The sequence below is a fragment of the Zootoca vivipara genome, chromosome 13 (assembly GCF_965207765.1).
Source record: "Zootoca vivipara chromosome 13, rZooViv2.hap1.1, whole genome shotgun sequence".
NCBI classification, from domain to species: Eukaryota; Metazoa; Chordata; class Lepidosauria; order Squamata; family Lacertidae; genus Zootoca; species Zootoca vivipara.
In genome coordinates, this window is record NC_142596.1 from 36,068,583 (window position 1) to 36,194,840 (window position 126,258).

General features: G+C 44.3%; 3 protein-coding genes and 1 long non-coding RNA gene across 7 annotated transcripts; 3 read left to right on the forward strand and 1 right to left on the reverse strand.

Moving 5' to 3' along the window:
* Positions 1 to 1,202: 1,202 nt before the first annotated feature.
* NHLRC4 (NHL repeat containing 4) lies at positions 1,203 to 4,877 on the forward strand. Its single transcript, XM_035131639.3, has 2 exons — positions 1,203 to 2,130; positions 2,842 to 4,877. Exon 2 carries the CDS (start codon positions 2,851 to 2,853, stop codon positions 3,949 to 3,951), a length of 1,101 nt encoding a protein of 366 aa, XP_034987530.2. The 5' UTR covers positions 1,203 to 2,130; positions 2,842 to 2,850; the 3' UTR covers positions 3,952 to 4,877.
* A 410-nt stretch (positions 4,878 to 5,287) lies between these two features.
* On the forward strand, positions 5,288 to 42,745 carry PIGQ (phosphatidylinositol glycan anchor biosynthesis class Q). 4 transcript variants are annotated; one of them, XM_060282874.2, is made up of 11 exons: positions 5,288 to 5,416; positions 13,407 to 14,107; positions 20,313 to 20,444; positions 22,872 to 22,992; positions 30,041 to 30,167; positions 31,326 to 31,479; positions 35,333 to 35,444; positions 38,099 to 38,179; positions 38,861 to 38,975; positions 40,191 to 40,252; positions 41,086 to 42,745. In XM_060282874.2, the coding sequence occupies exons 2-11, from the start codon at positions 13,434 to 13,436 to the stop codon at positions 41,236 to 41,238; spliced, it is 1,731 nt and encodes a 576-aa protein (XP_060138857.1). In that variant the 5' UTR covers positions 5,288 to 5,416; positions 13,407 to 13,433; the 3' UTR covers positions 41,239 to 42,745. The 4 variants fall into 4 exon arrangements, with proteins under 4 accessions (XP_060138857.1, XP_034987985.2, XP_034987984.2 ...); XM_035132094.3 differs by lacking the exon at positions 5,288 to 5,416 and adding an exon at positions 7,075 to 7,093; XM_035132093.3 differs by lacking the exon at positions 5,288 to 5,416 and adding an exon at positions 7,994 to 8,096.
* On the reverse strand, positions 27,404 to 67,100 carry LOC148683692 (uncharacterized). Its single transcript, XR_015946909.1, has 3 exons — positions 66,887 to 67,100; positions 65,716 to 65,804; positions 27,404 to 30,187 (listed from the first exon to the last, which is right to left on the reverse strand). It is a non-coding gene; the product is annotated as an uncharacterized LOC148683692 (long non-coding RNA).
* A 163-nt stretch (positions 67,101 to 67,263) lies between these two features.
* RAB40C (RAB40C, member RAS oncogene family) lies at positions 67,264 to 110,111 on the forward strand. The gene is made up of 7 exons (XM_035131255.3): positions 67,264 to 67,403; positions 70,503 to 70,856; positions 98,286 to 98,346; positions 101,633 to 101,693; positions 102,448 to 102,525; positions 103,439 to 103,661; positions 106,899 to 110,111. The coding sequence occupies exons 2-7, from the start codon at positions 70,703 to 70,705 to the stop codon at positions 107,177 to 107,179; spliced, it is 858 nt and encodes a 285-aa protein (XP_034987146.1). The 5' UTR covers positions 67,264 to 67,403; positions 70,503 to 70,702; the 3' UTR covers positions 107,180 to 110,111.
* The last annotated feature ends 16,147 nt before the right edge of the window (positions 110,112 to 126,258 follow it).

Consider the following 126,258-nt stretch of genomic DNA (forward strand, 5'->3'; position numbering starts at 1 on the left):
AGGGCGTTGTTGTTGTTGTTGTTGTTGTTGTTTTATGGTTTGCCCAGAGGTATTCCAAAATGATTTGCAATATAATAAAAACATATATAAATGACATATATAAAAACAGTTAAAACAATTGCGTTTATTTTTAAAACACATTTATATAAACAGTTTAAAACATCAACAGTGCATACATAAAATCAATTCAAATCCAATACCTACTGGGATAATTCATATTCCACATTTAAATGCAAATGAGTATTGCTTTAAAATGTGGCAAGCACTGGGTGCCCTCTTGCTCACTTGCCTGAGAGCAACCCTTAATTTCAGCCCCGTCCTGCCCTGCCCTGAAGGCACCACAAGAGCTTTTCCATACACCTTCATTCTCCATGCCTCAGCTTCTCTACCTGTTCACAATCCTCAGCCTATACCCCAAGACACTACTTCTGCGCATGGCGACCATGTATAGATAGATCAGCTTTATTAGAGAAAGCCAATGTAATGTAGCAAATACAGCAGAAGTGTGCAAACTGTGGCCCTCCAGATGTTTTTGGCCAGTGGTCAGGGTCAATGGGAGTTGTAGCCCAGCAACATCTGGGAGGCCAAAGGTTACCCACTCCTGCTTTACATAATTTCAAGTGCTTCCTTGTATGTTATCTCAGCAATTATTTCAACAGCCTTATTAGTAGTGTAGGGAGGGCTCCCATCTTAGATGGCTTTAAATCAGGGGACCCAAACTAAGGCCCGGGGGCCGGATGCGGCCCAATCGCCTTCTAAATCCAGCCCGTGGACAGTCTGGGAATCAGCATGTTTTTACATGAGTAGAATGTGTCCTTTTATTGAAAATGCATCTCTGGGTTATTTGTGCAGCCTGTCTGGTGTTTTTACATGAGTAGAATGTGTCCTTTTATTGAAAATGCATCTCTGGGTTATTTGTGGGGCATAGGAATTGCTTCATATTTTCCCCCAAAATATAGTCCGGCCCCCCACAAGGTCTGAGAGACAGTGGACCGGCCCCCTGCTGAAAAAGTTTGCTGACCCCTGCTTTAAAGGCAGATTAGGAGAATAAGGCTATCAGTGGCTACTAGCCCCAATGGCTGTGTCTCCTTCTGCTCTCAAAGGCAATGTAGACTAGGGTCTGGATGGCCTGGGTTGAAAGCTCCGACACAGCAACAACAAAGCTCACTGGTTGATCGGATGACAATCATTATTTCTCTCTCAGCCTAAGCAACCTCACAAGGCTGTTGTTGTGAGCATGAAGCTGGCACAAAAATATAATTAATAAATGGGTTCGCACAGGCGGTAGATAAGAAATGGAAGTGACAGGGGACTATTTTGTGCTTCCCACTGGAGGCAAGGAGAGCCTAAGCACGAACAAACCCATGGCCGAGGTGTCGCTAGAGGCTTGGGGGTGGCTTTCAAACATGCCTTGACAGGCCTTCAGCCTCAGAAAGGTGAATGGGCGCCAGAGGCCTATTTGGTATGTTTGTTTATCTCAGTGTTTAAAGCAACAACAAAAGGTCAGAGTCCGTTGCTGTGGGAGATGCTTTTCCTTTTTTTAAGCCTCCCACAGCCTTCCCACTGTCCAGCTGAGACAGGCCTATTTACTTGTCAACTTCAGTTATTTAATTCATTTCACCACTGTTGAAGAAATAGGCCCAACTCAAAACGTCCAGACCCAGCAACTCGGGGGATGCTGCTGAACTGAGAGGAAAGGAGATGCATTTGCAACTCTTGCTTGTGCAAAATACACGTTGGGTCATGGTGGGTGGCTTCCGGGTTCCAGCGAGATCTCCTGGATCTCTTGCAAGATCTTACCAGAAGCCAGAAGCCACAGCCCCACAACCGTGATAAGTAAGGCTTTGGTTGCAGGGCAGGGGCAGCACCTTCCCGTTTTGCCCTAGGCAGCAAAACAGGATGGGCCGCACCTGGGTTCTTGTCTATTCTAACTTGAGCGCTTTTGTGTTTACCCTGGCAAACTATTGACAGAAGCATTGGGCAGCAAATTCCTGTCACTAACAACACAGCCCTGGGAAACTTATCTCAGTGGTATATTTGAAGGGAAGCAAAATAATACTCTAGGTCTCTCTATAAAGCAGTTTGCAAATCAGGGGGAAAAGAGAACAGCCTGGGCAACTTTGATCACAGGTAAGTACGGTAGTCCTAAACTTTCTTCCCTACTTCAGCTAAGAGCTGATTATTTACTATTTGAGTCTGTAGTCCGGCAGCTTGGGCTAATGGTCTAGGGCACCTGAGTGACAGATAATACCCTGCACTGCTTAGCAAGTCCATCACCCCAGGATTGCTCAAAACTGTTTTCCACAGAGTAGAAGTACCTTAGCTCAAAAGGTGGTATTAGATAGAGGTGGATCCATTGGAAGATGGATGGCGATTTGCAGTAGATACAAAAGGTTTCTTATGTCACCTCCAGTCTATCATTATTCTGTGGGAGGGATTTAGTCACATACTGGAAATTTAGGGTTGTGTACACACTATTTGAGGGAAATAATGAGCTTCAAAGGTGATTTAAGCATATAGTGTATACAAAAATAAAAAGAATCCTGGACTTTTTGCAGTTTGGGGGAGTGGTGGGGTTAAAAGTATGCAAAGGGTAGGGGCATGGGGGAGAAATATGATTCAGTTCATATTTAAAGGTGAGGCTGCTTAAACCACACTTAAACAATACACAGGCTGAAACAGCACCATCCTTTGAGATTTGCACTTCTTCAAATTTTGCAATGCTGTTCTCCAGCCAAGCACTAGGGTACTGTGTGCATAAAAATGCATATATTCATAATAGCAACATACAAAACTGCATTATATATTTGAAGACTGCTTGTGGTTTGTCTTTTTTGAAAGGGGGAAAGGATGGATTATACCTTGGAGGATTCACAAAGGAAGGAGAAACTTCTGAAGACTGTTTATGCTCTCCAAGTTAAATCAGATGCCACATTTCAGAAAGCCAGCCCTCTCCTGAACAGCCACCCTGGTACAGGCATGGTGACAGAACACCAAGTGCACCAGCTGGCAGAGAAAGCCAAGGTCATCTGCCATGACCTGGACAATATCAAAAACTCCCTTTACTACCGACAAGATGAACTGGTGCAGCAGATCCCAAACCCCAACGGCAACCATTATGGAGGTGTGTGTGGAATTCACTGCTCGCTCGATGGGCTTATCTACATGATTAGTGAAAATGCACCAAGGGTCCACTTCCTCAACCGCTCGGGCCAAACTTTTCAGTCCATACCATGTGTGGAAGGGAAGAAGAATGAGACTTTTTTGCCAGAGGACGTGACCGTCACCAGGGCAGGGATGGTGGCAATTACAGACATGGTCAATGGGACTGTCCGCATCTTCAACAACCACTCCAAGTTCTCCAAGGGAGAATGGCTAAGAATTGGGAAGTTTTGTTCCCCCAGGGGAATTGGAGTGGATACATCTGGAAAGATTCTGGTGGCTGACTACACAGAAGGAAAAGTTCATAGCTTTGCCCTTGACCGTGCTTTCAAGGTGCAAAGCACCCACTCTGTCTCCAACCTGCGTGGGCCACGCTACGTGTGCTTGGCCCCTGAAGGAGGGTTTGTGGTGAGTGAAGAATGTGGTGATGTCAAGCTCTTCAGTAGCAACCACAAACTGGTCTCTTCCATCAGCAGCAAATATGGCCACTGCTTTGGCAATCCCTCCGGGGTCTGCGCTGATAGAGAAGGCAACATCATTGTGGCTGATGAACAGCACCAGAAAGTCCACTTGTTTCCCAGGAGTGGGTCTCCCATCTGCCTGGTATCTAAAGGTCTGCAGAGACCAATGGGAATAGCTTGTTCCACCCAGGGGTTGCTGTTAGTTGCCGATAGTGGAGATAACTATGTCAAAGTCTTCAAGTACCGTGTGAGACCCCATTACAGCTCTGACAATCTTTGTATACCCAGTGGCAGTCCAAACCTAACGCCTAGAGGAAGAGCAGAGTAGGAATATTCCATCATTCACCTTCAGGCATCTTCTGCATTGACCTCTTCCACACTACCTCATCTGACAGTACAGTCAGTTATCCAAGTTTTTCTAGCACTCAAAAGGACTTGCTGCAGAAAACTACACCTTTGTCACATGGTGGACTCGAGCTAAACAACTTGGATCCCAATATCTGACCCACTCCCCTTGGATGTTATGCCTGGTAGAGGGGGCCCTTTTGGTAGTTCCAGTGCCCTCAGAAGTTCAAGGGGGCCTGGAGAGTGCATTCTTTGTGGCAGCCCCTACACTGTGGAATTTCCTCCCCACAGAGATGCGACTGGCACTTTCAGTATGCCAAAAGCACACCTCCTTCCTGGCCTTTGACACATGATATATATAGTTTCAGGGCCCGTGCTAATCTCTTGACTGCAATTTGTTTTAAAATGATTTTAAATCGCCCACCTGTGATTCCTAATAAGTGGTATTCAGAGGCATACTGCCACTGACAACACAGATAGAACATAGCCACTGTGGCTAGCCCTAGCTGGCATGGGAGTTGTAGTCCAAAGCAGCTGGAGGGCACTTGGTTGGTGACATCTGAAGCTAGCTTAGGGGCAGGCTGTGAAGCCCATATAGTTCTGTCCTCCAACACCAGCCATTGCCCCTGGCATCTAACAGTGACTGTCACACCCTGCCCAATGGTAGGGTTGGCCCAATATAGCCCCTGAGGAAGAAACCTGGTTCTTCTAAAGAGCCATAGCCTTTTAGGAGCCACAGACATGCCATTATTATTAAAGAGAAAGTTTTCTCTAATGTGTGTTTTCATGAAAAGTAAGATTACCTGAATTATATTTGTCACTGGTAATGTTAAAAACTAGAGTAAATTATAATAAAAGACCATAGCAGGATATTCAGAAGGTCAAAGTAATAAAAGAGGTCAAAGACTCCCCACTGTTTCTTGTCTTATTTATTTTGTTTTTATTCATAACATTCAGAAATGGATGCCACATATTGCACCATATTAACTGGGAGGCAATTTGGGGTTTACTTTCAGAGGAAAAATATATGCTGTCTACATTTCATATTTTAAATTGTGACTAACTTCATTTGCAAGGAATGTAAAGGGAGAAATTGATAAATGCAATTAAGATGAAGCAATAGGGAAATAAGGGCAGAAAATGTTTAAAATAAATCATCCTTGCATGTGTTGCTTTGTCAGCATTTTGCTTATTAACATCTTCCTCTATTTCAACAGAGAATGCTTGCAAATAGAGGGCTCTAAAGTTGCACACATGACCACCCTGTTATTCCTAATTCGCTAACCTAAAATCCAGCCTTTTCTCCTTAATTTAGTACCGCTGACTGCCAGTTGCTGGGAGAACCCAGCAGAAGAGCTACATGGCCCTTGAGTCCGGCTTGTGAGCTTTCCACAGGCATATGGTTGGCCACTGGGCAGGAAAGGCTCGGCCTTTGGACTAATGACATGGTAGGAATTTAAAAATTCCTTCAGTAGCACCTTAAAGACCAACTAAGTTTTTATTTTGGTATGAGCTTTCGTGTGCATGCACACTTCTTCAGATACAGTGAAATGGAAGTTTCCAGGCACTTATGTAGAGAAGGGGTGGGGAGGGGTGGGGATGGGGAGGGGGGATCACTCAGAAGGGTGGTGGAAATGGGTGATTGACTGACTGATAGCTGTTGATGACCGCAAACGACTGCAAATGGTTTTGCATGAAAAAGCAAGGGTTGAGATGGCTGAAGATCGCTTATCATAAACAACAGATCAACAGAGCCAGACAGATACCTAGAGAGAACCTGCTGCAAGACAGACCCAAAAAAGAAAATAACAGAACACCACTAGTCATCACATACAGCTCCCAAGCTAAAACAGTACAACGCATCATCAGAGATCTACAGCCTCTCCTGGACAATGACCGCTCCCTTTCTCAAGCTCTGGGAGGAAGACCTTTCATTGCCTACAGACAGCCACCCAATCTTAAACAACTCCTCACCCACAATAATACAACCACCAGACTTAACATGGACACTGGTACCAGAGCCTGCAATAAACCCAGATGCCAACTTTGCTGCCACATACACCCAGACAACACCATTACTGGCCCCAACAACATCCAACATACCATCTCAGGACTATTTAATTGCTCATCCTCTAACATTGTGTATGCCATCAAATGCCAACAGTGCCCTTCAGCTCTCTATATTGGACAAACAGGCCAAACCCTACGCCAAAGGATAAATGGACATAAATCTGACATCAGGAACCAGAAGACAGAAAAACCAGTAGGAGAACACTTCAATCTCCCAGGACATTCTATACAAGATCTCAAAGTAGCTGTCTTACTACAAAAGAATTTCAGAAATAGACTGGAAAGAGAAGTTGCTGAATTGCAACTTATCACCAAGCTCAAAACCATGGAGGGACCTGGTTTGAACAGAGATATCGGGTTCTTATCTCATTATACATGATAAGCGATCTTCAGCCATCTCAACCCTTGCTTTTTCATGCAAAACCATTTGCAGTCGTTTGCGGTCATCAACAGCTATCAGTCAGTCAATCACCCATTTCCACCACCCTTCTGAGTGATCCCCCCTCCCCATCCCCACCCCTCCCCACCCCTTCTCTACATAAGTGCCTGGAAACTTCCATTTCACTGTATCTGAAGAAGTGTGCATGCACACGAAAGCTCATACCAAAATAAAAACTTAGTTGGTCTTTAAGGTGCTACTGAAGGAATTTTTTTATTTTACTTCGATCCAGACCAACACGGCTACCTACCTGTAACCAGAACAATGGTAGGAATTTGTTTTCAAAAACAGGTAACAAAAACAATACAATGAATGTGATAAACACCCACATCCCTCATTCACATGGCTATCAGCTTCCAACAGAAGTGTGAAGGCACAAGCTACAGTTCTCAGAATTAATAGAAGAGATGAAGCTTATCAAAAAGAAGGGAGATGCAGACATTGAATTGGAGGGGAAATGGGTTGCACCCAGGGGTGTGGTATACAACGGCTGAATTTTGCATGCCTTCCCCAGTTTTGTAGGGGAAATTACTGATAGTTACTCTTGGGAGCAGCAAAGAGTATTCTGCTGTTTAGAAACCTGTTCTACCTTCTGGGATACTTTAGGCTTCATCAGGTCAGTATGACACCATAGACCAAATTCATGTCTGATATCTGAAGAAGTGTGCATGCACACGAAAGCTCAAACCAATGACAAACTTAGTTGGTTTCTAAGGTGCTACTGGAAGAATTTTTTTTGGGGGGTGTGTGGTTTCGACTACGGCAGATCAACACGGCTACCTACCTGTAACTATAAAAAACCTTGTTTTTGCTCTGCTAGCTTGGGGTGTACTGCCTTAGTGCCAGAATCTGCTTGCATTTTGGCATCGCCTGATATCTTTAAGTGGAATAAAAAAATTCCTTCAGTAGCACCTTAAAGACCAACTAAGTTTATATTTTGGTATGAGCTTTCGTGTGTATCTGAAGAAGTGTGCATGCACACGAAAGCTCATACCAAAATATAAACTTAGTTGGTCTTTAAGGTGCTACTGAAGGAATTTTTTTATTTTGCTTCGACTCAGACCAACACGGCTACCTACCTGTATCTTTAAGTGGATTTCTTTTATTGTTCTGCTATTTTATTGTAAGCAACTCTGAAAGCGTGTGGCTTGTAATTTCTTCAGATTAATTAGTAAATATAAATAAATCAAAGGTACATTAGCTCTCTTATATTTCTTTTTTAAAAAAAAACTGTCAGTCTTAGAGAGAGAGCCTTAGAAAAGATTTCCCTCCTCAACAGCTGGGATACTGAAAATGTTCGTAGAAAAAAAAGAGGTGGCAAAAAAACACACCAGGCCACTAAATGGGACGAAAGAAATTGTTTTAGAATGAGTTGGTAGAGTTTCTTACCGGAAACCTGCTGGCATTTTTAAAACAATGAACTCAATCAAACAGAACGCCACTTCAGGAGACCGGGGGGTCCGTCCGGAACTCAATTAGGCAAGGACTTTACGGAGCGCTCTTAGGAACGGACTGCGTCTCCTAGCAACCGGCCTGTAGCACCCGGAAGTGGCTTGAATGTCAAGAGGAGCGGGCTCTTTCTTTTCTTTTATGCCTGCTAGAAGGAGTAGCGGGAGGAAGTAAGTGTTGTCGGCGAGCGACGGGGAGTCCTGACGGCTTGGGAGAGAAAAGGATGCAAAAATGGGGAGGGGGACCCGCGGCGTGGCATGGTGGGATGGAATTGGGACCAGGGTTGCCAGCTGTTGAACTGACCCAATGACTGGGTTGCTCTGCGGCCATTAACGGGTGCTAGTATGTTATCTCCATGCCTCTCCCCAAATTGCATCTGCTAATTCCTGCAGAATAAGCCTCTGTTAAAGACATAAGAGCCGGGCAGGCAGGTTCTCCCCTCCTGGTTAGTTGGCACCGTAATTGGGCAACTAAGGCTTGTGTGGGTTGTGCGTGGCTAGCTGAGTTATACTGTGCATATTGCTGCGTTTCCCAAACCCGAGGTGACTGAGAAATGTGGCTTCTGTATAGTGGAGTAGTAGTGGAGGGGGGGAATCCTACAGGCTGGAGAAAGGCACATAGGCTTATTTATTTATTAATTACATGTTTATTGTGCGCTTCTCCCACAAGTTTCAGAGTGGCATCATTCCCTTTCTTCCCCTTATCCTCATGACAGTCTTGTGAGGCAGGCCAGGAGGAGAGAGTGAGTGACTGAGAGAGTATTGGAAGCTGAATCTCTCTGTTTAATAATACTCATAGTTCCCTATATTCCATCCATACTTGCTCTAGCATCTGGTTTGAGGCATAAAATGCTTAGCCTTGCTGAGGCTATGTAACTCTGGTATTGATTGGTGTCTGAGTGGGATACTGCCTGAAAACCCTGTGCACGCCACCTTAGGTTATCTCTTGGGAGAAAGGCAAGATTACACCATGCAAACTCTGTATGCTGAAATTTCCTGTTTAATTGAAAATCAAGATGCATATGCTATCCTCTATCTTGGGACTACTTAAGCCTTTTTTATTTGTAAAATAATATTTTGGGTTTTTTTAGTGTAGAGAAAAGGTGAGTCAGAGGAGACATGATAGAGATGTATAAAATTCTGCATGGTGTAGAGAAAATTGATGGAATGGATGTTGTGCTCTCTCTTGTAACATTCAGGACAGAAAAAAGAAAGAACTTCACATCATAGTGCATAAACTACAGAATTTGCTCTGGCAAGAATTAGTTATGGCCACCAACTTGAGATGCTTTAAAAGAGGGTTAGACAGATTCATGGAGGAGAAGGCTATATCAATGGCAACTAGCCTTGCTGATAATGTTCTACCTCCTCTGTCAGAGGCAATATGCCCGTGAAAGCTAGTTGCTGGCAGTCACAAATGGGAAGAGTGCTGTTGCCTTCCCATCCTGCTTTTGGGCTTCTTATAGGCATCTGGTTGGCCACTGCAAGAACAGGGTGCTGGGCTAGCTGGGCTTTTGGCCTGATCCATCAGGCTCTTTTATTGTTTTCTGAAACAAGTACACATACAACCAAATAACACTGAACAAAACTCAAATGTAGAACAGAGCCTTGGAAACACATTTACATCCCTTAAGCCCTTTTGCAACTTTGGGATACCTTCCTTCTTTCTAGGTACTGGCAGTTCATTAGAATCTGGTGTTCTTTTCTGCAGATAAACACAACAGGGTTTTTTCCTGCTCTGCATCATGCTTCTGATTTTATCTTTCCTTATACTCCAGCAGCTTGAACCTATGAGTGCCAGATTCTAATTTTACCAACTTGATTGTAGCATTACCTGACCCTGCCCTGCTATGTTTAAACTGCTAGAGTGAGAGAAAGGAAGTTACCTGTTTTCTGCCTTTAAGTCAGTGTATATCAGTGTCAGGGAGCTTTTTATGTAGTCTGGGTTTCAAGTGACAGAAAGGCACTTGGGCCCAATGTCATATTACAGTGAAATGTGGCCAGTCCTCCACACCATCTCCTATAGCTGCGTACCTTTGCAACACTTGTAAACTGTAGCCCTCTCTTATTTGAATTTTGTATCAGTGCTTATGTGAGCTACATATTTCTGCCACAAACTCACTAAAAAGCCTTATGTGAACCATTCTCTCTTTCAGTCCAAGCAACCCATTGGCAAAAGGTTATACTGATATTGACTTACATTACAGGGTTGCTGTAATAATTACAAGATAATGTATATTAATTGCCTTGAACACTCTAAAGCAGGCATAGGCAACCTTGGCTCTCCAGATGTTTTGGAACTACAACTCCCATGATCCCTAGCTAACAGGGCCAGTTGTCAGGGATGATGGGAGTTGTAGTTCCAAAACATCTGGAGAGCCAAGGTTGCCTATACCTGCTCTAAAGTGTTCATGATGGGGTAATGCTGCACTTGGATGGCCTCTGTTTCTGTTTGGTACTGCTGAGTTATTTAAAGTGACAGTGTCAGTTAGTTCCAGTGGTCCATTTTGCTCCCTTGTGGATATTCTCAACCCTACCTGCCAAGGGTTGAACCAGGATCTTCTGCCTGTAGAGCAGATGTTCTACCCATGAGCCCTTCCCCTAATGATTAGAGTCACCTTGGTTGTGGGGTGATAATGATGATAAATAATTTATTACAGTATTTATACCCTGCCCATCTGGCTGGGCTTCCTAAGAATTATGAAATTCTATCCTGAGGAAGGCACAACAAAACTTGCCCTTCTACTCATGGGGTGCTTTTTTGTATTCTGGGGCATTAATCAATGGTGGTGGTGGGGAACAATCAGGGTCAACACACAAGTAAAAAGCACCTCTCCTGCTTGTGGAGAGTTTCAAAGTATGGATTGGGCAAGTTGACAGCCAGCTCTATCCACATATTCACTGTTGAAGGCAAGGGCCAGGCTGCTTGAGAAGGGAGAGTTTTGAAGTTGGAGCATTTGTAGGACAGGTGACAAATCCTTACCATTCCCTCACTCACTGATTCCCCCTTCCCCTCCCCATACACAAATTATCCAAGACTAACAGCTTTTAAGCCCCACCCCCAATTTCTGGATCCTTTTCTGATGGAAAAATATGGGCAGAGAAAGGGCTTTTATAGTGAAGAACTAGTGGTGTGGAAAAGATTAAGCCTGCCTGCCTTTTATTTTCTACAAATACCCTCTCTGCCCCTGTGATCTACCAAACTTTTGTTTGCCAATACAGTATAATGTGTAGTTCTTCCCCACCCCTAAGATCCTGCTTTCTTGGAAGCTCCAGCTTGTCCCTCCAGCCAAAGTATGTGTGTGAACTCGCGCACACAAGTATTTCAGAGGCTACTGAATGCTTCTTTTACAGTCCACTGGAGGGGAATTGCAACACTATGCATCTTGTTGCTTATTCTTGTTGCAAGGTGCACTCTCTGCCTGCAGCTGTGCACCCAAGAATCTCCCTGGCTGCACACATCTTTTAGTGGTTCCTCAACCCTTATATTAGTGAAAGGACTGGAGAGGAATTGGCCCTTAGTACCAGTAACAGTGGTCCTCTCCACATTACAAGTAACGGGACATGTACCAAGCAGACATCCCTTTTCTGCCTCAAGGGGTTGGGAATTCATCCATGAACAGACATTTCTTCCTGCATCATTATTTGACAGGCTGGTAGCGGTGGTGGTGTCTTCTGAGTAGATCAGCCAGGGTGAATAGAAGCATTTGGAATGCAAACAAATTGCATTTCTTTTTCCAGAGCAAAATGTCAGAATCACAGATATTACCATAGATCAATTGGAAAGTTTTAGCAGGGACATCTATTTTCTGTATGTCTCCCTTTCAGTATATATTCCATAAACAGACAGTAAGGTTTCCTTTCCAATCACTGGACCCATCACAGAGCATACTGCCCGAGGGGTGGTTGGAGTTTTTTGCTTTGCTGAAGGACAGAGAAGGACAATGTTTTCCGGATGTTGTTAACTCTGGGCTTGCCCCCGCCTTTGCTGCTAATGGTGTTTCTGTTTGATACTGCTGAGTTATTTAAAGCGACAGTGTCAGTTAGTTCTAGGGTCAATTTTTCATTTCTGTGTATGAAAACTGAGACATTGATGTCACCTTAGATTTCAGAGTGATTTTAAAAAACTAAATAATGCAATATATGCTTGCCTTAGTGCCTTCCATCTGAGGAGTCTGCACTACTTTATATAGAGTCTCACATAGGATATACAGTACATAGACTCACTCCCTTTGTTACTGGCCTGGTTCTTGTGCCTTTAAGGTAGAATTGAACCAATTAGCAGCATGAAACTAAGTGGTAGGAAAACCTTCACATTTTAAATGTGTATGCATCAAGCTGCTGTTCAAAGCACAGGCGAAGGGTGAGTGGCAAAACCTATATACAAGGCACAATTAATAGCTGTGCCTTGTAATGCAGCAAGTTAGCAGGCAAAACATTTTCCTGGCATGGATGTAAGCGGTGAGAACAGCTTTACTGGCTAAGTTTTTGTGTTTCGCTGCTGCTAAAGGCATAGCAACCTTGCCCAAGAAAATGCTGACAACCTTAGCCACAAATTGTCCATAGGTTTGTCAGTACTGACCTAATGAAGTTTAATGACATGGGCATGGATGCATAGGAATATAGGAAACTGCCTTACACCAATCCAGATCATTGGGCGACCAAGCTGAGTGTTGTCTACTCTGACCAGCAGCAGCTCTCTGGAGTTACAGCATGGGCGTTCCCAGCCCTACTTGGAGACACCAAGGATTGAATCTGGGACCTTCTATGTGCAAGGTAGATGCTCTAGCACTATATTATGATGAGCACAGTGCATCAGGAATGGGGCTTAGAATATAAATACAGTGGTACCTCTGGTTACGAACTTCGTTCCGGAGGTCCGTTCTTAACCTAAAACCGTTCTTAACCTGAGGTAGCACTTTAGCTAATGGGGCCTCCCGCTGCTGCCGTGCCACCGCCGCACAATTTCTGTTCTCATCCTGGGGCAAAGTTCTTAACCTGAGGTACTACTTCTGGGTTAGCGGAGTCTGTAACCCGAGGTGTTTGTAACCTGAGGTACCACTGTACATACATTTTTGGAGTGAAGCCAGTGTTTGACTAGACATATCAAATGAAATGTTTTCCTATATGTAGAACACACTTCTTATTTTGAAGTATAACTCACAACTGGATTCTAAATTTGGATGATTAATCTGATACACTGTGGCAGTTCTTATGATGGTTAGCATAAATGTCTGGGGGGGAAATTCGCTTGCTGGCTATAGATTTTCACTTAGTTGCTCTGACTACATTTTTAGAGTTGTTTTTAAACCTTTTGGTTTTTACAAAACCTGGCCAGGTACCTGCCATTCTTCTGCCATCTTCAAATGACACTAGCACTGTTTCTTAACTTTAGTTAGCATTACCACTCTCTTGGTTTGCCCCTTGTGCTTGGACCCATAAGTATTAAGCATTATTTGGGTGTGTGCTTTTTATTTCCAGGCTTTCTGATTTCCAAGCTTCCATATCATGGTGCTTAAGATATTCTTCCCCATTTGCTGCTCGGCAGCTGAAAGTGGCCTGCTGGTTGGACGATGGATCCCAGAACAGAACTCTGCTGTTATCCTGGCTGTGATCCACTTCCCTTTCATTCCTGGTCAGGTAAAGCAGTATCTCTCCGAAATGCAACATGCAACACAAGTCAAGCTGTCTGTGCTGGGCTCATGGACTAAAACCAAGCAAGCAAAGGAAGAGAGTTTGGACAGGTTCCTTGAAGACCTTGGCACCATTTTTTCACATGACCCCTGGATCCAACTCAGCAAGGAGAAAGGAAGCAAGTTTTGGAGCTGTTCCGCCTCTTGGAAAGACTCTAATGGTAATGAGGAAGATGAAAATATATTGGTTTATTATGACCAGCGCAAAGTGATGCTGTCGCAACTTCACTCCACACGGGACCGGGTTGTTTCTTCTGATCAGAAGACAGTGGAGGCTTCCAAATTAGTTGCCGTGTTTGACACGGTTGCAAAGAGCAAGTTACTATTCATGAAGGACAGGTATGACGAGGGGCCTGTCAAGCTCACCCACTGGCAGTCAGAAGGAGTAGAAGCCAGTATTATTGTGGAGCTGCTGAAACAAGCTTCTGTTCCTGCATGTATGCTGATAACTTTCCTACTTTCACTTGTGTGTGGAGTCTGCAAAAGCAGGTATGTCATGTGGGATGAATAGGAACAAAATCAAACACAGTTTATGCATAGCTTAAATCAGAAAGTTGGGTTTTTAAAAATGTCTGTGTAATATTTTGATATGCACAATTATGTTTTTCTGGTCAGTTTCCTAGTGCAGTGGTTTTCAGACTTCATATTGTCAGAAAAATCATATGTGCAAATTTATTAAGGAAAGAAAAATGGGGGGCATCAGTTCACATTAACTATACAGTAAGCATCCATACATCCATCTTAATTTACACGTACAGATCAATACATGCCACCCACACTAAAGGCTCCACCCCTGGTAAGTACTAACCAAAGCCCAGGGACATTTGGGACCACAAAAAGTGTCCCATCAGAAGGCTTCAGTGATCAAGGTGGAGCATAAGGAATCAGGCTATCCTCAAGGTACTTTGGGCCCAAATTGTTTAGGAATTACACATGTATAGCAATAAAGTTGTTTAGGGTTTAGGAATGTATAGTGGTGAAATTGCTTTACAATGGATTATAAACCAAAACTAACTGCAGCTTCCGGATCAAGTGCAAGGGAAGCCACACATGGAGCACATTGCAGTAATCTTGAAGTAACCAGTACATGAACAACTGTGGCCAGGCTATCCTGGTCCAGCGATGGCCATAGCTGTCAAACCAGTCACAGCTGGTAAACGGCATTTCTAGCACTGAGGCTACCTGAGCCTGCAGGGACAGAGCTGGATCCACTAGCACTGCGAAACTGCTGTGAAAACTGCTTCATGTTTACTGATTCGCTGGCAACAACACCTGCATTTCATGCCACATGTCAGAACTGTCAATGAAAGAAGTGTGTCCTTAACACCAGTGTACATTCCCCAGGTGGGACGTGGGTGGTGCTGTGGGTTAAACCACAGAGCCTAGGACTTGCTGATCAGAAGGTCAGCGGTTCGAATCCCCGCAACAGGGTGAACTCCTGTTGTTCGGTCCCTGCTCCTGCCAACCTAGCAGTTCGAAAGCATGTCAAAGTGCACGTAGATAAATAGGTACCGCTACAGAGGGAATGTAAATGGTGTTTCCGTGCGCTGCTCAGGTTCGCCAGAAGTGGCTTTGTCATGCTGGCCACATGACCTGGAAGCTGTACGCCGGCTCCCTCGGCCAATAACGCGAGATGAGCGCCGCAACCCCAGAGTCGGTCACGACTGGACCTAATGGTCAGGGGTCCCTTTACCTTTACATTCCCCAGGTAGTCGCGATTGGGCTGGAGCTCCCTGGCTTCTGAACATGGATCACATTTGACATGTTTCCTGTAGATGTCCCTGCTCTGAAAGTGGTTGTTGTGTAAAGTGTAGACTCCAGTGGCAGCTGGTGCTTGTTAGAACTGGAAGTTCGGAAAGCAGGGAGGCCAACAGGAGGTGAAGCCACGGTCAATGATAGGCAGAGCTAACTAGTTCTACATTTGTCCCTTCTCTTGCTGAGTTCAACAAGGGGCAACACAGAGGCTAAGGAGGGGGAAGATGGCCGGAAGATGGCTGCCCCAATCCCCAGCCCTGTTGAAATGCCATTGATGTTGGATTCCTTCCCTGTTTTCAATGGGAAGGCCTCTGGAGGATGGCCAAGGACTAGCTCCCAAGTGTAATTCTGAATGGATGTGAAGTTTAAAAGCTCTCCCCTGTAAAGCTCAGCAGGCCTTCAAGTGAGATCAGGTTGTGCTGCCAAAACCGGGGAACTGAAGTATTGTTTCCAAGCTGGCAAAGGGCAGCTTTGATTAATTCCATTTGGATACTAGTTACCTAAAGCATTCATGAGCAAACCATTGCAGCAAGTGTCGCCTCAGGCTATAGAGAGTAGAACTCCTCAACAGGTTTCCAACCGACTAATACTGTCATGAAATATTACAGCCAGCTTTTTCATACTTTCTGCCTGATGTGTAAAACTTGTAGCTTTCAGCATGTCTTCAAACGCCTGGGGGGAACAGTGGGGCAGGAATGGAGGTTTTGTGTCAAAATTCTTGTGCATGCAGATGAATCTCTGCTACCAGAGGTAATAGGTAGAGCCAGTGCTTTTTTTCTGGGGCTACGCAGGAATATGCACACCCCTAAACATTTTGTGAATCTTTTTACTTTTGTCCATTTACTGTATTTATTTTCCCCGATTTGAACTATAAAATGGTGGTTTTCTTGAGTCAAAATGAGAGTACTCCTAAACATTTCTTTATATATAGAAAAAAAGGCTAAAGCAGCAGTTCTGGATGTGACCAGTTTCTAGCAGCTCAGTGGAGCATTAGTTGAAGGTCAAATCATGGAGCTGCAAGGAATCAAGTGGTCTGTAATTTGCTGGGACCCCTTGGATCCCTGCTTACTTTTTGGGGACCCTCCTGTCTACCTTATTTGGGTGAACGGGAAGACCCTTCCCTACCCAAGAGGTTGGAGAGCAGGCTGCAAGTCACAAAAGAGGCTATTGGACTGCACAGACAACTTTGCTGGCCTATTATTTATTTATTTCATGACCTGTCCTTCTCCAGCATGTCCCAAGGTGGGTTACAACAATTAAAAATTAAAAAACAGTTTAAAACAGTTTAAAACAGTATAGTCATTGAAATAGTGTGCCATAAATAGTATAGACACCATTCCTATATGATACTTGTAATGCAGATTTTCAATTGAAATGGAAAATTTCAGCTTTTGCTTGGAAAATTAAATGAAGCCACACTATAAATGGATGTCAATATAAGTACAGTATAGAAATCTATCTCACTGGAGTTTTCCCACAATAATACATTGAACTATATCCTGCTCTTTAGCACCACCTTGTGGCATACTCTGGGTATGACTGACATTGGATAAAATTCAAAGAATGGGCATTCATTATTTTATAGTGTCAGAGAGAAGGGCGAGGGGGTAGCCCTCCACCCCTAAACTGCAAATGTGGTTCTCCATCAATTTCCCACCAAATTGCAAAATCCCTGTTGGGGCAATACCTTTATTAAGTCAACCAAAATATAACAAAATACAGCCATACCTCTTGTTACGAATATTGCAGGTTGCGTACGACACGGGATACCTACGCGCCGAACCCGGAAGTACCGGAACGGGTTACTTCCAGGATTGGCAGTTTGCGCATGCACAGACGCGACAAATGACGTCATGCGCAGAAGCGCTGAATCGCGCAGTGCACATGCGCAGACGTGGCGCTTCATGTTGCATACTGCTCATGTTGCATACAGGGCTCCGGAACGGATCCCGTACGCAACATGAGGTACCACTGTAGTATACTTTTTTTAAAAAAAAAGTTTTCCAAAACCCTTCATCAGGCTAGTTATTATGAAGATAGACAGATATTTAAGAGCTTGGGAGAACTGAAATGCTTGCACACTATTTTGTGATACTTTGGCTGGCTAAATAAACATATTGCTCTTATACAAAACTTACTCTTGTTTTTGGTATTACCGCAGAATTGTAAGAATTTTCTGGAATAATATCCAGGCCAAATAAGCCTTTTTTGGTCACTGAAACATAAAGGAGAATTCCATGAGCTATCATATTTATTTAATGTGTTGCAGGATGTGAACGGGTTTTAGATAAATGTTGCAGAAACTAATCCTGATAAGAAATAAAACAGAAGAAATATATTATCACAAGCCTTAAATGGGAAACTGTTTGATAAGGAGATAAGTTCTTTACAAATGTACAGTAATCACATTCTCCATTAAAAGCAACATGGGTTGAAGAGTTTCTAGGTAAATCCTGCTGGTCTTTCTGCTCTGCATTTAAAATATTGAACAGAAATCTTAATCCTGGATTAAAAATTCAGAAGGCCTAGTTGTGTTCTCAGGTGGAAATGGGTTGGGGGGTTTTCTCCAAAAGGGACAGTTAGGGTTTTTCTACAGTGCAGCATGCCACAAGCAAAAACATTATCTGAAAAGCACTTTAGAGCTCCTCATAGTCTGTTTAGGATTATACCATCCTGAATAATCCGGTGTCATATTCGAATGGTTGCTAATTCCAGATTATTCATCATTAAGTCTATATAATTCATTAAACTGATTGAAGGTTGCAACCCTAGATATTAGATTTAAAAATGTAAAACCAAAAAAATAAACAAACCCCTCACAACATTTTCTATACTTCTTTTCCACTTTGTGCTTTGGAATTCTCTTGTGGTATAATAAGGTCCTGCAGACTGTAATTCTGAAATGAAAGGAAATATTAAAAGGAAATTATGTTTTCCAACATGCCTCTGTATGTCTCCCTATTTATGTCGCCAAGAAGAGCAGTTAGCCCTAGGCTGCCGCCACCAATTGGGTCTTTTAGAGCAATCAACAAGCGGCACTTTCTTTCCTCTGTCACTTCAGATGTTGTTAGCAGGCAGGCCAATTGAACGGATGTGCGTTCATTTTGCTCCAAGGTGGTGGGCTGCAGCAGAGTGCAGAATAATTCAGGGAATATGAGCGGGGAATTGCACTGCGCTACCTTTACTGGGAATGCACCTCAGCTGTCCAGGGTGGGGCAGACAGAGATAAGCTCTGAGGCTTTGAACCTGACAAACCTTTTGTGAAGGGTAGCTGAAAAGGCCTCAAGGGCTGCCCACCATGAATTCTACTGGGCTTTTACCAGCTTAATAGTTATTCCTGATGCCTTTGATCCGATACACTTGTGTGACAACCAGGTAACAATGGGTGTGTGTAACAATGCAAATCCAATCTGGTGGCATGTGAACTTGTTCATTCATGAGAGATCCCCTTCTATGGAGGCCCAAATGACTGGTTGAGGGGTGTGGAGAACAGATGGGTTCTTGATGTAAAGGCATTATAATGTGACCACTGAAGCATTTCAGAATTTTCAGGTGTTCTCATCTGAAGAATCATAGAATCATAGAATTGGAAGAGACCACAAGGGCCATCCAGTCCAACCCCCTGCCAAGCAGGAAACACCATCAAAGCATTCTTGACATATGCCTGTCAAGCCTCTGCTTAAAGACCTCCAAAGAAGGAGACTCCACCACACTCCTTGGTAGCAAATTCCACTGCCGAACAGCTCTTACTGTCAGGAAGTTCTTCCTAATCTTTAGGTGGAATCTTCTTTCTTGTACTGTAGTTTGAATCCATTGCTCCGTGTCCGCTTCTCTGGAGCAGCAGAAAACAATATATCTCCCTCCTCTATATGACATCCTTTTATATATTTGAACATGGCTATCATATCACCCCTTAACCTTCTCTTCTCCAGGCTAAACATACCCAGCTCCCTAAGCCGTTCCTCATAAGGCATTGTTTCCAGGCCTTTGACCATTTTGGTTGCCCTCTTCTGGACACTTTCCAGCTTGTCAGTATCATTCTTGAACTGTGGTGCCCAGAACTGGACACAATACTCCAGGTGAGGTCTGACCAGAGCAGAATACAGTGGTACTATTACTTCCCTTGATCTAGATGCTATACTCCTATTGATGCAGCCCAGAATTGCATTGGCTTTTTTAGCTGCTGCATCACACTGTTGACTCAGGTCAAGTTTGTGGTCTACCAAGACTCCTAGATCCTTTTCACATGTACTGCTCTCAAGCCAGGTGTCTCCCATCCTGTATTTGTGCCTTTCATTTTTTTTTTTGCCCAAGTGTAGTACTTTACATTTCTCCTTGTTAAAATTCATCTTGTTTGCTTTGGCCCAGTTGTCTAATCTGTTAAGGTCATTTTGAAGTGTGGTCCTGTCCTCTGGGGTATTCGCCACCCCTCCCAATTTGGTGTTGTCTGCAAACTTGCTCAGGATGCCCATCATCCAAGTCATTGATAAAGATGTTGAATAAGACTGGGCCCAAGACAGAACCCTGTGGCACCCCACTAGTCACTACTCTCCAGGATGAGGAGGAGCCATTGATGAGCACCCTTTGGGTTCGGTCAGTAAGCCAGTTACAAATCCACTGAATGGTAGCATTGTCTAGCCCGCATATTACCAGCTTCTTTACAAGAATATCACGGGGCACCTTGTCAAAGGCCTTGCTGAAATCAAGATAGGCTACATCCACAGCGTTCCCTTCATCTACCAGGCTTGTAATTCTGTCAAAAAATGAGATCAGATTAGTCTGACATGACTTATTTTTCAGAAACCCATGCTGACTTTTAGTGATCACAGAGTTTCTTTATAGGTGCTCACAGACTGTTTGCTTAATGATCTGCTCTAGAATCTTGCACAGTCATTTTCATTGACTGACATTTTTGCCCTTTTTTTGTTTTCAAATCTAGAGTGTTGACGTTTTGGCCCTTGTCTTTCATCTGGAGCAAGCTGTCAACTTGTGAGCAGCTGGGGCACCGGCTGCAGCACCTCCAAATCATCAGTAGCAAGCGGAAGGCTCCAAATCAGACTCAGCTAATGAGGTAAGGCCTGGAGGTGGGAATTCTCCTGGTAGATGTGAACAGGTCTGTGTCCAAATACATCAAAACAAACTATGCAATTCACCAAAAAAAAAAATTCACAGTTCCTATTAGTAGTATTGGCCAGGAACCAAATAACTACTCCAAACATGCCCAAGCACCCTGGCACAGCCCAGTGGGATATTCTTTCTCTCTTTCCTTCTTGTATATGCTGATCTGTGACAAGCTGGTAGGCAGATACAACTTCACAAATCCAGCCTGTTTCCAGCCCTTACAGCATTCAAGATAGATGTGGACATTTGTAAGCAATAACTACTGAAATCTTAAAAGCCAGGAGCACTGTGTCATCTGGTGGCCATTGGGATTGGTAGGATGGAAGGTTGGGTGGCCAACAGTAGGCAGAGGCAGAGCCAATGGCAGACAAAACTAACTAATTCTAGTTTTGTTCCCATCCTTCCCCCTGCAGGGTTCTACAATGGCAGTGCTGAGGTTAAGAAGGAAGAGGCAGTGCCACCCTGTTCAAACTAGGAAGGCTGGCAGGTGGAGGCTGGCTAAAGATAGAGTGAGGGTGCACCATGTACCCTGATGGACCAGTCACCACTCTTTGTCATGGCCTTGCTCAACTTGGAAAGAGCTCCCTGAAGCTAAAAACTGTGGGAGATGTTGATTAACTATAACACAGAAATGCTTAGGGTTGACTTTGTGGGTTTTTTTATGAGTGAGGTGGAAGACTCCTATCCTGTTGCCCAAAATTGCTCTTTTTCCGGAAATACGTTTCTGTTCCATGATGCTTATGGTCCATACAGCTGCACCTGAGAGTTTTAGATTAGAACATATTTTTTATGTGTGCCCCCATATTCCCACCCACACAGCTTCCATTTCTGTCTAGCAAAAAAAGAGGGTTGCCCAGGAAACAAGCCTGGCAAGCACTGACGCAGCTGTTGGGAATATTTGTACCAGCGCCTACCTTCTGCTCCTTCCCCCAGCTGCAGTGACCTCAGATACCCCCTTGAGAACATCCAGCATTTCATGACCCAACGACTACATTGTATGCCTTATATTTTTATTTGACTTTTGTTGCTGTTGTTTTTGGTTGGATTTTTTTTTTTTGTGTTTTGAATCTTCTTAGCTCTGAAAAACCAATCCAAAAATTATATTTTTGCCTTTACTGAATGAACTGATCCAGTCCCGTGGACCACTCTGCCAGATGCATACAGGATCTGCTGGCATAATGCAGCTGTTGGAACATCTGATACCTTGTATTGAGTCAAACCCATTATGTCCATGTAGCTTAATATTATCTACACTGACTGACAGCAGCTCTCCAGGGTTTCGGGCAGAAATCTCTTTCAGCCCTCTTTGGAGATGCTGAGGATTGAACCTGGGACCTTCCGCATGCAAGGTGAATACTGTACCAGTGAGCTGCAGTCTTTCCTCATAATGGAGGTGTGCAAATAGTTTTATTAGAATTGACCCCTGTGCCTGCCTCAGTGCTGAGTGATGCTGGGCTGTCAGAGCTTGAGTCAATACAGCCTTTGCCAACCTGGTGCCCTCTATACATTTTAGACTACAGTTCCCATCAGCCCCAACCGGCACAGCCATAGGAGGCTGATGGGCATTGTGCTCCAAAACATCATGAAATCACCAGGCTGAGTTAGTGTAAAGTCTGAACTGGCAAACCATCATTTGGATCAGCTGACAGTCCCAAGAACCAGAAAGCATGGTTTGCAAACCCACTTCAAACCATGGTTAGTGCTGTGGGTTGGTGTAATGTCTGAATTGACAAGCATTGCTGCTTTTGTTGTTTAACCTCCAGAAGCCCCTGGAGGTATAAGCAAAGAAGCAGCTCTAAGCCATGGTTTTACCTGCCTGTTTGGAAATTTCAAACTATAGTTTGTGTCTATAGGCAATTAATTAATTAAAAGCATTTATATACAGCCTGTAAGGGGCATGGGTGGCGCTGTGGGTTAAACCACAGAGCCTAGGGCTTGCCGATCAGAAGGTGGGCGGTTCGAATCCCTGCGACGGGCTGAACTCCCGTTGCTCAGTCCCAGCTCCTGCCAACCTAGCAGTTCGAAAGCACGTCAAAGTGCAAGTAGATAAATAGGTACCGCAAAGAGCGGGAAGGTAAACGGCGTTTCCATGTGCTGCTCTGGTTCGCCAGAAGCGGCTTTGTCATGCTGGCCACATGACCTGGAAGCTGTATGCCGGCTCCCTCAGCCAATAACGCGAGATGAGCACCGCAACCCTAGAGTTGGTCACGATTGGACCTAATGGCCAGGGCTTCAGTAGGAACTAATTCCAATATGGTTTACAATAACAGCATTAAGTACAATAACAATATTAAGAGAAAAAATATGGATTGCCAAAAATCTAGCCATTCCTCTCTTGCCTTGAACCTGAATTTATTTATTTCTACCCTGGTTTCAGAAAAGCCAACATATTTCTTTCTCTTCTGATTGACATGACTCTTGGGATACTACTGATGTCCTGGCTGTACCAGAAGAATCGAATTGGTCATCTTGCCAATGCCCTTGTTCCAATGGCTGATGTAAGTTTTTGGCTGAGCCTCATGCCCCTGAGGCCAGCACCGTAAAATTTTCCAATTTTACCACTTTCACTTCTAGAGCATTTACCTTTCCATCCAGTTTATCAAATTTCTGTGACAGTATCTCCTTGAAGTTCTCTATATCTGACCTTACTTCCAAAAATTGATTATTCATAGATTGTTCCAGTCCTTTCCTAAATTCTGCAGAAAGCTCTGCCTTATGTCTGCCTTATGCCTTATGATTTATGTGTCTTTTCAATATCTTCCTGTGCTGATGCTCTCCTTTCTGTTTCACTGTCTCCTGTTTTGGTTTCTCTGCCATGTCTATTATCAAAACAATTGCTTAAAACTTCTGTCTCAAGGTCATTTCACTTCCTTATCTCTTTCTCACTCTTAAACTTGTATGTAGAACTTCCCCCACTAGTCCTATCACAACTCAGTTTTATACTCATATATATCAACAGCTTCACTTTTAAGAAAATTTCAGACACTTCAAAAATAATCCAAAGTAAAAGGAAGGATCACACATATATACACAGTTTAACAAGAAAAGAAACCTGGTTATTATCACAGTCCACGAATGATGTTATGTTGTTCCCTTGATGGCAGTCTGATGCTTTCAAAGTCTCTAGTCGTATCTTATAATCCTCACTGTATCTTGTAGTCCAAAATAATTTATTTAAAATCCAGTATGTTCCAGACGTAAATCAGTTTTGTAATCCAAATTGTATTTATAATCCAGGTGGTATTTGTGATCTGAATGATATTTATAATCCAATATATCATGTTCTCCTCAGTTTTTATTCCAATGTGCGGCCCTGCTCATTGAAGGTTTTTTTTTCCCTTTCCTACTCCCGCTCTCCCAGGCACTTCTCCTCCCTGAGATTGCTCCCATTTATGGAAAAGTGTTCCCCTGTTGAGCTTTGGTAGGATTTGTCAAGATCCAGGGTCCTTTAAAATTTATCTGATTTATTTATTTATTTGCAATCCTTTAATCACTTTCATTCATAAAAACAATTTCTCCATTCATGAAAAACTGAGGGCACTCCACTCCATTCATGTATACAGTCAAACCTCAGTTTGTGACCGCCTCCATTTGCGACCGCTTCGGTTTCCAACCACCACGGACCCAGAAGTGTTTACATCCGGGTTCCGCGGCACTCAGATGCGCAAAAGCGATCTGCGCAGCGCGTGCATGCGCAGAAACACTCTATCAGCACTTTGTGCAGGCGCAGAAGCATGCCTTCAGCGAGCGACCGATTCGGGGAGCAACCGACTCCGCGGAACGGATTGCTTTTGCAAACCGAGGTACCACTGTACAGTACTCCTTTTAAAAGTTCAAAGAGCAACAGATCAGTTCTTTGTACCCACCAAAGAGATGGTTTGCTAATAGGTAGCTAAGTGCAGCTTAAAAAGTAACAAACGACTGATGTATTTCCCAGTGTCTTTGATCCCATTCACAAATTTATACTGCAGAGTCTGTCCTTCAAAATACGGGAGTTGGCTTCCTTTTTAAACTCTGTCTTTGCCAAATTTAAATTAATTCCTAACTTTATATTTTAAAGTCCAAAAGGTTTGGCAATTAGTACCTCTTTAGAAAGACTGCTGCTTCAGGTGGCGATTTGTGGTTTCGGCTTTCCCGAGCTGCGATAGAGCCATGGGCAGACTCAAGCCGCTTCTCTCGCCCCCACCACCACCCCACACTACCGATGCAGCAGTGGAGCTCCGTGAGCGCGGTGAGTCCCTTCTAGCCTGGCTGGTCCCCTTGAGACTCCACTCATCCGTGGGGCTTTTTAAGGGGGGTGCCTAACCCCGGCATGCACCCCTGATGCTCAGAGTGCCCGGCAGTGGTCGCCTCTTAAATAGATGCTCCGCTCCGCGCCGCCATTTCCCTCCGCAGGCAAACCGGAAGCCTACAAAGAGTCATCTAGTCCTGCCCTCTGCAATGCAGGAATCATAGCAGTGCGGTTTGGGAAGTGTTCCAGGGCCCAGATACTGAAGTTTGGAGGGCCTCATTTGGCACTTGGGCATCACGTTCCCCATCCCTGGTTTAAATAAATAAATATTTATTCTACCTTCTACAGTTTCTAGAGAAGACAGTTGTCCATGTCTATTTTATAGCACAAAACACACACTGGAGTATTAATCACCTTGCTGAGAGACCCTTCTGCCTCTCTCCTCCTTTCCCAATGATGCCACACATGGAGGCAATCAACAATGGGTAAAATTCTCCCAACTGCCTGCACTTGCAGGTTCAACCTGGCATCTGAAAATCAAGATGTGCTTTTCCTGGCATCCGTTTCCTCCAGCAGAAGCAGTTCTGGAATGAGTCATGAGCATTTGATGGCGCATTGGGAACTCCTGCTCTCTCACTCTCTCTTTCTGGTGCAAGTTTGCTTTCATCCACTGAATGAAGCAAAGTTGCCTAGGAAATAAGGTTCATGTGACAACAAGGACCTAATTTAAGTGTTCCTTTCCCCTGAAATTCAGTGAAAGAAATGACTAGCGCTCTCTTGCTTTTCTGTCTCCCCTCATTTTCTCTTAATGAACCATTCAGCCCAGACTGGAATAGAGTCCTACAGAATCTGGCAGTACAGTATAGCTTCTTTACAAAGAAATTACCAGGCAATAGCCAGTTTTTAGGCTGCAAAAGCAAGGGTGGGGAATCTTCCTTTTCTTTTTGGTCATTGAGAGATGCAGTCTCTTGGTGGTGATATCTTAAGGCTGCCTACTAGAGGTGGGTGGAGCCAGAGTGTAAAATGGGTTGTGCCAGAACTGAAGATGGTCCCCCCACTTCTCTCTCTGCCTCCCCCTCCCCCACATTTTCCCTCAACACCAGCAGGAAAATAGGCCAAGGACCACATGAGGGCTGAGGGTCAGACATTTAACAAGGCTTCTCCTACATCTCTTTTCTGTAGAGCTGTCCAAAAGCTGGCAACTTGCAAAGGCAAGTCTCCCTCTGATTAGGCTTTGGGTTGACTGAATATGATTTGCAATACCTGCCTCCAAAAGAATTACAGCCCCCATGTACATTTCAATGGAGCTTGTGCGGACAGACCTTCTAGTGCAGGTGTCTGGGACCTTTGGCCCTCTAGATGTTGCTGAACCACAATCCCCATCGTTCCCAGCCATTGGCCATACTTGTTGGATTTCTGGTGAGAGTTGTGCCCTTTGTTGTGCCCCTTGTTAGTCAGTGGGTAAGAAGATACTTTTGAGCTAAAAAAGCCAATGCAATTCTGGGCTGCATCAATAGGAGTATAGCATCTAGATCAAGGGAAGTAATAGTACCACTGTATTCTGCTCTGGTCAGACCTCACCTGGAGTACTGTGTCCAGTTCTGGGCACCACAGTTCAAGAAGGATACTGATAAGCTGGAACATGTCCAGAAGAGGGCAACCAAAATGGTCAAAGGCCTGGAAACGATGCCTTATGAGGAACGGCTTAGGGAGCTGGGTATGTTTAGCCTGGAGAAGAGAAGGTTAAGGGGTGATATGATAACCATGTTCAAATATATAAAAGGATGTCATATAGAGGAGGGAGAAAGGTTGTTTTCTGCTGCTCCAGAGAAGCGGACACGGAGCAACGGATTCAAACTACAAGAAATAAAATTCCACCTAAACATTAGGAAGAACTTCCTGACAGTAAGAGCTGTTCGGCAGTGGAATTTGCTGCCAAGGAGTGTGGTGGAGTCTCCTTCTTTGGAGGTCTTTAAGCAGAGGCTTGACAGCCATCTGTCAGGAATGCTTTGATGGTGTTTCCTGCTTGGCAGGGGGTTGGACTGGATGGCCCTTGTGGTCTCTTCCAACTCTATGATTCTATGATTCTATGAGATATTCCAACCCAGGCCCCAGCATTTTTTCAGACCAGCCCTGAATCCTTTCATTGTTAGGGATGCTTAATACGGTATGAATGACTGCAGCTAAAGAAACCGTCTATTTCAGGCTGTGGGTTCCCCACCCCTGATCCTTTCCAAAATGGTTAAGCACTGTGGGTTTCATACTAGGCTAAGTTGCAAACCACAGTTTTATGGATCTCCAATCCTGTGGCCAGACATGCAAAGCTGCAGGCACCAAGAGATTCAAACACGTGCCGTGCCACAAAAGAGCTTTCCTCTATCTCGGATGTTTAAATCTTTAATTCCGGTGGATGCTCTAAATATTAAATGAGATCTGTTTCTAAAGTGTCTTGCACTTCCCTTTGGAACAGCAAGTCAGTGGAAGTCAGCGGTGGCACAGATCAGCCCTGGATCCCAGCCAGCCAGGCCTCAGATGGGAGCGAAACCGAGGGAGATGGCACAGTCAGTCTGGTTATTAATGAAAACTGCTCTAGCCTGTGGCTGAATCTTGAATGCCAAATGCTGTGTGGCAAACATGGAGATAACCTCAAGTTCATAAATCATAGAAACTAGAGATCTGAAGCCAAATACTCGGTTCATTTATTTTGAATCAGAACACGAAATCCAGCCCTCCCAGGCTCCTTGGCCTTCAGTCATTCCCACTGGCAGCATTCAGTCTCTCCTGTCACTAGACCCTATACCAGGCTCTTCTCCACCAACGCCATCAGCTTTCTGCTGCCTTCACAACAGCTGTGCCACTTGACAGCATCAGCACAGGAGTGCTCCTGAGTACTAAATACCTTGAAAGGATTTCCTGTGCTTGTCTCTTCTTTTCTTTCAGTATACATGAGTTTTCCATGCCATTTTGCCATTCTCTTCCTGCCATTTCCGTCTCGTGGCCAGAAGGACACAGATTCTTCCCTTGTTGAACTTTACAGTGGGCAATACCAGGGTGGCACTAGAATATTGTGGACGGTGTTTGGAAGAATAGTGTGCTACCAAGGCTGCATGTCAGAGGAGTGGGTTGGAGAATCTGAATAGCAGATCCAATGTCGCTTCAACGTGGTAGTGCAATGTGGGGATAGCAGGAGGCACAGATGTGATTTTCCTTCCCCAGGAAGCATTATGAGGCTGGATCAGGACAGCAGCCCATCTAGTTTAGCATCATGGTGGCCAACCAGAAATCCATTATGGGAAGCTCACGAGAGACACTCTCTCCACCTGAAATTCCTAGCAACTTGTAGTCCAAGTCTGTGGCCTACAATATTCTTATTGTAACAGTGAACGTCACAATTTAACTTTGTGCTGTGTGAAGGTCATAAGTTGTAAAGAAGACATGGGTGCTGTATACCCACCTCCATCCCAGACACCTCAGATGTGATGATCCACTCCAGTAAAGTATTGCCAGCTAGCTCCACTCAAGCAGCATCAAAACCCAGAGGGGCTGAGCAGTCGAAGGGCTGATGGCAATGACTTGTTAGCCACTTCTGGAAACACAAAGGGTAGCGTAGCAAGTGGCCTTCAGTGTAAACATAAAACTTGGCTGCTAAGCCCATCCCAGGATAATTGTTCTTGCTACTTAAACAAAAATCCATCTTCGCTGTATCCATCACTGATGCTTCAGATGAAGGTTTTAAAGACAATGAAATATTTAATGGAGGAAAGAATCCTGAACTGCCACTATTGAGGCTCCAGATTAATTGCAGAATACCCTTCATAAATGTCTCTAGGTCAGCTGATAAGTAGAGCAGAACTACTTATCTTGGGAGTATGTCTTTAGGCATGAGCCGTACTTTACTGTAAATAGAACATTTGCTTTAAGTAAAACAATGTGCTTGTCTCTAAAGGGTAGGAGATTTCTAAAGGTTGTCTTCCTTGCATTTTCAAAGAATCTTAAGAGACTCTGTCTTATCAGGTACACTTGAGAAAAGGCAAATGTGTGTGTGTGTGTGTGTGTGTGTGTGTGTGTGTGTGTGTGTGTGGCATGTTCAATATATTGTCTTATTTATCAGCCTTGGAAATAAGCCCACAATAAGTATTTATTCCTCATACATGTTACTACACTTCCTTGTGTTAGTCATTATGGGGGGGGGGGGATAGAAAACCAAATACTGGGGGTGGGGGGAATCCTGCCCGGTTGTGTGGAGGTCATTTTAACCAACTAAAGGCAACCAGGCATGTGGCTATTTGCAAGGCTGAGGATGAAAGAAATATGATACCTCAAAGGTCAGATAGCATGCACGATTGTCTGTTCTCTTCTTGAATTTCATTCAGAAGTCAGCTAAAGCAAAAAGAAATGCTTCTTGACCCCATGCATAGTTAAATTATGAGATTTGCTATGTGAAGATGTAGGGATGGCCACCAACATGGAAAGCTTTAAAAGAGGATTCAACAAATTCACTAAAGAGAATGCTCTCAATGGCTCCTAGTCATTATGGCTATATTAACTCCAATATGGGAGATCATATGCTTCTGAATGCCAGTTGCTTGGGATCACAAGCAGGAGAGATCTCTTGCACGTGTGTCCTGCTTGTGGGCTTCCCATAGGCATCTGGTTGGCTACTGTGAGAACAGAATGTTGGCCTATGTTGGCCTTTGGTCTAATGTAGCAGGGGCTCTTCTTGTGTTCTCTTGTAAAACTCCTACCATTTGAAATGTGTCAGGCCCTGATAAATTATTTCTATTGCCCCTTTCATGTCCCCTCTGGCCTTCATTCCCATGGTGGTAACTTCCCTCCTTCCCTCTCTTTTGCAAGTCTACTGAATGGTGTGTTCTTAAGCCCACTGATGTTGATGGACTTTATCCAAGTATCCATTCTGTTTTCCCTTAATTTGCACACGTAGCTCTTCCTAAGATGTTCTTTACTGTACAATGTTCTTTTTCTGAAGACCATATGCTCTCCTCTGCTGCTGAATGTTTTGCTGACTCGCCAACCGGTGATCCAGTTTCTGGAAACGTGGTCTTCATTTTATACCATCAAACAACTTTTTCCCTCCACAACACGGAAAAATAAAATCCATTCCCACCAACAAATTTCACTGTGTACTCCAAACAAGCTGAATGTTTCCAGTACAACCATGAAAACATTATTTTTCCTTCCACAAAGGAAAGAGTAACAGAATCTTTCAGATGATCTCATCTTTTTGCGGGGAGCACTTTGCACACACAACAGAACAGCTTTCTGCTAACCCCAGCTGTTTTATCCTTTTATGGTAGCATGTGGCCCAGCAGCTCCAGGACCTTCTGCAGTGGCTGATGGGTGTGCCAGCTGGTTTGAAAATGAACAGAGCTTTGGACCAAGTGTTGGGGCGGTTCTTCCTTTATCACATTCACCTTTGGATTAGTAAGTGCACCTGCTTTTACCTGTGATTTAAAACAAGAGAAAGAATTTTGTGAACTTTTCCAAATGTAAAGGATTTTACTTTCACTTTTAAAGTAAGGTCATATCTAGGTGACCTGCTTTTTTAGCGTTCTTCCTGATTTGTTTGCAAATGACTTTGCATCGGAGCAAGTATTGTCAGACTGTTTCGACTGCATTTCCTCATCACTTTCCTTATTGCAGAAAGACAGATCTTTTGGAGAAGTAGGTTTCCCCAAATTAACTAGTGATGCCAGCAAAATTGCCATGCTCTGGTAGCATTTGAAGGACCCAAGATACAAGGCAAATCATGCAGAAGTTGTAGTCCAATGTATCAGGAGGGGACTGGAATGGCAAAGACTAAAATAGAGCCTGTCCATCCACAAGGAGGTCAGCTTTTGTGGCCAAATGTGCTTATAGTCCGTGGAATATTGTCTGGAGCAGTGTTTCTCAACCAGTGTGCCTCCAGATGTTTTGGGACTACAACTCCCATCATCCCTAGCTAGCAAGACCAGTGGTCAGGAATGATGGGAGTTGTAGTCCCAAAACATCTGGAGGCACACTGGTTGAGAAACACTGGTCTGGAGGACAGAGTGAATTTGGAAGTGAGCCACTCAAGATTTAAGCCAAATCTGCTCCATCCTTGTTCCTGTGCTTAACTAAATCAGTTGCAGGGATGCTGTTCATCAACTATGCACCACTCTACTTCCTTTATGTTGACAGGCTGAAATGCACCTGCCATGAGAATCAGGCAAAAGGGTAACGTGTGCTTACTGGGATTTGTGATTTGAATGAACATATTAAGACCCATGCAAACCTCTATGGCAATCTTTCACAACCCAGTGTCCTCCAGATGTCTTGGACCAATAGCCTAGCCATCATGGCTATTGGTCAGGATTGATAGGAGAGCTGGAGCCCACAAACATCTGGAGAGCACCTGGTTGGGGAAGATTGCCTTAAGGGGTCACCCCTTGGAGACGAGAGTATATGAGAGGTTTGGGTTTTGTCCTTAGCCTTTTGAGGAAGATGGTAGTAGTGGGGAATATTTTGATGCTATATTGGTTTCTTTCTGTGTTTCAGAAGTCTCTCAATGAACAGAAGTGATTTTTTTTCAGTGTTGCTCTTTCCTTTTCTTTCTTTCAGGTTATATCCATCTGATGTCTCCTTTCATTGAGATGATCCTCTGGCATGTTGGCTTATCAGCCTGTCTAGGCCTGACAGTGGCCCTTTCTATCGTCTCCGATATCATTGCACTCATGACCTTTCACATCTACTGTTTTTATGTCTATGGAGCCAGGTGGGTGGAGTTTATCTGCTGCAGCTAGGCATATGCCCATGTGCTAAGAACCACTGTGAACTCATGTGACAAATATAGGACTCCTTTGAGTTATTTATGACTCAATTAGGAGCCACTAAATGCCGCCCGGCACGCTTTCACTAGCGTCTCTGCTCCGTAGACCCGGGCTTGGCAGTAAAATATAGCAGATTTCTTCTTTTCTCTTCTCACGCACAGCGGTAGCTTGTATAGCCGTTGGATAAAAAACCTCTTAAGAACACACAGAGTCCGAGGTGTTCTAATAACTACTGAAGTTTATTTTACAGAGAAAACAATAAACGACCTGGTGAGCTCGCAGACATTTTGCGACCGTCTCCCAGGCAGAATCGAAACCAACTGTTACACAAAGAAATGCTTCCAGTACATTCTGTAACATGATATCTTCCTCAGTGGTCAGGTGCACAGTACACAGTTAACCCCTTGGTTACTTGTTACTCCTCACACCCCCTCTCACCTGAACACTGGGGATAGCGGATATCCAAACTTACCCCAAAACCAACCCTTCACAGAATTCCCCATGTCGTTGGAAACTCAAGGGTTTTGTGAACCCATCTGCTATGTTCTTTTGGCTTGGACAATACCTCAACTTTACCAAGCCTACCTGTATGCTCTGACATACGTTTCGGAAGCGGATGTCTAAGTGTTTGGTTCTGGCCTTGAACTGTCCAGACTCTGCCAGGGCTGGCTACAATCACCCCAGATTTCCTGGACCAAACATCTGTAGTACTCCAACTCAGTGCATGTCGCAGACAACGCACAGAATTCAGCTTCCATGGAAGACATAGCTATTAGGCTTTGCCTGCGCGACCGCCAACCAATCAGGGCATTTCCAAACTTCACTACCAAACCAGTCACTGACTTCCTGTCCTCCTGATTGGCCCAATCAGCATCTGCAAAACAAGTGATTTGTGGCTCACCTTGCGCTGACATCTCCAAACAATACTCTTTGGTTTCCTGCAAATACCTAAGCACTCTCTTAATACTCATCAGCATGTAAGGTCTGAGATTATATCTCACTATTCATGAGATCACTGAGAGGCCTTTGGGCAGGTAGCTTCTCCAACTTTGCAATGTGGAGACAGATTATCACTGAACTCTGAAAAATATGAACCAGATATTGGCCTGATTCAGACATAATGGTCCCATCCAACAAAACATGGTTTGTCAGATCAGGAATGAACATGTGTCCATGCATTTCCTCCCTTCTATTGCTAATCTTAATTCAGCACTTGCTGGGTTCTTAAATCACAGTTTACATGTACATGCAAGCCAGGAAAATGAGGTGTGATTCCTGAAAACCAGATTATCGGACCATAGTTTGTTATCCTAGTTTGTAAGGATCACTCAAGCCGCAGTTTCCTAATACAAAGGTCACAGAAAAGTGTGTTTTCCTAGTCCCACAAATCATGGCTCATTGAATCAGGATTGTTGTGTATCTGAACTAGGCCAAAGATTGTAAAACATCTTGTACAATGTATCAGGTGTTGGTGTTATCTGAACTCTGGAGAGTGTGAGCTATGAAGTCTCAATGATACCCAAGTAATTTAGTTATTATAAAGCAGGGTTGGGGGACTCTGTGCTTCTCCAAAGGTTGCTGAACTAGTTTCCATCATCCTGGCTGGGGCTGATGGGAGCTGGAGTCTAACAGCGTCTGGGGGGGCACTGGTAACCCACTGGTTAAGAACTATGCACCAAAGAATATCTGTGGGATAGTCAGCATGTTGTGTCACCTTTCACAGTGGGGGGGCTAGAAGAGAACATACAAAGCAAACTTTTTCAGAGTTCATCTAGGCAAGTAGTGTCTCCTCTGACTAGTAGCATCTTTCAAGGGTCCCAGGTAAAATATGTTTTATCCTAGCCTTCTGCACTTGTCTGGCCCACCAGAGGGTGCTACACTCTTTACTGTCGCAAACAGGGGGGGAAATGGGGAGAATGTGTATGCATAGTGCATATCACATTTCATACCCAATACGTCAGGGTTACTTTCACCATAGCCTTTCCAAACAAAATGTTCTCTGCTGCATCTTTTGTATCCAAAGACAAGGAGGACAATTGGAGAAAAGAAGCCCAGGGAAACAAAGCAAGTTCTCATAAGGATACCATGCTGGGGAATAAAAGGGCAGCGTTTTCTTGTTGGGCTGCGGGAGACTGGGAGTATAAGGTTGTTAGAGCTGCAGAGAGCATTTGGTGCAAGAGGAGCCTTGGGCTGGGTGGCCAGAAGTTTTACTTGCAAACAGGGCCGGCTCTAGGTAGACCCCCGGTGGTGCGGTGTGCCAGGGCGCCGGACCTGCTCGAGACTGCCCTGCTTGCAAAACTGCTTCCACCAAGGAGGAGGCTTTTCGGTGGTTCATTCCCAGAACCCAATTAGCAACTCACCAGGTGAACTTGGATGCCAGAGATCCATCCTGATGGCTTATAAGGAGTGGGAAGTGGATGCTTTAAAAACAGTCATGCACAGGAGGCCTGGGCCTCGTATACAGCAAAAGTCTTCAGTTGGGTGAGCCAGGCCTATAAATTGCTCATGTCCTGGCTTAAAATGGGTGGTACCAGTAGCATCATCACCATCCATCCTTCCTTCCTTCCTTCCTTCCTTCCTTCCTTCCTTCCTTCCTTCCTTCCTTCCTCCCTCCCTCCCTCCCTCCCTCCCTCCCTCCCTCCCTCCCTCCCTCCCTCCCTCCCTCCTTTCCTTGCTTCATTTCCTTCCTTCCTTTCTTCTTTTTTAGAAAATCAGAGGCAGGAGAGAGAGAAGTAAATTGTAGGGCAAAGAAAGATGAGGGAAGAAGAGGAAAAATGAGAAAGATGGATGTATCTGTTCATTAATTTCAGAAAGCAATTTTGGTTCTGAAAGGGGGTAGGACTATAGATCAGTGGTAGAGCATCTACTTTGCCTGCAGAAAGTTCCAGGTTCTGCCCCTGGCAGCACCTTCCCGCAGGGCTGGGGAAAGCTTCTGTTTTCGAATCCCCAGGAGCTGCGGGCAGTCATTATAGACAGTGAACTTGATGGATCAGTGGTTTGACTCAGTGTGAAGCAGCTCCCCGTGTTCCTGTTCTGAAGCCTACTAAGTTTTCAAACTTCAGTCTTCAGAAAAATTTTTGCACAGGGACCACTGGCCTATTGAAACATCCCCATACCCCCTCAACTTCTGAGCATTCCAAGATGGGTTCTAGGGTACATGTTTGGTTGATGCAGAATACTTGTTTATGGCAAGAGCTGAGATCCTTTTCTAGAATTCACTTGTAGGCAACCTTCCAGGGGCTGCATGTCATAAGGTGAACAGGGCATGTCATGCAGTGGGCAACGTTTCCAGCCACACCAAAGTCAGAGGTTTGCACACATGCTCAGCTCTCCGTTTGGGCGAGCAAAAAGCATTATGACACTCATTCCAGCCAGGTAGAAGCATTCAAGGAAGGCGTAGAACATGGTTGGTGAGGGCTGGATAGCGAGGCCTGAAAGGCTGTGTTTGGTCCCCTGCCCCAACCTCTCTGCCTTTGGGCTTCACTATCACCTTACATGAGCTGGTGGAGAAAGAGACCTGGCTTTCTCCATTAAACATCCTACCTTGCCAAATGTGCAGTGGAGTGCCCAGCCAGGGACAGAGAAAGCTGCCATTTGAATTTTATGTATTTATTAAATTTATATACTGCCTTTCACCCAAAGATCTCAGGGTGGTTCACAAGAAGGAATGAACCTCATGGTTAGACAGCTGGCTGAGGAGATCCCTATTGAAGCAAGAGCCCCTAGGGGTATTTTGAGGGTGGATGGAGGTATTTTCTGTCAGTCACAATTTTGTCCTTTCCCCCTATCTGGACCCAGGCTCTACTGCCTCAAAATCTATGGCTTGTCGTCACTGTGGCGCTTGTTCCGTGGGAAGAAGTGGAACGTCTTGAGGCAACGAGTCGACTCCTGCTCCTACGACTTGGACCAGGTGAAGGTTTTCAGGGTGTCTGGGAGGGAGGTAGTTCTGTGTTTCCATGTGGCTTTGCATGTGCACACTCACCCCCTCCCCTCCCCCGTGGTGCATATGCAAAGGGCTTAATTTGGCATTATTTCCAATGGCTTGCTATTTGTCACTGGCTGTGCATCTGTAGGTGTATTGGCAGAACATGCTGCAATTCAACCTTTTGTGCATGTTTCTGAACACCGTGGATGCTGGTGCATATCAGGAACATTCAGACCCAACCTTCATCTTTGCCCATACAATGGCCAGGCACAGCCCCCGTGTTTATCACTCAACCCTGAATCTCACTGTTCTCCGCTGGCCAATTTTCTGCCTGGCTCTCAGGCAATTATAGCCGAAGGGGGCCTAATCCCTGAGAGACTCCTTTGGCAGATGCCTGGTGCCATACAAGTCAGAGCGCTGGAGTGATAAGGGCGGGTGGGGAGGGGGGGAAGCAATTTGAGTAAAAGACACCAAATAATTACAACCATACCCTACAGTGTTGCCATAGTTACCTGCTGCTTTGTGTTTCTATTAAAAGGCTCCATTTAATTCACATCAGATGGAGTTGGGCCCACACATTCCCATCAGGATGTGGATAATGTTTTGAAGTGGGGTGGGGGGGTGGCTCTATCTGCTTCTTACCTTTTACAAAATGTCAAGGTAACAGCATGACCAGTGTGGAGGCTGGGTCCCTGCAATCCCCCACCCTGCTTTCAAACAAAGAGGGGAAAGTGAGGAAGCTAGGGCTGAACTTCCTTACCACTGTTTTATTCCTTTGTCTGCCAGGAGACAAGAGATTGCTGGCCCTGGGGGTGGGGATTGCGAGATGCAAATATTCCTTCCAGCTTCTTCTGTTGTCTCTCTGAGCTTTGGAGAGCTGCTTAAGCAGAGCGTACTGCTGAATTTTGTTTGAGGGCTGTCAGGTTCTTCTCAGTGTAGAGTTGGCCAAGGAGGTCACTGCTGTTCAGTCCTTCCTGGGGTGTGGGTGGCAAGGGGAGTGCTTGTTCTTGTTCTCATCAACTGATGATCTTTTATATCAGAGTTCAGGAACATCAGGTTCAGGGGCTGAATGTGCCCTTCGAAGCCTCTCTGTCTGGCCCCAGGACCACACATTCCCTGCCCAGCCCCAGGCCCTGCTGGCCCTGCTTCACACCCTCCAAGTGTATTGTTATCATTAACATTATCATTATTTGTCTGCCACCCTTCATCCATAGATCTCAGGGCGGTACACAACATAAGATTACAGTATAAAAAACACAAAATACATAATAAAAGTGAGACAAAAAACAAACCAGTATTTCCCCCTCCCACAACACATGTGAAAGGGCATTGAATGTCAATCAGCCCAAGGCCTAGTTGAAGAAGAATGTTTTTGCCTGGCACCTAAAGGTGTATAATGAAGGTGCCAGCTGAACCTTCCTGGGGAGAACATTCCACAGATGGGGAAGCCACTGCAGAAAAGACCCATTCTCATGCTGCCACTCTTCGAACCTCTCGTGGAGGAGGCATGTGAAGAAGGGCATCGGATTATGATTGCAGGCTCCGGATAGGTCCATATATCCATATATCCGTATTGCAGTCCTGAGGATTCATGTAATATGGTCAAACCATCTTGCCTCAGTGAGCAATCTGGCTGCCAAATTCTGTACTAGCTGAAGTTTGTGAACCATCTTCAGAGGCAGCCCTAGCATTGCAGTAATCCAACCTAGAGGGTACTAGAGCACAGACAACAGCAGTTAGGATATGCCTGTCCAGATAGGGGCACAGGTGAGCCACCAGCCAAAACTGACGGAAGGCACTCCATTCCACCAAGGCCACCTGAGCCTCAAGCAACAGCAAAGAATCTAGAAGTATCCCCAAACTGCATACCTTAGAGCTGGCAACCTCCTAGCCATCTGGTCTAGGGAACCACCCACTAACAGTGCCTCAGACTTATCTGGATTGAGCTTCAGTTTATTGGCTCTCATCCAGTCCATTACCAAGGTAAGTCCAGCACAGGCATCCCTAAACATCGGCCCTCCAGATGTTTTGGACTACAATTCCCACCTTCCCCAACCACTGGTCCTGTTAGCTAGGGATCATGGGAGTTGTAGGCCAAAACATCTGGAGGGCCACAGTTTGGGGATGCCTGGTCCAGCACATCACTGCCTCACCTGCAGATGTAAAATAAAAATAAAAAAATTCCTTCAGTTGGTCTTTAAGGTGCTACTGAAGGAATTTTTTTATTTTTATTTTACTTCGACCCAGACCAACACGGCTACCTACCTGTCACCTGCAGATATTCCTGACTTCATACTCTAAACCTGCAAACATTTTCACTGGCTGAAGTGTGTCTTTGAGTTCTGATAATGCCTCTCATTTCCCTGGATGGTGTATGAATGTGTATAGAAGATACACATTCTTCTATGCAGTACAAAGGTATAATTTCCTTTCCGCACTCCGCCTGCTTTTGCCTATGGCCCTACCCTCCACTGGCATATGGCCCCCAGAAGGTTGCCCAGAATGAAATGTATCTGAAAACAGGAAGGATAAGGCTTCTTTGCTCTCAGAGTATTTCAGCCTTGACTCATAACTTAGATTTCTTTTTATAGCTGGCTTCAGCTACTATATGATTGATTTGTGTCCTTTTCCTCCTCCAGCTATTCATTGGTACTTTGCTGTTTACAATCTTGCTGTTTCTTCTGCCCACAACCGCACTGTACTATTTGGTCTTTACCTTGGTAAGTTTGCTGGTGATTTCGTTGCTACTTATAAATGTATTGGTTGCTTTTCAATAGGAATGCACTCAAAGGGATATACAAAAGTTATGAAGGGTGGCTGAACAGTTCCTGGCCGAAGTGGAATGGAGTTGGGTTTGCATGGTCCAAACAGCACTTGGCTCGATGACAGGATGCAAGACTGGGAGGGGAAAGAGGACTTTCCTTCCCCTTCTCCTGGGAGCCAGAAAAGAGTCTGGGATGATTGGTCAATTGATATGCTGGCCTGCCTCAAAATGTGTCTGAGTAGCACTCAATTAAAACAGTTGTGCCAATTGTTGCAATCAGTGGTTGCTGTCTTCAGCCAGCTTCCACCTGCCTGCCTTCTTAGATGTCTGCTTGCTGCCAGTCTAGGATCTACCAGTATCAGTTCCTCCTTCTCCTCCTTAGTCTCAGCGTTGCCCTTGTAAGAGGAGGAGCAGGAGGGGGACAAATATACCATTAATTGTCCTTGGCTCTGGCTCCACCTGCTGTTTGTCTCCCTGCCTTCTGCCCCAGAAGTCCCAATGAGTACAAATGGCCTCTGCTTGCAGCTTCTTCTTTCAGAATGAACAATTAGAGTATTTGACAAACCTAAGTTTGGCAAATTTGTCCAGTGATGGTACTGCTGTAGATTGAACTAAAAAAAACCCTTTTTCTTCCTAGCTCCGTCTACTGGTTGTGATTGTACAAGGCTTGATCCATCTGCTAGTGGACCTCGTCAACTCGCTGCCCTTTTATTCAGTCATTCTCCGTCTCTGCCGGTCCTACAGACTTGCATGTAAGCTCCATACTGTAGTCAAGGCAAGACTTCAGAAGTTGCATATTAGCGGGGAGAGAGGTTGGAAATTTTTGCTTAGAAGCAAGTGACAGGCGTCTGAAGACTGGTCATATGTACTTTAAAGCAGGGTTCAATTTCATAGAAACACTCACCACTGCTGCAGTAACAATGGTTTGCATAAGGCTTGCATGGTACTGGGAAGGCTATGTGTTTAACTGGTTGTTAGTGGGGAGTTCAGGCAAATTATCACCTGTCATTATGCTTTGCGAACAAGATGCTATCACCTCCAACAGCTAAGAAACCTTATGGGCATTCAGTGGTTTTCTGGTGTTCCTGCCACATACATCAGTAGGGTCACACTGACAGGGTCAGAAGGGATATCACCAAAACCCCGTGGACTGTTTCTTGGGAATCTGCCTTCTACCAGGTCAGACTCTTTGCCCATCTAACTCAGTATTGTCTACTTAGACTGGCAGCAGCTTTCCAGAGTTTCCAATGGAGAGGGGGGCCTTTCACATCACCTGCTTCCTGATCCTGTTAGCTGGGGATGCCAAGAGTGGATTGAACTTGGGACCTTCCATATGCAAAGTTGGTGCTCTGCCATTGAGCTATGGTGCCATCATGCTGTACATGCAAGAAGTTCAGAAATGCTAAGGGCATTTAAACAAACACCAGCTTGTTTGAACCCTGAACAAAGTGAATGGAAAAACTGGACTTCTTCTCTAGTTTATTCCCCTTTCTCTGTGATCTTCCTAGCTTGGCTTCTCCTGCATCTTTTAGAGAATCCTTACTGCAAGAGGAGCCATGAGAGCCTGTGTAGTGTAGTGGTTAGAGTGTTGGACTAGGACCCCAGATACAAGGGTTCAAGTCCCCACTTAGCCATAAAGCTCAGTTGGTGACCTTGGGCCAGTCACTGCCTCTCATCTTAGCTTACCTTACAGGGTGATTGTGGGGGGATTAAATAAGGAGGAGAACCATGTGCACCACCTGGAGCTCCTTAGAGAAAAGGTGGAATATAAATGCTAGCCATAAATAAATAATGCCCTCTCGATCTTCTTAGACTCCAATTCCCATCAGCCCCAGCCAACTTGGCCAATAGTCAGGGATTATGGGCGTTGAAGTCCCAACAAGATCAGGAGGGCACCATGTTGACTACTGAACCAATCAGCCAATACAGACTGTATCTTTCCATTACCTACTCTTGTGTATTTTCAGCTGGTGTGAAGTTCAGAGTCCTGGAGCAGGAAGCTGGGAAACCTCTTCGACTTCTAATGCAGGTAAATCATTTCATTGCTTGATGGCCTGTGCTTAGCACTTTTCCTGCTTTTTAGAATAACATTTTGCTCTTCCTTATTGAACTGCTCCCCAAATTTCCCTTCTGTGCACAGGACTAGTCTTCAGTTTTCTGTAGAACATTTAGCCCAGCAAGGAAGGTATCAGTTGCAGCACTCTGGATCCTGTCCAATATGAACAGGCTTCAGTCCCCTAAGATGCTGAGCTAAGCTTGTGTTTAAGTGGCTTGCTGGATCAGGGCCAGAGCCCTTATTATAACATGTAGTGTGAGACTTGCAGTGAATATAGAATAGCCTTATGCTGTCACCTCAAATGATGAATCCTCTAGCCCAGGCTTCCTCAAACTCGGCCCTTCAGATGTTTTGAGACTACAATTCCCATCATCCCTGACCACTAGTGCTGCTAGCTAGGAATCATGGGAGTTGTAGGCCAAAAACATCTGGAGGGCCGAGTTTGAGGAAGCCTGCTCTAGCCATTTCCAGTGGCTTAAAGATTGTTAAGAACTCCACTCTCCTATTTCTGTCTTCCAACAACAGCCATGTCAGAAAAAACACTTAGAGTGCCATTTCTTCGGTATTCTCATGTCAGTTGTGATATCACATTATGCTGAGCTTCTATGCTCCTGTTTCCAAGGGTGTGAAATAGATCACCAAACGGTCAGACATGAAGCTTTAATTTGAGAGGAGCAACTCTTTACACAGGAAAGGAGTTGCACGCACACATCCACACATCCACACCGCTTACCCTGTGCACATGACTCAGCCTTGTCCAGGTACAGCTGCTGCAACTGTCCCTCTCGCTCCTTCTCTCCTGGCAGATAAACCCTCTGACCTACGGCCGCGTGGTGCAGCTGTACAAGCTCCCAACATACAGCTGCTACCCCAAGGACTCCTGGGGCTCTTTGTGCAAGAAGCTGCTTGTTGGTGAGCTGATCTACCCTTGGAAGCATAAAGGAGAGAAGCAGGACTGATTCGCAGCAACTGAGGTGGACTGCAAATGCTTGAGGCCCAGAAAGGAACATTGGAGAGGCAGGGCTGTTACTCCTGGTGAAAGACACCTTGGAAACAGCAGCTGCCGAGTGGTACCCTAGGGATTCTTCATTTTGCCAAGAATGTGTTGGGCGGTCAGTTTCCAAGGAGGGAGGGATTCATTTCAGGAATGGGCTCCCCTTTTCCTCTGGATTGAGGGAATTCCTTCTCCCCACCACCATTCAACGAAACATTATCTAATCCTAAGTTAGAAATTGCCAGCCTAGAAGTATAAGGTGGCCAAATTAACGTGACAGCCGAGAGGAAATCTGTTTTCGTTCGTTTGTTTTCTTATGGTAAGCTGCCATTTCTGCAGGAGCCCAGTGTGTGGTATCTGACACACAATTCCACTTCTTGATAATTTCAGCTTCACTTCTCCCCAGTCCTGACATACAAGTGTCTAGCCCATGTGATTGTGATGATGTGGGTAAAGATGTATGGGCAACACCTGTCACAAGCTTGGGAGCCAAAGGGGTGGCCCAATAAGACCTCCAGTGGTCTGGAGAGTCTGCCCAGCTCCAATCAATTCCTGTTGGGGGACAAGCAGCTGGGGAGAGCCAATGTTTTTATATCCTGCTTGCAGGGTTCCCAAAAGTATTTGGCCAGCCACTGTCAGAGACAGGAGGACGCTGGTCTGGTTGGAGCCATGTCCTCATCCAGGAGGACTTTGTTCTTAAGGTATTATGAATTAATGGGCAAGCTAGCTCTGAAATGTATCATGTAGCTTATGTGGTTGATTTCTCTTTGACAAATACCTGCCATGGTGGGATGTGAGAGATGGACAAGCTGAATCAGGACCATGGCATCTTTAATCCTCTGCCATCTTGATTAGAATGGAGCCCATGTACATCTGTTATTAGCAATGGGAAGAAAGTTCTCATGGGTGCTAATAGGGCTTTACAGTGGTGCCTTGCTAGACAAATTTAATTCGTTCCACGGGCCTTTTCTTATAACGAAAAATTCGTCTAGCGAATCCCATAGGAATGCATTGGATTTTTTTTGGATTTTTTTTTTGCCCATAGGAACGCATTAATTGAATTTCAATGCATTCCTATGGGAAACCGCGATTCGCTAGATGAATTTTTCATAAAACGAATTCGTCTAGCGAGGCAACCTCCGCTCGAAAAATCCTTTCGTTAAGCGGAAATTTCGTTAAGCAGGGCATTCGTTAAGCCAGGCACCACTGTATTCCCATTGAAGATAGCAGGTGGGTGGAATTCTGTGGGACTGCAGGGAGGGCAAGGGGTTCTCCCTGGCATGCTCTCCCTGGCATGCTCCTGATCCATTTCCCACCCACACCAGCTCTTTGTTGAAAAGGAATCAGCTATACAATGTCAAACTACATGACAAACATTGTGTCTAGTCTAGTCCATAGTTAATTACAGAGTTCCTTGCCTCCCCTGCCCCTGGCAAGTGACTAGAAACCCATAGCAGATTATGCAAAATTGGGGGGGGGGGAATGCATTGGAAATTATGTAAATATGCTCCCGGGTCATGACATTTAGTTTTACTCATCCCAGACTTTTGCTTTCTTTTATAGATTATATGGCATGGTTGTTGTTTTCAAAAGTAGCTCCACTCAGCTTGTCACAGCACTTCTACAAGCATATTGTGATATGTCAATTAAAAGGGGGTGGTCATTACAGGCAGTGACCATTTTGCACAAGGGTTCCATTCCCTGCCCCCTGCATGTCGGCGGAATGCATATAAGCCCATCCCACCCTGTTCCACCCCACCCCCGTTCTGCCATCTTCTGGGTCCAAGGACCTGTGCGTATCCAGGACAAATGTAGACTGCCCCCAAACTTTGATATAAATATTTAGTAGAGAATACACACTTGCCATGCTTGTAAAAAACAACATAGACCAGAAACCACAGAAGATCTTTATTATCTAGTATTTGATCATTCTGAGCTCCCTATTACATAAGTTGGCCCTAGTGAGGCTTAGAACAATTAGTAAGCAGATGATGGATCCATGTACTTGGTGATTTTTTAAAATGTTTTAAGACAGTTTATTGGACATTGAATTTATATTGGAGGCAAATCTGCTTTGAGCACTCTAATAGAAGCTGGTGGTAGTGCAGGCAGGATAGCCTCTTATCTGTTGCTTAATTTGGGAGCAGGACTTTATTGTATTTCAGGCAACTTGAAGTGAGGGAAATGATTCCTAGACAAGGAACTGGAAGCATACTTCACTTTTCAAGTCAGCTCCGTTGAAAGTCCTTGGGGCAGATTCTTATTGAACAGCTTTAGAACAGTGTGTTTCTATAAGATGAAGGCCCAAAGTACTCACTGCCTTGCCATTAAGTTTCAAATGAAGAGCCATTACTAAGTGCCACAGTACAAAGCAATAATCGGTGTACCTCTCAAGGCTCCACGATGGCCAAGATCATTCCTGATTTTTTAAACCTTTTTTTAAGTCAAAGCTTTAATGTTCATTTCACCACCAGTCCTTGATTTCCAACATGTCTTCCTCCTACCCATTGGCATTTCTCTGTTTCCGCCATACCTCATAGCAGGTGGTACCTGCCAATCTTAATAGCACAACCACTAGCCTCCAGCTGTGTGACACACTCTCTCTCTTTAGCATTAACATTACTCTCTACTCAGGACAGACATTGACATCATACCCAGGGCACGATTCATGCCAGTGCTGCCATACTTCATCCTCAGGCCGACAGCAATGCCCTGAGTGGGGACTTAAGGGGATTTTGGCAAGGCCAGTGGAGCAGGCCCCGGTCTCGAGACACTCCCAAGGGTGGGGCACTAAGGGGACCCCTTCAAACATGGAGCTGGCTGGCCCTTGCTTAGCTGTGGTTCTGGACTCATTTGGTTTGCTGCCAGCCTTGTGTAGCAACAGCCAAATACACAGTGTTGCCCTTCCTTGCAATTTGATGTGATGTGCTTTGAGGCCCATTTAGTAGCATGGGTGCACCATGCAACACCTCCATGTCTCTCTTTCACCATATGGACTCCCATTGGAGAGAGGCCGTTATTTGTATTTCCCTGCCTTACGTTGACAGACGTGCATTGGATTTGATGTTGCCACATAGCCACTATGTATATTCTTAAGCCATAACAGAGACAACCTTTAGCTGTGACGCTTGTGCCTAGTCATAGAGCCCTGTTCTGTATGCATGTGGTCTTGTGTATGCACAGTGGGCCTTGGAAACACAGTCATAAAGTCACACACTCCATGTTTCTGAACAAGACTCCAATGCTGTACAGAAGAACTATCTCTATGGAAATTAAATCTCTTCGGTTGTGCATCTTGCCATGCTCATTGCAGGATGGAGATCATAAATCGTGCTAATTTCTCTCTCACTTTTACTTGATTTGCTGAGAGTTCGCATGAATGTCCGCTTTCTTGTGTCTGCTTTTTCCTGTGTCTTGCTGTGGTGTGAGCATTGCTGTTGGCCTGAGGGGGGCAGTTTGCCAATCCCACTCTGGTCACAGGCAGAATGGAGCAAGCACTCGGCTTGCTGCACTCAACTTGCTGATGCCAGCACTCTAGAATTCTTGAGAAGGAGACGAGCAGCCTGATCTTCTCTGTCTGCACAGTATCAGTGCCTGTGTTGTCTTCTGCCAAGCATTGGAGAACGCCTGGGAACTCCTGCCCTGCCCTGCCCTGGCATTGCCAAAACAGGACTTTACTTCTCTGTTAGGATACTGCTGCCAATAAAAATGATTTATCTGAGCCTTTCTTGCAAAACTATGTTAGTGCTACACTTAAAAGCAACAAAACCACATCTTAAGCAATGATTATGGTCTAGAATCCCTACCGTAAGTAGAAATACACCACTACAACTACTCTTGCTCAAGCGCCATGCGATGTTGTCAGCAGGAAATATTTCCCTACTCAAGTTACATAGAAAGACTCTGCTTGTGGTTTCTGGGGTTTGCCTTCTAATGCAGTCCAACTGTTTGACTCAGTCCTCCAACCAAAGGCATGAGCCTTGATATAGTGTCACCCATGTGTGCCCACTTCTATTCTGGCACAAGACTGCTAGCGTAAACGGGGGGCCCCCAACCACCATCCTTTGCTGCCCCAATTGATGCCACTCTGGATTCCCAACGGATGGGCTAGTTCTCTAAGATTGCAGTTCCAAAGTGATAGTGGAAAAAAGGTAAAGTGGCAGGGCGTCTGTTTTGTATGCAGAAGGCTCCAGGCTCAATCCTGTGCATCTCTGCTGCCAGTTAGTGTAAATCAGTGGTTTTCAACCAGTGTGCCGTGAATGATTGTCACAGGCAACACTGGCCTCTGTCCCTCTTTCCTTCCCTCCCTCCTCTGATGACCTCTTGCATCTCTGCCTCCCAAAGGCTTGTGTGGCTGTTAGTTGCAGCAACTCTGGGGCTGGCCAGGGGGAGCTTCCCAGGCCCCTGTGGGGCATTGTAAGGAGGCACCTCTCTTTGGGGCAGGGGGGAAGCTCAGAGACCAGGGGCAGCAGCTGCAGCTGCCCAGAGGACTCCCAAGGAGAGGGGAGAGAAGGCTGAGGGAACACTCCACAAGGGAGGATCTTTGGAAAAGGGTGAGAGGCTGGCAGCTCTGCAGGCAAGGGGTGACATAGCTGGGCTCATGAGCCCCAACAGGGGTGCTGCAGAAAGAATGTTGTTGGTCAAGGGAGCCATGGGCTCAAAAAGGTTGAAAACCTCTGGTGTAAACTCTGAGCTAAATGGGCCAAGAGTCTGACTCAATATAAGGCAGCTTCCTATGAGCATCTATCCTTGTTTTTATATTTGGCTTTACATTGTTTCTTTGAGACTTTTTTCTGAAAATGATAAAATTATTATTATTATTATTATTATTATTATTAAGCAATATTAGTGGTCTGCAGTAGTTTGAAATTCCTTGTTCAGATAGCAAACTGCTGGGCCAGTGTCATGCTTTATTTATCTTGAAAATCCACTGCAGCATCAAAATGATTTAATCTTCCTCATCACTGGAAATACAGAGGGATTAGATCATGCAGTACGGTCCACTGAATGAGAAAGGACTCTGAATTTATACCTGCCTCTCGTTCTTCCCCTTCCCCATGCTGCTTCTGCTGCTTTCAGTCTGGATTGGATTCAAACTGCTTAAACCATCTGGTGAGTCAGGGTTGCAAACCATCTGATCTCATGAGCTTTCTGTTTGTCTTGCGTATGTGTGCCAGCTGGCATGTGCATTGGGGAAGTGTAGATGAAGATTTCCAACATTTATTTCTGCTGGGTCTCAAGAGCAGCTTTTGTAGGCCTTTACCAAACTGAATCTGACATGGAAAACCTTCTTAGCAGAAAACACCCTGATCCATTTACAATGGAGAATGTAACATGTCACCCAGGCCATCTTCAAGATAACTGCTCCTGCCATCTACTACTGCAGGAGGGCAATAGCTCAGTGGCAGGGCTTCACATGCAAGAAGTCCCTAGCATTTGCAGGCAGGGCTGGGAAAAACTACCTGAAATGCAGGAGCTTCTACTTAAAAATGAGTCATGCACAAGAGGCCTTAGCCTCATGTTGAGCAATAGTCTTCAACTGGGTGGATCAGGCTAACAAGTTGGTATTGCCTGAACAAATGGGTGGCACTAATAGCATCATCACCATTTTCCTTTTATTTTTTATATATACGAATGAGAGGCAGGAGAGGGAGAAGTAGAATGGAGGGGGAAGTGTGATGACAGGAGAAAACAAAGAGCGAGATGGGCATATCTGGTAAGAAATTTCAAAAAAGGGGATTCCAGGTGCTCATAACAACATCTGAAACATTTACTGCCATGTTGGTGTTTCTGAGGATGCCTTAAGACTTAGTGTGGATGCCCAGGAGCCAATGGAGTTCCTCTCCAATGTATGGAGAACATTCTGAAGGTCTTAGGTGACCTGTTCCTTGGCTAACTAACCCCAGTGCTCCACATTTTCAGTAATAAACTATTAAGTGTTGCAGATGTCCATGCCAGTAACCAAAGAAATGTTTGACTGGTGATTATGGTTACAAATGTTGGATGACTCTACAAAAGTACTTCTCTAGTCTATTGGCCTGAATGGAAACTCTCATTGTGACTCATATATACAAAGGGCTAGAAAAGCATTTGAGTCTGTATTTGTTTTAAAGCTGAGGTCATAAAGCGATACTCAGTGAACAAGATGGCCAATGCAACTTAAAAGTACACAATTGAAAAGCCAACCAACCAAGCAGATTTGTCACAGCATGTGGCAACTGGATGCTTTGGATTCCAACTCCCATCAGCCCCAGCCATAAAGGGAGCAGAGGGCACCAGGATGGGGAGGGCTACCCTATGTAGAATATTAGATCAAAGAGTCTCCATACTAACCAGCTATATTCTAATTCAGAAAATCCCCTCTGATTTTTCTGGCTTCCACTCCAAAGATAAGTCACCTTGCTTTTGATATACTTGCCTTGATTTGCCAGGAAAGGATTTTAAGTTCATCAGGTCAAGTCCTCAATTGGGAGATAAGACTCCTACTTACTAAAAATGCCTGGATGAATTGGCACATACTGTTATGGACTATTACAGTGGTTCTCCCGGGCGGGAGGGCGGTGGGCAGTGAGGAAGCTATGGTGCTCCAGATGTTGTTGTATTCCATCAGCCCAAGCCAGCATTTCCAATGGTTGGGGATAACAAGAGTTGTAATTTCAGCAACAGCTGGCAGGGCATGGGCTCCCTATCAGTCTCAACCCTGGGATCGGATTCCCCTTTGGGCAATGAACTAGAGGACTGGATCCAAAGACGAACAGCATCCCAGTCCAGTCTTAGAAGCAAGTTCATAAGAAGCAAGTACCTGTGCCCCTCCTACTAAAGATGTGAAATTGCCATCCTCTGACTCAGAAGCCTCCTTCACAGAAGCCCAAGCACAACTCTGCTCGACTGGAGTAAAAAAAATAATGCCAGAGTGGACTGTTCCTTCTGAGTCACCTTTCAGGAAAAGTGGAGATTACCATTGAGATAGTTCTTCTGCTCCTATATAAGGCTCAGTCAAAAGCTATCTGTTGCTGAAGCAGCATTACAGTCTTGTTCTCCTATAGTGCAGCCTGAGCCCTACTTGGATGTCAGGATTGCGTCATAACGCCATCCCTGCTTCAAGGGTCAGAGTCCTCAAGTGAGAAGTCATCCCCCATAATGAAGGGGACAGTGGTAGACGTTTGTTTCTTCTATTGATCAGCTGTTTCCCAACTTTCTTCCATCATGGAACTCAGGGCAGTATGCAGAGGTTTCCCAGGGGGGTTTCCCATCCAAGTGGTTGCTTGGCAGACAGCCTCCAAGGTGGTGGTAATTTTATTTCATTTAGGAATGAGTTGCTTCCTGTGAAGGGGAAGGAATGTAGCTTAGTGGTAGAGCACCTAATTTGCCTTGCATGCAAGAGGTCCCCTGTTCAATCCCCAGCATCTCCCAAGTAGGGTTGAGAATCATAGAATCGTAGAATTGTAGGGTTAGAATGGACCACAAAGATCATCTAGTGCAACCCTCTGCAATGCAGGAACCCACAACCTTGAGATTAAGAGTCTCCTGCTATACTGACTGAGCTACGTCCCCTGCCTGAAACCCAGGAGATCTGCTGCCAAACAGTGAGGTAAACAGACCAGTGGTCTGACTTGGTATAAGGCAGCGTCCTATGTTCCTATATTTTATTATTCTCCCTTTTGAAAGCCTGTGTAGTGGTTAGAGTGTTGCACTAGGATTTGGGAGACCATGATTCAATTCCCTACTCAGCCATGAAACTCATTGGGTGAGCTTTGGCCAGTCACTTTCTCTCATAATGCTAGAACTCATGAATATCCAATGAATGTTGTGAAATTCAGGACAGATAAAATAAAGCACTTCTTCATGCAGCACATAGTTAAAGTATGGAGCTTACTTCCACAGGAGACAGTGATAGACAAATTCATGGAGGAGAAGGCTATCAGCAGCTACTAGCCATGGCAGAGGCACCTGACTATCAGTTGTTGGGAAATGATGAGGGAGAGGGCAGAGTGTTCTTGTGCTTGGGTCCTGCTTGAAGGTGTCCCAGAAACATCTGCCACAGTGAGAGCAGCACGCTGGACTAGATGAGCCATTGTCCTGACCCTGAATTCTCTTCTTATGCTCTTACGTTATGTTCTTCTAGGGTGATGTATCAAAGGATCTCTCCAATGGGACAGGGTGGTTGTTTTTTAAATGTCAGTCAATTTTACATCTGATTGCCTTGCTGGATGCTGAGCTGCCAAGCACAGGGGAAAGTTTCACATGTGAACAAATTGAATGTTTGTTTTAAAACGCCACTCTTTCTCTACTTGTAGCCAAGACTTCCTTCCTGGCCTGGCGTCGCTTTTAAAAATCTGCCCGGCTTTTAAACAGTTTGCTGAACAGCTCCAGCCTAGCAGGCAGAACAGGCTAGGGTTCATTGTCCTAACATGTTATCATAACAGCAGATGCGGGGGGTGAGGGGGTGGACCATGCCTGTCCGTTCCTAGCTGGATGCTCTGCAAAACTCTCATTGCATAAACAAGGCTAAAGAGGGTTAAGATCAACATCACCTATAAGAGAGAAAAGTGCAACCTGGAAAAGATCTTTGCACATCCCAATCCTGATTGCATTGCCTACTATTTCTTGCAATTGCATGTTTTGTATGCCATTTAGTTTGGTTGTGAGACCATGTGATCAGAGTCTGCCAGAGCAATTCTACCACAAGAAACCAAATTGACAAGATCCATCCATCCCTTATCTCCAGTGTAAAGGATCTCAGTTGCTGAATATGCAAAGGAACGCGTACTGTAAATAACAGGAAGTGATTATTTTCGTCTTTTTTTTCCTTTTTACCTTGATTTGCTTTTTGTAAATGTATTCTTTTGTTCTTTAAATTTTACTTTGTACTTTTTCTGATTTGTTCTTTATGATTTGTAGTTTTCATTTTCTGTTTATTTTTTCTTCGTTATGTATGTTTTTAAAAAACTGAATAAAGATTTTAAAAAAATTAAAAAAGGATCTCAGTTGCTAAGGCAAGACACTTGTCTCTTCTGGAGACTTTGAAGATCAGGGTAAATGGGCTGGTGGTGTAGGAAGTTTCACAGGTTCAGCCATTGGTCATCCAGGATGGAAGCATCCTGTCCAAATACCCTGCTAGCTACAGTGGATGGTGGTTTTCACCTAGAATGCTTTGCTTTCCCTAAAGAGAGGGGATTTCTATAAGCAAGTGCATGTGAAGAAATCCCTGGAAAGCTCACCAGCTTTATCAAAACCCAGTGGATTACAGCTACACATTCTCTCTTCCCCACCCCCTTGCCTGCCCCCCCCCACTCTTATTTCCCAGACTGGCCCCCACGCCTGTAATTTCCTTTCTCTATCTTGCTTTCTCTGCACCCCTCTAATATCAGAGAGAGTATTATCTGTTGTGGTCTTTTAATCTACAATCCCTCCAATCCCTCGAGAAGGCAATTGGCAGAAGGGGTAATGTGAAAGAGAGGGAGGAGCAGAAGCGCCAGAGGGTCCCAACTAGGCAGCTGCTGCTGCTGCTGCTGCTTCATTTGTCTTCTGTCAATACTGTCATGAGCTGGTGCTGTTTTAAATAAGATATTTTGGACCCCTGCCTTATCCAGAGAAGCATTAACTGGGCTAAGGACTAGCATCCCAATTCAGGTCTTTGTAGGACAATGATGAGGTTGCAGATTTATTTATTTTATATATTAGGTTTATATCCCAACCTTTCCTCCAAATAACTCCTTCACCTATCCTTACAAAACAACCCTGTGAGGTAGGTTAGGCTGAGATACAGTGACTTGCACAAGGTTACCCAGGGAGCTTCATGGCTGAACGGGGATTCAAACCCTGGTCATGGCCCAACACCACACTGGCTATCCAGTGTTAACTACCAAGTACATGAAAAGACAGGAAAATAAAATGGTCAGGGAGAACCGTGGGGCGGACCCTTCTGCCCAGAGCAATACTGCAGGATGGCGGAAGATGCCTCAAACTGGTCGGTGGTTATTTTAGCTCAGTACTGTCTGCAGTACTGACCAACAACTGCTCTCCAAGCTTTCAAGTACTGTAGGTGGATTTTCCCAGGTTTACCTGGAGATGCCAGTTATTGGACCTGGGACCTTCTGTATGCAAGGCAGATGCTCTGCCACTGAGCTATGGCCGTTCCCCTCCCACATCCTATGTGAAGTGGTCCGGTGCTGGTACGGGTAATTGTTAAGCTGCCCTGGATCTTTAGGAGAGCAGAAGGATGCATCTCAACAAAGAACTGAGTTTGAAGCCAACACTGGTCCTTTCCAGTTATACAACCTCTTGGGCCTTTTCACATCTAGAAATGGTAGGCGCTGTTTCTCTAGCGGATATTTTGTTTGTTCTGAGAGAGGGGTGGGGAAAACACTTCTCAAAATAGAAAAGGCCGTGGGAGAGAGTGCACGTGCCAACAGCTCCTCATAGAGGCTGGGAAGTGGGGAAAACTTATGTCCTCTGGTTAATAGAGAAAGGACCTCTCCTGACCTTTGCTCTGCTGCCATCCTCCTCCTCCTCCAAGGCTCTGCAAATACACACACACACACACACACACACACACACACACACACACACACACATATATATATATATATATATATATATATATGAATGAGAGTGAAGGCAGCATCCAAAAAGTCAACTTCTGCAGATACTCTGTCTCCCTTTGATCACATGTCGTTAAGACCTCTCTCAGGACCATTAGAGCAGGGGTGAGGAAGCAGTGACCCTCCAGATGTTGCTCGACTCTAGCTCCCATCATTCTTGGCCCTTGGCCATGCTGGCTGGAACTCATGGGAGTTGGGAGTCCAACAACATCTGGGGGACCACAGGTCCCCCATTTCTGTGTGAGAGAGAAACCAATGTTGTCTTCCAAAATGAAGCGAGTGGCAGCAGTAAAAAAAGGTGAATTCCATGTTAGAAATTGTTATGAAATGGGTTGAAAATAAAAACACTGATATCACAAGAACCTGAGAACATCAGAAGAGCCTGCTGGATCAGGCCAATGGCCCACCTAGTCTAGCATCCTGTGGGAAACTAGCAAGCAGGATTCGAGCACAAGAGCACTCTCTACTCTGGCAGTTTCCAGTAACTGGCACTCAAAAGCATTGTCACCTCCAACTGTGGCACAGAGCATAGTCATCATGGCTAGTAGCCCTCAATAGCTCTCGCATCCATGAATTTGTCTGATCCTCTTTTAAAGTCATCCAGGTTGGTGGCCATCACTGTGGCCTGTGGGAGTGAGTTCCATAGTTTTAACTATGCATTGCATTAAAAAGTCATTCTTTTTGGATGTCCACATGTTATGATAAAAACTTTTCTCTATACACTTTCTCCATGTCATGCCTAATTTTATAAACTTCTAGCATGGCCTAAATGGCCTCAGTCCAGTATACCTGAAGGAGCATCTCCACCTCCATCGTTCTGCCCAGACACTGAGGTCCAGTACCGAGGGCCTTCTGGCGGTTCCCTCACTGCGAGAAGCAAAGCTACAGGGAACCAGGCAGAGGGCCTTCTCGGTGGTGGCGCCCACCCTGTGGAACACCCTCCCATCAGATGTCAAAGAGAAAAACAGCTACCAGATTTTTAGAAGACATCTGAAGGCAGCCCTGTTTAGGGAGGCTTTTAATGTTTAATGGATTGTTTTATTTCATTTTCTGTTGGAAGCCGCCCAGAGTGGTTGGGGAAATCCAGCCAGATGGGCGGGGTATAAATAATAAATTGTTGTTGTTGTTGTTGTTGTTGTTGTTGTTATGTCAGCTCTTACTCACCTTTTCTCTAAACTCAAAAGTCCCATGATGCCACTATGACAACTTGATAATCATACAGATCTGTGGTGTGACCTCACTTTCCATACTGTCTAAAGTTCCAGCTGCTGCATCACACAAAAGATACTGTAGAGCTGGAAAAGTTTCAGAAAGGGGCAAGCAAAATGATCAAATGTCTGGAACAAACACACACACACCCATGAGGAAAGGGACTTTTTAGAGGGTGAGGGGACATGATAGGGGTGTTTTTTAAAAAAAACTATGCACATGATGGAGAAATATTAGAACTTAGGAGCTACCCAATGAAGCTGAATGGTAGAAGATTCCAGACAGATAAAAGAAATGAAAGCCTATTGAATCCACTTCTGCAAAAGGCAGTGATGGCCACTAGCCTGGGTAGTTTTAAAAGAGGATTAGACAAATTGATGAAGGAGAGGGCTATCCATAGCTTACTGTCAATGGTTATGTCATACCTCCGCTGTTGGAGACAGTCAGTATGCCTCTGAATAGAAGTTGCTGGGAATTGCAGGTAGAGAGAATATTGCCCAGTGAGGTGGGGCAGCTGGGCCTCCATTGCTTTTCCAGCTTCCCAACACTGTGGGTCACTGCCTCTTACTGAGAGGAGGAGGGCTGAGGTACAGGGCCCTCAGCGTGGTGCACTATGTAGCAGCAGAACCAACCTGATGCTCCTTCTGTCATGCAGTAGGCTGCTCTTCCTGCGCTCCATCCCTCCCCTTCTGGTAAGTGGCAGTGACCTGCCATGTTGGGAAGTCAGGAGAGCAAGCGAGCCCTTGCCACGCTGCCTCACCAGCCACCAATAAGGGAGGGTGCACTTTTGCTTGTGTCCTATTTGCTAGTTTCCGACAGCATCTGCTTGGCCACAGTGGGGACATGATGCTAGGCCAGATGGACCTTTGGTCTAACCCATCAGGACTTTTATGCTCTTTAAACACCCACATGTTAAGTCCTCCTCTAATCCCCAATTATGGAGAATTGCATTTCATGGCATGACATTACCCTGCAAGGAGTCTCCCTGCCAGCCAGAGAGAAGGGACAGGGAAGTCCGCAGTATGATGGCATCACATTGTGCCTGGAGAAAGGAACCATCTGGCCCCAAACACATTTGCTGTTAATATCTTGGTGAAATAAACAACCTAATCGCTTAGCTGAGAAGAGAGGTTTGCCTCGTTCCCAGCAATCGGAAGCTCCCATTGGTAACAAGTGACCTCAGTTTTTTGGGGTCAAGCAAGCACCTCCCTTGAGTCGTAACATAAATCATGGATGGTTTGGAAATTGTCAGGAGAGAGACCAGCTGCTTGACCTGGAAGAGGCACCCGATAAAGCTGAAATCTGCAAGGATCAAGATAAAGGAAGTCTTTCTCACACTGCCTCTGACTGACTCTAGGAGAGAGAGATGTACAGGCTAGAATGAATTTGGTCCTGGACAAACCCCCTACTAATGGAGGCACCAACGGAATAATCAGCTATGTCTGCCAGGTGGAGGTTATCAAAAGGACAGGAAGGATGGTTCAACTGAGCCACACTAGCAGCAAAATGACATTGGGAAGCCTATGCCACGCCAAATGTGGAAAACTGGATACAAGACCTCCTGCAAATAGCAGCTCATAAGAAAACTCTGCTCCATAAAGGACATAAAAAGTCAAGCTTCCAAGGGATTTGGAACATGTTTTTTGAACTCTTCACTGAGTAATGCCCACAACCAAGAAACAGAACATATTAGTTGAATACTACCCTTAAATTGCGAGGGAGAGTGACTTGTTGCTTTCAGTCTTTCTTCTCACTCCCCCCTCAATTTAGTGTGGTTTTAAATATGGATGGGTACTTCCAGATATCTGGAGTTTTATATCACGTGCCAGTCATTAATTTTCCAGGATTTTATGAATTCAGGGGCAGGGGGTGGATGGTCTCCAGTGCAGAAGGTCCTATGTTATTTTTGTTATTTTTCTCAGCAATTTTCAAGTGATATGTGGAAAGAAAAGTTTAGGAACCACTGGTCTGCACTGACAGGCAGTGACTCTCTAGGATTTCAGGCAGGGACTCTCTCCAGCCCTACAGGGATTGAACCTGTGACCTTCTGATGCTCTGCCACTAAGCTATGGACCTCTCCCTTTGCCTTTCAAGCAAGCAGCTTGAACAAGAGCAGAATCTGGCCGCCCTGAAATCTGCAGCCAATGTCTGACTATATATGTATTATTCCTCCCTGGGCTATAAGTCAGTTCTCCAGCTCTGATTTCCATCCGGCCTTTTGCTGTTCTCTGCTTTCCTTTGTTTCTCCCCCTCCTTGGAGTTTTCCCAGCAGCAATGGCAGCAAATAAAAGAATTTTTTTGACGTGTATGAAATATTAATAACTGATGCTCGGAGCAGTCTTTGCCTTGTGTTGCGCTGCACCTTTCTCCTCTCGGGAGCTGGCCACACTTGGCAAGGCAACTTCAAGGATGCCGAAGCAAAGGGGCTCATAATGGGTGGTGTTTGGAGTGCAGCTGTTCTTCCCTGGGAGCATCAAATACGTACGACCAATAGTGGCCGGTGCTCGTGGGGCCTGGGAGCCCAACAGCGAGTGAAGCAAAAGCCAATGAGAGGCAGAGGCAACTCATTCTAGTTAGCTCCCCTATAAGGAAAGGCTGCAGCATTTTGGACTTGTCATTTTAGAGAAAAGGCAAGTAAGAGGTGACATGGAAGAAGTTTATAAAGTGATACATGGCATAGAGACAGAGGATAGAGAATGGTTTTTTTCCTCTTTCTTTCATTAAACTGGAACTCAGTGAAGCCGAATTGTGGAAGATTCAGGACAGACAAAAAATATTACTTCTTTTTTTTTACACAACACATAGCTGAACTATGCAGCGGATCATGCTAGAGGCAGGGATGGCCACCAACTTGAATGGCTTTAAAAGAGGATATTGGACAAATTCATGGAGGAGAAGGCCATCAATGGCTATTAGCCACAATGACTATGCTCTGCTTCCATGGCCAGTAATGCTTCTGAATACCAGTTGCTGGAAGCCACAGGAGGGGAGAGCACTGTTGCGCTTGGGTCCTGCATCTGGTTGGCCACTGTGAGAAAAGGATGCTGGACTAGTTGGGCCACTGGCCTGATCCAACAGGCTCTAATGTGCTCTTCTTGTCCCCATCATCCTCCCTGCTGAGTTCTACAAGGGTGAAGCTAAGACTAGGAGGTAGAAGGCAGTTCCACCCCCTGGATTGGTTGCGAACGGGAAGGCAGACAAATGGGAGCTGGTTAAGGGCAGGCAATGGTTGGTGGGGCAGTGCCCCATTTGCCCTAATACACAAGTTTCCACTGATTACTACCAAAGCCACACATGTGAACAAGGATCTGAGCTTAGCTGGTAAAACCAAGATTGCTGGACTAGGAGGAGGAGCCACTTGCCTCCAGGATAGGGATGTTTACACTTAAAGGGGTATCTACCAAATCCACACTTTTTGAAACAATATGCAAACTGAAACACAGCTAGCCTTTGAAATTCACACACCTCCGAATTTTGCAATGCAGTTTGCCAGCCCAAGTAATGTGTACCAAAAAAAAAGTGTGGAAAAATGCATATATTGGTGAAAATAACATGCAAAAGCTGTGTTTTATTAGGAGAAACTGTCTGCCATGTTAGTCAAAACTGCATACAAAAATATGTTTATTAGGTTAAATTTCATTAATTGCTGGGGAAATATGGGGAGCTGAATTTAAGATTAGGAAAATTAGAAACCTGGAAGACCGAAACTGACTGATGTGTCCATCTTTCCTCCAGGACCAGTCTTACTATGCAGCTGTTATGCAGGGCTGCAGATTTCCAACTTTCAGTTTCCATGTGTGTAAGGCTACAGTTATGATGTTTTTGAGCGCATCATTTTGACTTCTTGCTTTAAATAGCCATGGCTTCCCCAAAAGGATCCTGAGAACTGTGATTTGTTAAGTTCTCTGAGGGTTATTAAGACGCAACCCACCACATTTCTCTCACAGAGTTACAGTTCCCTGGGAAAAGGGATTGATTCCAGAGTAAACCACTCTGGAACTTGCAGCTCTGAGAGGTGGATAGGGGGTCTCTACACAACTCTCAGCATTCTTAACAAACTGTGGTTCCCAGGATTTTTTCAGGGACTGCTTAAAGTGGTTTGATACTCTTTAAATGTATAGTGCCTATGGGACCACACACGCACATAAGTAAAGAAGGTGGTGTAAAGTGGTTAGCGTATCGGACTAGGACAGTGCCTCTCAGTCTAGCCTACCTCATAAGGTTGATTAAATGAGGAGGAGGAGAACCATGTACATCACCCTGAACTCCTTGAAGAAGAAAAGGGGATATAAATGCAGTAAATACATACCACCTTTCAATACAAATATTTCCATAGAATATGTATCTGTGTGCATAAATATATATATGATGAGAGAGGCCTTTTTCTGGCTGTAGTCTTGACCTCTTAACATACATCCTTCATCTAAGCATCATCTTGTCTCAGTGTCAGAGCAAAAGCACTAATAACAGGGGGTGGGGGTGTGCAGGATGGAGCTGGCAGCGAAACAGGAGATATATAGGATATCTATCATCTATCTATCTAATCATCTATCTATCTATCTAGTCATCTATCTATCTATCTATCTATCTATCTATCATCATCATCTCCCTGGGAATGCAGCCCATTTATTAACATCTACATGGAGGTCTGACTCAATAGTAAATCTTTATCATATGACGCACACACAAATCAACATGCCTTGGTCCATATCCTTGAGAAGAGGCAACAGCAGAGGTTGCATTTCAAAAAGCTGGGAGTGAATTTTTGAGTGGGCTGGGTTATAAGTATTTCATGAGCTGCCAGGTCACTTCTCTGGTGCACTATTAATAATTCACTCTTGCAATGCTCTATTTAGCATCTAAAATTATCCCTTCCTTTCGACAGTGCAGAACTAACAAAGCCCCAGGCCGCCTCTCCTGGCACTTTTCTGTTTTCTGCAGCCGCCTCCTTTTCATTTCCAGACTCCTTAGCTACTTTTTGGCTTAGAAAAAGCCAGACTCGGGAGGGAGCAGAAGAGTCCCTGCAGCGAAACGACGTGCCCGGTGGAGGGATGCTTTAAAAATCAACAGAGCCTGTCCTTCCCTGATTCAGAGGATGGTAGGAGGAGGAACACATTCATTTGGGAGCAATTGAAAAACATGGGACCAAATGGAGCCCATTGGTTGATAGTGTTTGATAGGCGAGAATAGCCAATGGGTATGAAAGGGGTTTGCTTTAATTACCTCGTTCATCACTCATTCATAGGAAGCTGCCTAATACTGAGTCAGACCATTGGGTCTCTCTAACTCAATCTTGTCAATACTGACTGGCAGTGGTTCTCTTTAGGGTGAGTCAGATGATAAGTCTCTCCCAGTCCTACCTGAAGATGCCAGGGATTGAAACTGAGATGCTCTGCCATTGAGCTACAGCTCTTCCCCTAAAACCAAAGCAAGGTTCCAGTCCTCATGAGTCTGAATTAAGAACAGGCTTAATTATAAATACAGGAAGTCAGATCCTGAGATTCATCGAGCTCAATTCTGTCCACAAAGTCTAGCAACAGCTGTCTGGGATTTCGGGAATGAAACATTCCCAACTCTACCTGGCGACACTGGAGACTGAACCTGGGACCTTCTGAATGCAAAACAGATGTTCCGCCACTGAGCTATGACTCCTTCTCTGAAGAATCTGGCCTTGCTCATTTCCTCCTTCTTTCTCTCTTTCCTTCCCTCCTTTTGATGGGGAATCAGGCAGGTCTGCCATCAGACGAGTGAAGTCAACTTCACTTCTTCCTCCCAAGCATCTCTGGGTATGTTTGCAACGAGAAAAGTCTACTCTCTAATCAAGATCCCATAGTCAAATGCTGCTCACCCTGCATACCAAAAGGGTTTCAGTGGGTAATTGGACCCTGTTATCCCAATAATCTGGAAGCCCCCAAAAAACAGGCTGTTTCCCCCCCCCATGCAAAAAATGCACAGGGAACTGTCCCTGGTTAAGGGACAAACAAGTAAAATGGATGCTGTGGTGCTTGAGGTCAATTCCTAAACCTTTCAAGGGAAATCTCTGTAGCTGGAGCTCAGCAGTGTCTGGAGACAAAGGCTCACCCCTGCTCAGCTCCTATCGGTGACAAATCCACGCCACAGACAATGGCTTTTGGGCTAATCCTTTTATAGCTGCACAAACCACTAATTAAGACTCCAAAGCCAGCCTGCCTTGCCATATTGAACAATGACACTGTTCTAAAAGGCTCCCCTTGCCAGGAAGGCAAGAGAGGCCGCAGAAGTTTGGGAACTGGCTCCCTCTGGCACGGCCCCCTCATCAGTATGCTGCGGAGGCCCATTTTACTTGTCAGTTTGGGTGCTGGGATGTGGGCGGCGGATGAAGAGGGTTATTAGTAGCTTTGTTTTTCGCTGAGGTTCCCATAAAAGAGAGGGGAAGCATTCTGGCCGCTGCTGCATTAATGGACATTAATATGAGGGACCAGGCCTAAATGCTTTCCTGTCACAGGGAGGAGGGTGTGCATTGCACAGGTTCATGGCACTCAAACTTTCACCACACAGTTTGGCTCCAGCCAACTCCTTGCAGATCCCTCTGCAGTGTCGCGGCAGTCTGCACTGTCAAGAAATGAGGGTGATTGCAGGTGATCATTCCTGTAGCTTCTCCCTTTCATCACTGCTGGGGAAATACAGTAGTCCTCACCCACCAATGCTCTCTTATGGTATATTCTATCACCACCTGCTAGCAATACCTTCTGCATTCTGCAAAGCCCCTCTCAGGGCTTGGCCAAGACATTTTGGCCTGGGAAGTAATGCAGTTCAGGAGGAGTAGGTTGCCAGTTCACTCCTGAATATGAACTGTTGAGATCTGCCATGTCTGTTGCAAGGCAGAATATGGAAGGCAGACAAGTAATTAAAGGAATGGTGATATAAAAATTAAGAGGGACATAAATGGTAGGAGCTGAGTAGCAGAACTTGGCAGTTGCAGCATCTAAGTTTATAAGGACGTTAAGAGGCTTTTTCTAATAACAAGAAATCCACAGTGGAAGAGTTATGGGTTTTGGTAGATCTGGTTCATGGAATCAGGAGTACTTCCAGGCTCCCCATTCCCTAGTAGGTTTATCTGGATGGGTGACTCTATCCATTTTGGTTCCTCTCTGTTTCTTATTTTTTCAGTCTTAAATTTAGTTCTCCACATTTCTGCATCAGTTTGCAATTTAAAAATCATCAACAACTCTCTCCTAATATATCCATTGCAATTTTGCATAATATGCATTTTTCACAAAGCAGTTTTCCTCAATATAATACCAGTTTATGTTATTTTCATTTATATGCACGCTTTACCCCAGTATGTACACCTTACTTGGAGAGAGAACTGCATTGCAAAATTCAAGGGAGTGCAAATTTCAAAGGAGGGATATGTTTCCATTCATGTAATGTTTCACAAAGCAGAGGTTGGATGGCCATCTGTCATGTATGCTTTAGCTGAATTTCCTGCACTACAGGGGGTTGGACTAGATGACCCCCCCAAGGTCCCTTCCACCTCTGCAAGTCTATGATTCCATGATTCTATGTGAACTAAATCAAATTTCTCTCCCCTCTCCTTTAATCAGAACTGGGCAAGCACCATGATAAATTTCTATTCAAAATGTCCTGGAGTGAGTAGAGCATCACTCTGTGGCACTGGGAATATTTTAAATAGCAGTTTGCAGCCATCTGCCACCCAACAATTGGGGTGGTGGCAGTGCCAATCAGGCTGGCCAAGTCACTGGGGCTCCAGGCAGCTGCATAGAGTCACTTTCAGTCAAGATGCAATGATCACCTATTCCATAATCAGCTGGGTGCCTGTGAGGCAGGGATGGGAAACAACCTCGGGCCCAGGTGCCAGATGCATCCCTCCAAGCCTACCTGGCCCTTGGGACCCTCCCCAGACCAGACCATCCCAAGATGGTCTTGCTTCCCACCCTCAAGTGTTTGCCTGGCTGCAATGAGTCCTTGAACTCTGATCAAGTTTCTTGCTCACCTGGATGGAGGATAGGGAAGGGTGCGTGTATACAAACCAACCTGCTTTAGAAAAGCAAAATTTACATGCATTGCTCTGCCCTCTTTTACCTTTGACTCCACCTACCACTGGCATGTGGCCCCCAGAGGGTGCCTAGAAAGGAATGTGGCCCTCCAGGTGAAAATGGTTCCCAATGTCTGCTATATCCATGGGAAATGACTGCCAGGTAGCTGCCGAGTATCATGCCTGAATTCGGTCTAGCAGCCAGGCTGGGTTTCATGATGAGGCGGCAGTCACCAAAACAAGACTGTAGGAAGCCGTTCAAGCATTGCTTTTGCCAAATAGGGTTTAACCCACCACCCCCAGAAAGCAGATCCCCCTTCAGTCCTGTTGGCTGAATGTGGGATCTCAGCCTCCCCTTTTTTCACAATAACTCTCCTCGCTTCCCAGCAAAGAGGCACAATAGCTGTATCGCCTGGGCTCTTGGCCTGGCCTGGCTCATTTGCATCTCAATATTCAGCCTGTTCTTTCCTCACTCACCAATTTCACAGCAAGCCTGTTGTTTTAGCTGTGCTGGGAACAGCGTCTGTCCATCCGGTGCTCAGGAAGGCCTTTGCAGCAGCACTGAACCAGGAGGGAGTTGTGGTGTGTCAGATTCAAGACCTCACAGTGGAGGATGAGAGAGGGGTAGCACATCATGTTCCCCATGTCATAAGGATGTATGGCATACCCTCTAACATTCCTCAGATGACAATAGGGACATTTCTCACTCCCCACATTTCTCACTCCCCACAACTGACCCTCCTTAACCCCCCATTTTTGTGCCCCTCTGGCAGAAGGGTGAGTGCCACCCCCACTTCACTAATGGGACACAGCACACATGTCCTCCACCATCCTGAGAAAACCCCTTTATCCCAATTTTATTTTATTCTTAGGTAGATTTACGAAAAGAAAAACACACCAATAAATAAAATTTAGAAAGGGGCAAGATTAGACACGGATACACAAAGTATCTTTTTTCACATCAAGATTCCTTGCACTCTGCTCCTCTCCCCCTTTCTTCCCACCAGGGCGGCCCTGCTCTCTGCCTGCACCTCAGAGCCAGTGTGTGACATGGGGCTAGGCCTCGGCAGCAGCATCCTCTCCTCCTCCTCCTTGCCCACACTCCAGCAGCCACCATGAGCTCCCCAAGGGAGGGTGCCAGCACCGGCCATGGAGAGGTAAGAGGGTGTTGCCACAAGCACTGGTTCATCCTCCTTCCTGAGCTTGGTTGCGCCAGCACTGGCAGGGGAAATGGAGACATTCCAGGATCAAATCAGAAGCCAGGGTAGCTTTCATAATTCTGGGACTGTCCCTGGAAAATCAGGACACTTGGAGGGTATGGTATGGGGGACTTAAAGGCCAAGATGCAGCATGTGAAAAGACTCCAGGAAGTTGTTGTTGCTTTTTAAAGTGAATGTGTTATAGGGCTTTTTTGAGAAGTATTTAGAACCACCCTTTTGGTGGCCAGGTGAGAGTGGAGAGGCCAGAAGGGTCATATTTGGCCCTGAGGTTCCCCACCCCTGTTCTATACATCAAGTGGCCATGTGCCATGATTTATTCTGTATTTGAAAGGCTGTCCAGTCCAAGCTGGGGGACTTTAAAGATAAGAGGGGAGGGGTTCAGGGGCCTTGAAGTTGCCCATGGCAGACTAAGTAGGTGCCCAGGTCACCTGGTCATATTTACCACTTCCCTGCAGATTTAAGGGAGCACAACCAGTTAACTTGCATGGGATGCTGAGCCAAGAGGGTCCTGCAGGGAGTGCTGCAACAATGACAAACAAGGGAAGGTGAGTGGCAGGGGGCACCGAATTTTGGCATCACATAGGGTGCCATTGAAATTTTAAATCCCAAAGCCTGTCACTGTTCCCTGCTGTATCACTGGGTTGTATAAAAGTGCTGGTCCTACTTAGAATAAACCTACTGAAACTAACAGACATGTCTATCCCAGGAGTCATTAATTTCAAATGTTATTTTAGGCAGCAAAGGAGGATGGACTGTTGACAATTGCCCAATGGTCAGGGTGAAAGCCTGCATTCCTAAGCAACCTTACTGGGAATTTCAGTTGCGCTGAATCCAATGGAACATATTTCCAAGTAGGGATGGGGGATAAATTTAATTCAGTTCACATTTAAAGGCAAACCTACTTGATTTGAACTTTCCAAAACAATAGGCAAACTGAAACATAGCCCTGCTTCAAGATTCACACTTCCCAGGATTTTGTAATGCAGTTTTCCCAGCTGAGTAATGTGTGCAAAAATCCATATACTATGGGAAAGTGCATAAATGTGCATAAATGCATGTATTAGTGAAAAGATCTTACAAAATGCATTATATTAGGGGAAAGTGTTTTGCAAAAATGTGTAAATTTGAATAAATCTGCTCTAAGATGCTGATAAAATCACAAATTGATGTGGCCGTATGGAGGACTGAACTTAAAATTGGGGGAGAAACAGAGAGAAGCCTTAATGGACTGATTTGCACATCCTTATTTCTAAGTGTCTGTGGTTAGGATGAGGTTAGTGTGCCACCGCCAACCAGCAGGGGGCACTTGGTCCTTTTCTAATTCATCAGTACAAAAAGATGTGCCATGACTAAGCCATGAATGGATTAACCACATTGCTAACTAAGCTCTAGAGCTGACCTCCCAGACAAACTGAAGCCCCTGCTGGGGCATCAGTGTATATTAATGGGCTGGCCTGGTTAATATTCCTCCCCAGTCTGGCCCACATGCTCCATGCAGAGTGCTCACATTCTTATGCCAATCGGGATCAAAACACAACACCACTTGATAAATTTTCTTAATATAGTCTAATAATCAACCTTGTTGTTTTGGCCTAGGCACATTGAATGCTGTGTAAATAAGCCATATCAGAACACTAGATGTGTGGGGATGTTGCAGATGGGACAGGTAAGGTGGGAGAACAAGTGTGCATCCCTGTAGGAAAGAGCTGTAGCTCAGCGAGCACCAAGTCTGCATGCAAGCTGCATTGGTATCTCCAAGTAGAGCTGGGACAAACTCCAGTCTAGAACAGGAGAGACTAGAGCCACTGCCAGCCAACATAGTAGATGAGAGGTGTGAGGACAATTTTCAGTCTGAAGGTCACATTCCTTGGGTGGGGCCAGTTGCAAAAAGGAGCAGAGCAATGGAAGAGCCCTACTGGATCAGGGCCATGGCCCATCAAGTCCAACACCTTGTTCTCACAATGGCTAACCAGATACCCATAAGAAATCCACAAGCAGGACTTGAGCACAACAGCACTCTCTTCATTAGTGATTCCCATCAACTGGTATTCAGAGGCATACTGTCTCTGACAGTGGAGGGAGGAAACACAGCCTCCTTATCCTCAGTGAATTTCTCTAACTCTCTTTCTTTTGTCTGTCCTGAATCTTCCAACATTCAGTTTCATTGGATGTCCATGAGTACAGTACTAGCGTTATGAGAGAGGGAGAAAAATTACTCAGTGACAACTTGCCATTTTTGATGCTTTTGTTATTCAGGGAATTGGCTGTGTTTACTTCCAAGGGATGTCACATCCACATTTTGATTACTCCTACTCAATGAATAATATCCTTAAAATTATCATGCAATAATATCCTTACGCTGTAGATTGTCATTGCTGTGGAAAGGTAATGCTTACCTTTTTAAGGTCAAACAACACTTTCAATTTCCTGCTCAATACCTTCCTTTGCCCTCTACCTTGCCTGAATGTAATACTTAACCAGACTTGAAAGATGTTAAGGTTTTGCAGAATATGGACCTATCCAGATTGATGTTTTATTGCAGGGGTATTCTGCAACATGTTCTTGTAACCCCAATAGTGCATTAATGATGGGTTTATTCTGCTTTACAGGGGTACCTCAGGTTGTGGACCTGATCCATTCTGGGGTGCCGTTCACACCCTGAAAAGTCCGCAAGCCGAGTGGTGCTTTCACGCATGCGCGAAAGCTCAATAGAGTGCTTCTGCGCATGCACAAAGCACACAGAACACTTCTGCGCATGCGCACATGGCAGAACCCGGAAGTAAACACTTCCGGGTCCGCCGCGTTTGCAACCCAGAAAAACACAGCCCACACAACCCGAGGTATGACTGCGGTTTGTTCTGTGATGCTTCCCTAATGCTATACCATATTATTGCTATCCAGAGGGCCTGCAGAGCAACGAACGTGGGACAAAACTAAACCAGATTTGTGGTATAAAAAGTTACAGGATTTCCAGTTATGGGATATGCACTGATCAGAACTGAAGCCCCCAAACTTTTGCAGATGCAAGCAGTATTGAAAGCGGGATTATCTATGACCATCCCAATAACATTATGGAAACATAATGAATACAGAATTAAAAAGATTTCTGAGGAGCCTGTGTCACTGACATTTTTAAGATCTGCTTGTGCTGCTTGACAGTCTTGCTGTGTGTTTTTTAAAAATGGTTTCCGTTGTCTAATTTGTTGTTCATGCTGCATTTGTTTTTTATTAGGTTTGGATTGTATTTTACTCTTTTCACAGAAAGCCACCACAAGGAGTCTGGTTATGAGGAAGCATATACATGTTGTAAACAAATAACCAACAACACTTATTAGAATTAAGGGATAAATTGTTATCAAAGCCTTTCTAACCTCAGCTTATGATATCTCTGATGTTCCATGGAGCTGTGCAATGCGAAACAAGGATCCCCTCCATTGTGTCTGTTGAGCCCTTGGATGATCTGCAATAAAGGACAATCCTTTTTACATGAGGGATGGCTTTGAAATAAGGGACATCTGGCAACCCAACTGGGGAATCTCCCCTGCTGTAATAATCATCTCTTGTCCAGGCGGTGTTGTTGCAAACCGTAAATGAGGGTCGTCTCTGCTCATCTTGAGAATCCAGGGCTGCGTGTAATCTATTCCCACCTCCTTTTGATTCTACCTTTTGAAAAACCCTAAACAGTTCTTTCAGATTTTTGATGTGTCATATGTAAAAGATAAAAGCTAATACTGTAATAAAAATAACAAGCCACCAGCGTTATTTATTTAGGAGAGTGATTCACCTAATGCTTTGAAATATAATTGATTGACCAGCTGGGGCACTGCTTGGAATGAATTCCAGAGGGGTAGCAGTGGCAGTCTGCTGCAATTAAAAGGGGGGGGAGCCTGATTTGTCAAATATTATGCATGGTTACTGGGAAGTAAGCTCAGAGAAGCTTCTCCCTGAAAATTAGCCCCACTGATCAGTGGGACTTGCACCTAAGTCAATATGCATAGAGTTGATCTGCACTGGCAGGCTGCTGCAATCCTAGGAATAAACCCTACCGCACATACACAGTTCTAGTTACAGGTAGGTAGCCGTGTTGGTCTGCCATAGTCGAAACAAAATAACAATGCACACGAAAGCTCATACCAATGACTAACTTGGTTGATCTCTAAGGTGCTACTAGAAGGATTTTTTATTTATTTTGCACATACACAGAATAGCTTACTTTGGAGCACTGGTCGTTGGGTGAGACCTTAAAGAATTCACACAGCTTTATATGTTTCCTCAGAAGTAAGCCCCACTGGATTCAATGGGGCTTTCTCCCAGGCAAGCAACCATAGTAGGAACGCCACCTCAGTGTGTCATAAGCTTTTGTGCACCCCGTTGGCTGCCTAATAAATATTATAATAAATGAGGAAATGCTTTATTACTGATGAAGAAAGCTCTGCAGTTCCAAGAAACCAATGCCGCAGTGGATCTCGTTAGTCTTTTAAAGTGCCCAATCTTATTTCTATTCCCTATAAAACACGGTTCGCCCTCGCATATAACACTCACTCTCTGTCGGTTGCTACAGTATAGCCAAATCCCAAGCCAGGCAGAGTAGGTAGGTGAGCGGCGCGTCCTTTCCCTCACGCGCTTGCACCACAACTCCCAGTGCGCTTTGCGCCAACTCGGGCGCTGCCGTCAGGGAACAGAGCCGGCGCGTTGCGTGCCGGGACGTGTAGTCGTTTGTGGGTTTTTTCCTCCTCCCGTTAAAGGTCTCGAAGGCAAAGTGAGAGGAGGCTTTTTCGGATGCCCCCTCATGATAGGCCGCGCCAACATGACGGGGTGGGAAGAAGTAAGCCTATATAATAGGGAAGAAGGTGGACTGACGTACGGGAGAGCCTATGGTGTGCCGGCAGTGTCGCTGGGCGGGCGGACCGTGAGGGGCAGGCCTGTGGCGCTTGTCTTCTTGTCCCGAGCTTGAAAGGAGGTGGAAACAGCAGCGGCGGTGGCGGCGGTGACGACGTTCGTCGTTGGAGACGCAACCTGAGGCGAGTCCCTTCAGCGGCGGAACAACCGAAGGAAGAAGGTGAGTGTCCGGAGCGGCGAAGGCGGGCCTCTTTCGTTCGCTTCCTCCCGCCTCAGAATTTTACCTCAGAAGGACGACGACGCCCCTATTTCGAGCGGGGGGTTATGTTTTGTTCCCGCTCCCCGGCATAACCACACCTCGAAGGACTGCCATGTCCTTCCTGGAGCCCAGCCCCTCCACCGCATTGAACACTCCCCCCGCCCGGCTCAGATTTTTGAGGCCTGCTTCCTTCGTAATGGTCTCCAAAAGTGCTTGTTTACCATAGTGGTTCTCTTCTTCATAACCTCTCTCACTCACGCACACGTATTCTTTCTTCCTTAAAAAAACCCAACAACAACTTGACACGCGTCGAGGGGGATCCACACGTGCACACTCATACGTGCGCTACCTCCCCATGTGTTGTCTTGTTTCTTTCTTTCAGTAGAACAACACACCTCTGAACTTGGCACGCTTAAGTGGCGCATGTGCCCCCTTCCTCCTCCTCTGCTGGGAGGGATGGTGGTGCCCTGTTTCCTTCTCTAGCATTATTTATCTTGCCCTTGTATTTAAGGGCTAGCCATAGGCAATTGTGTGCTGGGGAGCCCTACTCAAGTGAGCAGAGTTGGTGGAGAAGAGATGGGAAAGCACCCAGCATAGAAACTAAGAGGGGTGATATAGGAAGTAAGTCCCCAGATCTGTGTCCCTCCTCTACCAACCCTGAGTGGGGGGGAAACAAAATAGTAGGCTAGTAATTTTTACAAGGCTGCTTTATCTTTACTTCTCCTGCATGCAGAACGTTTACAGCTTGATTTTATTTGCAGGGGTTGCTGAAAGTGCAAACGGTCACTTGTGAGGAAGTCATGAAATGCTTCTTTTCTTCCTTCCTCCCCAAACCAAGCCCAGTGGATTGTGCACAAGCACTAAATCTGTTTATCTTTGCTGCAAGAGTCTTCTGCCTTTAAAAAAAAAGTTGAAATACACTAGATAATGGGAGGAGAGAGGGAAAGTTCTGTCTTGTGGTTACAGAAGCTGGGTTGGCTGCCTCAGAGGTGCAAGTCATTGCTTGATGTTAACAGCTGTCAAGCAGTGGAAATGGGTGTGTGAATGCTCTTGGAGAGAGAAAGATATAGGAACCCCAGAAAGGTGGTGTGGGGTAGTATAATGGCCAATGCTGTGATTCTTAATCCCCCATAGAGCCCCATTGAATTCAGTAGAACTGAGTAACCAGTTAGGATTCCACTGTAAGGGGCTGAGCCATGAGTTGGTTTGAATCTTGCCTCTGTTATAAACTTGCTAAGTGGCCTTTGATCAGCATGGCACTGTCTTGGCTCCTAGCTTCCCAAACTCCACCTGCATTATGGAGGTTTATAACACTTAACATACCTTTTGGGATTGTTGTAAGGATTAAAACTATATGAAGCACTTTGCATGCTTGAAAGCACTATTCAGATATTAAATATTTTAAGTCCCCTATTCCCCACACTTGTTTCTGTTGCTTCTGTTTACCCTTTGGTCAGGCTCTGTTTAATCTAGTTTCTATAATTACCATCCTTGCACAGTTACTTTAGATCCCTATCTGGATGTACCTGCCCCCTTGTCAAAACCTTGTTACAGTATTTTTCACTTGGCCACTAGATTAGTACTACCAGTACCAGCACAGAACAGAATTCTCAGCTTGCCCATAAATATACATAAGATGTTGCAGGGAGGGGGAAACCTGTTCTTTAGGCACCCTTTTCCTGATCAATAACAGGGGTTCAAAGAATAATATGCTGCCACAATCTCCTCTTCCATCAGCTCTTAGTCCCACATCCTTTATTACCCCACACTTCCTCTTGTAGTCGAAACAAAATAGAAAAATTCCTTCCAGTAGCACCTTAGAGACCAACTAGGTTTGTCATTGGTATGAGCTTTTGTGTGCATGCATACTTCTTCAGATACACTGAGTCTCTTGTAGACTCAGATATGTCTTCTGTTCTGTAGTCTGGTGTCTTGGACTTCAGCTTTGGTGCGGCATTCCTTTCTTTGCACACTTTCCAATCTCTGTGGCTTTGTGCTTTTGTCTATACCTTTGTGTGTGTGCCTTCCTCCTTCCCCATTTTTTTGGACCTCTCCCTTGCATGATACACACAAGTTCACACCCTTGTTAATTTAATGTTAAACTACCTCCCATTTCTCCAGTGGCTGACATGGAATATAATCTTGCAACTTGCAAGCCTGTACAGAAACTCTGAGAACAATTAACAAGTTTACCATGTTACAAAAACAGGTCACTAGAGTGTATTGGTGTAATCTGATTAATACAGACTGTTTACCCCTTTATAATCCACTTCTTTGGGAAGCATCTTGCTTTAACTTAAGTGGGTACTATGAATGGATTACAAAGGAGGAAAGAGTATTATGTTTCCAAGAGACAGGAGTTGGGAAATTGACAATGGAATGAAAATATGGATATTACAAGAGTGTCTTACGAATTCTAATTGCCCGTCAATGATTTGGGAAGCTAAATCTAACAGACCTGATTTCTTTCTAAATATGTGTAATCTTGTCAGGATTCTTGAGATGTGAGCGTATGGACTAGAAAAGACACTGAGAAAAAGTGTAGGAAGCTTAAGATCAGCTGTGTGTTTCTGTGAAATTACAGTTAGATATTGAAAGAGGAACTCAATTTATTGTTCCTGGCTCAATATCTTCCTTTACCAGTAAGTGACTATACTTGTATCCCAGTCTCCCCCAGCTTTAGTAAGCTTCAGATGTTTTAAACACCATCTCCCTTCAACCCCAGCCAATGTGGAGAGTAGTCAGCAATGATGGGAGTTGTAATCCAACAACATCTAGAGGTCACCAGGTTAGAGAAGCCTGTTATACCCAGTAGGTTTCATTGCACAGCATATCAGAGGCAACCCCTTTCGCCAATAAGGTGTTTTGTACAGGTGCTGGCCACCTCCCCACCCCCCGAATGGGGTGTCTGTGAGGAGAAATAGTACGGCCATTGCACTTATGTTGGTGTTTGGCAGCTCAGAAAATTTTGAACTGTGCATTTTCTGCCTGATAGTTCAGGAGTTTGAAATGGAAACAAAGTAAGTAGGCCATCTTTCCCCACCCCACCTTCCCTTTCAGGACCCAGCACATTCTGACAGAAGATTATTCACAAAAGATGGAGAGCCTGCTGTGAGAAGAATCATTCATCTCTGCTTTGTGCCTGCCTGTGGAAGGACAGAATTACACTAATTCTCCCAAGATTGCCTCTGAAAATTTGGTATCGTGTGCATCTTTCAGTCTGGCTGTGTGTTTAGTATGTGGATTCTACCTCTTCACTAATGAGAGGGAGAATGGGAACCCAGGGCAGCCCTGTGAAGAGCTATGATTATCTGCTCAAGTTCTTGTTGGTTGGTGACAGTGATGTTGGCAAAGGAGAAATCCTGGAGAGCCTTCAAGATGGAGCATCTGAATCGCCTTACGCATACAGTAATGGTAAGCAATCTTAATAAAAGCACTCTAGCCATTATCTTGCCTTAATTGGGGTGTTTTCCTCATTTGTAAGATGTTGTATTGTCTTGTTGTTTATGCAGGTTGGTCTCCATAACCTGAAAAAGAACACTTCACATAAAATAGCTAGAATAATAATTTTAAAAACCTAACTAGCCCAGATATTTCATGTTATTTGCTTTGCTGGATCTTGGTGTGGTGTTGTATTTTAGGGTATGTGCAATGTCACATTAATGTGAAGGTTGTGACTTGGTTTCTGAAATCGTCTAGCAAAGCTGCCTCCCAGTGTTGTGCTGTGGGAATGATTCAATTACTGTTTTGGTATACTTTGAAGTGGTGACTTAGAATTGCAAATCCTGCAGTGTTAAAAAAAGTGGCTCAGAAGCACACAGCACTTTGTGTTATTCAGACTTCAGGTGGTGGGAAAGAGAATCAAACCTTACTCTGTAGGGCAATGGTTGGAGATCCAGTTTAAAACCTGGTTACCTTTTAAAGTGTGTGCCATGGAACAAGTTGGTTAGCTCAAAATTCATACCATTTCTGACTTGAGCAGCAGGAGTACACATCTAAATCTGACTCTTTTGCATAAAGTCTAAAAAAAATTAAGCCTCACAAGCCATTAACAGTTAACTAAGAGACAATATGTAGCATTCCAGTATATTCTTCTGCTTCTTTGGATGGTAGCTAAAATGTAACTCTGCCTGGCAGTGACTGTCCTGTAGCAATTTTTCAGTCTGTCAGAGCTCTAGCCATCTTAAACTCTGAATGACTGCCTGGGGGGTTTGACAGCAGAAAGGAAGCATCCGCACCAGCTATACTCCCAGGGCTTCAGCACTTGGCACATGACGCCTACACCGAAAGCAAGTGTATGTGTGGCTCAAACTATACAGTGTGGAAGCAGACCTGCTTAAATGGGGCTGCCCCCAAGGAGTAGGGATGTCTCATGTTTTAGTAAAATGGGTATACAGAAATCTGGCTATTCTGTGCTTTCTGCTCTTGCTACCTCCTAGAACAGGGGTCCCCAGACTTACCGGCGTTTGGGCCGGTTCCCACTGCGCCGTTCGCGCGGCGGGCCGGAGGGCGGGGGAGCGCGCGCCTGTGCGGGCCGGTGGGCGGGGGAGTGCACGCCCGTGCGCATGCGCACGGGCGCTTACTGGCGCGGCGACGCGCTTCCAGGGTGGGAAAAGCGCCGAAAATCTGTTGTGCGCATGCGTATGGGCCTCCCCCGACCCGGAAGTGCACCAGAAATGACCTCTTCCGGGTCGGGAGAGGCCCATACGCATGCGCACAAAGGATTTTCGGCGCTTTTTTCCCGACCCGGAAGAGTGCTACCGCGCTGCGCGCCGTAAGAGTGGGCGGCGTGCGGCGTCGCGGGCCGGATTGGCAGGCCAATTGGGCCGCATCCAGCCCCCGGGCCGTAGTCTGGGGACCCCTGTCCTAGAATCTCTTCTTCACCGCCCTTTCCCCAATGTGTTCCACTTGCCAAGCTCACTTCTAGTATTGTGAGCTTAGCTGAAGAAAAAAATAGCTGTAAAGAACAGGTCAGAAAATTGGAAGTAGGCATCAGGAGTAGTTGCCACCTCTCATGCATGTACCTGCTTTACTGGGGGGGAGGATTCTCCAAATACTAGACGTGACTAGGACAGACCTAGGTTTTAAATAGCCAGCCTACTGTCATCTGGTGACCGTTTTAATCTGGTGACAGTTTGACTTCCAGCTGCTCAGAGTCCTTGCTGGCCACAAAAATGTACTGTTCCTGTGGCTGCTTTAGCTGCTATAGGTAGAACTGGTTGCATGACTATGTAGAGCTGTGTTCAGAAGTCAGCTGGGGGATGAACAAAATACTTGATGCCACTGACAAAAAACTTATTTAGGGGGCATAAATGACATGTTATTTCTCAAATATGGATCACATTTAAGTAAAAACCTCTAGTGACACTTCAGAATAGCATTTTATGTAGATCTTACAAAATCAGAAACAATCAACTTAAAAAAAACACTAATTGCAGCAGTCTAGGCAAGAACTTAATGATCTGAAATGGAACAGCAGCAGTCTTAACATTCTGGAAGGTCAAAAGCCTTTCAGAACAAAATCATTTTTTGCAGGCTTCCGAAATAAAAGGTGTCAGTACAACCTTTCATACTTGCTCCTTTCTTATCCTCTCTTGATATTGAAACACATTTTGGCTCTGGTATCAGGATACTTAAGTTCTTTCAGATGTGATAACCACCAACTTAGAAAGCTTTTAAAAAAGATTATACAAATTAATGGAGGATAATGCTAGTCATGATGACTATATGCTACCTCCAGGGTCAGAGGTTCCCTAGCTCTTACCAGCCACTGGGAAAAGCAGCAGGAGAGAGCTTTTTATCCTTGTGTCTTACTCATGAGTTTTTGATAGGCATGTGCTCAATTACTGTGGGAAACGGGATGCTGCACTGGACAGGGCTTTGGTTTGATCCAGCAGGGCGCTTCTTATGTTCATAGCTGCTATTTACTTTGCAGTTAGCCTTTATCTGTGGTCATTGCTGCTAGGTTTTTGAACTGGCAGCAATAATGCTGCACCCGAAGTACAAAATTTAAGCATACCAAGGCTCTTGTCCAAAACCTAGAAATATCTGAACATATCCTGTTTAAACAGATGTTCTGTCGTGCTGTCCATTCCTCACCTTTAATGCAATTTTATTTACAACATTAAATCACCCAGACCCGAACCAATTCTAGAGGCCGTTGCTTAAGAATCAGCTGAGGCCTGCTACATGAAATTGCTCATCATAATGTTGATACCATCAGTTTTGGAAAAGCTGTTGCTCTTTTGCAAGTGTTGCTGTAATTTGGAGAAGAAATATTGCAACACTTGAATTGCATCACTTGGCACTAGAGCATCTACATTAGTTTTGACATTTCATGAAGGTCTAGAAAGTTGTTGCAGAGGAATACAAAACTTGATCCCTCCGACCTCCCCCTTCTCCTCCCCCTCCCTCCCTGCAGTGTGTAAGTATTATCTCCTATTTGGATCAGATGTCTAAAGGGCATAGACTGAATGCTTCATATGTAAATCTCATTCCATTAATAGCCAGCTCCTCAGTAATGAAGGTCTTCCAGTTGATGTGTGCAAAACTATTCTGGTGAACCATTGCAAATGTGTCTTTCAATTGCAAGTAGTTGGGTTGTGAGAAGGAGCAACATGATGTATCATGAACCTTCATGTTTGAACTCTATTTGTTATCCAGCTACTTAGGTGCTTGTCCTCATCATACACCTGATGCTATGTCCTGTTGTCTCTATTCAGTGTGCATGGTGAAGGAATGAGTGCTATAAAACCACCTTCCTCTTCTCTCTGTTGATTGACAACAGCCACAAATGGCAGTGAAGCTGCATGGAAACACAGAGCTGGGTTCTTTATTATTATTATTATTATTATTAATAATAATAATAATTCAGTTTCTTAGCTATTCTTCACCAGTCTCCCAGAGTGGGTTCAGTTTAAAACAAATGCAATCATACATACAGTGCTTTTTTATAAAAAGATGTTTGGTGGTACATACATACAGTTACAAGAATTATATAGATATGGAGTCAAAGACCATGTATTATGCTTTTACATTTGCAGGCTTCAAAATGCTTCACTTCCTCATAATCAGTGTTAGCTGCTGTTCTAGGAACATTTGTTGTTGTTTAGTCGTTTAGTCATGTCCGACTCTTCGTGACCCCATGGACCAGAGCATGCCAGGCACTGCTTTTTCCTGTTAGGCCATTGGAGAATCTAGCCCACCATTGTCTACACTGACTGGCAGCTACTCTCTGTGATTTCATACGAGGGTCTTCCCCAGCCCTACCTGGAGATAGCAGGGATTGAACTGCGACCTACTGCATACAAAGCATGTGCTCTACAACTGAGCTGTGGCATATCCCAAATCAGAATGGTTAAAGTATGATTACATAAATTGTGATACTGTTCTTCCTATATCGGTACATGTAAATTAATGTATTCCTGAGTAAATGTAGATAAACTATTCCAGAGGAGTTCAAGTGGTCTGATTTGTGGATTCTGTGGCCTTGACTATAATAAGCTTTTATCTGCTGTCAACTTGTGAATTCCAAAATAATCTGACAATGCATGAACATCTTTGACCTAAGGAGGAGACAAGCCCCCACAGTAATTCCTTGGAAATCTAAAAATATTTACACTGATCCAGAAGATATTATATGTCTTGGGAAATAGGGAAATGGAATGGTTACAATTATGCCCACTGCCCCAGGGTTAATGGATTAAATAAGAGTGTTCTTACCTCTTTTACTAGTACAGCATTGGTTTGTTGTGCTTTTCTGCATAAAACATATCAGAACCTGGATTATTGAAACTAGAGACTTCCAAAATGCATTTTCTTGTATGTTATTACTTTAGCTGACTACAAAATTGTGTTGAAATTAAAATAAAACTTATCCTTGAAGAGGGCAACCAATAAAGGAATAATAGGCATATCTTGTCAATTAGAGAAAATTAAATGCATTGTTGTAATGTGACAGGTTTTTTGTAGGACTGCACTTTCAATATCTCTTGTGTTCAAGATTGTGGATATCTACAGTCAGCTTCAGACTTCTATAATCCAGCTTTCCTACATGTCTTTTCTTTAATGGCACTTTTCTTTCTAGTGATAAGCGTGAAATTCTGCTTGCAAGAGGTTTTTGCAGGCAGTGTAAAACTCTTTTCAGAAAGCTACATAGATACCAGAGTACACTGGTGTGTATTGTCCTTTGCAGCCTCTGTTTGAGGTTCAAAGGTAAACCCTGTACATGTTCTCCCCACAGAAATTGTACTCCTTTGCTGTTCACTGTCAAAGAATGGTGGGTGAGCAGTAAAACCACTTGCCCCAGCCACATGCTACAAGGAAGATATCTGAGCAAAGTGCTGTTAGCTTCCTCAAATACAAATGTTAAGGCCTGAAAAAAAATCTCTGCCCACCTCTTTCCCATTTCCCCTCTCCATCTTCACATCTTTGTCATGCAGCTGAGAGCTGCTGAGCACCCATGCATGTAGCTGTTAGGAAGGGAAGAATTAAATGGTCTTTGTCCCAATTGCCTAGAATATAAAATGTACACAACAAGCTGTAAATTGCGTTCATTACCCCAAGCAGCCATGATCCCCATGTGAACTCCTATGAAGCATACAGTTGCTGAACAGGGATCCAGGAGCCTCAGGGAACATTATGTAAGAAGGCAGCCCAGATGGGGCTGTTTTTAACCTCTCTTTTTCTTGCTGTCATGTACAGTGGTGCCTCAACTTACGAATTTAATCCGTTCCGAAGGCACCATCGTAAGTCGAAAAACGCCATTGGAAACACGATTTCCCATAGGAATGCATTGGAAACGGAAAAATTCGTAAGTCGAAGCAACCCTATCTAAACATTCGTAAGTCGAAAAATCCCTATCTAAAACCGCCATGGTTTTTTCCGGATGTCAAGACATTCGTAAGGGCGTGACCATTACCCCCATTTGTAAGTCAAAAAATTCGGTTGTCTAGTCGTTCGTAAGTCGAGGTACCACTGTACTGTGAAGAAGCTCACTATCACGGACACACTAAAAGAACTTGAGTCACTTAACTGGAAGTTTTGAGGTGTCCCCTATGTACTCTAATGGTGTACTCTACTGCTGGAGCAGGTAGCTAAAGAATATTTGGCCCAGCTAGCTTACTACATGTGTCCAGGGAATGAGATAGGGAAGTTCATCACTATAGCCGTCTTGAATAGGGTACACCTGTTTGGTGTAGGGGTGGAAAGACATTGAGATTCCTCCCCTTGTGCTGCAAAGAAACTTCTGCGGCAAATTCATTGGGGTCTATAGGGTTTGCTAGGTAATTAAAGTACTTGAAATAGATTGGTGCCTCTTCATTGACATTCCTTTTGGTGTGAAGTTGGTGATCTATCAAGTTACTTCATATATGCAATCAACTAGTTCTTTAGCAACAAAACCTCTTCACTCTTCTGGGTCAGACTCAAATCACTGTTTCTCTATGCGACCATGAACTTCACTAATCAAAGATAATAAATATCCTGTTGTTGTTCAATTTGATTGTTACTTTGGATTATACCTTCCAGGATGAATGGCAGAGGGTGGGGTAGGTAGGTATGTTTACTCCTTCATGTGACTTATGCCTCTATTGTCATAGCTACCCCTGAATTCACATGAATCTGTCTCAGAACAGCTAATTATGTAAATTATGTAAACAATTGAGTTAGTGGCAGGCTCTTACACAACCAAGCTTACTCTGCATAAAACCAAAGTTGTATATCTCAATGTGTATACACACACGCACACAAATAAATGTTTCTCACTTTCCACACGCCTCCCCCTCCCCCTTCCTATACAGTGGTACCTCAGTTGTTGAATGTAATCCGTTCTAGAAGACTGTTCATTCAACTTATGAAACATTTGACAACTGAGGTGTAATGGGCGGTCGGCAAATTCCATTGAGAGAATGGAGAAACACTCCTTGAAGCTGTTTGACTTCCAAGGCATGTTTGAAAACAGAAGCATTCACTTCCGGGTTTTCGGTGTTCAGGTTCTGAATCATTTGGCTTCCGAAATTCTCGAAAACCAAGGTCCCACTGTATAGCTTTTGCCATCCTAATTAAGCTGTATTGTTTATCTTTTCCTACTGGTAATGTATAAAGGTAAAGGTAAAGGGACCCCTGACCATTAGGTCCAGTCGTGACCGACTCTGGGGTTGCGCGCTCATCTCGCATTATTGGCCGAGGGAGCCAGCGTATAGCTTCCAGGTCATGTGGCCAGCATGACAAAGCCACTTCTGGCAAACCAGAGCAGCACATGGAAACGCCGTTTACCTTCCCGCTGTAGCGGTTCCTATTTATCTACTTGCATTTTGACATGCTTTCGAACTGCTAGGTTGGCAGGAGCTGGGACCAAGCAACGGGAGCTCACCCCGTCACAGGGATTCGAACCGCCGACCTTCTGATCAGCAAGCCCTAGGCTCAGTGGTTTAACCACAGCGCCACCTGGGTCCCACTGGTAATGTATACCAGTGTCAAAATCTTTGAAAATGAAACACCAATAATCTGTTTCAGCTGAACTAGTACTCCAACTATGGTCATATTCATTGCTTAGGAACTGAAGGAAGGAAGCTTTTGTGGTTCTGTTAAGGATTGGATATACTGTAGAGTCACTATTCATTAGCATCTGTTGAGGCAGGAGTGCCCACCCATGCACATAGTTTGTAGTGTTTCTCTCAGTGTTACAACACATCTTGCTGTAATGCCTTATAGTTTGAAGGGCACAACAGACTTTTCTTCATACCCAGTTCCATACTCAATTCTGGATGACAGTGTTGATCTTCAAGACTTACTCAAGTTTCTGAGCTGTGTTGGCTGGCCAGCCTCTTAAGAGTGTCTGAATTATTGGGAACACATTATTGCTGAAAGAACTCTCTTGCTTTTGTAACAAGTCTAGTATGCAGCACAGTATGGCCAAGATGCTGCTGTGCCATAAACGTCAATATTTATCAGCTTTTAAATAATCCTTCCTTCAAAATTCATGGCAACAAACAAATAAAAAGAAATTACACACACACACACAAAGAGAGAGAGAGAGAGATGTTTGTATGCAGTTAAACACTGAAACATTTAAATTTCGTGGATTGGTATTTTTTAAACTAAAATTGCTAGCAATTGATGGCCTTCACACTCTGGCAGAAGGGGTGGGGCAGGTCTCTCTAGGCAGGAAATTCCAAAGTCTGGCTATGCACACTCAAAAAGACCCCGCTCTAGTCCTAATCAACCATGATTTTGGAACACATAAAAGTACAGTGGTACCTCGGTTTACAAACTTAATCCGTTCTGGAAGTCCATTCTTAAACCGAAACCATTCTTAAACTGAGGCATGCTTTCCCTAATGATGCCTCCTGATGCCTGTGCCCTTCCACTGTTTGGCTTCTTTTCGTACACCGAGGTAAAGTTTGCAAACCGGGACACTACTTCTGGTTATGCAGAGTTCATAAACCGAATATTTCGTAAACAGGGCTGTTCTTAAACTGAGGTACCACTGTACCCAGCTACCTACTTGGCCATGGGTTATAACTGCAGACATCTCTGAACAGAAACACAGGGTTCAGGAGAAGGCATGAAGCCATAACATCCAATATACCATTACAAGTCATAACGGCCTGTAGTCTGTTCAATCAGTTGTGGAGAGGAGGGGATTCCTTGTCTGACACAGTGCTCTGTAAAGCTTCTGGAACAGGCCTTCCAGAAGACAACTGCTTCGCACCTGGTGTTTTTACCTGGCTGGAATGTGTCCTTGAAATCGGAGGATGGCTGTTGCTTGCCAGGATGGAGTACAGAGAGATGTTTCAGTGTATGTAGCCTACATTACAAAAGTAAAGCTTGCATTTCTTGCCCTGGGCACGCTTGCTTCTGACCCTGCCCGGTACTGGCATGTGACCCATGGAACATTTCCCAGAAGGTAGTGCGACTCTTGGGCTGAAAAAGGTTCCCCATATTTAGATACTTTAAAATAATATTTGAGAGTATCTGACAAGCTAGCTGGTGGGTGTTCTCTTTTGATGAGTGAGCCAACTACAAGCAAAATTACTAAACCATCCTTGAGTGTTATTAGAAACTTTGAAGCATCCTTAAACACCTCTCTATTAAAGTGGCAGGTCTATGCATTTCAGAGTCCCTGTAGCAGCAGAGGATGCCACTTCCTGTTGTTCCAAGCAAATCCTGTTTCAAGTACCGTAGGGAACAAACATCCTTTTACAGCCCATATGTTGCTGTATTCATTTCCTTGTAGAATACAATCATTATGTAGGAGAATGTTTTCCAAATAGTTGTTGTCTGAAGTATGGTTTCAGAGTAATATGTCAAAGTTTTCTATTGTAATAATGATCTAATGCTTCAAACTTCTTATCATTGTCTCTGTATATTAGTGGCAGAGTGCAGAGAAGTATATATCTAGATAAGGGTTGGTACCTTCAGTAAGCCTTTGTGGAATCAATGCATAGTTTATTAAATGTAAATGATAGCTTTCATACTCCAACCCTGTCTATATAATAAAACAAATCCAATATATAAGTAATAGTACTAGAGTATAATTTATAGGTAAAGGTAAAGGGGCCCCTGACCATTAGGTCCAGTCGTGACCGACTCTGGGGTTGCGCGCTCATCTCGCATTATTGGCCGAGGGAGCCGGCGTATAGCTTCCAGGTCATGTGGCCAGCATGACAAAACCGCTTCTGGCGAACCAGAGCAGCACACAGAAACGCCGTTTACCTTCCCGCTGTAGCAGTTCCTATTTATCTACTTGCATTTTGACGTGCTTTCGAACTACTAGGTTGGCAGGAGCTGGGACCGAGCAACGGGAGCTCACCCCGTCGCAGGGATTCGAACCGCTGACCTTCTGATCAGCAAGCCCTAGGCTCAGTGGTTTAACCCACAGCACCACCTGGGTCAAATTCATTACTCAAATTCATGAATATGCCTTCCAGTCATAAGATGGATCTTTTAATTATGCATCTACTTTATCTGGCTCCCTTACTTTACTTCTTTATAACTCACCCTTCTGTAAGAATAAGGAGGTTTAATGATGAAAATAAACAGCATCAAAAACAAAAATGAAACCACCATACAAAATACAGCATAACAACAACAAGCACAACATTATAGAAATGGTGTCACTCCTACTATGTACCTAAGGCCTGCCAGAACAAATAGATTGTAAACTGCCTCCTGAATGAATTTAGTGTGGGACTATGACTGCTGTCCTTGTAGACCAAGGATTGTGAACATAATATGAGTGATGTTGAAAGAAGGAAGAGTAGCAGAATCCCTTCCTATCTACCTGATCACGAAACTATTCCACAATTGGTTTGAGGCTGTCCTAAACAACCTAACAAGCCGTGCTGGATCACACCAGAAGGCATATCTAGTCAAACATCTTGTTCAAACAGGTGCTTGTGGAAAGCCTGCAAGCATACACAAGTGCAACAGCATTCTCCCCACGTGTTTTCCAGCAGCAGGTATTCAGATACTGCCTCTGATAGCAGAGGTAAACACAGTGCTAGTAACCATTGATATACGATTGTTTTTCATGTATTTGAGGATTACTCTTGAAATTATCCAAGTGTAGAAGCTAATCTTGGGGAAAAGTTACAATTCAGATTCAAGTTATTCAATAACTTTCAGGTGGATGCCATTCAGATCCGGTTATTTGTCAATTCTTAATTTGTCAGTAAGGCGTACAATTTCAACTCTTGGCAGTGCTTAACAACACAAACCTGCCAACAGCATATGATTCAATATGGCTAACTTAACCCAACAACTCCCCCCCACAATGCACAAACAAATCTTACTGTAGCCAACCAAAGACAATCAACAACACCCAGGCCACTCCAACCTCTCTCACCACCAAGGAAACATAACAAGCGAAGTAAAGTAAAACTTTATTTATTTGCGTGGCCTACATAACAAGCGAATAGAAAGAGAACCTACCCAAGTGACACTGACACAAAACCCCCACACAAACACTTAGTAAAAGAACATAAGCTTTACCCCCCTCTCTCCTGCCCCCCTTTTCTTCCCAACCCTATACTGCATATAACACCAATGTCTCAAAACAAATGTAACTGATCTGTAGAAAGAGACAATACATATGCTTTTATAAATGAGGAAAATCTTTAATACAGTAAAAGTTATTTTTTTAAAAAACCTTGGCAATCCTATTTTCCTCAGTTCCTCAGAATTGCTCCCTGATAAATTTAATTCTGGCACTGGGATCTGCCCTACATCTTATGCTGTAAAGGCAAAGAATCCGTTCATGGCAATCCTCTCTTTCTTTTTTTGCACCCCGGATTGCATTTGCATGCATTTCTTTTGCCAAAATTTCTCTCCCTTTTTGCTCTCCTCATTTTCTTGTCTCTCATAGCTTCCTTGCCTCTACTTGGTAACCATTCTGGCATCCTCTTGGCTCTGGTTCTACCTTTTCCATCAGCAGGTATAAGGGGAAAAAATAAACACAAAAATGAACATGGCATGAGCTTGTATTACCTCTTGTAGAATTTGGTGGTGGATAAACACGAAAATCATTGCTAGCACTGTACCCGAGTCACTAGAAACACTTCTATTTAAAACTAGATGAAATTATCAAACAAAGACAAGGCACCTTATATCTAACACCAGACTGGCCACCTTATCGGTACACAACTAATAATAGGATCATAGTTGCAAAGTTGAGTAACTTAGTTCTCAAATTCTTTATGTATAGATCCAAAGCACTAAATATACTTCAGCCAATAAATACCAGGACAAATAATGATAATGACTTGGTGTATTTTGAGTGTTTGTGTGTGTGATGGTGGTTATCACTGTATCATATGAGCCTCTGGTCTGATCTAGCGAGCTGTTCCCATATTGTACCAGCATGACATGTGGCATGTGACTCTGATGTGAGTGTAAATTAGTTATATGCTCCACCTTTCACTTTAAGAAGCTCAAAGTGGCGCGCATAACACAATTATCTATGCAAGAGTTGATGCAATACAACAGTTCAAGAAACAGGGTAGGCAGGGGTAGGCAGGGTGGCACGGGGCACCGCACGGAAACCATGCTGCGCCCTGTGCCCACCCACAAGCCACAGCAAGAAACAGAGCGGGGCAGGGGCGCTGGAGCGATCGCCACACCAGGGCGCCCGACATGCTTGAGGACGGCCCTGTCAAGAAAGTTGATGAGAGTAGAAAAGGTGACCTAGCAGGCAAAGGGTTGGGCTAGAATGTATTTGCATGGAGTGCTTTATGTGAGTATCATTCAAAAATGTTTATTCCCCTATCTGTAGTCTGAAATAGTAATCCATTCTATACTTCATTCCAATCTAATTCTTCTGCATGGGTAGATCCACTTAAACACCTATCTATTAGCCTGTGTTATTTACACTTTATACTGTGAGATTTGTAGAGCTAGTAGTCAACATACTCTTGCACTTGATCTGCTTTTTCTCCACTCTTGCCCGCCTCCTGGTTCATAGCCATATACTATCCAGCTTGTGGATCGCAATGCAATTGTTGTTTGCTTATTTATTTAAATGATTTATAAGCTGCCCTTCATAAAGTAAACACTCTCAGTGGGCAGGGTACATTGGTACTAATGAAACATATTCTGAGATAAAACATGTTTTCTCCCTCCAGCCATTTGCCTTTTTTTCATTTCAGTAACTGCAAGGTGGCTGTCTGTGGGCATTCCATATATATAGTGATAACTGAAACGTCCCTTAGGCTGTATCTTCAGGTTTCTTATGAGTGAATGTGTGTGCGTCAAGTGATAAGGAAATACTGACAGCTGTTTCTGTACGTCACTTGGGTCAGGTGGTTTGTATGGTCTTACATGTTGGTGGTTTATATAACTAAATTTTAGAGATGAGGAAAACAAAAGTTGACAAATTGCCTACTACTGTTCTTTCCTCACATTTAAGTGGCTTTAAAATAAATGAATATTTAATCTATTTTTATTGCTTTTGTTATCTACTCGTGCTGGCTTATGTTATGGTAGACTGAAAAGGTACTTTTTTGAAATACTCATGCTGCTGCCTAAAGTCCAGACTGTGTCTAAGGGAAGGCACATATGTTAAATTTGTGTTAACACATATGTATGCTTCTTGGGAAACAGGGATTCCCTGCAGCTGCCTGTTAAGCTGAAGCTTGCAGTCAGTGGCAAATGTAAGTTTGCTGCCATGTAATATATGCATTGACTTATGCGGCTGTTTTGTAAGAATATATTTAAGGAACTTAAAGTACAGTAGCTTATAACTACTTGTGCCGATGTGTTGTTCATAACTTTGTGTATTCAGATATATGGCCCACAACAAATACAGTGCTGTGGTCTCTAAAATACCTAAAATGGGTCAAAGAAACATCAACTTGCTTAGAGGAATCTTCAGCAAATATTCTGTTACTTCTCCTAATGCAAGTCTACAGATTGCTGACATCCTGAGCATTCACATCTACCAATGTTGTATTGTATGGTCTTCGATATTTAAATGAGCTCTAGTTATGGCCAAACTATATCTTCTTATGAAGTGAAGCTGTGGTCCATCAGCTATTGCTTCCTCCTCTTTTTACAATACAAAACAAACCATTATATGAAAGTAAAGCTGCTGTTAATGTCCCTGGGATGACAGGATTTATTGTGAGGCAAGAATCCTAGTGCATTAGCGCTTTTCTCTAGAGGCTGTTGTGGATGAGCCTCTTGGCTTATTCTCTGCCATCTGCAAGTCCCAAATTCAATCCCAGATCTGCCTCCAGGGTCCTGGAACAGTGCACCTTCTGGTCTGATTATGTCTGGTATTTGAACAGCAATCTGCTGATTTTAAAAAGTATTTTAAAAATACTTGCATTTATTTAAAAAATGCACTTACGGTACTGATTTATTTGTGTCTACCTAAATGATTAATTAAAAGGAACTAATTCTAATAGTCTGTTTTCATGACTCCTGGTGTCTTGTTGTAGGGGCTTTGTCAGACAAGCTCACAAGTCTACCCCTGTTACTGGAAATGCACCTTTTCAGTATCTAAAATGCTCTGAGCAGGGGTTTTTTGTTTGTAATTATAGGATACGACTACTTTAATACTTTAACAATCACAACATCTGCTAGTGAAAATAAGATTACAAATAAATGTAAACATCCCAAACTAGACCCCAGTGACCTTCCCTAATAGAAAACTCTTGAGACCCTTTTGGAAGCTATCGGAAAGGTGTTCTGGCAGATCTCTGGGAAGTCATTTAACAGCCCCAAGGCTGCCATTGAAATAGCTCATCTAATGATGGGACCTGAAACAAGGGACTAAATGCTGATTTTAATTATATGGGAGCCCGGTACTTATAGGGAGAAGCAGTCCCATAAATCTTTCTTCTATGGCGATCACTCATAGCTGAGTAAGATTGTCTTCCATGAAAACGGTCTTAACAGTGAGTCTGTAAGTGACTTTGGAAGCCAATTCTGATAATAATTACTTTTCAATTACAATCCAAAAATAAACTCATTATAACAATACCAATTTATAGTACAATTACTAATACCAATCGTTCAAATACCGAATTATATAATTTAGATAAGGTGCCCTCCCCCACTGCTAGAATTGGTGGTTTGATTATTTTCTTTATTTCTGCGTTCCAAAATCTTACTAATTTCAATTACATTACGGTTATGATAATAAGCCCTTATACAGCAACTACAATATTAATAACTTCTGTCTGTGTTGACATATTAAATGATTTCTAAAACTACAAGTGAGGAACTCAAACTATACCCTTGTTCTTCCTGTGTGTGGCAATTATTCTGTCCATGATGTTTCTTCCTGTCCTAGTAAAATGTTATGTCTATCTTTTCCCAATTGTTGCTGTTATCCATCATTCCTTGGGAGAAGCTGATATCCCATTGTTGTTCCAGAAATTTCTCCCTCACTCTGCCCCGTGCTTCGTTGTTTTGCAACTTTAACAACGGCTGCAAAAGTCACTTTTGTCCCAATAAATAACCTGTTTTCACCATTTTTCCTCTCAGCCTGGGAAGAAGAGTGATCTGTCAAATTGCAGATGACTCAGTAATGAACCTTATCAGTTCCTTGGCAAGTTCACAGACTCCTTTCATCCTTCCGTCCAACTGAAGATAAAGGAGCAATTATACTTCCAATTAAATTCCAAGTCCTTTTAGCGTTATTTAGTTCACTCCGTAAATAATAAAGGACAGGGAAGAGTCAGTTCTAAGTTTCCATTATAAACCTTTTGCAAAATAGAGCCTCCCTCCTTTTTTTTTACACACACAGCTCCGTTTAATGTTATATTCCATATCTATAATCCAGTTTCTTCCGGTCTTGCTTGTACAAATATAATTTGAACTAACGTTCAAAGGAGGGTTGATGAATCATAAATGTAGAGAAGAAAACTTTATATAAAGAAACTGTAGGCTTCCCCCCCCCCCACCGTCTTTCTCACTGAATGAAGTCTTCTCTCAAGTTCAAACCTTAACGAACTTGCAGCTGGTTCTGTTCAGCAGTTTGTGATCTCATCTCTTCTAGCACACACCTGTACTTTAGTCCAAATTAAACTCTAACAGGAGAACCTCTGCCTCTTAATGGCGGCGTAAGAAGGTTTTCGGCAGGCAAAGTGCTTTTGCACTCAGTGCCTCCCTGCCCTCTGCATTCCATGCCGGAGCAAGAGCCAGGTACCAAGACGAACTGCAAGTGAAGCACGTTCCCTCCTGTCCAGGGGGGGGGGGAGACTTGCAAGGATAATTACCCTCAATCATCCTTGTTTTTCCTTTGCCAATGATCTCCTGCTGTTGTGGGAGCTGCCTCCATTAAGGCAGAGTGGAACCGGAAGCCTGTGGAGACCAATTCTGGATCCACACGTTCTTCCACAGTGGGGACATACGGTAGGTTTCCAGGTGGGAGTTGGCCAAACGTGCCTTCCTCTTAACTCATTTCTCCTTTTCGCCCTGAGTTCGTGCTTCTTCAAAGTCCACAACACCTTTGGTAAAGTTTTTCTCCAATTGGAATGCTCACAGGCCAATGTTTCCCAGTTATCAGTGCTTATACTACATTTTTAAAGATTTGCCCTGAGTGCATCTTTAAACCTCTTTTGTTGTCCACCAGTATTTAACTTTCCATTCTTAAGTTGGAAATAGAGTAGTTGCTCTACTCTAGACGATAAACAATATCACCTGTCCAATGAAGTTGATGTTGAAGAATCATTGCTTCGACACTGGTGATCTTTGTTTCTTCCAGTTCACTGACATTAGTTCGCCTGTCTTCCCAAGTGATGTGTCAAATTGTATGGAGACACTGTTGATGGAATCTTTCAGGGAGTTGGAGATGGCGTTTATAAGTGGTCCATGTTTTGCAAGCGTAAAGTTAATAGTAAAATGGCTTTGTAAATGAGCATTTTGGTATCCCTCTTAATGTCCCAGACCTCAAGCACTCTGCACTTCAATTGGGAGAAGGCTGTGCTCGCAGAACTCAGGCGATGCTGGATTTATGGAAAAATAACTTCCCAGTCAGGAAAAGTGGTCAACATTTTAGAGTGTTACACCATTAAGTTGGATTTGTGTCGCTGCAGAGGGGTTTTATGCTTGTTGGTGCAGTACTTTGGGTTTTTTTATTTTGTGTGATAGGCCAAGCTTAACTTAAGCTTCTGCGAAGATATTTAGGATGGTTTGGAGGTCATCCTCTGAGTGTGCAACACTGCATTGTCATCAGCATACTGAAGCTCTATGACGGAAGTTATGGCAACCTTACTATTTGCTTCAGCCTACTCAGATGAAAGAGTATTTCATCTGTTCAGTATATGATTTCCACCCCAGTGGGGAGTTTCCCTTCAACAATGTGAAGGATCTTGGTGATGAAGATAATAAGAAGAGTTGGGGCGATAACACATCCCTGGTTAATGCCTGATCCCACTGTGAATGGTTCACTTTGAGAGCCATTGTAAACAGTCCCATAAATATGTGGGTCCAAGGGTATGAAGAGTTAGATTCTAACAATCAGCTGCTTGTCAGGGCTTGCAGGGGTGAAATCAAGTTACCTAATGTCATTGTGATGCCAGGCGATTGACAGATATCTTCACACCCTGTCAGTTGACCTGCAAGGGGGGATGGACTTTGAATTGATCCCAGAAACTAACTGGTATTCAGGATAATCATAGTGGGTTTGGTTGCATATGCTCCTGCCACTCTCCATGCTCTAGGACAGTGTTTCTCAACCTTTTTTGGGCCACGGCACACTTGTTCTATGAAAAAAAATCCCGCGGCACACCAACTCTGTGCCGCCTTATATTTAGTTTAGTTTGGAGGGGAGACGAAGAACTGCTGCGCAGTAGCCAGGCGGACCCACCAGGCGCTCTCACCTGGGTTGGGGGGTGACGAGGGGCCCTCTCCTCCCTATCTTTCCCTTTTTCCCTCACCTGGGGGGGGCCTCCCTCCTTTTCCTCTTCTCCTGGGGCGGCTGGGGTGGCGACGGCTGCGGCGACGAGGCAGGGCCGTCGCGTGGTGGGAGGTCCCGGGCTTCGGAGCTCTTCCCAGCCGCAGGCGGGCTCGCTGGGGGGCTTTAGCGGCTCCCCGCTTGATCCGCCGGGCGATTCCGACGCCCACGCGGCTGCCGCGGAGCCCAGGGGTCCGCCGATCCTCCAGCCGGGCGCTTTCGGTGTCGCTCCGGTGGGGTTGCGGGGGGGGGCCTCCAGCGGCTCCCTGGTCGATCCGCCGGGCTCACTTGGCGCCCGCGTACTGGCGGCGGTGGTTCTGGCGGTCCGGAGGCTAGGCTGGCGGCACGGGCACGCTGGTCGCTCTCAGGAGCTTCGCGCTGCCGTGCCGTGCGCCATCTTGCCTCGCCGGAAGTCCGTCAGCAATGCAAAGCGCCCTTTTCCTCGCCGCACGTCGCGGCACACAAGCCGGTGTCTCGCGGCACAGTACTGTGCCGCGGAACACCGGTTGAGAAACGCTGCTCTAGGAGATGAACATTTTGTACTAGCTGAAGTTTTTAAGCTGTCTTAAAGCAGTGTTTCTCAACCAGTGTGCCTCCAGATGTTTTGGGACTACAACTCCCATCATCCCTAGCTAGCAAGACCAGTGGTCAGGAATTATGGGAGTTGTAGTCCCAAAACATCTGGAGGCACACTGGTTGAGAAACACTGTCTTAAAGGCAGCCCATGTGGAACACATTACAATAGTTCAGAGCTTTCCAAACTGTGTGTCGTGACACATTAGTGTGTTGGCTGCAGTGTCTGGGTGTGTTGTGCAATATGTGACCATATATCTTATAAGGGGTTAGTTTTACCTCTGGTTTGCTAGTAAAACTGAATTACTGTGTTGCGAAATGATGCATATCTAAAATGTGTGTCACCAACGTGAGAAGTATGGAAAGCTCTGCTTTAGTTGGTCTAAGAAGTTAGAAGAATAGGAGTTCGGGGAAAGTTATTCCTTCTTCAGTATGGAGTGTAGTCTACAGCTGTTACCAGTTCTTGTCACAGGCATCTCCTACCTCTACTTCAGGGGTGTCTTATAGTCCAAGAGGGCATATAGGCAATGAAACTGTTCTAATAAAGCTAATATCAGCTTTATCATTCTCTTGCTGGATCACTGTTTAGTGTCTTTGCTTTTTTATATTGTGTGTAAGTTCCTTTAGCCTTCGCAAGACAGCATAACAGTTGGATCTATTATTATTTTCCCAATGTGGGAGCTTCTTGTGCAGATAGTGCCTCTGTTTTGCTTCATATGTAATGCAGCCTTTGATCATAAGAACAACTTTGAGATGGGCATCTGCAGGCGACCATTATCCTTTTGGTTATATAGGTACAACTGAAAGCTTGCCAAGAATTGAGATTATTACTTGGCTACAGCAAACATAGGTGTAGGGCCTGGTAGACACAATAACTTTAAGAGTTGCTGGGTGTATTTGTGCATGAACAGATTCACAACATTATGCTTATGACTTTTGCTTTAGTTGTGCTAAAAGTTGGTAAATAACAATACGTATAAAGAGCTTAAAGGCCCCAAAAGTCTTAATAAACTAACTCCTCTTTAATTGCAAATTCAGTATGACTAGAGAAGCAGAGTTGGAATGTGGGCTAAGCTGAAAACAGCTCAGACTGGTTTTCTGTGCCTTGCCAATGCAGCAGTTCCAGCAGGATATGGACAACATCATTGGTGTTCAATGCAGTGCCTGCATTCCTACCTTGCCCTCTAGATATGTAGTTACCAAACAGAGTTTCATACTTGGTGGATAACTAAGGTCCAATCCTGACTTTAATTTCTTGGTATCCTTTTGGGACAGACAGCTAGAAACAGAGAATTGCTACAGGCATGAGATTTCCTTATGCTCAAGCAGTGATTAGACACACAAATCTTGGTCCACTAGATTCCGAACAGGCAAAAAAGGAAGTGTGAAATAACACATTCACTGCCATATGAAGTGTTGATGGCTACTAACTTGAATCCTTATTTAAAGGGTTGTAAACAAATGATTGAGGAGACATCTGTTGACAACTTTGATCATTAAATGATACTTGCATGTTCATAGACAATATCCCACTGAATACTAATTGCTTGAATGGGAAGGGATAACTGGCTTCAAGTCCCATTGATGGATTTCCAGCGGCATCTGGCCATTGTTAAAAACTAGAATCAAAGGACTTTGGGCTGTGGCAGCAGGGCTGCTCCTGCATTCCCATGACTAGGTTGGAGAGCAACGCCGTGATGGATTGAGGAGGCGATGCTCCGTGCGGCGATGCTGGGCGCTGAGTGCAGACCGGCTCCTCGATCCGGTGCTCCGTGCAGCGCTGATCAGCGCTGACCTGGCAGGCCGCCGGATCAAGGAAGCGGCCTGCCGGGTCGGCACCCAGCAGTGCTGCACGGAGCACCGGATCGAGGAGCCGTTCTGCAGAGTCAGTGCCCAGCAACGCCGTGCTGGATTGAGGAGGTGCTGCTCCATGCGGCGCTGCTGGGCACCAACTCTGCAGACCGGTGCTCCGTGCAGCGCTGCAGACCGGTGCTCCTCAATCCAGCACGGCGTTGCTGGGCGCTGACTCTGCAGAACGGCTCCTCGATCCGGTGCTCCGTGCAGCGCTCACATATGTTCTAGCGCCCGTTTATTTAACGGGCTGAATGACACTAGTGACTTATAAACAGGGATGTTGCAAGAGTGTTTAGCAGAGGAGTTTTATGGGGATGTCCAGAGTGCTATCTTACAGTGTGACCTGAAACACCTGTGCTATGTTTGTCTTCCTGACTGAGAACATGGAAAACTACACCTGCAGCAAGTGCAAACTGGTTGCCTTGCTGGAAGAGAAGATATAGCAACTCAAGGCCCTCCTATCCACACTTCATGCTATCGGGCAAGGTGAAGAAATACTTGCTAGACCAGAGTGTACTGTCTTGGAACAGAGATGCAGGTGGGGTACCCCTAGGGGGGAGGAAGATCTCCCAATGCAGGAGACGAACCCCTGGAGGAACAAAAAAGCAGGACTGTCAGGACTCAGGAGCTATGCCATGTCAAGGGTCTGGAAACAAAACCTTATGAGGAACTGTTGAGGAAGTTGGGTATGTTTAGCCTGGGAAAGAGGAGACTGAAAGAAGATATGATAGCCATCTTCAAATATCTAAAGAACTGTTACATGGAAGATGGAGCAAGCTTGTTTTCTTCTGCTCCAGAGGCTAGGTCCCAAATCAATGGCTTCAAGTTACAAGAAAGGAGATTCTAACTAAACCTAAGAAAGAACTTTCTGACGGTAAGGGTTGTTTGACAGTGGAACAGACTCCCTCGGTAGGTGGTGGACTCTCCTTCCTTGGAGATTTTTAAGTAGAGGTTAGATGGCCATCTGTCATGCATATTTAGTTCGAGATTCCTGCATTGCAGGCGGTTAGACTAGATGACATTCAGGCTCTCTTCCAACTCTACAATATGATTCTATTATTATGGTTTAGCATTATACTAAAAACTTAATATTTTTCAAGGCCAGGTTTCAAATCCCTACCCATTGGATGACTTTGGGCCAGTTACTGTTTCAGCCAAACCTACCTCACAGGATTGTTATGAGAATGAAATTGGGAGGGACAGAACCATGTACACCATCTTTTGTTCCTTGGAGGAAAGGAAGAATATAGATGTAAGAAATAAACATTTGCAACTATAGCTTACAATGAAATATGTTTTTCCATTTACCTGTTGGTAGTTAACAACTTATCAGGCCCAGGGCCTTTTCATTTAGCACCAACCTGCAACTTTAAAACAACTTTTATCATACTATTATATCTTGTTAGTCTCTTTCTCTGTGCCTTGTTTTGTGCTCTCTCCTAATTTTTTGTCTTTTACTCTCTCCCCCCTTCTTCCCATCTCTTAAATGATTGTGGATCTGCTGCAGTGACCCATATTTGGATGGAGCATAGCCCTATTGTGTCTTCCACATAGCTAGACACATTAAACCACATTTGTGCAATTTCCTGCCACTGATTTGAGCCTGGCATGCCAGACCTGAAGCCAATTTGGCCTAGTGGGTGGAGAGCTGGACTAGAACCTGGGAGACCAGAATTCCATCATGAAGCTCAGCCTAGCCTACAAGGTTGCTGGGTTGAAACTGAGAATGGGGGAACAGTATTTATTGAATAAAGCCTCTTTAAATGAAAACTGGGATGTAAATGTAATAGTAAATAAATGGTAAAATGGTAAACTTTTTTTTGTTTTCATGTCTGAGACTGCAACATTTTCAGGCGTCTGATAGGCTACAATTACGTGGCTAGTGGCTTGCATTTTATCTTAGAGTGTCATGTTGGGTAGCCCTGCTATAAGCAATAGAATCAAACTGGTTTGTACATTGTCTACTAACAGAGCATATCCATGTGACTGAATGCTTGAACTTCAGTTTTTAATTTCATAGTTTGATCCAATGGTGTTTCTCACCGAAAACTCTTTAAAATGTACAGTACTGTAAATTCATAATGTCCAGCCCAGGGAGATGTGGATGGCACAGAAACTAAAAATAGAGTAAATAACAAATTAAAAATATAGCAATATATTGAAATAAAGTAACACAGCTCCTAATAAGATCAATCAACAGACTGATGCCTCTCAGTATGCATATAAATATGTGGATATTCACAGTTTGTTTGCTGAAGAAATCACCAATATTTCCCCACAACAGTTGTAAAGATTGGAGTTGAAGGGGAGACAGTTAAAGCACTCAGGTACAGTATTTAAAGGCTCAGACTCTCAGCAGTATCCCGAAAGCCTCTGTGCAATAGTGCCACCCAGTGGCACAAACATGTCAGTTTCTGCCTTATTCATTTGAAAGTTTGTTCAGTGTTATGTAACATACATGGTTGGAGCAGTCGAGCTGTGCTCCACCTCATGAACTTGTCTGAACAAGCCTGATGATTTCAAAAGTGAAATACTTGCTGCTGAAATGAGTTCCTTTTTGTGATATGATTCCTTATGATACATTGTAATCAACTGTTTATAAAAGTTGAAGAGTGTGTTCTGGAATGCAAAGCAGAAGCAGAGGCTGGTTGCATCACTGACCCTGAAGGAAATATGTCTAGTGTAATTGTGAAGGAGTTGCACTGATGGCTTTAATATTTTAAAATAAAGAAGTGATACTGCTACCAGCCTGAGATTTGGATTATGGAAGTGTTGCATTCATGGACAGTCCAGCACTGTGAAAATTTACCTAAATAAGAAGGAAAGCCTTTCACACTGACTGGAACCTTTCCTTATATTTGCATATAAATTATGTTAATTGTATCATTGCAATTCTCATCTGCTTTTTCACATTTAAAGAGAAGATGCAAGGAGGTGGGGTTAGAACCATGGCACACAATGAGGGGATTTAGCTCTTCCCCTCATGCCCCAAGGTATTGATTTCCCCAAGCTGCTATTAGGTTTGGAGAAAGGAAGCTTCATTTGGTGTTAAAGAAAAGCTTGCACAATTAGCATCATGTCTGGCTTGGCCAATGATATCACTATGAATTAAGTCCTGCCCAAATAGTGACTGAAATACTATGAATTTAAAAGCAGCCAACCTGAAGGCCTCAAACTATTCCTTCCTAGGAAACTGAAATATTTGTTCAGCTTTGGGCTGGGCAGCTGCTTAGGAATTGGTAATAAATATTTTGTATCTCTGCCAGGGCAAAGAACTGTGCTACCTTTGTATTGGTACATAAGGTAGCTACATCAATGTATCTTCCAACGTGGGGGAGGCTGAATAAGGCTGCCCCATTTTTGTTACTTTTTGGGTTACTTCTGGGTTTGGGCTGGTGCTTGTATGTGTGGTTGCGCACATATTGAATAAGTGTAATCAGTCGCTACCTGTATATTAAAAACAGCTTTAAAGTACAATTACAAAAAACAAAACAAAACATTGGGCCCTGAAGATATACCGTACTTTTCCGTGTATAAGACTTGGATTTTTAACTGGAAAATTATGTTTAAAATAGGGGGTCGTCTTATATATGGGTAGTGCCCAGGGGGGACGTGGGATTGGTTGATGGCGCGAGCCAGAGATGGTCTGCAGAATGTTATTAGTGTCTGCAGCAAGGGGTGTTGTTGATGGGGTGTTGCTGTGGCAATTAGCCGGGCAACAGGCTGCTTCTGCTGGTGAGGGGACAGACGTTAGGAAGCTGTTGCGATGCATGCGAGTGTTAGCGTCTGCCATGCGGGTGAGTGTTTTTTGGCAAACCCCCCCCAAAAAAAGCTCAAGAACTCTGTGCAATCCTCTGCAAAACTTTGGGTAATCTCCCCCCATTTTCTTAATTTCTAGTCCCCCAAAATATGGGTCATCTTATACATGGGGGCATGTTATACATGGAATAGTATGGTACATCTCAGATTGAGCCTGGGAAGTTTTAATCAGTGTATGTTGCTTTATGTCTATAAACAAAAGTAGTCGGGTTGTCTTGTCAAACAGGGTTTTAATAGAAATGACAACATAAAACAAAATCTTTATTTTACATTCTAAGAATATATGTGAACTGCTGTAAGCCTTGTGGGAGTTTGCCAATGCAGGTGTGCAACTTAAAAGCTATTCTTTGGAAATAGATGTTTTATCATGTTTATTGGGGGATATTGGGGTAGGCTAAGTGCCCAGAATGTTCCAGAAGCATAGACTGTTCCTGGGCTGAACAGGAAGCAAATTTTCATTAACAGTTGGTAATTTGTAACTCAGGGTTGGCAGCCTGTGGCTAGATGACGACATGTGCCCTTAGCCTACTTTCATGTGACTGGAGCAGTGGGGAATGAGATTATCAGAAGAGAAATGGCCTTGCCTGCTTTCAGATGTGGTTCCACCCACCACTGGCTTGTGTCCATCAACAGATTGCCCCCAATGGAATGCAGGCCCCACCCTTGTTATAACTTATTTTGAGAGCTGAGCTAGCTATAGATACTAGATCGGGGTAGCCAACATGGTGCTCCCCCAGATATTGTTTGACCTCAGCTCCAGCCAGTGTAAGCTAGGGTCAGGGAAGATGGGAGGTATGGTTCCACAACAGCTGGAGGGTACCACACTGGCAACTTGTGCACTAGATAGTTGGAGGATATTAAAATAGGAATGTGTCACCAACTATACTGGCAAGATACAGGACAGAATTTTCTGGACTTAGGGCTGCATCCCAGTAGTACTTGGTTGGCTGGCATCCATCTGTCTCTAGACCAGGGGTTCCCAACAAAATTTTCTCGAGGACCCCTCATCGAGCCGCTATTGTGACAAGGACCCCCATTAATTCCTAATCCTAAAATTAAAAAGTGAGAGCCAAATTAAGAGTCTTTTTAGTTACAACAGAGTACTCCATCAGTATACAGTTAGTTTTAATTTTCAGTTCTAGACCACATTTTACCAGCTTCTTTACAAGAATATCATGGGGCACCTTGTCAAAGGCCTTGCTGAAATCAAGATAGGCTATATCCACAGCATTCCCTTCATCTACCAGGCTTGTAATTCTGTCAAAACACAGGATTTAGCCTGCACTGGTCTTGTTTTGAAATGGAAGTATTGAAATAATGTACAGTTCCAATTTAACCACTGGCTTGTTTAGTTCCCAAATCTTTCAATACTGCTCTTGGCTCAAACACCACCAAAAAAATAAATACATCAACAACATGTACTTGAAATGCATACTGTATTTGGACAGCAAATAACATTTAAAATGTGCATTTTGAGAGAAAGGCCCTTTTAAAAAATTCATGTTTAAATGTGAATTTTCCTGCAGACTTTTAGAGAAAAATCTGCAGGCTAATATGGATGGACTCATGACTTGAACATATACAGAACTGATATTAATGAGAAATATACTTATTTACTTGTCCCTGTTATAGGGAGTAAGGCAATATAGGAAAGAGGTGTGAAAGGCCCCCTAATTTCATTAAATTACCAAGTTTTAACTTGTACTGTTCAGATACTAAACTAAAGCAGTAGCCGTAGAATAAAGGACCCTCACAATCAGCTATCCCAATCCAACTCATGCTTAAGGCCCATTGAAATCAATGAGGTATAAATCTGTCGCAACTCACTTGGCCAAGAATGCACGTGGCGGCGGCGGTCTCAGCGGCTCAGGAGCCCTTTGGGCAGCGCGAACACGCTGGCTGCCCTCAGGAGCTCGGTGGCGCCGCGGCGCGCGCCAATAATGCCTCGTCGGAAGTCCAACAGGAAGCTGGAAAGATTCTCCCGCCGCAGCTGGACTCCGCCCCCTGAGCCCTATTGGCTGGCAGAGGGGTATGATGCGGCGACGGGGAGGGGCTGGTGCAGGGGGCTGACTACGCCCCCCTGCAGACGCGGGAGCCTCAGGCAGCGGGCGCCGGTGGGCGGTGGGCGGGTGGACTCGCGGGGGAAGGGTTCGGCTTCCACGCAGCAGCGGCTGCGGTTTGGGTGGCTTTCTGCTTGTTTGGGGGCTGATTTGGCGGCGCTAGCACGTTCGTCGAGTTTAGGAGCTCCGCGCCGCCATCTTGCCTCGCCAGAGTCCCAGTCTTGCGGACCCCTCTCGCATAGCTCGCGGACCCCTGGGGGTCCGCGGACCACCAGTTGGGAAACACTGCTCTAGACAATGAAGGAGAGCGCCTTCGGGGGTGAAGTCTAACCTTTGGAGAGTTACCTCATGTTTTGTTGCAGCTGGGGCAGATGAAGACAGCCAGTTCACTTTCCTTGAAATATTTTTTCCTCAATGATTCATTCTTTACAGAGAAAATGGTATTTTTAGTGTGGGGTGTGTTTTGATCAAGTTTAATAGATCATATGTACAAATTTGTTTTTGAAGCAAGCTGTTGAAAAATTTACTATATATTTCAAAGTCAGACTGCTTATACTTAAAATCTTCAGTTCTTATGTGACCTGACAGGTTTGAAAGCATATGTCCCTGGAAACAGTGAATCAGCAGGATTTCTTTCTTAAATTAAAGGAACTGGTCCTTGATCTAATGTGGGGCAGGACCAATTGCTAGCAGTCAGCTTCCTGTTTGAAGTTTGTTAACAATGGACTAATTAATATGCAGATTAAAGCATTGGGAGAAACAGGAAGAAAAGTGACCAGCTGAGACCTTATTAGTGCAATATCCAGATCTCCAAGGATATTGATACAGATGCGTGGCAGGGAAATGAAATCTCTGTGTCAACACAACTGAATATGTATGAAGTATTTTGGTATACTTGCTAATAACAAAGCTGCCTAGTTAGAAAAAGAACTCATTGACCTGGCATTTCACATGCCAGTAGCACTGTCAGTTATTGTTAAGATGGCAGCAAGCCAGCAACATGACTGTATACCTGTAGTATGAATTGCTTTTGAGAGTTGAATGCTACCTTTTGGTGGTGGATATGGCTGTGGTGGGAAGGTAAATAGTGTTTCCATGCGCTCTGGCACTCATCATGGTGTCCTGTTGCACCAGAAGTAGTTTAGTCATGCTGGCCACATGACCCGGAAAGCTGTCTGTGGTGAGCAAACACTGGCTTCCTCAGCCTGAAAAGAGAGATGAGTGCTGCACCCCATAGTCGCCTTTGACTGGAATTACCAGTAACTGTTCAGGGATCCTTTACCTTTACCTTTACCTTATGGTTGTATGTCCTTTTGCTTGCATACCAAAACTGTAATGCAAACCTGTAATGTGCAGATCTTGGCCACAATCAGATGCATCCTCTGTAGTTAAGCTTCAAAATGCAGATATCAGACTCTGTTGAGATCCATGTCCCAGTGATCCACTAACAGGTTCTCTGGTCAGTTGCCACTGCTAGCAGAATCTAGATTTGTTTTGGGTGGCATTCAACTAATTTTACTTGAAGTAGACCCACTTAAATTAATGAACATGATTGAGTTAGGTCCATTAATTTCAGTGGGTCTAGTCTGAATTTAACATACCTGAATGCCACCCCTGGCCTTCACCTTTCAGTAATAATACCTAGACAAAATACACTTTACTCAAAGTGAGGGTACAAATCTTAAGTGGATGAATTCAACATCGAGTCTGGGGGGGGGGAATGTAAACAATTGGTGGGAGTTTTTTTTCCTCAATAAAGTGGTATATAAATTTTGTTGTTGTAGTTTTTTAATTTAACGTTTATGCTAAATATGGTGAAGAAATTGTGTTTAACTAGAAGTAGGTCAGTTCGACAAACAACTCCTGGTTCCTCATTCCTCACAGCTAACTTTATTGTGCTGTAAGAGACCTAAATGTCCTTGCTACCATATAAATGATAATTGTCTGTTTACTGCTCTTCTGAGTTGCTTGTTTTATATATTAAAACTTACTATGCTACCACCACAAGCATCATTCCCTCAAACACTTGGTGTTGTGACAGCTTTCTCTGGTTATGAACACCTACATGTCACTGAAATAGTGCCGTTATGCCTGGTTTTTGTGTAATCACATTTCCATTGTTTTTATTTACAGGAATTGACTACAAGACCACAACAATCCTGTTAGATGGCAGACGAGTCAAACTGGAGCTCTGGTAAGGTTGCATTGCTGAAATCTTCCCAAAGTATTAAGAGTGTCTACATGACCTTAAGACAAGAGAGAACTTGGGTTCATCAAGATAATGTTCTTGCAAGCTTAGCTTAGAAGTGTCTGCCTAGGCTTATCTGGAGACGTTCATAGATACCTATTTCACTTACAGTGGTGCCTCGCTTAACGAATGCCCTGCTTAACGAAATTTCCGCTTAACGAAAGGATTTTTCGAGCGGAGGTTGCCTCGCTAGACGAATTTGTTTTATGAATAATTTGTCTAGTGAATCGCGGTTTCCCATAGGAATGCATTGAAATTCAATTAATGCGTTCCTATGGGCAAAAAAAAATTCAGTGCATTCCTATGGGATTCGCTAGACGAATTTTTCATTATAAGAAAAGACCCGTGGAACGAATTAAATTCGTCTAGCGAGGCACCACTGTAATTATAGCATGTAGATTACGTTTTTCCTTCTCTTGTATGGCCTGGCTTCATAAGCACCATCTCCTCCCTCTTCCTTCTACTGCTGCTACATGCTGAAAAGAAAACAAGGGGCTCTACAGCATACAACATAATTTAACCTTGCATACAGATTTACAATGTGGATGGAAGACATATGATGAAAAACAAGGAAGTAAAGGAAGACAGTAGGGGAAGATATGCTAAGTCACTTTTCCCACCTTCAGTTAGTTTGTGTGTTTCTGGGCAGATTTTATTTATTGCCCTGTGGCCTAAGGACAGTTTACCTTTAAACGTGTATACCTGGTCCTGCTTGAGAGCATTTTCAAAACAGTTCTGGTTCCTACTTAGTGTTCATTCTAAGAGCATTGGTTTTTGGCCACTTATGGAAATGGCCTCTTGCACAAGGAGGATGGTGTGTGAACTTGGTCACAAAGTCTCTACCACAAGAGCATCCAGTGTGGTGTCCACTAGATGTTGTTGGGCAGCATCAGTCCCAGCCAGCATAGTCTATGGTTGAGGATGACTGGAATTGTAATCCATTGCCCTGGTCTACCATAATGATTACCACTCTCTCCCTAATATTATGCTTTTCACAACAGTAGAGATGGAACAAGCTTCTAGTTTGTGTAGTTATGGGTGTATAAGAAAAGTGCCAGAAAAATCTGACCCTTTAGATATTTAGTAATGCCTCGATTGCACCAAAAATCTGATCTCCCTGGGAAATCTGATGTAGAGGAATGAGGGTGGTGAGGCTTCCAGCTGTTTGTCATGTACCCCTCCCAGGTCATTGGACACAGCAGGGACTAACACACTGCAACGTGTTCTGTGACTAACCTGACCGCAGCTTGCACTTAAGTAGGTACTTGCTTAGGTCAGCACAGCACTCTTCATAGCATCACAGATGTCTGGTGATGCCCCTTGGTGTGCTGTAATGTTTAAATAGATGAGAAGGCATGGCTTAAATCTACACACAAGCTCTGAGGCAGCTGGTGTCCTTAACACACCCTATGTTTGTTTACTACAGAACACGTCGTACTCCTAAACAGAGTTGTAAGAATTCCTCAGTGTAATGTCAGCCTCTGGAGTAACAATTGAATGCTGAACTCAAACATCTTCTCCAGCCAAAAGTTTTCCTTTGTTTGTTTTTGTAGCAGCTTTTTAAATGAAGAGCTAAGAATTCTCGCTACGGCTAGGTAGTACTCCCAACACTTTTCTTTTATGTGTATGTGGAAGTTGGGTGACAGAGAGAGTCCACCAACTTGCCATATTCATTGAAGATAGACTTGCAGGTGCGTTTTTGTGGGTTAATAATGTTTTCTGAGCCCACACCCCCATCCATACCAATCATTTGTAGCACTTCTTAAATGTTCAAGAGAATATGTTCTCACACACCTAACAAAAAGTTAACTGAACTTTCATGTAGACAGGCCTATGCAATTGTTTTTTTTAAACAAAAACGTGAACATTTTAATGATTGTTCTGTAGTGCTTTTAAAAGGGGGGTTGGTGCTAGTAACTTGACAAAGGCCACCTGGTGAAACCATGACAGTTAGAACTTGAGCCCTGCTCTCTCTCATCTAACTCTTTCTAGTGGAACATATTGACGATCCTCAAGTTGAACAGTCAAATCCTGTCTCCAGTGGTAGGAAGCTGGAACAAAATACCAATGAGCACCTAATCCATCTATATATAGCAGGGATGGCCAACTTCCAAGAGACCGTGATCTACTCACACAGTTAAAAACTGGCAGTGATCTACCCCTTTTGGGGGTGGTTCAGTTCAAAGTTGTTGAGCTTTTTTTAGGGAGGTAAGCCACTTTGGTGGGTTCAGGTGAAAGTTGTTGAGCTTATTTTAGGGAGAAAAATCCTATGGGGGGCAGGTCGAAGAAATAAATAAAAATAGGAGCTCACCAAGAGATCGCTAATGAAACGGTCAGCCTCACAACGAGAGCTCTGTCTTCCAGGATAGTGATCTAGAGGGCGGGGTGAGGGGGCGGGGCTGGATGGAGGAGCCCGTGATCTACCAAAACATCCTGGGAATCGAACAGTAGATTGTGATCGACCTGTTGGACATCCCATATCTATAGTATATGTATGTATCATGTATGTCTCTACCTACCCATTTATAGGTCATAGGAAGTGGGAACTGCTATGATGAAGGCGGCCTGCTGGAGGGCTTGCAAAAATGGATTTTACATACATAGTCATTGTCTTTGAAGCATTCAAAGTGAGGATGGGTGGTGTAGAGCAGGACCCGGAGGTGTCTGCTGTAGCTTCTATTGTGGTTGAATTCTGCTAGTAGCAGCCTCCAAGAACTGAAAACAATGAGCTGCATCAGTAGATAAAATGGGAGTAATGAACTTGAACCCAGCTTGAGAGTATGGATGTTCTGGGCTGATAAATAGAGCTGTAAAAATATTTTTAGTTCTCAGATGCTAACATGTAATCTATATTCCTGAGCAACCAGTCATTTGGGATATCTTTTGTATGTGTACTTGCATGGAAAAGATAATATGCACTCTTACTAGTGTTTATTAACATGTATGGTAAAATTTTCTTGTGCATATTCTTCTGCAGGAAATATATTTGTGGGTACACAAGACTGGGATAAGTTAGAATGTTCTTCTTAGGTGTGGAGTTGGAGAGTGCACTCTACACAAATCCATATGTGAAGCACAGCATTTTGGGGAGAAAAATAATGACTTTTGTATAGTATGTAGTTCCAATTTTAACTGACAGATCACTGAATGGTATAGTTTTGTTGTTACCTAACGTTGGGAAGGTGGAATGGGGAGGTCTGAAAGCCATCTACTTTCCCCCCCTTCATTGTAGGGACACATCGGGCCAAGGGAGGTTCTGTACAATTTTTCGGTCATACTCCAGGGGAGCTCAGGTGAGTACAGTCAGCAGTGCTGCTTAGTTTCTGTTACTTGACTCCAGGCAAAGATGCCACCTGCAGTCATTGTTTATCAGTTTGTTAATGTCTGGAAGTGAGCCAGGAGGAACCAGTGGTTGTGTTTTGGGGCAGCCCTCACAATGCATCCATATTGGTTTAGGCCAAAGGTGGTGCCCTCCAATTCGCATCAGCCTCAGTCAGCATAGTCAATGGGCTGATGGGAGTTGTAGACCAAAACATCTGGAGGGCACCATGTTGGCTACCCCTGGCTTAGGCTACAGAATGATGACCGTTCTGAAACTAGAGTCTTGCCATGGGGAAAAAGCATTTCCATTTCTCTTAAGAGATTATTTCTTCCACTTCAGACTGGGAATTCTGCTTGTGGCCTGGGTCCTAACTTATCACTGAAAACGTCCAGCTTGCTGAAACATTCCTCTTGTATTTCTTTACACACACACACACTCCAAAAAAACTTTGCTATAGTCTATAGGTCAGGCGTGGGGTTGGAGGGAACCTTCAATAGCCTAGTAAAAGAATGGTTCTCAGAATTCCTAATCCTATGACTAGAAATTGGTAGAATACTTTGAAAACCTTACAGTAGAAGTGAATTAAATGGCAAAAAGGTAGGAAAAGAACACACAGTTGGGTGTGAAGTCACAATTGACCAACTTTAGGAGAAAACCTTATGCAAGTAAACAACTTGGAATTTTGTTTGTTTTAATTTGAACATTTGGTGTTCTGTTTCATACAGGGAATCCTCTTGGTCTACGACATTACCAATCGCTGGTCTTTTGATGGAATAGACAGATGGATCAAGGAAATTGATGAGGTAAGAATGGCAAAGACTGCATTAGACTTCCATAAACTTGGTCTTTTTATCTTTGTTCATAGTCTACAAATCTGGTTCAGGGAGTGTCAGAATGTTTGGTTTCCTGTTAGGACCTTATACTGTATTGAAGCAAACTGCCAGTTAGGTACTATTGCATCCTGCTGCAGGCTGAAATGCTTCTATAACTTTCAGTTGAGACCAAACACCCAAATAAAAATCCCTGCACTAAGAAAACTCATATCCAGGTGGAGCCTAGGTTAGAATCTTTCTCCTTTGACAGGTGTTAGTTGCCTGGGACCATTATAGTGAGAGGTTATGGGTTGCATCCCCACCTGCTTGTCAGAGTTAGCCCATGGGGGGGGGGAGATTTTGGGATTCAGCTCCCAGCCAGATCCACTTCCCAGTCCTGCCCAAGTGCACAAATTCTCTTATGTGCAGGGATTTTTATATGGCAGAGCAATTATTCATATAAACCCTGGCCTGTAGTCTGGAGTAGGATAGCCCAGACACAGGTTTACTACTTCAGAAAGGCCTAACATAGTTATCAGGAAATGTTATCTGTTAATTGCCAAGCATTAAGAGGAAAATGTGTTGGTACACTAGAAGAGATGGAAAGTGTGGGCAGATACTGAGATTTGCCAAGCTTAAACCAGTTTCTAGTCCCCATTTCCTACTTGGGAAGCCAGCAGTGTACTAGGCTTGGCTTTCTCTAGATACCAGCTTCTTCTATTGGACCCTGTGCCATGTCCAAGTTAGGAGCACAGAACATGGCCTGGAAAATGAAAGCACAGCATTGTCTTGTAAATGAGAAGTGCCAAATAGGTATTTTGCTCCCCAAATGAAAAGGGTTGGAACATGCGATTGGGCTGGCATGGAAGTGTGTATGTTCAATGATATGTTTTTCTCTCTAAAGCATGCTCCTGGTGTGCCCCGCATCTTGGTTGGCAACCGGCTTCATCTGGCCTTTAAACGGCAAGTGCCAACAGAGCAAGCCCGCTCCTATGCAGAGAAAAATTGCATGACGTTCTTTGAGGTCAGCCCATTGTGCAACTTCAACGTAATTGAGTCCTTCACGGAGCTGTCTCGTATTGTGTTGATGAGGCATGGCATGGAGAAGATATGGAGGCCCAACAGAGGTGAGCAAGCACCCACCCCATTGTTCCTGTCATGCATTAAGACAGGAATAGATGTTCCAGTTGTCAATCTTCCTTCTAGGATTTGGTGTTTGGTACACATGGCATTTCCACTATTGCTCTTTGAATTCAGCTATGGTAATTTGCCTCAATGTCATGTGTGACGTCTGTCGTGTAAGTTACTGTGACTTAGCTTGCTTAATGATGATTTGGTCATATTAGTACGAATAGGGGAAATCTCACTCTGCAAAAATAATGAAACATCTGAAACAGACCTTATTTAGATATGAAACAAAAATGGGGCTCCATGTGCCTTGAGTCTTCTCCTCTAGAGAAAATACCTGCCTATCTTCTTCTTCACTGAGCCTTGTGAATTTATTGAACTTGCTTTATGCCCCAACATACCACCCTGACTTGGGGTTCTCTCCATTGATGTCATTATCCTCCTTGTATATAGAAAAGAAACTGATTAAAAATAGCTTCGTGCATGCCGCACTGAACCAACTAGGTCAGTTTTTATATCTCTCATAGCTGTGAAAATGGGATTGAAAAGGCTTGGATGTTGCAGGCTTGATCTTTTTTTTAGAGTATCAACTTTCCTACTCCATATTTGATTTCTTAAACAAACTTTCTAGCATAAGCTAGCCAGCATTCAGTGAGTTGTTAATTTTCAGTTTTATCAATTGACACTAAAATTCCATGTCTTCTTGAGACCTCTATTTGACTTCTCTCAAAGCAGTTCAGTCATGGGAGTCTGTCCAGCATCTTCCACCGTGGTGACCAATGCAACTAATTTATTCAGCTTGTTTGGATCACAGACTTCAGATCCCCCCATGCTGACTTTGGGGGTCTTAATATAGAGCATGTGTGATATATTGTTCCATCCTTGTCAATCATTCCCAGCAGCTTGACGTTTGAAGAGGCATTGTGGAAAAGGGAATATGAAGAGCAGCCTTACACTGAGCCATTCAAACGGTGCTTGACAAAGCCAGCTTCCTGCTTTCCCTGTGGGGTGCAGTTTTTCTTGTTGTCAGAAGATGGCATGCTATCATTTCTGTGGTGGAGGGATTCTTTGACTCTGTCATAGTTGACCTGCTCAGTTTCAAAAGAGCTCCCTTTCCACTCTCACATGCAAGGCTGGCAAACAGTTCAGCTTGCAAAAGTCTTCTTTGTCCTCAGCCCTAAGGGCAACTGGAACAAAAGGAAAGTCAAGAGGGCAGAGGTTCTCATCCTAGTCTCCACTAGGAGAAGGGATTGCTGCTAGTTCACATGTACGTATACAGGTACGGTATTCTGAGATTCTGGGTAACAGGAGCACAGATGGGGAGGATAGTAACTTCAAGCACTGCTTCACAGCTGACGAGCACAGAAGTCTGGTTTAATGTACTTACTTTTTTGGTAATATCTGTTTGAGTCAGCCTGAGAATTGTGGACAGGGGTGTCATAGCAGATTTCAGTAGCTATTCCAGCTGCATTCAGATGAGCGATTAGTTGCTCCGACCCTTTTGGCTCCCTGCGTGAAACTTTCCTAGTGACCTGAACTGTGTCAGGCCCTCAAGTAACTCTCTTCTCCCCCACCCTCCCCCAGCAGTGACCTCATCAAAGCAAATCTGCCCCACCCCAGAGTAGTTGTTCTGCTTTGCAAAGCAGATGTTACAAGATTTTGCACACTGCTTAGAAAGAAGCACGGGGCCACAGGTTCTCATGGGTGTGAGCAAGTTTGCTCATAAGGTCTCAGTCCAGCTGTGGGAAGGGATCAGAGTTCAGGGCTGTTTGCCTCAGGTTGCCAGGGCTTGTACACTTGTCAAATCGGAATGTACTCTGTTCTGAGGCATGCAGCATGTCTGCTCACCTCTAGACCAGGCCTGTCCTCCCTCATTGAATTTTCAGGCAGGGAAGCCCTCTTCCAATTTTAATTGCAGTCTCAAGGGCTTTGTCTGGAAGGGAATTTATATGCAGTGGGTCTTCTGCAGACATGACTTAGCCAGCCAGTCGGCTTTCCCGCCAGCCAGTTGTGGGTAGGCATTAATTACTTTGACAATGGCCCAAGAAACCTGATTAACACACAGGAATATGATTTGTGAGAAGATGGGGTTCATTCCCAGCTCTGAAATTCTGTTGGGCATGTCACTAATTCTCTTGCTTCAGTTTCTTGTCTGGAATGTAGAGAGAAAGAGGGAGAAAGAACTCTGCCTCCCTAGAAGAGTTGTTGTTGAAGACTGAAACACATATTAGAGGCAATAGGAATGTAGCCATATAAACTGATCAAACAGCCTAAACACAGTGTTCTGTGCAAAACCTGGGGTTTCTGCTTCCCAAAACTATACTTGGTGTTCCTTGGGGCTGCAGAGCCTTGCATAGCCATTGGGATAGTACGGAGTTCAATATATTAAATGTTTTGAAAATAAAAGCAAGTTTCTAGCCCTCATAGTTGTCAGGAATCATCTTATGGGGAAATTAGAAGTGCCAGCTGGACTGTACAGCTGAACCAGGCAGCTTTTTTTGATGGCATGACTTGATGGTGTCCACTGTGCTGGAAATAGCGCACAAGTCGAGCTTTGTACTTCTGGCCAGATTGGTTGGTTCCCTGTGAGAACTGTCACAATAAGTTCTGGTGTGTGTTATCGCAGGATGAGGAGAGGTATGTGTGTCAAGAGCTACACTTTCAGGTTATGCAGCTGTGCCCCTGCATAATGATGTCTATCTAATGAATGGGTATATATGATTTTATGCTAAGTATTCAAAAAATGTTCAAGGTAGATTACAAACATGAAACAACAATTCCAATTGATAACATAAGATAAAACCAGATAAAACAAATTCAGAGGCTGGAGTGAATTAACCAGATTCTGATACTGGAGGAGGGGCTGAAGGATGTCACTGTGGTGTTGCATTTCTTGAAGTGTTAATTTAGATAGATTGTGGGTTGACTTATTCAATGGAGCACTTACAAAAGGAAACTGGCAACCAGAAGCAGGCTACACTGATCTCTTGGGCTATTTCCCCTGCAAAGAATGCATGAAAATGTAGCTTGCTGCAGGCATACCTTTAAAACTACAGGATTTGGGATTTCATCCATATACAGGTCCACAACTAGCTAAGGCTGGGGAAGTGCCTGACACCTGAAGAACTAAACATTTGTTCATGAAAAATGGTATACTCACACCAGAGCAAACAATACAAGAATCGTACATCCTTTCTAATCCTATATTTCTTCTTTATTGCCTCCCACATCCACAGTGTTCAGCCTGCAAGACCTCTGCTGCCGCGCCATTGTTTCCTGCACACCCGTCCACCTTATAGACAAGCTGCCCCTTCCCGTCACTATCAAGAGCCACTTGAAGTCCTTCTCCATGGCTAACGGCATGAACGCAGTGATGATGCACGGCCGCTCATACTCCTTGGCCAGCAGTGGAGGTGGGAGCAGCAGCAAAGGCAACAGCTTGAAGCGCTCCAAGTCTATCCGTCCGCCACAGAGCCCACCGCAGAACTGCTCGCGTAACAACTGCAAGATCTCTTAGCAAGTTGGTGCTGGGGAGTGTCTCCTCCAGCCACGCCCGCCCACTCGCTGATGTACAGATGTTTACACACACGTAACCCATTCCACTGTGGGGTCCCTCCTGACGTTCCTCTGTGTCTCTGGCAACCGTGCCTACAGGATTGGCATGGAGCTTGTGGGCTGACGTGAGGTTGGCAGGATCCCACATGGCAAGGGTGTGCTGAGCCAGCCTTCCCAGAATGCAGTAGGTGTCCCCCTCGCCCTGCTCTGAGGGGCAACTGCCTGGCTGCCTCAATGGAATGACTCTCTTCCTCCTGCAAGGGAGGAGATGGAACTCTGTGCTGCAACTTTAACCTTGGGCTCCCAAGTGGATTGCTGGTGCTACAATGAACATGACTCTCTTTTTTTTTTATAAAAAAGGGGGGGTGAGGAGGCAGGAATTATAGCAACTTCAACCCAGATGGAGTCCTGCCTTTACGCAACAGAAATGCCATGAATAGCTGGGGATCCTTGGAAAGCAGGCTGCTTGACATTTTCACTTATTTATAAATATAAAGAGATTCTCACTACCTTTTTTTTTTAGTTCTCCTCCTCCATTCCTGCCTTTTTTTTAAAGGGAAGGACACCAGAGGGGAAATGTTGTGCCGCCTTGTAAATAGAAGTACTGAGCCTTGAACCCTGGGGCTAATTGAAGTAGGAGGGGGGTTGATGGGGGTCAAGGAGCAAAATGATCAAACACTCTGAGAATTGTATAAGACTCACAGGGTTGTTGTAATTTTTTTTTAAAAAAAATCTGTTTGTGAAAGGGGGTAGGGATTTGTTCCTCTCTTTTCTTTTTGACTTAATTTTTCCAGACATTCCTGGTAACAAGTGCATGGCTTAAATGGACAGCAAGGGCAGGGTTCTGAATCACACTGCTGTGTTTGTGGGGATGGGGGGGGAGAGAATGAGGGTGGGGGAGTCCTGACTACATCTGGAATTGGTTAATGACTGATAAAGCCATCCCTGCCTCCCAGGAGGCTTAAGGCAAAAGGTTAGACTGTACCAGATCTCAAAAAGATCATGGCTGGGGGGTGGGGGTGGCGGGGAGAGATGATCATCAGTAAATGCTGCTCTTTTATGGCTGTTCATAATTACTGGGTTGTGTGAGTCATGGGGAGATCTGGGGCTCCTGAACAAAACCTCTCCTGCAGCATGTTCTCTGGCTGGGGAGAAATCCTCGCATGTTACCGCGCTCTTGCTTTTGTTGTCAGCTGCTTGCTTTTGATGCTCTCTAGCCCTGTTCATAGAGCTGTTCATAGAGCTTCTCTGAACTACAGAGTTGCTCAGGGAGCCCAAACGGTCTTAGAAATCCAGGGCAAACCTCCCCCCCCCCATTTACCCCTTTTCACTTTTCAAAAATCAATATAGTCACCAGATAGTAAGAACCTCTCTTACAGCATGCATAAGAGTGTTAAGATTGGTGGGGTAAGGTGGGAGAGGTGGAATACCGAGAAATAAATTAGTTGCAGCTTCCATGGCTCTTTCCTTTGTGCGCTGCCCTGCTCTCTGTTCACTTAGAGTGCCCTGTGCTGCCACAAATGCACATTGGGCTGTTGCTTTAGCTTTGGCTGGAGTTGAAAGTAAACTCATTGGACGTTTGGGGAATATCTTCCAGCCTGTCTTAAGCTAAAAGGAGAGGCTGGCTTGATGGGAAACGAAGCAGAAGTGTGCAGAGGGTGAAGCTACAGTCACCTGTTGGCTTTATTGATAGAGCCTATGAATTGCATTCTGGAATCTTTGATTTATTCACCTCCTTCGCCACCTAGTTTCTCTCTCTCTCTCTCTCTCTCTCTCTCTCTCTCTCTCTCTCTCTCTCTCTCTCTCTCTCTCTTGCCAAGTTTATATCAATCTATCTTCTATCTCTCCCTGGTGAATGTCTCCTCCCAGGTGGCTTTCCTCAATACCACCCACCACCCTGCCCAGGACTGGCCACTTAACCTTATTGCAGATTGGAAAGGGTAGTATGATGCTGCTGGTTGCTTGTCATGCAGCTGACTAACCCATTCTGTTCAGGAACTTTGACAGGAGCCTAGCTGGCAGAACTGCAGCTTATTGGCTGCTTCAAGATGGCTTGGCACGAGGGATGAGCCAAGCCCCGCCGCTGGCATGAGCTCAAAGAGGGTGGCGGGGACAGGTCAAGGGCAGGGGAAAGCCTTTAGCGGCATCTCATCGGGCTGTGAACAAAGCCAGAGCCAAATCCAGGGCAGGAGCATGGAAGCTTGGAGATTTACAGGGCATGTCGGCACAGCCACGACCACCTGTTGCCGCTTGCTCTAAATGGAGTGGGAGACAATCACTGACTCAACAGCCTGGCATTCTGGGGATGTGCAGTGAACAGGTGATCTAGGAGGCAGCCTGGACACAGCCATCTTTCCACCCTTGGTTTTAAAATAGCTACTTCCCAAAAGAGCTACAGAATGTGCATTGTTTTTCTGAAGAATTGCAGGGAGTGCCCCCCCCCCCATGCACCCACCCCTGCTTGGCAGGCTGTAAATCCTCCTTATTGTGTCTCCAGCATCTGATATCACTTGTACATAATCTGCTGGGACAGGGTGGCCATGGAACTTTTCTTACCAGAGTAGAAGAGTTCAACTACCTGCACTTGTTCTTTCTTACTTGTACATGCATAATTTTCAGTCTCACCTAAATGCCTATATTTAATTTTCCCTTCTTTTTTTAATCATGGCAAATTCTGTGGAATGAGACTCTTTGGAATGTCTGTCAATCAAAGCTGAACTTGTACCTTATTTTATTAATGTTCAACTCAAAGAATGTGATCTGATATGAAACACTAGAAACTAGCTGCTCTCCTACACATGTACCATTCCTCTGTTTTTAATTCCTTTGTACAGTAAACGTTGTTAAACTGATGGTTTTTATATAAATTTTAAAAAAATCTTGTTTTAAAACCACCCTGCAGGCTCTGGAAGTTGTCATTGACAAGCAAGTGAGCTCTTTAAAGGGGTGTTGTTGAAGGACAGTGGGAGGGCAGCAGAGAAGTGGGGGAGGTTGGGCAGGATGGATTTAAGGGGATTAAGGGGGCTTGTGGCTCTGGGATATTCCCAGGAGGAATGGTGGAAAGCACTTTGCTAACTGCCTCATTTGAAATGAACAGGCATTTGGCCATGGACTGAAGGCTTGGATCAAAGCGGTATGCTTTCTTCACACTTGCATGACTTGAGAGAATCTCTATTCTGTGCCAAGGGCATGGATGTTTGCACACCAGCCCATGGATCCCTTCTGGAGTCTTTAACCATGCTTATTTTAATTTTTTAAAGAAAAGAACTTGTTAGCATTGCAAAAAATAAATAGATCTGGCCTTGGTACAATTTGATGGCATTCAGACAATGAAATCCTGGCTTAAGAAGCCAGGATATTTAAACACACCATGCGTCCACTACATATACAGCCTCTTCACATGAGCAAGGAAATGAGCCAGGAAGCCACCGTTAACCATTGTTTCCCATTATGTCCAAACCAGGAAACAATGGTTAATGGCTTCCAATCAAGGGTATGATGCCATGGTTTAAAATTTGGCTTATGAATCCTGACTTGTTTGGAAAGTAATTATGCACAGTTCTCAGGGTGCATGCAATGAAAAGCATGTCTAACTGCAGTTATGCACTTTACTCTTCTTCTCCTATGTGTGATGGGGCTGCATGCGTGCTGGTGCACAGAGCTCATGCATTTCCATGCATATTAGGATTTGCATATTTGAAGATTTTACATTACAGTAATTGCTCTACGTTGGAAAAGGGTTAGAAAATGCATTTAAGATCACTTAAGATTCTTCACTTTTATTATGTGTGCAACCCGCCTTCTCGTTGGGAATACAAGGCAGCAATACATGGCATTACAAGTTACTTCCCATTCAGGCCCGGACCAGACCCAGAGTGGCTTTGTTTCAGCAAGGTTGCTACCTCGTGGACCTTCAGACTTGCCTACTCCTTATCAACTGTACCTCTGGAACTGAGTAAAACACATGTCTGATACAGAGCAGACACTATAAGCCTTCAAAACAACAAACTACAAGCTTTTGATATTGTGGTTTTAAAGCCTCCCAGCCTCCCATTACAAATGTGCTTTTCTGCTGCTGGGGAAAGATTCAGGAGGACGAGGGGAGGTACACAGAACAGAGTAATATAGCACTTTCATTTGAATGCATTTCAAGATTAAGGTTTAAATCCACCCAGCATTCCTGCCTATGTAGTTATATACTGGTTAGAGCCACGGTTACAGCATTCACCCATGAGAGGAAGAAGAACCCAATCCGTAGATGTATAGCAGAGTGGCTAAGCCTTAAATTGCGTACTGCGGAGGCCTCAATCAAGTTCCACTCCACCACAGACCTCCCCATCTATAGCACTGAGCAATAACAGCAACCTACCTTTCTGAATTGTACTCCTTTCCACAGGTTTCATGAATGTGAAATAAATGAAAGCACTTTTTAAAGAAGCTAAGTATGGGCATGTTTCCTCCTTGTAATCCACTCTGGAACTTCAAAAAGTGTCTAGGTTGCCCATAGTAATGTTCCAGATCTTAAGAAATTAGCCTTCAATTCTGCACCCATTTTGCTAATTTCTAGTATGGAGCGTATTGGAAAATATAATGACCCAAGTTTGTGTGTACTGCTGAACGGTTTAGTGTTACATGCATGGGCCTGGAGCTACTAACAGGGGAGGAAGGGGTCGGTATAAGCCCTGGCTCACTCATGTAGCACTAATACATAGTTTAGCACTGTCTCTAAAAAGCCCAAACAAGCTGATTAAATTGGCATCCTAGGCTGCATGCAAGTCTCTCCACACACTCGTTTGAAAGAGCGCATCAGAGACTGCCTACCCCAAAAAATGAATATTGATGTATTCTTTCTTTTTTCAGTCTTTCCAACAGGTATGAAAGCAGCAATTTCTCTTTTTCTTCTCACCATGTCTGACCCTCCAAATGTCCCTGTTTTCCAGGGGTAGTCTCAGATTTACAGAAGCCATCCAGGTTTCTGATTTGATCCCAGAATGTCCCACTTTTCCTTAAGACATCTCTATTTTCATCAGAGATTTGTTTGGGAGGGAATGGAGTTATGCAACCCCCAAGCCAAGGAGATAAGTAACTATACAACCTTTAAAAGACATATGAAGGCAGCCCTGGATAGGGAAGTTTTTTTAATGTTTAATGGGCAGCATATAAATAATAAAATTATTGTGGAATAGGGCGTCCCCATTTTCACTGGAGAAATGTTGGAGGGTATGCCATGTAAGCTGGGTGCAAAAGGAGAGCTTTTTCAGCAGGGGGCCGGTCCACTGTCCCTCAGATCTTGTGGGGGGCTAGACTATATTTTGAAAGGGAGAACAAATTCCTATGCCCCACAAATAACGCAGAGATGCATTTTAAATAAAAGGACATTCTACTCATGTAAAAACACACTGATTCCTGGACCATCCACAGGTCCGGATTTAGAAGGCGATTGGGCCAGATCCGGCCCCCAGGACGTAGTTTGCCTACCCATGTCTTAAGGCATTCTCCAATGTTCTCCATTGTTACTAACTTAAGCTGCTCTTCAGCAGCTACATAGTTTTAAATGGTGGTAAAGGGCAGAATGATAGGGAAGAGTAAGCAAACAAGTGCATTAATGCTCCCCTTGTGGCTTCAGGAAGTACCCTGCACACCCTCGCCCTATGGAGCCTAATCAAAGGAGCTGGTGTGATTTCAGGTGGGTTTGGGAAACAAACAGTCGGAGCAGATGACGTTCTCCTTGTGCAGGACGTTCTGTTTTCTGTACAGATGTCCTCTCTATGTTAGGGGGTGTGGGGAGAGATTTGAAGCAAAACTTAACTGTTGCACTCCTTGGTCGCCTCTTCCACCTTCAAGCACTCCTTAACTGCAGCTACTGAGAATGGGCTTTTGGTGGTGGTTGTTTTTTACATTGAATCCTCCCAACAAATCGGACAATACAAATGTCTGCTTGATCCTGTTATTTGCAAAGCTCATTTTAAGGGGAGAAATGTATTTAACCATCCCCAGGCGATTCTTATCTATCAAATGCAGTGAGAACCGTTGTACCATTTCAGGGTTCCCCCCCACCAAAGATCCAAGAAGATGCCAATGGTGATAGTTTGGGTGCTGCTGTTTTTGGGGGGGGGGGGTTGGCTGCTTTTAGTTGATCTATAAAATGTAAGGATATGTGCATAAACTGCAGTGCTTAGTGGGGCTTTTTAAAACACAGAATCCCTGTCCATTCTGCAAAGAAGCTGTGGACGTTTCAAAAGCTTAGACTGAAAATAAATTGGGTAAGATCTGGCTCATGGAATAATGACTGAATCATGCCTGCTGAACTGTCCTCTGCTTGTATTTTAGTGCATTATCACTAGTAATGTGCATTTGCCCCTTGACAGTCGGACTTGTAAAAACAGATCCTGAGTCTGGCCTGGCTGTCACTCAGGAATACTACAGCCCATAAAATCTCACGGCAGGAGAAATTGCCTCCCTTCTGCCAATTACAGTTTTTGTGCTTTTATTCTCTCTTATCACTTGGAGCAACTACAGTACAGTACCGTAGTTAAAAAATTAATTGCTCCTGCATCATCATCATCATCATCATCATCATCATTATGCAAAGACCTCTCTTCTTATATAATTACATTTAAAGGAGTTATCTAATGGTCAGCAATGAGTTGACATGTAAGAGAATGACATCGTAGGAAATAGATATGAGGATAGAATTATATGAACGGGAACCACTCAGCTGTGGGCTATTGTCAGTCTTACAAAGTTCATTTGTGTGGGGGGCTGCAGGGGGCATTTTTGCCAACATGAAGCAAGAAAGAGGTATAGGGAGCATGGATTAGCTGGTTGCCTCTGGCTTCATGATGCATCCTCTCACAAGAGCAAACTTACAGCTACCGGTAAAAGCCTAAATCCTTGTTTGTTTGTTTGTTTGCAATGGGTCACAGTCAGACTAATCCCGAAGTGGCAAAAAAGGGAGGGGTGGCTCCTGTTTTAATATTAAGCACCATTTAAACATTATTTAATGCATGCTACTATTATTTTGCAATAGCAGACATGATCATGCTGCATTACAAGAGACTTGCAAATGAAAAATAGGTGTAAGGCAGGCATCCCCAAACTTCGGCCCTCCCGATGTTTTGGCCTACAACTCCCATGACCCCTAGCTAACAGGACCAGTGGTCGGGGAAGATGGGAATTGTAGTCCAAAACATCTGGGGGGGGAAGTTTGGGGATGCCTAGTGTAAGGTAAAGACAGAAAGGGTAAGGAAATGGGGAAATAGGAAAAATATTTGATTATGTCAATTACACTCAGTTTCTGTTCTTGGGTGCTTCCAGACCTGACTTTATTGTGGAATCAGCACTGATTACACCCACAAGCTTTTTGCAGTGCCCACACAATGTTGCTATCAGAATGTCTGCCCATGCTGCTGCTCCCCCCCCCCAGCTAACGCAAATTTCTCCTTACCACAGAAAATTCAGTGTGCAAACACCCATTTATACAGCTGAAGTTGTTGGCGGTGTTAGAAGCTTGTTAGCACATTGTGGGGGGATGTCCCTATTTCCATTTGCTCCCTATCTGAGCATTACTTAGCCATGTTTCCATTCACCCCCAATACCCTTATCTGCACTGATTAACACATGCCAAAGACGCCAACCCCCCCAATTGTGGAAGATATTCTCTCAAAAACTCTACAAGGTACATGTGGGGGAGATGGTAATCACAGTAAATGCATTTGTCAGATGTTAAATCGATACAGACATCTCGCACAAGGCCTCTGATATCACTGCTGCACTATTCTGCACAACCTCAGCATTAAAACAATTTTTAAAACCCAAATAGCAATGTACACCGCAGCATCCCACCAAAAACCCAATCCACAAGCCTCCATTTTGCCCATTGTGATACAGGATAACTGATTGGATAAGGCTGGTAACATTTGTTCATGTGTATTTCATGGAGATTTTTAAAAGGTGAGTGTATGAAGTACAGAAATACTATTTTCTATTGTTTGTGCTGCACACAGGTAATTGGGCAGTGGGGGTGTGGGGAGAGAGAATGATGGAGGAGACATTCAAAAACTGCAACCCCAAACCAGCCTACATACATTCGGTCATGCTTTGTTCACAGGTCTGCTCAGCAAGTGGGGGAATAACAATGAATGTATTATACTTGGAGAATATGGGAACCTGTGGAAACTTAACATGCAAAATGCATGCACAGGGGAAAGAATTCATCTAGGCCTAAGATTCCTCATTTATCTATAGGAATATATAGGAAGCTGCTATTGGCCCATTAGCTCAGTATTGCCTACACTGACCGGCAGCAGCTCTCCTGGCCCTGCCTGGAGACACCAGGAATTGAACCTGGAACCTTCTGCATGCAATGCAGTTGCTCTACCACTGAGCTTACAACCTTTCCTCCATACTTCCTTTGAATATTTTTTTTTCTGCTGACATTATAATTTTGTGCTCTGAATGTTTGGGGTAAAAGTACAGGCTAGATCTGTCATAGCAGATATGACTGTGCTGCATCTCATTCCCAAGCTCTCGTCTGGTGCATCAAATGATGATGATGATGATTTATTATTTATACCCCGCCCATCTGGCTGGGTTTCCCAGGTGGTGTGATGTCAGTAATCCTGAGAGATTTTCCTGCCCTAAATGCCACCAACAATGGTGGAGGAATCTGGCAGTACAGTGATTTGTTTGTTTGTTTATTTCATTAAATCTATATGTTTATAATACAGGGGGTATTCTTTTTGTTTGTTACTATGCTATGTATTTTTGGTTTTTGTTGACAGAAGTATCAAATATTATATGAATAAGTACCAGCTATCATCTCCCAAGTAACTCTAAAATTACTTTTGATAGTTCACCCTGAAGTTGTTAGTGCTGATTATCATACTGCTAACAGCAGCAAAATACTAGTGTATTACACAAAAAAGGAAAAAGAAAGGTCCTCCTACCATAACTGACTGGTTAAGGAAAACTTGGCAAACTATGTTAATGATAAAACTTACAAATGAGAGAATCCCAATACATAATGATGAAGAAAACAAAATTAATGAGAGGTGGGCCTTGTTTTTACATTTCTGGAGTGACAAAGTATATGTCAACATTTTCCCTTTTAATGTATTCATGGTACTATGAAGTTTTGGTTATGTTGTCCTACTTCCCTCTTCATATGCCATTTCTTTGTTTTTTTATTTTCAATTTCACGTGTTTTCTTTTCTTCGTTTGTTTCTGTTGCATGAGAAGCAAGGCTGTTAATGGTTTTTGCTACATATTTTAATATTACTAAAATTTAAAAGGAGAAGAGGAGGAGGAGAACCCTGCTGGATCAGGCCCAAGACCTATCTGGTTCAGCATCCTGTTCTCACAGTGGCTGCCCAAATGCCCGTCGGAAGCTTGCAAGCAGGACCTGAGCGCAAGAGCAATCTCCCCTCCTGCAATTTCAGCAACTGGTATTCACGGCCTCCAGCAGTATTTGTCTAATACTGTATTTGTCTAATCGCTGCCCCCCACCCACCCAAGAAAGAGTCCTAGCCCCAGCTGTATGCATTTTGAGCTGGGCTGTCCCAGACACTGTTGGGGCTGAGGGTGTGTGTATGTGCACTGCCAGCTTCTCCTTAGCCTCTCTTGTTCCTCCTCCTCTGAGAAAGAGGACAAGCATCCTGGGTCAAAGGGTCACGGCAGAGGTCGTTGGAGCACCTCTGGATCAAACACCAGAGGCAATAACTTCCTGTGGTTGGTGGGCCCCTTTCTCTTTCTCCCCCCCCCCGGCCCTGCTCCATTCCTCCAGCGCGGCCTGCTTCAGCTCCCTTGATCCTGCGCTCTCGCTTTTGATCTCTGTGGCATGGGTGTGAGGCATCTAAGGATTGCTTGTGAAAAGCAGTCTTGGGGTGGGGGCATCCAACTGCACTGCTGCTGCTGCTGCTCTGTTAAAAGGCCCTGTTCCTTCTTTCTCTCTGGACACAGTTTCTTCCCTGTGTTTATGAAGTTTTTTTACATCGGTGGAAGAGACCACAGGGGAGATTTTGATGGATTGGAGAGAAGGAAGGTGTTCGATGTGAGCTAGGCTTTGCCTGGGAAATCCTCTCCCCGCCCCCTGCCCCCAATTCTATTAATTTGTAACTAATCTCCTCCTATTATATGGGGCCCATTGGGCTGACACCCACTCAACTTTGGCAAGTCTGCAATGTCAGGTCCTCCTCTAAAATTGCTATATTTCTCCCTTCCTCCTCCTCTACCCCCCAAAGAGCCCAAAGCAGGTGGTCTCTAAACATGTTCAGAGTGTCTCTCACCGCTGAGAAGCTTCATGAAGACAAACCAAGCGCCTTTCTCACAAATGTGCGTGGTTTTTTGCTTAGGTAAATTCTCAACAGTAATTTTAGTCTGACTTCTCCATCACTAATGTATGCAGCTTCCAGCCTGAATGCTTTGATTCTGGCAAAAATCCTACTTTTCTTTGCACTCAGGAGTGTGTGTGTTTGAAAAACTGTCTCGAACAGGAAAGGGGAACCAATAATTCCAACTCCCAGCCAGCATTGCCAATAGTCAGGAGCGATGAGAGTTGTGGTCCAAAATACTTGCAGGGCACCAAGTTGGCAAAGGCTGCTTTCTGCTCCCAAAGCCTTCTACTTGGGTTTTACCCTGCCATAGCTATCTGTATGTTGTCAGGGACGGATTGAGGGGCAAGGTGCCCGCCTTGGCTGCCAAACTCGGGGGAATCCTATCAAGGACTCTCTGTTCAACTATTTACTCAACAGCTGAAACAAAAATAGTACAAACCTTCGTTTGACCCACATGGGCAGCATTGCATTAATGCTTTGTGTGTTTTTTGATTCGTGGGAAAATTTACGATGTGGATGCCTGCTCGACAAACTCTCTCTCTCTCTCTGTGTGTGTGTGTGTGTGTGTGTGTGTGTGTGTGTGTGTGTGTGTGTGTGAGAGAGAGAGAGAGAGAGAGAGAGAGAGAGAGAGAGAGAGAGAGAGAGAGAGAGATTTGCACACTAAGACCTCATCATCTTAAACAACACGGATAAACCACTTGCACAAATCATGCATCCAAGCCTGAAAATGCAATTTAAAAAATGAAAGAGTTCAAAAAGTTGTACGAATGATGTAGGGTTGCCAGACTCAATAGTGGACAGGACTTCTGTGCCTTTAATTGCCCTGCTCTCTTTTGAGTCTGGAAACCTTAAAGAGAAACCAGCAGACCCTTTGTTTAATTTCCAAGCAAAGGGTCTGCTGGTTTCTCTTTAAGGTTTCCAGACTTAAAAGAGAGCAGGGCAATTAAAGGCACAGAAGTCCTGTCCTCTATTTAGTCTGGCAACCCTAAAATGATGGAGTGTGTGCATGTGCAAGATGCATCTCGCCTAGGCCATCATTTGCTCTATGGCTGGTCCTGTATGCTATGTCTCTGCACAAGACCAGAATGTGCTATTGGGTGTCATATTTAGGTCCCCAAGAACCTCTGCCCTTCCTTGATTAAGAAGTCAAGTTTCTATCTCTTATTGTTCATGTGTGTGCGCAAATTAGTGCTTTCTGGCAAAATCTCGGAAGCTCAGAGGGATTGCTGAATCAGACCAGGGAGTGGGGTTTCAGTAGCTTAAAGCTCTCTGCTTCGCCTCTATCTCTTGCAGAAGCAGAACAAATGATGAAAAATGCTTTTAAAAGGAAAGGGAAACTAATGCAGCTGAGCAAATTTGGTTGTTGAGTGACAACAATGCATTGGTGACACATAAGGTGGCCCTTTTTGCTCTGGCGGCAAAAAAGAACAGGAAGAAGGAATTGGATAGCCATAAACTGTAAGGGGGATTCAGAGTACTTAGTTGCAACTCAGTAGTGTAGACGCAGCGGCATCCCTGTTACTGGATATCTTGCATTGCCTCTCTACTGTTTTTATTTGCAGGTGGCTGAGATATATTTTAAACCAATTGTGATTGTATGGAATTGTCATGGCCTTTGACTGGTACAATAAACTTATTTTGAGGTGTGCAAATTAAATAGGTAAAGGTAAAGGGACCCCTGACCATTAGGTCCAGTCGTGACCGACTCTGGGGTTGCGCGCTCATTTCGCATTATTGGCCGAGGGAGCCAGCATATAGCTTCCAGGTCATGTGGCCAGCATGACAAAGCCGCTTCTGGCAAACCAGAGCAGCACATGGAAACGCCATTTACCTTCCTGCTGTAGCGGTTCCTATTTATCTACTTGCATTTTGACGTGCTTTCGAACTGCTAGGTTGGCAGGAGCTGGGACCAAGCAACGGGAGCTCACCCCGTCACAGGGATTCGAACCGCCGACCTTCTGATCAGCAAGCCCTAGGCTCAGCGCCGTTTTTATTTGCAGGTGGCTGAGTTATATTTTAAACCAATTGTGATTGTATGGAATCGTCATGGCCTTTGACTAGTACAATAAACTTATTTTGAGGTGTGCAAATTAAATAAACTTGTGTAATTAATGCATGCCATGGAATCTGGGCTCAGGCTTCCGATTGTCCTTTTTTTCATGGAATGCACTCAAGACACCCTTTGCACCAGGGCTGTCCCTATTACTACTCCAGAAAAAGAAGCTGTAGTCACAATGAACATGCAAGTGTGGATGTATGCATGCACAAACAGCCCCAATGTTTGCTGGCAGTGAGGCTTTTGTGTGCAATCCTCCAGTCTGGTCCCATTAACAAGAGGGCATTGGTACTTTCCATAAGCCACTTCTTTAAACAGGAGGCTCCCGGAACACAAGTCATTCTCTGCCCCTCCGCAGCTGAGACATGAGGGGGGGGGCATCAACTTTGCAATGGAGCAAAGCTGAATCTCCAACCGGCAGGTACATTGAAGCTGTTTTGTTGGCTGATAACTCTTCCTAGCAACAGACAGCACACACACTTCTCCCTGGGGATTTATTTTAGCTCTACCAACTGTTATATGTAGTGCTAGACTTTCTTTTTATTTTTCCATCACAGCTCTTTAGAGGCTTAACAGCAGCCAACAACAGGCTTTCCCAGGCAGCTCTGTCCCCAATCCCTTAGCAGGCTATATTGCTACTTTCCCATGGGTCTGGAAGAAACCCAGCTGTAACTATGATGCCGTTGATTTAAATTAGCAGCAGCTCTCTTGATGAAAGACAGACAGACAGACAGACAGACAGACAGATGCTATCTATCATTACAATGATGTCCCACCTTTCCTGCAAGCAGCTCAAGGTGGCATACAAAGTTCTTCCCATTTTATCTTCACAACAACCCTGTGAGCTACTTTTTAGGCTGAGAGGCGTTGCCTGGCCCCAAGTTGCCCAGTGAGTTGCAATTTGAACCCTGGTCCTATTCCAGTTTACTCCTATTAGCTAAATTCATGGAGGCATGTCTATCAATGGCTGTCAACCATATACTTGTGTGCACGCCACAATCTCTGAGTGCCGAGAGATTTCGGGGGTGCCAGCGTATACCTCAGGCTTGGTTTCCTTAGAATGGAAATCGCTGAAGAAGGCGGTATCTTTGTGATAATGTGGTTTTACATACACACAAATATACAAGCTGAGCGTAAGATGGAAGGGCTCACAGCACATCAACCAGATCTTGCTCCCCCACCCCTTAGGTTTTGGGAGTGAGATGGTCCCAAAGTCATAGCCTTGAAATCGGCATGGAGAGCAAGTCAAGTTGTTCTCCAGCCAGGTGAGAGGAGGGAAGACCTGCTCCCTTTGGAAAGCATCACTAGCTAGTCATTCCTATGGCAACACATATGTACTTGGCCAACTCTTTAGTCATGCAAATAGGACTTGGTTAGGGCCATTAAGAAAACAGACTGGTGTGGCCATTTCAGCAGGTTTCTCCTTCTGCTGGCTTGAAGTGGACCCAAAGATGTCATCCAAACTAGTCCTCCCATCCTGTAATGATGTCCAATCCCCAAGTTCAGAGTCACAAACTGAAGAGCAGGCTGTAGATTATAGGCCCGGCTTGTGTGCTTGCCAGAGGCATCTGACTGGTTACTGATGGAAAGGCGATGCTCCTAGCTGGACCATTGGGTCAATCCATTCAACAGAGTCCATCTAATATACTTGGCATAGCTGTCTTGCATGTAGCACCTCCCAGGTTCAATCCCTGAGCATCTCTCTTCAGGCAGAGCTGGGTAAGACCCAGGGAGCCAGTGTGGTGGTGTGCTTAAGAGCGGTAGACTCATAATCTGGGGAACCGGGTTCGTGTCTCTGCTCCTCAGCATGCAGCTGCTGGGTGACCTTGGGCTAGTCACACTTCTCTGAAGTCTCTCAGCCCCACCCACCTCACAGGGTGTCTGTTGTGGGGGGGGGGAAGGAGATTGTTAGCCGCTTTGAGACTCCTTCGGGTAGTGATAAAGCAGGATATCAAATCCAAACTCTTCTTCTTCCTGGATAGTGGTTGCCAGTCAGTGTAGAAAGTACTGAGCTAAAATAGACCCAATGGTTTGACTCAGTGTAAGGCAAATTAATTCCTATGTTTATATGATGGTCTTTGGTTATTGATTGTGCCTTGTGATGAAGTCAATTGTGTCAGCTTTTATGTGGTAGGAAGAGTTAGAGGTGCCCTCTTTTTGTATTTATAGATAATCTTTATGCTGTTTTAATTTCTTAAAAATAAATAAAAATATTAAATAAAAATATTTTATTTATTTTATTTTAAATTTTGTATATTTTACGTCTTCTTTTTTTGAGATGGTGCCTGTGAAAGATATTCCTAGGGTAGAATTTCCCCTGTGAAACCCTCCTGACACCTTCTTTGGAGGCATTTTGGGTACATAAAGGTAAAGGGACCCCTGACCATTAGGTCCAGTCGTGACCGACTCTGGGATTGCGGCACAAAGTTTTTCGCAAAGCCCTTGGACAATGCTGCAGTTCATCACAGTCTCTTACATTTTCTGGTCCCTTAGCTATGAATTTTAGGAGGTGGGAACAGGGTGATTTGGTGGAGAGGAAAGGTGGAATTTGCTTATTTAATTAAGGACTTCCCTAATTCCTACCCACTTAATAATCTAAGCACTGGAATGCTGTGCTAGTTAATGTATTTATCCAGGCTAAGTTACTTGAAATTAACTCCCAGTTATATACATGGTATAAGTTAAACATCTCTAGGGATGAGGAAGAAATTCAATTTGCATTTAAAGGTGAACCTACCAAATCTCACATTCTGAAACAATGTATGGCCAGAGTAATGTGTAAGAAAATGCACATTGAGGGGGTAAAGTGTGCATAAGCATACATATATTAGTAAAAAAAGAAAACACAGAAGTGCAATACACTGTGGAAATAGCATTGCAAAAATGTGCACAATGGGCAACATTGCATTAAAAATTTGTTAACTGGGAGAAATTTGCAGTAAAACATCAATGAATTTTCATGAGCATTAAAAGCCTTGTGTGTTTGTGAATGTGCAAATTGATGCAAAGTGCAGGGAACTGAATTTAAGACTGGGAAACTGAGTGAACTAGAATTGACAGTGCCTTCCTTCTTTAGTCATGATTAACTTGGAACTAATTTCTAAATGAATGGCTCGGATGCTTTTTAAGTCTGAATACACAGCCCCAGATTGAAAGGTGGAGTAAAATTGTTGAAGACAGGGGGGTGATGCCAACTTGAAGAAAACTTAGTTGATTAATTGTGTGGTTTTTAGTTGATTGATCAAATTAGGGGCGAAAGTAGGCTTTATTTCACCCCGGTCAAAGACCCAGTTTGGCAAAAAAAAGAAAAAAAACCCACCACACATTTGCGTACAGACACACACACAGGCTGGGACCTTCAATGGTGCCTTTCTGGAGGTTTCTCCAGGGGCAAAAAACCAGCAAAAAATCCACATAGGAGTGGGAAAATACCAAGGAAGTTGGCTTGGGTTTTCTTTGTTTTTGGATCATGCGTCAACCCTGTTGCAATGTGACACCATTTTAGAAGAGGCATCCTGCTGTGTGTGTGTGTGTGTGTGTGTGAATGAGAGAGAGAAAATGACTCTCCTAAGAAGGTGCCTGCTACTCACATTTTTGTCAGTTCTTGAATAAAAATCATAAACAAAAACGGTGTTACAATTACAGTTAGCTCAGCAGCAGAATGGTAGAGCTTTGCATGCAGAAAGTCCTAGATTTAATTCCAGGCATCTCCTGTTAGGGCTGGGAGAGACTGACTTCCTGAGACCTTGGAGATCCTTTGCTAGTTAGTTGACAATACTGAGCTAGATGGACCAGCCATCAGACTCAACATACGGCAGCTTCCTATGATCTTAACAGGGGAGAAGAGTCCTCCTGCATCATACCATCTATGTATGCCTATCTAGTCCAGTATTCTGATAGGAGCACAATAGCTCTCTTGACCCCCAGGAACTGGTATTTTACCTCTCCAACCGGAGGTGATAGCCTTGTCCTCCATGTATTTGTCTGACTGCCTTTTAAAGTTGTTTAAATGGATGGCCATCGCTATGGCATGTGGCAGCAAATTCCTTAGATGTGTGAAGAAGTGCTTTTCTTATGTCTGTCCTGAATCCCCCAACCTTCAACTCAATCAGATGACCATGAGTTCTAGTATTAACGAGAGAGACAGATCTGATAAATAGTTCAACCCTAGCCATAAACAAAGCAGTATTGCCATTTTTTTAAAGGTCTTTGGTGGTGTTGAACACCCTTGTTGTGGCTAAGAAGAACAGTACATGCAGGGTTTAAGCTGTGCTAAGGTGGCTGTGGTTGGCAGTCGAAGGCCGAATCGGAAAGTCTTCTTGGTGAAGTGGCAGCGGGAGATGTTGCTATCAAAAGGCAGCCAAGGTAAAAGTGAGTTTTGCGTCAACCCTTTCCTGGCAATGGCCTTGTAAAGCTCAGTACTCCTGCGCTGCCCTAACCTGCGGTGACAGGTTCTGTGACAGGTAATCTCAGTTTCATATGTCGAGCTGGGATGTTCATCAAAGAGTCAAACACCCATGACTATGCGCATACAGTCGTACCTTGGTTTTTGAAATAATTAGTTCAAAGTGAGTGTTCCGGTTTGCGAATGTGTTTTGGAAGCCGAATGTCCGACGCAGCTTCCGATTGAGTACAGGAAGCTCCTGCAGCCAATCGGAAGCTGTGTCTTGGTTTTCTAACGTTTTCAGAAGTCGAATGGACTTCCGGAACAGATTCCGTTTGAGAACCAAGGTACGACTGTACCATGTTTAAAGCACATGACGTCCGTCCTCCCCAAGAATTCTGAGAACTGTAGTTTCTGAAGAATGCTGGGAGTTGTAGCTGGGTGCTAGAGTTTTGCTTGCAGTTCATGGCTATCTGTACATGCTCAGATGAACTTCCTGTTGCTTTGAATACTGGAGAGTAGACCCTCTGGTATTTAAACAGATTTCTAGGTGAGTAAGTTCCAGTACTGAATCCTGACCTAGATGTACTCTTCATGATCCCCTGCAAAGTGGATGACCTTTTTCACATAAATCAGCTGTGACTTGCCCAGCCTAGCTTAGCACAGGAAACAGAACTCTGTTGCAAATGTGTTGCTAGGATGGTGCTTAGCATAGGGAATCAGTCCCAGCCAGCATGCTCAGTAGACAGGGATGATGGCAGCTGTAGTCCAAAAACATCTGCAGGGCCGCAGGTTTCCCACCCCTGCTTTAAACTAAAGATGAGCTGAAATGAAGGGAGGGCATCTAGTTTGCATGCTGCTGTCGGTCAGTGTAGACCAGTGTTTCTCAACCTTTTTTGGGCCACGGCACACTTGTTCCGTGAAAAAAATCATGAGGCACACCACCATTAAAAAAGTTTAAAAAATTAACTCTGTGCCGCCCTATATTATAATTATGACTGTAAGAAACACTTGCCAAATATTGCTTTCCGGCGGGTCAGTGTTGAGTATTGGCGGCCGCCAGGCACGTGACAATGCAAATCGCCCTTCTCGTCGCCGCACGTCGCGGCACACCAGCCAGCGTCTCGCGGCACACCAGCCAGCGTCTCGCGGCACACTAGTGTGCCGCGGAACAGCGGTTGAGAAACGCTGGTGTAGACAATACTGCACTAGATAGACTAACTTGGTCTTGGAATAAGGCATATTCTTATGTACCTATCCCAACTTTTATGCCAGAAACCAGTTGCTGCATTTATAGATTAATCTGACCTATAATTCAGCAGCCACACAACCATAATTGTACTCAGTTTTTCTATTAACAGCTTGACATTTTGCCATCTAGGCTTCCTTGGTATATCCAGGAGGAACTGTCTCCATTCAGGTCAAGAGGACACAGAGCTATTTAACAAGGAAGTTTTGACCATTGCATGCTCCCATTGTTAGCTGGTATAGACATGAGCCCTTACCTTTGCAGAGAGACCTTTGTTGTGCTTGTTGGCCCGTTTAGCCATAAACACATTGAGAATTGCCTTCCAGAAACAGACTCTTGAACAAGGAACATTCAGCCAGATTCCTCTGTAAACTCACAAGCAATGCTTGGAGGAAATAGCGGCCCACTCCCCTTTGTCTTTTCTCAGTATTTCCAGAAAGGGAAGCTAATTTGGTGCCCTACATACCGCATAGGCTATGGGATTCCGGCTCCAACAATGTCTGGGGAGCACAGTGTTGGTGACCCCTGAGGCATACTGCCCCTACATGGAGGAACTGGTATTATTAAGAGTGCCCCATAGTGGTCGTTCCACACTGGTAAGAAATCAAATTTGTAATGTGGCCGCATCAACTCTCTGGAACTTCCTGCTGATTGATATTAACTAGGAGCCTTCATTGTACAGTTTAGGCAAACCTAACCGGACATGTAATTTTATTACATACCATATATTGGTTATGTTATTGTTTATTGGCAGGCTACTTCTTTGGTCCAAAGGCCCTCTGGGTGGTGAACAGAATATTAAAGGCAAAAACAAAAAACACCACAGCAGTACAATTTAGTAAATAAATCAAAACAATATAAAAGAGAAAAATCATAAATTATCCCAGAAATCACGCTGCATTTGTGAGCTGTGTTTGTACTTTCACCATTGCACTTCCCACTTGGAAGCCTGGTGAATTCACATCCTCTTTCACACACACCCAAATCTCTCACCTCGGAGAAAGCCCACCCACAAACA

Bases quoted from the DNA above. Each gene is read 5' to 3' on its own strand.
- RAB40C (XM_035131255.3), top strand. From the start codon at position 70,703: ATGAGAGGGAGAATGGGAACCCAGGGCAGCCCTGTGAAGAGCTATGAT. The intron at 70,857-98,285 runs GTAAGCAATCTT...TTTTATTTACAG, and splicing joins GCCTTACGCATACAGTAATG to GAATTGACTACAAGACCACA. The intron at 98,347-101,632 runs GTAAGGTTGCAT...CCTTCATTGTAG, and splicing joins CGAGTCAAACTGGAGCTCTG to GGACACATCGGGCCAAGGGA.
- PIGQ (XM_060282874.2), top strand. From the start codon at position 13,434: ATGGTGCTTAAGATATTCTTCCCCATTTGCTGCTCGGCAGCTGAAAGT. The intron at 14,108-20,312 runs GTATGTCATGTG...TTTCAAATCTAG, and splicing joins TGTGGAGTCTGCAAAAGCAG to AGTGTTGACGTTTTGGCCCT. The intron at 22,993-30,040 runs GTAAGTTTTTGG...CTTTTATGGTAG, and splicing joins CCCTTGTTCCAATGGCTGAT to CATGTGGCCCAGCAGCTCCA.
- NHLRC4 (XM_035131639.3), top strand. From the start codon at position 2,851: ATGGATTATACCTTGGAGGATTCACAAAGGAAGGAGAAACTTCTGAAG.